The sequence below is a fragment of the Myotis myotis genome, unplaced genomic scaffold (genome assembly GCF_014108235.1).
Source record: "Myotis myotis isolate mMyoMyo1 unplaced genomic scaffold, mMyoMyo1.p scaffold_m19_p_17, whole genome shotgun sequence".
NCBI lineage: Eukaryota > Metazoa > Chordata > Mammalia > Chiroptera > Vespertilionidae > Myotis > Myotis myotis.
The window spans coordinates 12076726-12219172 of record NW_023416321.1 but is presented as its reverse complement, the minus strand read 5'-3'; the positions used below and the strand labels follow the sequence as shown (position 1 = coordinate 12219172).

Genomic DNA, 142447 nt, shown 5'->3' with positions numbered 1-142447 from the left:
ATCTGCCACACTTGATTGTAGTGTGTGTGTGTGTGTGTGTGTGTGTGTGTGTGCGCGCGCGCGCGTGCGTGAGTGGCTCTGTCTGCCTGTCTTCTCTTCTGACCCTAGGCCAGGGGTTGGCAAACTTTTTGACTCGAGGGCCACAATGGGTTCTTAAACTGGACCGGAGGGCCGGAACAAAAGCATGGATGGAGTGTTTGTGTGAACTAATATAAATTCAAAGTAAACATCATTACATAAAAGGGTACGGTCTTTTTTTTCAATAGTTTTATTCATTTCAAACGGGCCGGATCCGGCCCGCGGGCCGTAGTTTGCCCACGGCTGCGGGCCTAGGCTCTTGGGGCTCAGAAGCACTTCTTCCTCATTTTCATATCCTCAGGTCCTGACATGTGGTCAATACTCAATAAATGTTGAATGAATGACTAAAATTAGCATCCAACGCACCATAAAACCTTAATGAACCTTAAACTCGAAATGAATCCCATCCCACGCAGAGCCTCGTCCTTGTTATATGCAGGAGACATTGATATGCACGCTAATGACGACCATGCGTATTTCATGGGAACGTTTCCAGAAGCTACGGCCCCGTGCCGTCGTTTGCGATGGCATTGCGCTGTTCTACTGTGTTAACACGCTTCACTTTGCTGGGTCAGCCCCGCTTCTTCGGCCTTTGGGTCGTTGACAGTTTTTAGTTATTATGGGTAAGGCCGCGATAAACATGTTTTTCTTTCTTTGGGGCTAATGCCACGGGGTTTGTTATGGACGAGGAAATTACTGGGTCAGAGAGTTGAAACATCGGCGCCTCTCTCAATCATGATGCTGATTGCTTATGCAAATTGGTCCAGTCTCTCCAGAAAGGGATGCTGAAGGGCACGCATGCACTGGCTGCCAATCTTGGGTTGTATCATATTTATTGTGGCTTTAATGGGCATGTAATGGGACCTGAAAGTTGCTTGCATTTAAATTTGATGTTATAGCTGGCAAGATGGCACAGGTGTCCACGCTGTGACTTACCATCTCCATTGCTTCTGTTTAATCTCCTTAGGCCACTTATCAGGGGACTCACACCGCAGTCCATCCATTATCTATCTGGGGCAGAAATCAGGCCTGGGGAGGAGCATGTGACCGATGTAATAAATGCCTCCGCCTTCCTTTTGATGTTTATTTATATTACATTGTGGTGCAAAAATCTTCAGTCTTATACAGCTGAACCCATACATCAGAGCTCCGATGGCATCTGTTTCTTCAACAGCAGGGAGTTTATCTTATCGGCAGGGTGGCGATGCGGGTCTCTTGTCTCCCTCCCTGTCTGTCACAGATGAACCGGCCGATAGGGCTGAACTTGCCCGGCATGCGTTGTGAATTTAAATGAACTCTCCCCTGGCCCATTAGCCAATGGTCCTGGCGATGTTTATTAAATAACAATCTCTTTGCCCAATCTGCCCCTGGGCTGGCCCACCGTGAGTTTTATCGGAGTTCAAATTCGTCTCGGGAATCTCTCTTCTAGTGACCTTTGCTGCTTGTAATTCAACAAAGGGTAATCTCAGCGACCGACACTTCACGTCTTAATCGCTCAGGAGGGATGGGCTCTCGGTGCCATTAAAAGACAAATCCTGGGACGCTCTTCACCTGGAAGGGTAAGCGTCCTGCGCCCCGAGCCGTCAGATTCTATTAGGGGACTTAGGGGATTCACACCGGCATCGCATTAACTCCATCTATTGACTTTGGGATGTAGAACATGTACTTAGGGATTACAATTAGACCAGAGCCGGAAAGCTTCCCAAAGACCTCAGAGCTTTCGACAAAGGGGAGGCTTATGTTTCCTTCACATGGGCCTGGCCTGGGGAGTGTCCCACAGGGTCTGGCCGTCCTGAGGCTAATTGTTTCGAGTAATGTGATGTGTCTGTGGCCTCCCCTTGCCCCGCCCCAGGAGAGTGATCCGGAATCCCGGTGAGAAGGCGGAGAGAGAATCGTGACTATAATACCCCGTGAATCCTGCAGCAAAGGCCCTGGTGGGTGGGCGGTGGTTTGGGGAGGGGATGGCAATAGAGGATTCACAGCCCCTCCAATCAGTCCAGAGTCCACAGAATATGACTCCCACCCCTTTGGTGCCAGTATTTCCAATCCCTCTGCTCCACTGCCTTCCAGTTGCACTCTCCAACTTAACTTCATTTAGCTGGACATCTTCTCCTCAGTCCGCCCTGGGCTGGTGAGAACTCCGGAAGCAAGACCACACCCCGTGCACCTCGGTGCTGGGAAAGTTCACGTCTCCGAGCTCACCAATGCTCGCGGTCCTCCTCTGCTTCCGTGGTCTGTATCCCCTCCAGCCTGCCTTTCCCTCCTGCATCCTGCTTCCCTGGGAGCAGTGTCCTTGTCATGCAGGGACCTACTCCTCCAGACCCCACCCGTCTGCCTTATCCTGGGCCTCCTTGTCACACCCTCTGCACCCTCAAACTCGCCTTCTCCACTGGCTGCTTCCCTTCCACACCGACAGATTCCCTACTGTCTTCATTGTTGAAAATCTCATCTTCAAATGTTTCAGGACTTGCATGTTCTTCACATACTGAACACAAAACCGTGACAATAGATAAGCCGTCGGGGAGGGTGCTCCTCAGCAAAGCCCTGCATTCCCTCCGGCCGTGGCCCGCCTGCATCCTCTATCCCCCCTGCATCCCCCCTGCATCTCCCTGCATCCTCCCTGCACCACCCCCTTGCATCCCGCCTGCATCCCTCCTGCATCCCTCCTGCATCCCCCCTGCAATAACACACTGTCACATCCCTTCCATTGCAGCTAACCTCTCAACTCACTATCCTAAGAACTTTGGCCTACCCCTCCACAGAAGCTGCTTTTACCAATGTCACGTATGGTTTCCTCATGTCTAAGCCCCACAGGCACTTCTGAGTTCTCATCTTCTTGACTTCCCAGCAGCGTGTGACAATGCTATTCCCTCCTAGTCTCTCCTTGAAACACTTTTTTCTCTGACTTGGGGATGGCCTCCCCTCTTGCCTCCCTCCCACCTCCCTCCCTCCTTTCTCAAACTCATTTTATTTTTGGCTTCCCTTCCTCTGCCCAGTCCCCCATGGTGGTGTTCCTCCGGGTGCTGTTGGTGGTCCCTGGGTCTCCCCACTGGACGCTCTGTTCCTGGGCAGTTACTTCCATTCTCGTGGCTTCAATGTCTCTCTATGTGTGCATGACTTTCCAGTTACATCTCCAGGCCGAGGGTGTCTCTCTCTTGAGTTTTAGAGCCTTGCGATGATCTCTGGAACCCACTTTCTGCATATGAACTTGCCCCAGCCTCTGAGTAGCTATGTGACCTTGGGTAAGTTACTTGACATCTCTGTGCTTCAATTTCCTTCCTCCAAAAGCTATACTGAGAGTTGAATTGGGTTATTGCCATCATTATTACGAGCAGCCAACTGCCTGTTGAACCTCTTCTCCTTCAGGTGACCCAACGACATATTGAATGTGACCTGCCCCAAAGTAACTCACTGTCTTCTCCATCTGTCCTCCAAAGCCTTCATCTCCCGTGTGTTCCTTTCCTTTTGGTGGGTGACACCACTGAAGTCCCCACACATCCTGGGCATGACCTTCCACCCTCACCCCTGTGGCCTATCAATCACCAAGTCCATGCATCTAGCTGCTAAACTTCTCCCTGCACCCCCTCTTCCCCGCCTCCCCTGTCCAAACCCTCACTCAGGTCACCATCACCTCTCCCTTAGGTTTGCTGCACGCGCTCTGCAGTGGGTCCCTCTTGCTTTAAAGTTCAAATCCCTTAGCAAGGTTCACAAGTCCCTGTCTGGTCTGGGGCTGCTCATTTCTCTCGTCACTCCTTCCCCACCCTCGGGCATCCAGCCGCTCTAAACAGGACTCCTTTTCTCACACTCACTGTGTCCTCCGGCATTGCCTCTGCTTCCCCTTTGCCTTGAGCAGTCTTTCCCCCGTTCCCTTTCTTGGCATCACTAACTCCTAATCTTTGGACCCTCGTGATGAAAGCCATATCCAGGCAGCTTCTCTGACCTCTTATTGCACTCTCTCATAGCACCATACGCTTCACCCATGCTTGGACCCCCTGCACATCAGCCTGTTTGGAAGTCCATATCCCCCGCAGGGAGAGGAGTCATGACACTCCTGTTCACTGCAGTTTGTCTGGTGCTTGGCACATAGTAAGTGCTCCATAAATATCTGCTGAATGAGTATTCCATTCCACAGCCTTGGGACAATATGCATGCTCTTCAATACATGATTCTACTCAGCACCTACTGCTGGCTATCAGCTATCCTTCCCCCACTTGTCACTCTCCTCTAAGTAATTCCCAGGCCTTGCCATTGAGAAGCTCAGAGTGTAGGGGTAGAGAGGCACAAGCAACAGGCAATGACAGTGGGATAACACAGGGTGATCGGTGTGTACCAGAGTCAATGGTGTGAGGATGGGGGCAGAGGGTGGATGGGCAAGACTGCCTGGAGGAATGAACTCTGAACCAAGTTTTAAAAAATAAGGAAGAGTTGGATAGGGGACACAGGAGAGGAAAAAGCTCATGTATTTGCCCTAACCGGTTTGGCACAGTGGATAGAGCACTGGCCTGCAGACTGAAGGGTCCCGGGTTCGATTCCGGTCAAGGGCATGTACCTTGGCTGTGGGCATATCACCAGTGGGGGGTGTGCAGGAGGCAGCTGATTGCTGTTTCTCTCTCATCAATGTTTCTAACTCTCTATCCCTCTCCCTTCCTCTCTGTAAAAAATCAATAAAATATATTTTTAAAAATGCTCATGTATTAATAATGCTCCTATTCTTCTATGTGCCAAATAGCAGCCATGTAGCGACAACCCTGTGTCTACTTCCACCTCCCATCAGCTCCATTTCATTAAAAGACTGTGCTGCACACTTGGGGTGCTAAGCGCTCCATCCCCTTCTCAAAACCCCTCCCACGTTTTTGCTCATCTAAATAAGCCCGGCTGGTCCTGCATGGCAAACCCTGAGTAACTGATGCTGCTAGTGTTCAGTGCGCACCTGTCTTCATTCATTATTTCTCCAGCCAAGGGCATTGACTCAGAGGAGGCGAGTCATTTGCCCAGCGTTGCACAAGGATAATTGGAAGCTCAGCGAGGAGGCAGCTCCAAGGACCTGCTCTTTTCCCCACAACCTGGTGCCGGCTGCATACTTCACCTGCCTGTGCTGAAGGGTGACGTGAAGGCTGGCTGTTTGGTGGGGATGAGGTATGGTGTAACAACCCCCAAATTTTGAACTTGAACATGAAGAATCTTGGGGAGACTCTCCATGGAATGTATCATTTACCAGGAGACAAAGACACTTACTCAATAGGAACAAACAGAAACAGTTTCCATACCCTAAGGCTGTGGTTCAATGAAATGAGAAATAAATCGCACAAACAAGGAGTTACCCAGTCGCAGAGTTAGCATTCCTGAATGAAGCCCCGAGAGGGAAGCGGTTCAGAGCACAGTACTCAAAGAACAGAGATATAAGCACAGCATATCAAGTGGCTGTAGGAGATGCTGCCATGCTGGTACTGAAAGGGGAAGATATGGCTCTTTCTGCGAGACAGCAAGAGTGACAGACCAGACTTGCACTTCCAGTGAGGTCCCTGCCGCTCTGCGAGGAAGGGGTCAGGACGTGAAGCAGGAAGCCTAAGCAAGAGGATCTTGTGTGAAGTCGGGTGGGAGGTGGCCTGCTTGCCCACTTCACTCTCCTAGTGATCCTCCTAGGGGGGTACTATGATTCCCTCCATTTTACAGGTGAGAAAACTGAGGGTTCCAGAGGCTGAGGTTGCCCAAAGGGCACCAAGCTGGCATGTGGTGGCGGCCCAGCCTATGATCTCCGTCGCCATGCTGCCTCCTAACCAAGATGGTGGCCTCCAGTAGCAGGAAGAGACAGAGGGGTTTCATGGTACTTGAGAGAGAGAATTGCCAGGATTTGGTGACTGGTGACAGCTAGGTTCTGGGTGGGTAACCAGTGGACCAAGCCTCCTTCGCCTATGAGACGGAATATAGTCAGGACGGGGAGATGGTTTGAGGAGAAAGGGGAGGTGATGAATTTGGTTTAGACCAGTGGTCCGCAAACTGCGGCTCACGAGCCATATGTGGCTCTTTGTCCCCTTGAGTGTGGCTCTTCCACAAAATACCGATTTCTGCGCATGAGCCACGAAGTTTCAATCGCACTGTACGTGCGCGCCCGCACGTGGTATTTTGTGGAAGAGCCACACTCAAGGGACCAAAGAGCCACATGTGGCTCGCGAGCCGCAGTTTGCCAACCACTGGTTAGGCCATATTCATTCTGATATGCTGGTAGGATTACAAAGCCACATTTGTGTGGATTCAGGAAATAACCATAATTCATCCATCCCCTTCACAAATATTTATTCATTGCTTAATTTGACAATGTTGTGTGCCCAGCACAATTTCCAGGCTAAAGCCCACTCCCGAGGAAGGGACCCTATTTTGCCATGTTTACTTTCGATATCTTCTCTGGTATGACCTCATTCCTCCCTTCAACATGTTCGCTCACATCGATCATCAGTTCTCAATCACAAATGACAGAGTCTGTGGCTAAAATGGCATTTCCACCACCCAAAGCCACAGATGTGGCAGGGCCCCTGCGTGCTAACTCAGATTCTCCACGTCACGGGAGAGCGGTCAAGAACGATGTGGAAATTCTTGTCTTTTTGCTCATCTCTTCCTAAGTGCCTCCTCCCCGACAGAAAAGCTCCAGGCAGGGAAAGTCAGGGGGCCACACCTTTCACACGGGAGGAGCTGTGGCTGACTGAGAAACCTGCAAACCCACTCACCTGGTTTCCACTTGTGCCAGCCGCTCAGGGCTCACTTTGTGGTGAACCGCAGGTCAGCAAGCTGTGCATCTCACTCTGCCTCTCTGAGCCTCGTTCTCCGATCTGGGAATGGGACTATGATACCTGCTTTGCCGGCATAGTGTGGGAATTCCATAGGAAACTGTTGCAAAGTACTCGGCACATAGCTGGTCCTTCTGTCAATCACGTAGGGGTCTTGATTAGCAACCGCTTCCCGTTTCAGAGATGCTTAGAAATCCACTTGACCGTCTGTAAGTTCCTCTGGGTGTGCCCATAAGTGGCTTTTTGTATTTTACATAGGTATGATAAATCTCTATGACTACGTGTCAGGTTAATTTTCTGCAAAAGAGAGATGAATTAGATTCACATCGGTGTGATTTTTTAATATAAACGTACAACATGGCTTGATTTCTCGATATTTTACATTCGATTGAAAGGACTATAAACTTCAATGAAAGTTTCCAAATATTACCCATATTCGCTAGACATGAACACACCTCATTGTATCTTCCTGTCATTGTCTGCCCACCGTTTTGCTGTGTGCTTTTTGCACTGAATAATTTCACAGATGCCTGTGTGTGTGTGTGTGTGTGTGTGTGTGTGTGTGTGTGTCTTTTAATGTCTTTGTATCAGGAAGTTCTGAGGGTTTCGTAATATTCCATTGCATTGATATTCATTTGTTAAAAAAAGAACTCTTCAATGCTTAATATGTCAGTCTTTGCCTGTGATCTTTTCGGGATAAAGTAAGACCCTTTCTGTGATCATGTCTGTGTCCTGGACACTGGGTGGATCTCTTTTCCTAAGTGAGGGCTACGCTCTCATTTACATTCTCCTGCTAAAGAATTAGAGTCTGGTTTTAGAACTCAGTCTGTTTTATCCCTTCTAGACCGTGTGGGTAACCTTGTCCCATATAAGAGGCAAAGGTAGGTCTTCGTTGTGTTCGGTCTTTCCTTTCTCATTCCTTCTGGTTCCTTCGGAGACAGTCTTGGGGTAGAATTAGCAGCCGTGCTTGTTCTGAATCTTGATTGGAACCGAGACCTGAAAAGAAACCTCTATTTCCCATCCCGTTTTGCTTTGATATCTCATATAACCAGTGCACCCGGGACACCCCTCCGGCATTGTCGGGGTGTGGGAGAGGGATGGCTGGAGGCACTGCACACCCAGGCTTTGCCATTACTCTGCCATGATTCCTGATTTTCCGAGGCTCTGATGTCCAGGTTTATCTCTGATGCTATGAGATGCCCCAGTGTCCTTCTGATACACTTTCTACTTTCTTATGACACTGATTCCTTCATTTAACACATCTGTATGGAGCACCAACTATTTGCCAAGCACTGTGCTAAGTGAAAAATTGAATTGACTTCTCTTTCTGTCACAACCAAAATGTCTTAACTAAGACACCCAGGTATTACTATGCTTATCTTACAGGTATGAGTGAGGGGGACAAGGGGGCACAGGTGAGCCTAAACTGAGGGCCAGTATCTTCGCCAGTAAGGGAAGAGCTAGGAAATATACCCTTGTCTGAGCTCTTCCCACTGCAAATCATTGCATCTCTGTGAATGGTCAGCAAGTTAGAACTCTCTGGTCTAGGTGTCCTCAGGAGTGAAATCAGGCCACCTCAGGAGTCCTGCACTTAGCGGAGGTGAAAGCAGACTGAGTCCCCTTTGTCTCCTGCTCTGTCTGAACCTCCAGGGCTGGGAAGTTACAATGGGAGGAGCAGTCCCTCTGCCTGAACCCCAAAGCAGCAACAACTCCATCCAGGGGAACTACAAAGGGAATTTTCAAAATCTCATGTTTCCTGTATAACTTAACAATTTAATACCTGGTACAATAAACATAATTATATATTACTTAGTACTCTCTCTTCCAGTATCTGGGGGAGATAGAAAGAGAGACAGCAGCAAACACAGAGACAGAAGCAGAGAGAGCAAACTTTCAAATATCATTTGATGCCTAAATGTCACAGGCTTAAAAAATTCATCAGAATTCTCATGCATTCTTTCCCATAAGGGACTACCCTTTAAACAATGACCTTTAAAAAAAAAAAAAAAAAACCAAGCAAACAAACAGCCCTGATACTGAGACATGTTTATTTTTTTTTATTATTTCTTTCTAATTCTTCTTTTTAAAAAAAAAAAAAATCAGCCTGCACATCCTACTACTGACAGGATAGATTTTGACAGCCTAAAGTGTAACTATTTGGGGCAGTCTATCTTGGAATCTAACATATTCTTTTGGACCACATCTATCTGGTGTGATTCAGTCCCTGGCTTTTCCAAGAGGAGATGGTTTAAGTAATGATGATTTCCTGTGGTTGTAAAAATTCCATTTCACCTGCTAGCTGCCATGATTTATCTGAAGACTCAGGGCGGGAAGGTGGGAGCACAGAGTAATCTGTAGGAAAGCATATCAATTACACGGCAGGTGCTACTTCCCCTAAGATCTCAAAGAATGGTTCAAAGCCAGTGCTTCATAGTGGAAAGGGCATGGGTACTTGAAGTCGGTAGGAGTTCATGTCTTGGTGTTTTTACAAGCTCCCAGTGGGAGCTATAGGGCCAGACACAGCAGTCTTTCCAGATAACAGCAGGTGTTTTTGCAAGTCTTGATAAATACAAGACTTGGTAGTGTTGAACTACCAAGACTGCCAAGTCTTGAACAGCCTAGATCTTACTAGGTGGTAAGAACTCTGCTTAAAATTGGAACTTTGCACAGATGATCTGCTAGATTATCTCTCTGCGTATCTGTCATACACCATCTTTGTAATTAATATGAAACATGTTGATACATGGAAGTGACCTTCCCAGCTCAGACTGGCATGTAATCAGACCAACCTGGGCCTAGTGTCAGCAGATCTGGGTGACAGAAGAAGGATCCAGGTGAGCTTTACACATAGACATGATTGTCTTAGTAAGGGATTCACTAATTGCCGGTGAGAAGGAATTAGAAGTTTATCAGGATTTTGCTCTGTGTAGTTTTATTACAAATATTCTATTCTCAGCTTTTTGCCTCTCGTCAAAAACTCAAATATAGCAGCCCTTTCTGGTATTAAGGAAAAAGTAAACTCTGTAAGTAGTTGTCCATACTTGCTGTCTCCAATTCCTTCCTTCCATTCTCTCTGGAATCCATTCTCTCTGGAATCCATTCTCTCTGGAATCCATTCTAATAACTCTTGTCAGGGTCCCCAGTGGTAAAGCCAAAGGTTGAGCCTCCATTCTCATTCACCTTGAACTCTCAAAAGCATTTGGCTTAGTTACTCCTTCCTTCCTGGAGCACGTTGTCTCCTTGGCTTCCGGGACACTATATTCTCCTGGTCTCTCATGGACCTGCTCCCACCCACCATTTCTGCTTGGTGTTCTTTCTTGGTGTCTCCTCACCTTCTTGGTACTTAAACAGTGGAGGATGCCAGGGCTGTCAAAGGACCTTGTTTCTTCTAGGCCTACATCCAGTGTTTGGTGATCTGATCCAATGCTGTGGCTTTAACAATCATCTCTAGGCTACACCATAAAAAAAATCACCATTTTATAGATCAAAATAGTTGAATATTGGCATTTTCACATTGCTTGGGCATAATGAGTGCTCAGTAAGTATTTGTCGAATAGATGACCTGTGGGTATAGACATGACTCAAGACAGAATGGAATCTGAGGCCTAGAGAAAGGTCTGTGTGGAGTTCTGCTTGTCTGACTGGTCTGATATTACTGGCCTGATATGCTGTTGGGTGCAGCACCTTCAACTCTATCCTCTTTGAGTTCATTCCTTTACTATAATCTTGCACTTCAGACAACAGCAAACTGAAGAAGCAGTGTTTAAGGCAACTTGGGTTCAAGATCATAGACATGAATGAAGTGCATTCTGGGTCATCTACTTCCTCCTGCTAGATTATCACTCTGGGTATCTGTCACTGGTGTGGGAGAGTAGGGCCAGATTGTGGCACCACTAGCCAGCAGCAAGTGTGGTCAAGAGTAAATATATCACAGTCCTAGACTTCTTCATTGGCCACCTCTGGGGCAGGGGTCAGCACCAGGAATCCTGGGTCCCAGGCCAAGGCCAAGGAGTAAACCCAGCAGTGGCAGTGGAGTAGCCGCTGGGGATGAAGTAGGAACCAAGGGAGGGATTTTGGAGGGGAGAATGAACCACTATGTCTCAGGCTCTAAAGCATGAATAGAGCCCCATAGATCAGGGGTCTCACACCCACCTTGCTATTTACCAGCTGTGTGACTTGGGCAAGTCCCTTAACCTCTCTAAGCTGTTTCCTTCTCTGTAAATGGAGCTGGAAGCATGACAGGACTGTGGTGAAGATTAATGAGACAGCATACACTTTGATATATACCCGTAGATATTAATCTTATAGTTGTATTTTCTCCTCCCAACTACTCAGTGACGTAGGTATCATCACCCCATTTCAGAGACAAGAAAATAGAGACTCAGGAAGGTTAAGTCTTGCCTACAGCCACACAGCTGGAAAGATACACCGTGGGAATATTATCCCAGATCTTTCATCCCCTACCACCCCCAGCTCATGCTGGTTCCACTGGGACCTGGTGGGAGCTGGGAGAGAGAAGGGGGCCGAGGAGCAGCCATCCACACCCACCTTTTTCTGCAGCAGCTCAGCTCCCTCTGAGCTGTTAGGTGGAAAGGCAGAGCAGTGCCCACAAAGGGTTTCCCTGCCTGACCTTGTTGCTAATTTTGGTTTCTGTGGCTTGGTCCTCCTTCTCAGTCACACCTACCTTGGGAAGTCCTCCTACCCCAACCACAAGCCAGGGAGACACCATTGAATGCCCCACTGGGCAGTTCTTTGCTGAGGTTTTCTATCTCTTTCCTTTCCAGTAGTTAATATCTCCTTTTCATCCCTCCCACCAAGAGGGCTTGGTGAACTTCGCTTTCTCTTAGTGTGAACACCAGAAAGAGAAGAAACAGCGTGGGTGAGTGACTTCCACCGGGGTTACACAGCAAAAAGTTCTCTGTGGGCAGTCAACTCCTTGGTGGCCACCTGGAGCAAAAGATGACAGAAAGACCTGGTAAAGGTCTGATAAAGACCCCAACCCCATAATGTTCCATTCATCTTTGCTCCATGCATGTCAGAATCTCTCTCAGTGGCTGGGGAAAGGCCCACATTTGGTTTCACAATAGAAGTTTGGATCTTTCTGGGTATCAGAACTGTCCTCCACATCCCTTCTCCTCTCCCTCACACTGCCCACAGCTGATCAGAACCCTCCACCACAGGGAAATTCCAGTCCCTGCCTCCTCTGTTCTGCTCACTCTGAACCATGGTGGGTGCTGTCATAAACTGATGTCCCACCTGCACCCTTGCAGTCAGTATTATTCTCATTCTAGAGTTGAAAACACTAAACCTTCAGAGAGGTCTAGTGAGTTGTCTAAGGTCACAGCCCTGGTAACTCTAAAGGCCCCAAGCCCTTCTCTCTGGAATCCATTCTAATAACTCATGTCAAGATCCCCAGTGATAAAACCAACTGCATCAGGGTGGGGCATCCATGCTTTCTCCCACTCTACAGAGGAGTGGCTCTACAGCTGACATAAATCAAGTGCCGACACTGGGTCAGGTCATGGAAGTATGAACTTGAGCCTGGTCCTGACAGCCCCAGTGCCTATGGACGGTGCTATCTGCCTAGAAGGAAAGCATGGGTACGAGAGTGCAGAAGGTCTGGGTTTGAATCCCTGCTCTGCCACTGTCTAGCCGGTGAGGTCTCTCTCTCCACGGGGTCCTCAGCCATGCAATGCGGGGGTTACCTTCTTCATGGTTGGGTTGTGTTGAGACCCGAGAGGCATCCAGAGATAAAGCTTAATATAGTCTGGCCCTGGGCACGGAGTAGGGGCTCAATCGACGGGAGTTCCTTTCTTTTCTAGGCTCAGCAAAGTCTTGTTTTCCTGGCTATAAAGCAAGAGAGTAGCAGAACCTATTGCATCTCGTGTCGTGAGGATTGAAGGAGCTCGTGCCAAGCCTGCCACAGGGTCTAAACCCTTGATTTAGGTCAGCTGCGAAGCCACTTTCTTGGGAGAGTGGAAGAAGAGATGGCTGTCCCCACTCATGCAGACCATGGAAGGCCCTGGGGTTAGAGCTCAGGAGACATTCTGCTGGAGTTGAGCCAGGTCCTTTCTGGGTCGTAGACAGCTTGCTCTTTCCAGCCTTCTTGTTTTTTCACCTTTAAAAGTGTGTAAGTTACAGCTGACATACAATAGTATATTAGTTTCAGGTGTACAACCCCATGATCAGACATTTATGTAGCTTATGAAGTGATCACCCCGATAAATCTAGTACCCCTCTGACATCTTACACAGTTACTACAATATTATTGACTGTATTCCCTAAGCTGTACTTTACAGCCCCATGGTTATCCTGTAACTACCAATTTGTACTTCTCAATCCCTTCACCTTTTCACCCATCCCCCCAACCCCTCTCCTATCCAGCAACCCTGTGAAAATGTTCTCTGCAGCTATGAGTCTGTTTCTGTTCTGCTTGTTTGTTTTTGTTTTTTAGATTTCACATGTAAGTGAAATCAACGGACATTTGTCTTTGTCCGTCCGACTTATTTCACTTAGCCACAATACTCTCTAGGTCCATCCATGTTGTTGCAGATGGCAAGATTTTATTCTTTTCCTGTGGCTCAGTCACAATCCATTATCTATATGCACCACTTCTTTATCCATTTATCTATTGATGGACACTTAGGCTGCTTCCATAAGTAATGGCTACTTTAAGTAATGCTGCAATGAACATATGGATGCATGTGTCTTTTTTATTTAGTATTTTGGGTTTCTTTGGATAAATAACTAGAAGTGGAATTGAATTTCTGGATCCTTCTTTATCTTTTGTCATAGCCTTTGTATTAAAGTCTATTTTGTCTGGTATAAGTATTGCGCTTTTTTTAAAAAAAAAAAAATCTTGTTCTCTGGGGCTTTGGGAGATACTGGGTCCTATGGTTCCATTTCTGTTCCAGCCTTAATTTTTTAAAAAAATATATTTATTTATTTCAGAGAGGAAGGGGGAAGGAGAGAGAGATAGAAACATGAGTGATAAGAGAATCATTGATAGGCTGCCTCCTGCACTTCCCCTACTGGGGACTGAGCCCGCAACCCAGGCATGTGCCCTTGGCTGGAATCGAACCCGGGACCCTTCAGTACAGAGACCAACGCTCTATCCACTGAGCCAAGCCGGCCAGGGCCAGCCTTAATTTTAATCTTCTTCTTCCCTACCTGCCCTGGCTTCCCCCACCCCACCCACCCTCTCCCTAGCACACTGCCCATGGGTTTCCACTATGGGAAGGTCCTTCTGCCTAACCTCCTATCTGCTTCCTGTGGTTAATATTTGGCAGATCTTTTGAGTGGGCTCATCTGTCTGAGTCACTGTCCCCTCCCCAGCTTCCACTGACACAGCAGTGGGCTTCTCTTGGTCTCCTTTCTGCCCCCCTCCCCCACCAAGGTGATCTGATTCTTGCTCCATTCTAATCGCCTGACAACACCCCACCACCACCACCACCTTTCAGAGCCTGAGAGAGAGAGCAGGGTTCCATTTCAAGCCCCCACTTTCTCTTTCTCTGAGCACCTACACTGAGCCAAGACCCTGCCCTAAGCACTTTCCATGCATTATCTTACTGGGCTCTCACAAGATCACTGTGTGGTCATGATTAGTTAGCAACTGTTTCCTTTTAGAGGCTCAGGGAGGTTAAGAAATTTGCTCCCAGTCAGATAACCTATGTCTGACTGACTCCAGTTCCCAGGCTTTTAAACACAGTCTCCCGTGTGTTATTTGGTCGGGAAGCAGAGGGAAGGACAGACAAGAGTCCTTACAGCTGTGAGAATTTGAATGCTGCCTCACTCATTCAACTTTTGGGGGAACATTTGGTTTGTGAGCACCCACTTTGAGCACAAAAGGTGCCCTGGGATTTCCCAGAGACCAAGAGGGCCACTGCATGTGGGAGGGAGGAAGTGTGACTCTGCAGGGCCTAAGGGCTTCTCAGAACCCAGGGCTCAGTGCCTGGAGCCGGGTGGCTTGGGGAGGGCTTCCCAGTGTTAGGGGGAAAAATAGAATAATGGGAACTGGCTATGGTTATGGGAAATATTAATCATGCTGTTAACCATGATTGCCTTGTGTTGTTAAAGAAAGGACCTTCTAACCTGGCCAGGGTTTGTACGTCCCCGGGACCTGGGAGTCTACGTTGGATCTGAGAGTCCACTTGGAGTGTGGTCCAGTCTTATTCAAGAATTGTCTAATATCATGGGGAGATTAACAACCTCATCGCCCAAACAACGGAGTCCCACCCCAGCCTGCATTGCCTCCTTCCCCATGCCTATAAATCCCTACTTCCCCTTGAAATCTTTGTCCTAGCAGCTGGCTTATGGGGGTCTACACAGCAGATGTATTGTGGGTGACCTGCTGCTCTCCCATACTGCCGGCGTTATTGGAATAAACGCTCATATGTGATTCAACCCTGTCCCTGCTTAATTGGCTCAAGTAGTGACAGGCAACCCGGGCCCATTGGTTGTCCGGTTTCCAGCTCCCCCCGAGGTCTGGGCTGGACCCTTTGACGACAGCACATGGGTTCAGAGAGGGCCCCCGGAAAGGGGAGGAGGAGCCCGTCAAGGGTGAGGAGCACAAGAATCACCCAGGTAAAGGGTTAAGGGGCCATAATCATCTGGGTATGGGTTGGGTTGTTAATGAATGCAGAGATTACTAAAACTCAGTTGGTCAGGGTGGGGCCCAAGTTCCCAGGTATGTGCTAGCCTAATAACCAGGATTGGGACATTGAAGTGTTTAATGTGTCAGTGAAGTACTTTTCTTACTCCCACTGTCTAAGGGATGGAGAACTTGAGTGACTTGGCAACTCATTTAACCCTTTGCTTCGCTGGCTCTAAGAGAGAGTAGTCAGATTGCCTCCTCTTTCAAGGACTAAGAATAGAATGGGTAAAAAGTGTCAATCCGCATACTAGTCAAGTTTGCTCGGATGTGGTTAGCAGCACACACACATTTCTCTATGGTGGAGACCAACTGCCTGAATTCTCTAAATATGAGCCATCTCCAGGGGTCGGGCTCGCTTATTTTTGTTTTTTGGGGTTGTTGTGTTTTGGGGTTTGTTTTCAGTGAGAATGAGCTGGCTCAGATATAGCCTGCCTGCATGGTTTTTGCTGTCACCAGGAATCCTCAGCAAAGTGACAGCATGCACTTGCTGGTGACTCTGCAAAAGAGCCAGGCTGAGTGGCCTCAGGCTTGTCATCCATGCCCTGCCCGGCCTGGGTGAGCTGGGTGCTGAGAGCTCGCAGGAGAATGAGAGGAAACGCCAGGTGTTTGATGAGGCCTTTGCAACACTTATGGTTAAAAAACAAGCAATAAACAACAAGCAAAAAACCAGAGAGGGGGACTTACTTGACCAGATACCCTGACTTGTTCTGAGTTCTGCGTCAACGAGACAACAGAAAAGGTGACCAATGGAATGAAACAAGAAAGCCCAGAAACAGAACCACATATGGATGAAGCCGGGGTTGTAATTATCTGCCATGTCAATGGGGAGAGATGAGACTTCAGAAATTAGGCCTGTGAAAATGGCAATCCATAGGGCAGAAAAGATTTCATTGGATCCTTACATTACACCATATACAAAAATAACTCCAGATGGTGGTAAAAGGTTAAAAATAAGTTTTAAAAAATTTAATAGAGAATCTTAATAGAAATATTTAATAAGACACAAAAACATTGCCTATAAAAGACTGATAAAAAAATTTTCTATATTAAATTTATGAGTTTGCTTTCTAAAAAAAAACTTGAAAATAAGCTATGAATTGGAGAATATATTACATACACATACTAACAAAGGATTAGTATAAGAATCTATCAAGAGCTTCTTCTGTGGGAGACTATAGTCTTTTTCTTAAAATATTTTTATATTGATTTCAGAGAAGAAGAGAGAAGAGAGTGATAGAAACATCAATGATGAGAGAGAATCATCGATCGGCTGCCTCCTGCACACCCCCTACTGGGGATCGAGCCTGCAACCCCCAGGCATATGCCCTGACTGGGAATTGAACTGGTGACCTCTTGGTTCCTGGGTCGATGCTCAACCACTGAGCCACACCGGCCAGGCCTATAGTCTTATTTAAAATGATTCAGAATATATTTCTCTACACCATTGGCTTTGGGCATGGCCATGTAACTGTCTTGAGCCAATAGAATGTGAGCAGATGTGACATGTGCCCGGTAGAGGTTTTAAAAGCACTGCCGATCCTCTTACTCCTGGACTCTCGGCCTGAAGAATGACATGTCTCCTAAGTGAGAGCCATTCTGTTAGTCTGGGCCCGGGAGCGGGAAGACATGGAGCCAGGACTTGACCCACAGCTTGAGCCAGAAATGCAGTTGACCTGCAGACTTGAGAGCAAAAAAGAAATGTTTCTTTCATGCGCCAGTGATATTTTGGGTTTGCTTGTTATTGCAGCAAGAGCTGACCAATATGGAAACTAGTACCTTGAAGTGGGGTGCTGTGCTAACCAACGAATAAAATGTGTGGTTTTGGCTTTGGGGCTAAGTGGCAGACAGCAAGGAAGTTATCACAGGGGCTGGAAAGAAATGGCAGCCTGTGCTACACAGTCGTGAAGCGATTGGTAAAACAGGCAAAATTCAGTATACCTACTGAATTTATGGCTTTGGGAGAAGTAGTTTTGAAACAGAATATTGTTAGTGTGAGCTAGTTGTTACTATTTCATAAGAGACAAAAAAAAGTGATGACAGGTAAAAACCAGTTCCTTTGCAAGCATAGAAACTGGAAGGGAACATAGAAAGTCTAGAAATCCTGGCGTTTACTGTGTTGAAAGGAACAATCATCTCTCATTTCAACCTCTAAAAAGTAAAATAGTCTCAAAATAGGGCATAGCTTTAGGGGCAAAGCTCAAAACAAGGCATGGCTATGAACACTCAGCCTTAAGGTCAAGACCAAATCAAGGGCATGGCCATTACTCCCTTCGTTAAGATCTCCAAGGAGATTAAGACAGTTCCAGGGAATCCTGTTTGTTGGACGAAACGACTCATGGAAAGGAAACTGGATGTCATAAAGCCTAGCAGTGCCCAAGAACTTGAAATTATGTGGAGAGAGAGAGAGGGCAGGGGCCATGTCTCAAAGCGAACTGTGAGTTTAGCTACTGACACTTCAAGAAAGTTTTTGAGAGAGTGTATTGCCCAAAGTGTTCCAGTCTAGATTAAATAAGGCTGACTTTTCAGAACATAAAATGATCTTGAGCCTCAACAGCTACAGGCAGGAAGCAGGCTGATGATGTCGATAAAAAAAACAAAAATACACAGAAGAAAAATGGCAAAAAACAGGAACAGATATTTCAGAGAAGAGGAGGCCCTTGTGGCTGGTAGACCAGTGAAGAAAATACTTCGCCCCATTACTGGTCAGGGAAACCCAAATCCAGATGAGAAAGATATCAAAATGATTTGGTTAGAGAAAAAAAAAGGAAACTCGGACAATACCAAGTGTTGGAGGGACTGTGGTCGACGGGTCTTGTAGGCATTGCTGGTATTTTTATGTAGCTACTTTGGAAAATAAATGGAACTATCTCGTAACAGGGAATTTCTTAAGCCAGCAATTTCACAGGCTTCTATATGCCTAATAGAAGTCTTGCTTATACAAAAATGGTCATAGCTGCACTGTTTATGATGACAGGAATCTAGAGAAAAACTCAAATGCCACCAAGAGGGAACGGATGAATAAACTAGTAGTATACTAACCCGATGGAATATCACACAGCAGTTAAAACAATGAATCGCAGGGACACTCAGTCATATGGATGTTCGTTAACAAAATACTATTGGGTAAAACAACAAGTCACTACAGTTACAAACAGCATGATCTCCTTTTAATAAAGTAAAAATATATACATTTTAGGAATACATGAATTCAGGGTGTTGGTTACGTTGGGCTGGAGGAGTCAGGGAGAATGGTGTGGAGGGAAACTACATTAGAAGTAGTTATTGTCCAGGCGCTAGCTTTTGCTTTGAGTGATTGGTTCACATGCGTTTATGGCATTATTAAAAAGAACGGGAACTTTTACAAACAGATTGTTTTGATTGCTTTTTAAAAATATTTTTTATTTTGTTTTATTGCTTAAAATATTACAAAGAGTATTACATATGTCTTTTTTAATATTTTTTTAATTTTGTGATTGCTTTTTTTTTTTAAAGTCATAGACTATGAGAGCTATGGATTCTCAGAAGTTGGTTAGTTCTATTCCCTTTTTCCCCAAACAGAGAAAACTGAGGCCCAGATCAGACCCAAGTTGTACAGTTCTTGAGTGGCTCAATCCAGCTGCTCTTGTCTCAGTGCAACATAGGCCAACCACGGCGTCACACTTCCTCTTCTCTCCCCCACACCTAACCCATGTCCGTCCTGTGGCAACACACCAGTGTCTGTCCCTTTTGCACACCCCGTGCCAGAGGAAACCACCCTCTTTCCCGCCTGCCCTTCTGCTATGGACGCCTCCATTCTCTGTTGCTCTGTTTCTCAGCTGTCTTCCCAATGCCCTTAGATTACAATGTAAGCTCATCATGGCCTGCCAGGCTTCACGTGAGCTGGTCCCTGCCTTCCTCACAGGCGTCATGTCCCACACGCATGCCCCACAGGCTTTGTATGCCGTTCTCACTGACTCCTTCTGGAATGTAGCAGATGCGGCCAGTGCCCAGCTCACGTCCCTCAGCCAGGCCTTCCACCAACTGGCTTCAGCCATGGCAGACGCCCTGCCCATGAGCAGTGGGCAGAGGTGCCAGGGAGAGCCCTCACCAAGGACTGACGGGCCTTGGAGTATAAATACCCCCGTTCCTGCGCTTCTCAGTGGGATGACTCAGGGGTGGGCTCTGCACTGTTTCCCAGTGTCACTGGGAGATGCCATTTCAGTCACCTACAATGGAGCTGACTCGATTATTTTTTATTGGCAAATCCTTTCTTAAGTCCTTCCCCATCTTGCTTTTGCTCCCCCACTGCTCCTTTCCTGCACCTCCCAAGTAAACCATTTTCACTGAAATCTTGGCCTTGCGTCTTATTCAGGGGGCGGTGTAAACTGAGTTAGCTTTTGCACTCACCACTCTCTCTGCCGGGCGTATTCCATCCTGTCATTCAGGTCTCAGCTCAGGTGCCATCTCTTGAATCCCACCCCCGCCCCAACTAATCAGACCCTTTGTTATATCTCTTCATTGACTTACCCTATTTGAAATGATATTGTTTATACAATTAGCTTGAAAATCGTGTCTCTCCCCGAGGGTGTTAGCGCTACAGGGTAAGTGCCTTGTGTATTGTGGCTCCCAACACACTGGAGAGTGCCTGGCCCATAGGAGGCATCCTTTAAACATCTATTTACTTAGTGAATGAGTGGTTTTTTGCTGGGAGGGATGTCTGATACTGCATCAGGACTAAGATTTACAGCAGCTGTTTGAGTCCACACGTTTGTAATTGACACAGCAATTGCTGGCGTGTGCATGGAGACTGCTATTGTGTTTTGGAGCAGTTGATTCTCTTCCATGGGTTTAATATGCTTCAAATGACTTTGAAATGATCACAATTGCTCTGCTAATTACAATCCCGATAAACTCCATGAAAGCCTATCTTGGAAGTACTTCCAGCCCAATAACACTGTTAGAAAGAATTACCTACAGTTGAAAGTAAGAAAACCACGTTTATTTCATAATAGTCTTCAATTCAACTTGCCCTTCCATGGATGTACCTGAATTAGTAAAGCCAGGCTGCATTTAGCTGTGTACTTACTGTACTTACAGGGGTGAGACGTTGACAAGGCTTGCCCCCGGACATGCAGAAGTGAAGGCCAGAAAGAAAGGCTCCATGTGCAGTCCTTTGGCAAAAGCTCATTTCTTAGGTGGCCTGGTCCATCCCCTGTTCACCTGGCATGGACCACCTTCAGCAAGGGACTACTGGTCTTTTAGACTCAGGGTCCTGCAGACCAGAAAGAATGGCCCCAGGGGCTGAGACTGCCTAGGGCAGTGATCGGCAGACTCACTAGTCAACAGAGCCAAATATCAACAGTACAATTATTGAAATTTCTTTTGAGAGCCAAATTTTTTAAACTTAAACTATATAGGTAGGTACATTGTTATTAACTTAATTAGGGTACTCCTAAGGCTTAGGAAGAGCCACACTCAAGGGGCCAAAGAGTCAGCTAATCTGAGTTCTTAGACAAATCCTCTGCGCTTCAGTTTCCTCATTTATAAAGTGGGACTGTACGAGATCAGACAGGCTAGCACATGTGAAGGGCTGTGAGCCATGCCCAGCGCACAGGAATGTCAGCTATTAGCTACTGTTATTCCACAGAGGCTGGAACAGCAGGATTAAGGGACGGGTGGAGGACAAGGAGCCTCTAACCGAATCTCAGAAGTAGCAGACATACAGGTTGAAAGCGAACCAGGAGGGGCACCCGTCATAGAAGTCACAGCAAGAGGATGTTTCCAGGGGGGTCAACAGGGTCAGTGGCGCTGAGTGGTCAGGCAAGACCGTAGCCAGAGTACCTTGGATTTAGGCACAAGTTGGTCACCGGGACTGTAGCCACTGCCATTTTGGTGATGTGATAGAGAGGCCAGTTTTCAGTACATTGAAAATGTGGGCCGGGAGGAAAGGAAGAGAATGGCGTGAAATATTTCAGTTTGGCTGGGAAGGGAGACAAGCGAGAGGAGGCGGTGGTACAGCCATGGTCAGGTTAGTAGCCATCTTCTTTGCAGGATACACATTCCATCCGGCTGTGCTATCTCCTGTGAGGCTCATCAGGGGGACAGGTGAGGGCCCATAACTTACAGATGAGGCCACTTACGTAGACAGAGTTGGGACCAAAGCATTTCTTCTCCCTCCACCCCACGCTGGTGTGATGATGTGCAAGAGGGAAGGAGGGAAGGGTGTGATTAGTGCATTTGGCTGCTTTATCACACCTGCACATCAAAGGACACATCCGGTGAAGAGGAATTGAGTCGTTGGCAGAGGAGGGTGGTGATTGATTCCTTTAATTCCTTTAACCCATCCTAGTATCCCCCTAGTATCTCCCATCTTGCTGCATGACACCCTATCAGTGTGGGAAGAGAAATCTTTGGCTGCAGAAAGTTCCAGCTACAAACAGTGGGGCAGGCTAGACTCCAGGCCCACAGAAAGGACACTGTCTCTTTTTCCTATTTTCCCTTCTCCACAATCCCTTCTCTGCCACCTGAGATGTGTCTGGCTGGCAGGTGCCCTGGCCTTTGACCCTGCTGTGGCGGAGTTGGGTGGGGGGTGACTTGAAGGTCGATGTGTCACTTGGAGCAATGCTGGTGAGGAGTGAAATACATTTGGGGAGTAAGTTTATGTCAAGGACTTTGGAATGATAAAACCGTAGTGGCAGGACTTTGGAAAGTCACCTTCCAAACCAGGGCTGGGAGACCCAGAGTGGGCAGAGGGCGATTCCAGGGAGTAAACTGATGGGTGGCCATCTAACACAGTGGTTCTCAACCTTCCTAATGCTGCGACCCTTTAATACAGTTCCTCATGTTGTGGTGACCCCCAACCATAAAGTTATTTTTGTTGCAACTTCATAACTGTAATTTTGCTGCTGTGATGAATCGTCATGTAAATATCTGATATGCAAGGATGTATTTTCATTGTTACAAATTGAACGTAATTAAAGCATAGTGATTAATCACAAAAACAATATGTAATTATATATGTGTTTTTCGATGGTCTTAGGTGACCCCTGTGAAAGGGTCGTTCGACCCCCAAAGGGGTGGCGACCCACAGGTTGAGAACCGCTGATCTAACATGAAGCAGACATTTCCCACCCCTGCACCAGAGGACAGAGGTGATGGCCAGGATACCTGAATGTCAGTGTATCCAAGGACTGGCCCCAATTCTGAGGGGTGAGCCCAGCTCCAGTTCTGAGGGGTGAGCTGTGTAAGCTCAGTGCACTCTCTGTGGTCTGATCAGCTCACTCCGCAGCCCAGGACACATATGGTGATGGTGGCATCTCTCGGTGTAGGCCAACTCTGAGCTGAGCCTGGGAACAGGGCTGTGGGTACAGGGTGTACTGGGAAATGGGTTGTGGTGGGCCCCAGGCTGTCCATCTGCCTCCCCAGAGAGAGAAGGGCTCCTTGGGGACTTTCCCAACAGGCTGTGGGCGTGACTGAATCATGGTGGCCTCGTTGGGTTTGGTGGGCATATTTTGGAGTCAGATTGCTGCCACTTCCTGCCGCTGCTCTGTAAGGTGGAAAGGCTGGGGTGCTTTTCCCACCATTTCATGCAAAGTTGGCACCGTGCCCTGACCTCCAGATGGGCTGTCGGAATCCTCCAGGGCTTCCCGGCACCCTCGGGGTCCCGTCATGCCCACCTTCTCCTTCTGGCTTCAGCCCAGCTCTCCGGACCTGAGCACAAAGCCAGGAAATCACAGAGGCAGAGCCCAGTGATTTATCTTCAGGGTGCCATCACTGGGGCCCCATGTGGCAACTCACTTTTCCTTTCTGGGCCTCCTGCTCCTCATCTCTCAAGTGAGATGACCCACCCCAATTCTTCCTAGGGGCTCTTCCTGCTCCGTGGGGAATGGGGCCCAGCTGGTGTGGCTCAGAGGTTGAGTATCAACCTATGAACCAGGAGGTCATGATTTGATTCCTGGTCAGGGCGCATGCCTGGGTTGCAGGCTCGATCCCAAGTAGGGGGTGTATAGGAAGCAACTGATCAAATATTCTCTTTCATCACTGATGTTTCTCTCTTTCCTTCTCTCTCTCTCTCTCTCTCTCTCTCTCTCTCTCTCTCTCTATATATATATATATATATATATATATATATATATATATATATATATGAAAATGGGGCCTCTGGGCCCTGCTGCTCACTTTCTTTGGGACCTCTGGCAGGTAACTTTCTGTCTCTGTGCCTCAGTTTCTTCACCTGAAATGTAGGAGGGTTGGCCTAACTCAGTGACTCTTTTCCCTGGAAATGGGATGCATGTTAGGATTATTCGGGAACCTTTTATCAAAAGACATGTGCTTGAGCCCCACTCTGGAACTTCATATGCTGAGTCTAGGGCAGTGATGGCGAACCTATGACACGCATGTCAGAGGTGACACGCGAACTCATTTTTTTGGTTGATTTTTCTTTGTTAAATGGCATTTAAACATATAAAATAAATATCAAAAATATAAGTCTTTGTTTTACTATGGTTGCAAATATCAAAAAATGTCTATATGTGACAGGGCACCAGAGTTAAGGTAGGGTTTTTCAAAAGGCGGACACGCCGCGCTCAGAAGGTTCGCCATCGCTGCTCTAGGGCAATAGGAGTGCATTGAAAAGCCTCCCCAGGTAGTCCCATCCCACCACTTCACTCCATCCGAAGTCCCCAGCCGGGGTGCCCTGGGACCCTCCGCAGTTTGGCACAGTGACTCTGGGTCTCCAAGTGTGGGCAGACCCCTGCCCAGCCACCCCTGGTGGAACTGGCCTTCGGGTCAGGTCTGGGATGCGGAGGGAGCCTTCCGGGAGTCACCTTCCCTTCCTGGTGAGGGTCCAGGCAATAGAGCCTAACGGGCTGATCCCAGCCCCTGGGGCGTTTAGGGCCCAGCAAAATGCTTCCAGCTGAAACTTAGAAAGCACCAGGAAGTCGGGAGCTCAGAGAAGCCCGGTAAGGCGGGACAGGGGTTTGGATTCAGAAAGCTTTGTGATCCTGAGCTGTCTGACGCTGAATCAAAACTATGCATCTTGCGAAGGCAGGGGAGGGTGGGTGGGAAGCATGTTTTTATGCTCCTTCACTGAAGAACCTCACCTGCCACCTCTCCTGGACTCTTTCACATCTAAAGGTGACTTCATTCCTTGTCTTGCACAAGCCTTCAGTCCAAATCACAAATCTGGCCACACCCCTATTCTCAATAAAAAAATGTTCATGGCCTTCCGCTGCCAAGAGAGGGCAAAAGGCCTGCGCTTGGTGATCAGGATCTTGTGAAGCCGGGCCCACAGCCGCGTCCCTGGGCTCCCTGTTGAGCCACTCCGTACAGGCCTACAGGCGAGTGAGGGATGTGGCCCATCAGGCAATACAACGGCTAAAGGAGCAAGTCCCATTCACGGGGGGCTGGGGCGGGGGCGGGGGGAGAGCGGGGAGCCCAGGTGGGCTGGCCTGCAGCTAGTCAGCCCGATGAGGCTGGAAGGACATCACAGGCAGAAGGGAGAGTGACGTCCCATGTGTGGCCGCATGGTGTAGGGCTGTGTAAGCGGGGCATTTGTCCTTCCTCTCGGGCACAGGGGCTGAGTGTTGTCGGCTCAGTAGCTCAGAGGCTGTGTCCACACACTGGAGAGCTGATCACTTTCTCTGGGCACCTGAAGGTTTGCTGTTGCTACAAAAGATGCTTAAAGCCCCCTTCACGGTGTCGCTGGGAGCCAGACAAGAGAGGCCTCCTCCAAAAACAAAAGTGCTGACTGTGAGAGAGAAAATAGGGGGCAAAGGAACCCCAGCGGAGTGTAAGAGGCCCTGGAAAATGCGAGAGAGGGTTTTGAATCCCAAGGCGTTTGCACACTGGGGGGCCTGACTGGGAGCTGGGCTTGTGTTTACAGGAGGCAGCTGGGGCCTGGTCCAGAGGTGGGAACCTATTTCATAAAAGATGACTGAGAAAACCTTTCTACGGGCACTTCCTGGTTCTCAAACATCTAAGAAAAGCATTGTTCGTAGAAACAACTGGCTCAGGGTTGCCTCTCGATCCATCCTAGGCCATTGTGACCCACCTCATTCAAGTCCACGCATTTTATTGATGTACTGACTATTTGGCCCTCACCTTTCTGCCAGGGGCTAGAGAGGAAGAGGCCAGGCTGGGCTTGGGCAGACCGGTGTGTGGAGCACTAGGTCCTGCCTAAGAGGGTCTCAGCCAGTTCTCCTGGGGCCGGTGCCGAGGAGTCCGAGGGGGGAAGCATGATTAAGCTCTCTGTTCTCTCCTTGCCAGTCCTGGCTCCCAGTGACGGGGGAGGAGAAGTGAGTTTCTGGAGGGGCAGCCCCGTCTCCTTCCCGAGTGGGTCAGCTGTGTCCCCAAGAGAAGGAAAGAATTTCCTGGGTGACCACATCTGTCCTCTCCATGTCCCAAGTGAGTCTAAAGGACCTATGGTTACAACAGTCAGCAGATTGGTCACATACCTTTGTCTCTTTTCTCTCCCAAACCCCACCCCCCCTAAATTGACAGTAAAGAAATTTTTAAAAGTACAATCTGCAAAGACAAAGAGATCAGGAGACTGACAACAGCTAGTCATGTCTACTACCTCAAGTACTTTGTGGGCGGCAGGCCGCAGCTGGCGGGAGCATGGGAACTGATGGAGGTGGAGGTCAGATGCCCAGGTGGCCTGAGTGCCCATAGTCCCATCTCTGCCATACTTTTCAGTGTGACCTTGGGAAGTCAGCTTCCTCTTTCTGAGATGCCTTTTTCCCATCTGTAATATGAAGAGAATGTGCTGGATACATGATTCTTATCTTCTGGGGCCTGAATTACAAGTATAGGTACATAAGTTGTTGTTTTTTTAGTTTGTTATTTTTAATGTATTTGTATTGATTTCAGAGAGTAAGAGAGAGATAGAAACATCAATGATGAGAGAGAATTATCGTTTGGCTGCCTCCTGCATGCCCCCCCCCCCCCCCCCGCCCCGGGGATCAAGCCCGCAGCCTGGGCATGTGCCCTGACCAGGAATCGAACTGTGACTTCCTATTTCATAGGATGACACTCAACCACTGAGCCACGCCGACCCAGGGTGGTACTTAGGTTTTTCTGTTTGTTTTTTGGTTTTTGTTAAAAATATATATTTTTATTGATTTCAGAGAGGAAGGAAGAGGGAGAGAGAGATAGAAACATCAATGATGAGAAAGAATCATTGATTGGATGCCTCCTGCACATCGGACCAAGCCCGCAACCCAGGCATGTGCCCTTGACTGGAATCAAACCCAGGACCCTTCAGTCTGCAGGCTGACGCTCTATCCACTGAGCCAAACCGGCCAGGGCGGTACTTAGGTTTTGATTCTGGTTCTGAAACGAGGCCAAGACATCTTTCCAAAGCTCACCCAGGACACTTTCAGAGCCACTGTTGGCATATGGTCTTCCAGGCCCGTTCAACTCTGACACGCCAGGACGCCCACCCAGGTGTTTCTCTGAAGAATGCACGGAGCAGAGGGGTGGCAGAGATCTGAGACCTTCATGGGGGAGATCCAGGCGTGGGGGTGGGGGCTCTTCAAAGGAGGCTGGATGGGAACAGCAGAAGGGTCTTCAAGGAGACAAAGGCATTGGAGATGGGCAGAAAGTTCACAGAGGGAGACAGCGAGGAGGGCCCTGAAGGTGGAGGTTACAGCAGAAGCGAAGTCCTGGACACAGAAAAGCATGTGGCAAGTTCGGGAATCGCAAACATTGAGACACGCAGGAACCCAAGGAGACATTCCAGGAGGAGCCACGAATGAGCAGCTTGAGCTTCGTGCACTTGACGATGGGAAGCCACTGCTGCTTTGTGAGCTAGAGAGTGCACGGCCGCGCAGATCAGCCCGGCCCACACTCGATGAGCATAGAGCGCGCGCTGGCCTCATGGTTTTAACCCTCAGATTCGGCCCAGCTCCTCTTTCTTGAGCATCTACTACGTGCTACTTATTGTAAGCACTGCGCACAGTGGCGTCATGACCTGGCCACTCCGTAGCTGTACCGTCGCATCTCTCCCAGCCGTTTCCTCACTCCTGTCACTCCCCTCACGCCCCACCCCTGCTCCAGCTCCACCTGGCATCTCTGAATGAACGTTCTCCATCTTGCCTCACAGCCCCTTCCTCTATTGGCATGCCCCTTCCCATTCAGCCCTCCGTGGGAGACTGCGTGGTGAACATTCCCTGGGAGGCCTCTCTGAGGCCTTCATCTCCCACTGTCCCGACACTGGGGGCCTTTTACTGTTTATCTGTGAGTCAAAGGGCAGCAGCTGGAGGTCAGGTGTGCATCTCAGTGGCTTTCCCGGTCTAACGTACGGACTGCTGGAACAGGGCAAGCTGTCAGGTGATGAGATCATTGAAATGGGAAATAGAGGGGCAGGGCTCAAACATTGAGTCATATGCACAACAATGAGTCATATGCAACCATTCGCACATAGCACTGGATAGGTGACTGGGGCGAGTTAATGCAACTGCTGATTGGCAGAACTGGGGACCAAATGCACATGTGTCTTAGTCCTGGCCCAGAGCCCTTTAGCTGGGGACAGCGGCTGCATCCCTGGATGAAAAGATGTGGGATCAGAGAAGCCACAAGCAGGCCACTTCCTCTCACTCACTCTTCTCAGCTTCTCAGGGGGCAGCTCCTACTCACTTCGTCAAGATCCCTATCTGCTCCTGCACGTGGGAAGTTTCCAGGTACTTGCGCATTGCGTCCCTCAGAGAGGTGGGGAGGGCGTGGTCAGCGCGGCCCTGGACCTGTGTACCCACCTCTTCTCCCCATGACTTCCCCACCTGGGAGCACCCATTTCGCTCTATAAAAACCCTGGCCACTGCGGGATGGGGTACGGAGAGCACTTGCTTCACCAGACTCGTGAGACCTCTCTAGAGAGACCCGACCAGCCCGCGATGAAGCTCACCACCACGGCCCTGGTGTGCCTGCTGCTGGTGGGGACGTGGCTGCAGGATGGGAACAGCTGGAGCCGTGAGTGGGGCTGGCGTCCCTTAGCTTCACCTTGGGGAGGGCAGCAATGTGGGCAGGCACCCTGGGGTTGCAGACAGAGCTCACACTACACTCCCTGCCTCCATCTCCCCTGCTCCGGGAAGAATTCTTCTGGAAGAGGGGGAATGGGTGGGGCACAGGGCCCGTAGGAGAACCAGGAGTTTGGGCAACCACAGACAGCTGAGCCATTCGCTCCTGCAAAAGGAGGCCCTGCCTCGTCCAGACCCTGCAGACAGATGAAGGGGGCTGTGAGGTTATTAGCTGGAGGCCTGAGTTCCAGAGGGGCCCTGGGTCTTGCCTCCACAAGGTAACAGATAAAGGGCAGAGGTCAGGACCCGGGGCTGTAAGAGTTGGCTAGCCTTCGGCAAGTCACTTTACTTCTCAAACTCTGGTTTCCCCATCATTAAAGTGGGACTGAGAATGTCTAACATCCAAGGCTGTTTAGAGAATGATAGATACACCAAAGAGGCTTTGTAAACAGTAAGACCAGGAGGAAGGAGCCAGGAGGGTGGGGTGTGGGCCGGGGTGTAGAAACAGACAGGGTCGGGTGTCAGGACAGAGCTGAGGACAGGGGGACAGGGCATTCTGAGAGCCAGTGGGGGAGCTGACTTCCCTTGTCACTCTCTCAGTTTGAGCTCCTTGAACAGTGTCTAATTCTGCCCCAAGACCATAGTTGTCCTGCATGGGCCAGACTCACCAGGCCCCCAGGGCATGAGATTCCTGAACCCCAATACTGGGGCAGAACCTCACACGAGTGGTGGGATGTCAGAGGTGGAAGAGCCTTTAGAAACCAATCTTGAGACTGGTTTATTTTACAGATGGGAGGTCTGGGGCCCAGGAGATCTTGCTCAAGGCCACCCACTGGTTTGTGGGGAGCTAAGACCTGAACCCCAGTGTCCTGACTCTGCCTAAACACAGAACTAGGTGGCTGGTGGGACAGTGCTGCCCCAGGGCCCTCCCAAAGCCTGAGCCTGTCCTGGAAGGGTTTATTGTTTGTTGTTTTGATTTTTTTTTTTTTGAGAGAGTGGAAGGGAGAGGGAAAGGCAGAGAGAAAAATCAATGTGAGAGAAACACATGGATTGGTTGCACCCTTGACAGGGATTGAACCAGGGACCCTTTGGTCTGCAGGCTGACGCCCTATCCACAGAGCTAAACCGGCCAGGGTGGTTTTTGTTGTTGAAAGAGAGAAAAGAAAGCCAGGTTGACGAACTGCTGAACCATTTTTGTGTCTCTCTTCTAGTGCACGTGCCGTCTTCCAATTGTTGCTTCACGTTTGTAAGGAAAGCGATTTCCCTGAAGAGCATCCAGTGTTACAGAAACTCCAGTTCCTCCTGCTCCCACCAGGATCGTCTAATGTGAGTGCCATTCCCTGCTCAATTCCTGACTTCCTCCTCCAGAGAACAGAAACCGCTACTGGAATTAGAAAAGCGGTCGCTAGATGGCGATGTCCCACCAGAGTAAGGTTTCTAAACCCCAGAGCAAGGCCTCTAAAACCTGGGTGCAGAGCTGAGTGTGGGCGCCAGGGGGTGCTCCGCGCGTCCTCGCCTGCGCCGGTGTGTCCTGCAGTGACTAGTTTCTCGGCGCTCCGAGGAGCCCAGTGTTCTATCCTAACACAGTATTAAAGGAGCTGCCTACATGCTCCCGCTATTACTGCACAGCCAGAGGAGTGAGGGCATCACGATTAGCGCCTGACTCCAGGTTTGCCAGCCTCTCGTCTTGGGTGGCCTTGGGCAGGGGACTCTCTGCCCTGCATTCTCCTGGTGCTCCTCTGCAGTCCTACCTGTGAGGTGGAGTCCACACCATAGCTGCATCCAGGTCGTTATCACCTTGTCGCTCCGTGTCTAGAAGGCACTTTTGTGTATATTGTCTTGGTTAATCATCTTGGGGTCACATATTTTCATTATCATGAAAACTGAGGTTCAGGGAGGTAGAGAGTTGTCTGAGATCACCCAGATAGCAAAGGGCAGAACTGGTCTACTTGGTCCATGGCCAAGCTTAGGAGCCAGGAGGGTGGGGTGTGGGAGGGGGCAGATCAGAAAAGAAACACACACACACACACACACACACACACACACACACACACACCCTTAGGATGACTGAGCGTCCCTAACGTACACAGACACGGGAAAAGATAGAGCAGGGAAGCCCTCCAAGGTTCTCAGGAGGGGAATTTTCCATGCCTGCTAATCCTCGGGATGTTGACAGCCTTCAGCTCCACTCGGACGCACCGGGGAAAATCTCAGGGAAAGAGGCGCAGGAAAGGCCGTTTAATAAGCTCCCCTGAAGCGTGGGTGCGCCCCCGGTAAGGCCGCCACGGGTCTGGCGCAGTGACTGCACCTGTTAGAGAGACAGCAGCGTAGGGGCACCCAGCAGTAAGGAAGGGCAAGGGGACTCCTGTACGGTGCCTGGCAGGTGACTCGGTGCCTTTTCGGTTCTCTGCCCACAGATTCAAATTGAAAGGAGGCAAGAAGAGCTGTGCCTTGAAGACAGACAAATGGGTTACCGCTATCTTACGGAAGATAAAACCCTGCTTGCCGACGGAAATGTGATCCGGTTCCTTTCTACCCTGGACTCTGGAGGCCTCCTGGTTTCACCTGCCCCCACCCCCACCCCTCCACTCTCCACCTGTTCTGCGCCAACATACTAGGCCACAGAGGGTCTGGTGGGTTGTCACACTTTACATATTTAAACTACAGAATCCTTGATTTCTGCCTCCCTGTGCCTCTCAGACCCCACAGGGATCTCAGGTTGCAAAGGTGATTGGCACTGAGGGTCTGGGGCCAGCGACTGGAGGGTGGGGGAGCAGGGGAGACATGTTGCACCTGGTGCCCAGGGAACTGACTTCTTGTCAATAAGAGTCAGTAAGTCAGAGGTGGGGAACATCCGGCCTGTAGGCCTTATAAGGCCCCTGAAATCATTGGGTCTGGCCCTGCCAAAGCATTAGGGGTGAGTTAATTAAATGTTTGACCAAATATAGCAGGCTAATTTGTTGATAATTTTGTGTGGCCGGAAAATGATGTTACAAATATACAAATGGCCCTTGGCAGAAAAAAAAAACCTCCCCTCCCATCCCCCCACCCCCCTTCCTGCAATAAATGATTGACTCCTCTCTGCTGACTGTCTTTGTCCTGGGGACTCAAGCTGTGATGTAGCTTCTCTCTTTCCAGGCTGATGGTGGGGGAAGGCACCATGCAGCAGCAAGTGGGGCCCAGGGCTGCGTTCACATTTGGGTGCAGGACATCCTTCCTCCCTGACCCCCTCCCCTCTGCCCTGGAGGGTTCAAGGGCTGATGCTATCCAGAAGGTACAGCTGCTCTAGCAGGAGGGGGTGTTATGAGGTCACTTCCCTGTAAGGTGTTGCCAGTCCCATTTTACAGATGAGGAGGCTGAGGGCTGGAGAGGGACATGGACAGGCCTGAGGATACATGGCAAGTCAGGGTTAGATCCGGACACGAAACTCTTTCCTGTCCCGAGATGTTGAGTGACTGCCTGACACAGCATGGCACAGGCACAGGAGCCCTCTCTCCCCAGACAGACCACCACGTGGGTTAGCAGGGCCTTCTCCCCTGGGAGGGCTCTGGTGAGTATCCAGCATGGGAGGGTCCAGGTCTGAGAGATGCCAACACAACTCACTTAGAGGAGGAGGCGGTGCTGGGAGAGCAGGAGGCCCCTTGGTGCACTGGAAGGAGGGCAAGCACAGCTCCACCTTGTGTAACATGGGACTCGGGAGAACAGCAAGGGAGGGAGCACAGTCCATGCTGGGTCTCGGGATTGGCACCCTTTAAAGACCAGCTCGGTGGCTGTAGGGGAGAAGGTCTCAGGTCCTGTGTCTCAGGGCTTCTCCCTCTTGCTCCAGCATTCAGCATGTCACACGGCCGGCCCACTCTTCTTAAATGGCCCCCTCCCCTCTGCCCCCATGACTGCCCTGCCTAGGCCATTCCCTCTCTCCTGGACCAGGCTGTTCTCCATTCTCCCTTGCCAGCTCCACCCTGCACCGGCCACAGGCTACTCTTCCTGACATCCCCCCGGCCTCCCATGGCTCCAAAGCCTTAGGCATCACCCGCCTGCCTTCAGATCTAACTCCAAACTCCCCGCCTTCACATTGTGACTCCTCTCTAACCACAGCACAACCTTCCCTTTGAAAATCTCCAATGTTTCCATCTGGAACCAAACTCTGATCTTACGGGGATAGTCCTTCCAGGCCCTCTCCCCTCTTTTCCGTCCTGCACCTTCTCTATAGGAATCTCGTGATGACTGTGCTACATCCTCCAAGGTTGAACTTGTCCCATCTTCTCGACAAGTTCAATGCTAACTAGGACTGGTCAGCTGGTTTTCCCCTGGGGGTGGGGGGGTCAGGTGCACACAATGTGTATGACTCCAGGATGGAGGACTGCTCCTAGCAGGAAGGCACGGGTTCAGGGAGACCAGTTAGAAGCTGATGCTGGGACTGGAGCCATTGTTCTAGACTAGTCTGGGCTGGTAAGCCAGGGCCCCCCTGACTTAGGCTAGCCATGGCCAGGGCCCACTACATTCACATTCCTCTAGTGCCCTCTGCCAACCTGCACTTCAGAGTGGCCCCTGCTGCTTGGAAGTTACCCTCAAAGAAAACACCACTGTTAGAGATTTTAAATAAAATGCATTTTCTGCAAAATATCAGCAGTCCCACGATTGCATTTTCTCCACAATAACATATTTAGTTAACAACACTGGCATTTACCAGGCACTTTCCTCCCTAGTTGCCCTGGCTCTTCACCCCCGTGGTTCTTACAGGCATGGCCACAAACCCTGGGGCATTAGGCAGGAGAGAGAGACTCTGCCTACAGCTGACAGCAGGAGGAATGGGGGCTCATGACAAGAACCAATGGGCTCAAAGCCTTCCTTTAAAAAAGACAGGTCAAGCAAAAACAAACAAAACTCATAGACCCAGACAACAGCATGTTGATTACAATGCAGGGAGGCAGAAGAGGGTAAAGGGGTTATAAATGAGATGGAAGGAGTCTTGACTTGGGGTGGAGAACACACAATACAATATGTAAATGATATATTATAGAACTGTACACCTGAAACCTATATAATTTTATTAACTATTGTCACCCCAATGAATCCAGTCCTATATAATAAAAGGCTAATATGCAAATCGACCAAACAGCAGAACGACCAGTCGCTATGATGCGCACTGACCACCAGGGGGCAGACGCTCAACACAGGAGCTGCTCCCTAGTGGTCAGTGCACTCCCACAGGGGGAGCGCCAGGCTCATGGCTGGTGAGCACAGTGGTGGTGGCAGGAGCCTCTCCCACCTTCGCGGAAGCACTAAGCCATCGGTAGGATATCCCCCGAGGGCTCCCAGACTGCAAGAGAGCATAGGCCGGGCTGAGGGACCCCCCTACCAAGTGCACAAATCTTGTGCACTGGACCTCTAGTCCTATATAATCCTATATAATAAAAGGGTAATATGCAAATTGACCCTAACAGCAGAACAACCAGAACTACCGCTTGACCAATCACTAGGAGGTGCACCAACCATCTCTCGGTCCCTTTCACTGGCCAGCATGTTCCCATCACCTGATGGCGAACAGAGAACTGGGGGTGGGTGGCAGGAGACACGGGTGGCGCCAGGCCAAGGCCCCCGCCCTGCCGGTCACCCCACACACAGAGGGTGACCTGCAGTGGGGGCAGGGCTGGCAAGCAGGCGAGAACGGCTGACTTCTCAGTCCCTCCCCCGGGCGTCAGGCTCTGATCGCCCAATGGTGAACGGGGAACCTGGGATGAGTGGCGGCGGGGGACGGGGCCAGCAAGCTGGCAGAATAGCCGAACTCTTGGTTTTTCCTCCCAGCCGGCAGGCTCCCATTGCCTGATGGTGAACAGGGTACCGGGAGTGGGTGGCGGGGGACACAGGCGGTGCCAGGCCAAGGCCCCTGCCCCACTGAAGGGAAAAGGATAGAGAGATAGAATCAAGATGAGAGAGAATCATTGACCAGCTCACTCCTGCACACCCAACTCTAGGTGATCGGACCCACAACTTGGGCATGTGCCCAGACCAGGAATCGAACCGTGACCTCCTGGCTCATAGGTCGACGCTCAACCACTGAGTCACATCAGATTTTTTTAAGCTCATAAAATTTTATATCTTGTATGTGGAGCAAGCATTAAACTAGATGCTGGAGATACAAAGATGAATAAAATAATAGCAAGAAAAGAAAATGTCAACAAATACTGTCATAATTGGGAGGTGGAGGGTGATGGGAGGCTGCTTTCCCAGGGGAACGAGTATTAACTTCTTTTATGGAATATGTGAATCATATAACTTTTGTTGTCCTTTTTTCAATGGAAGGAATAAAACTCAGAGTACAACCAACTAAAAAGTAATAGATATCATTTTTCATTCACCCTATATAATAAAAGGCTAATATGCAAATCAACTGAAGGGCAGAATGACCGGTCACTATGATGCGCACTGACTACCAGGGGGCAGACGCTCAATGCAGGAGCTGCCCTCTGGTGGTCAGTGTGCTACACGGGGAGCACTGCTCAGCCAGAAGCCGGGCTCACGGTTGGCTAGCACAGCAGCAGTGGCAGGAGCCTCTCCTGCCTCCGTGGCAGCACTAAGGATGTCCGACTGATGGGGAGCAGGCCTAAGCCATCAGTCGGACATCCCCCAAGGGCTCCTGAGAGGGTGCAGGACTGCGAGAGGGTGCAGGCTGGGCTGAGGGATCCCCACCCCCGCCCTGCTCCCAAGTGCATGAAGTTCATGTACCAGGCCTCTAGTTAGGTTATAAAAAGTGGTATCTAGCAGTGACATTTTATCACTGCTTAGCTGGCATGGCCTCTTTGGAGAAAAATTTTTATCAAGTATTTTAATCAAATTTTTCAATGTGTTTATCCAGCAATTCTACATCCAGATATCTCCCCTAGAGAATACACATGTGCACAAAGAGAGCTGTATAAGAAAATTAATGGCCACATCCTCTATAATAGTAAAAGACAGGAAACCACCACATACTATGCAATAGTAACAAAGAATGAGATAAATCTATATGTACTGCCCTATCTGCTGGATACGTGCAATTAAGTGAAAATACTGAGTTGAATAATAATATAATTCCAACCCATTACTGTTAAAAAATAAGACCAAGATAAATTTTTTTAATGCACTCATTACCTGTGGTAAGCACAGCTGGTTTTTCCCCATAGCCATCCCTCACTTCGCCCCCCCCTCGCCCCACGACCCGTTCCTCCTTGCAAACAGAATGCCCAGTTTTTTTCAAGCAACAGCCAGATAGCTATGGGCTCAGGGCAAGCAGGCCCCTGGGATGAAGAATAATTGGTTTTATGAAAAATTGGTTCTTTTTGCCAAAGAAACATGAGGGAAAGTTTGCAGGGTGACTTCTAGGACAGATTTTCTCCTTTGATCAAAAGGAAAAGCTTTGCTTGGCAGGTGTGGCTCAGTGGTTGAGCATCAACCCATGAACCAAGAGGTCACCGGTTCAATTCCCGGTCAGGGCACATTCCCTGGTTTGGGGCTTGATCCCCAGTAGGGGGTCGTGCAAGAGGCAGCCAACTCATGTCTCTCTCATGGATGTTTCTATCTCTCTTTCCCTCTCCCTTCCTCTCTTTGAAATCAATAAAAATATTTTAAAAAGAAAATTCAATATTTAAAAAAAAGAAAAAGGAAAAGCCTTGCCAGGAAAGAAGCTGCTTTTCCCCAGCTCCTTCCTTCCATGAGGAATGTCCCGTGATGTGTGAGAATGTGGGACTTGAGGTGCAGCAGCCGTCTGTAGCCATGAGGCACCGGCCAAGAGAACCGCAGACACACAGACCAGAGATGGTGCATTGTTGAGTCACAAATGGGTTCTGAAGCCAGTCAGCTACCTCTAGGCTTCTTAAGCAATAAATGTCCTTATGATTTAAGTCACTATTTTTCAGGTTCTGTTTCTTGCAACTGAACACAGACAACAATGGGAGAGAGAAAAACTACTAGCAAGATATGCATCAAACTGTTAACAGAGGTCCCATGGGGAAGGAGGGAAAAGAGGACTTTCACTTTCTAAAACATATATTTTCCCAAATGCTATATTTGAGTATTGCTAATGCCAAAAATGGGGGCGGGGGGGGAAGGAGGAATATACAGCTCAACTTTAGCAACCATGTATACGGCCTACGTATCTGGGTTCTAATTTCCCGTTTTCCCCAGGCCCTGGTTCACGTATATTTTCCCTTTTTACTGTGTTTTGGAAAGCCACTTCAAATCTTACATGGAAAGACGGTATAAGCAAATAATGCAACAAAGGGTATCAACCCTATCACAGAAGTCCATCTCGGGCTTGCTAGATGTGCAGAGTTTGAGAGGCACAAAAACCAAGGCAAGGAGGAAGCATCAGAAAAACAAAGGCGCAGGGGAGAAAAGCAGCCGGCTTCTCGGGGAACGTTCACATAGCTCACTTTGTAAAGTATATGGTTACCTAACCACTATGCTGTACACCTAACACTAATACAAAATGACACTGAATGTAAGCTGCAATTAAAAATAAAGTTAAAAGAGTATACACACACTTCTTTGAGGACCACTCGTCTTCATAAGGACGTTAATGTTCTTTAACGTTAGGATGTTCCATCTCTCTGAAATTCAATTTACTTTTCTGTAAAAAGGGAAAAAGAACAGTGAGAATTTCCTGAAATATGTATACTGGTATCATGATATCAGCACAAGTACGGCACCAGGGGCTCAGAAATGCTGTCTCAACCCCAAATTCTCCCTCCTCTCCACACCTCCGACCCCAGCCCCCACTTCCTCCAGATAAAAACAGGACAACGCTTTTTGTTGTGTGGGACGAATTTGGAAATGAATTCGAGTGACATCCCCAGGAGCTTAAGGGCTGACGGCAGGTGTAGGGAAGCACATCATTTTCACAGGCATTTGCCTGCCTCCACCCCATTCCCAAGCTCAAGTGTAAAAATGCTGGTCACAAACCCTACAGCAGGTCACCTCACCCTGTGCAGGCTTAGAAAGGCTAATGTATCCTCACCAGAAACACACACGCAGGAAGGCAAGAGCCGTCTCATCTGTAATTTGTTCAAAGAAAGTCCATAGACTAATAATCCTTTAGTTTCATATTTATGGGAATGGGAGGAGATAGCAGTGGGATACGCCAGACTTCAACTTGCCAATTCACCACTCCAAATAAACCCAAGTATAGCCTGTGTGGCTCTGCGTGGCAAAATATCACCTCACAGCTCAAGGCAGTCATTCTTTCCTCCCACCCCCCCACCCCCCCAAAGATATGAGCTACATTCATGTTAACTTAGCAACTGCCAACAGAGAATTGTGTAAAGGAGTTCATGATTGCGGCTCTCACCTCTTTGAAGTTAACTAAACACTGGCTACCAAGAGAAGTATTAAGAACCTGACTCAAATCTCCAACTTCCCGAGAGAGTGAAAAATACACTAAAAGGCAAGACATGGGATTGGTGGCATGTCTGTAGAACAAACAATACATTTATCATCCATCCAGATTAGAACTGGGGATTCTTGGCTCTGCCCCTAGTATAAAAATGACCCAGAGATGTTAGAGTTAAAACTTAAATTCTGCTTCCATCGTTCTCTCTAGAATAACTTCTTATAAATCTTTCAGTCTGAAAACCATATGCAGAATAAGCACATACAAGGTTTGGTATCCGTTTCTGAAACAATGGTTTGGCAGAAGCTAAAAACAAGGTGGTAAAAATCTACAAAAAGCCTTCCTTCAATTACTTCATAATCCAATGCTGCCCTCTAGCAACTCGAGAGAGGAATAACACTAACAAGCCAAGGGGTCAGGAATCTGAAATGTTCAGGATTAACTTTTTAAAATGTTGCTACAAGAGAAAGGGTCTCCACAATTGTCCAAGAGCCCATCTTAACACGAAATTTCCTTTTGGAAAGATGCTGGGATATGTTAACACAATCCGCACCTACTGGGCTACTCTACAGACTGAAAAGGCCTGAAGACACCCGCCACTGAGCCGTCTGTGTGAACAGTTACGTGGGATTTACTACTTCCCCAGGCAGTCATTTTATGTCCCTGGAAAAACTTCCTCTCCCCTGATTCTTCCATGTTTTAGAAAGGAGGTGGACTGAAAGCTCTTAGACCTACTTGATACTTCTCACAACCAGTACTTCATAAATACATGGTTATCGTGTAAGTTTTTCCTAAGAAATGTAGGGACTAGTCTAAAGCAAAGTTATATTACAATTATGGAATCAATTGCCAACCTTGGAACTCAAAGGAAACATTTATGTCTTGGTAAGGAGTATTTCCAGGAAGGGGAGTGGCTAATAATTAGGACAAGAGGAACAGGTTTAATCACAACCACTTGAAGTACTACGTCCAGAAAAGGCCTTTCATTTCCACAATCACTTTGCAAGGACGACTTGCAAGTTCGAAATTCATTCTATGAGATGTCATTGCTCTCATGTCAAGCCGATCAGAGCCTGTTAGTTGTTACCCTGAAACATGGAGAGACCTACGCTGGGAAAGGAGGGCCTACTAATCAGGGCTAAGTGTGAAACAGGAGAACATCCGCCTATGTGACTTCTGGCTGCAGACAGGTGTTTCCAATTTCTCAGGTTTCGTCTTAAAAGAAATGCATCCATGTTAGTGCGTCTGTGTGCAGGTGGGGAGGGAAGAACCACATACATTTGTTTTTCATCTTTATTGTTAAAAGTATTACATATGTCCACTTTTTTCCCCCTCATTGGCCCCTTCTATCCCACCCCTGTTCTCCCACATACATTTATTTTCAAACAAAAGTTGCCACGTATTTATTATACATTTCTATTAACTTAAATATGTACAGTTGGCTCAAAAAATCATGATCCGTACATTAGCACACATTCTGGAAAGCTTCTCAGACCCATCAGGATGGGCTTCTCTTGTGACTCAACTGAATCTGAGGAAAGAATAGAAGAAATCACACACCTGATTTACAACTGCTGGTCATCAACAAACATGTAAAAAACAAACAAACAAACATAATGTACTGACAATGTAATTTTCAGTGGCAAAATAGCTGGAGTGTTTTCCCCCGCAGCTAATGTTTTGCTCAATATTATTCTACTTTCAAAAATTCTTTCCTCTATTTAAATCTATATGCACTCCCAGTCTCTCCTCAACATGTATGAATCCCAAAGATCAAATCAGTCAATTGTAATGAATATGCCCACTGCAAAGCTCAGCCTCATGTCTACCACGTCTCATTTCAAAGGTCAAACCCTGGGAGAAGCAGCATGCCCTACTGTTTTAGATTTTGGGCAGCAAAACTAATGACCAGACATTAACCAGGTCTATGACAATCTACTATTAACTAGCTACAGGGCAAGCACTTATAATCTCTCAAGAAACATATAGTATAAAGTAAGAGGATTTGAAGCTCCGGGAAGCTTTAATTCTATCTGAAGATACTTCTCTCTCACTGTTCAGTCTCCTTTGTGGATTAGATGTTTAGTAATTACATTAGAGAGCTGACCTCAGAAGAAAAGAGCCAGATTACTGATGAAATTCCCAAGGAAGCTCTGCCTGTGTGGCTCAGTGGTTGAGCATCAGCCTATGAACTGAGATCATGGTTCGATTCCCAGTCAAGGCACATACCTGGGTTTTGGGCTCAATCCCCAGTGTGGGGCATGCAGAAGGCAGCTGATCAATGATTCTCATCATGTATGAGAATCTCCCTCTCCCTCCCTTTCTGAAATTTATTGATTTAAAGAAAAGAAAAAGAAATTCCCAAGGAAGATTCACGTCCAACCAGGCTCTTCCTGATCTACCTTCCGTCCCACTCCCCTAAAGGAATACATAGCAACACAGGGGCAAAGAAACAAAGATCAGCTAATGTGGTCCTTTTGCCACTGACAGCAATGGGCGTAACCTTAAAACCTAAAGAAGCAATTTAAAGGATTTTCTTACTTCAAATGATCTCTTTAGAAGTCTGAGTAATGGTGCAACCTGCAAAAGTAAAAGACAAATCATCTAAACAACTTTGTGATAACCCAGAGTACTGTCAATCAGATCACAGAAGGGCACTTAGGGATATTTTAAGGGGGTAGGAGGGTGGAGTCATTCTCACCAGGCAGCAAGGTTGACTTCTCAATCGGACATTCTGAAGGAGTCTAATGCTAATACCTCAGATTTTAGATGAAAGTCTTAAGCTTGTCCCAAAGCATCAAATTGGGGTCTAAGAAATACCTGACCAGCCATACCCCACAGAAATGTTGTCAGTCCAACCTACTTGTTAGAAACTCTCACTGGAGAGCAACGCTCTGGTGAAAATGCTAATGGCCTGTGGGGCTTACTTAAACAAAAGAAAATTTCAGTTATAATAAACCAAAGGAAGAGAATTTCTAAGTGCAACAAGACTCTATATTCTTTTATATAATCCAAACTGAATCACCAAACATGATCTGAAATGAGGATGGAAAATATCAATTTTCCAGGTATAACCCATTTTCCTTTCAAAGTAAGTTGAACTTGAAACCATATTATTGTTTGCTATATTCTTTTCACAGCTATATCCTCAAAGTCAATTTACATGCCTCCTTTTCTTCACTCCAGATTTCATTTTATTTCGAAAACAGACCTTCCCCAAAGCATATAAACATAAACACAGGCTTCTATGCAGCACCCACTACCAACACAAGGGAGCAAGGCGGCGGGCTGTGATAGAAGTCACAGGTTTCCAGCTCTTCGGTTCTCCCTGAAGAGCCACCTGTCACAGAAATCTCCTGGCAACAATGCTGCTACATTTCACTTGTTCCTGCTCTATAGCCAAGTATACTGAGTGCAGAAAAGACCCTGGACAGAGCATAACTTTTGGATATCTTTGTGGTTAACGTCCTTATTTATAGCTTACCGCTGCAGGAAAAGAATTTTCTTTTTAAAATGTAAATCTAATGAGTAAATGGCAAATTGCCAAATCAACATAAGGCACAAGAAAATGGCAATGTTATTAAAGTGGCTACTTTTCCTCAATTTGACATTCTCAAAATACAGCTTACTCAACAAATAAAAAATAAAATTAAAACATCCCCAGGTGAACCTTTCTGCTAGTGCCATTTTATGGTTTTATGGTAGAAAAATGCACATTTTGTTAGATAATAGAGATGAGATGTCAAACTCTACACTCTACAATTAATAACTTATTGTCATTGATTACAGAATTAACAAATTATATATAATTTGTTAACAATAGCATCTCTGCACACTTTCAAAGGGAGATTATAGATATTTCTGACTTTTACACATAAATAACACCTACCTATACAGTAGGGCCCTGCCCTTTTCATTCCCCAAAGCAAAATATCCACTTCTTGGAGAAAAATCCATGGTATGCACAAGAGAAAGATTCTTCTGCTTAAAGACTGGGAAGTTTGAAAATACTGTACAGGAAGGAAGGTGAACCTGCAGGAAATAATGAAAAGCTTTACATTTCAACAACTGGGAACTCAACTTTCTTAAATTTTCATCTTCACTCTATCTTTTAGCTGGAACAAAAAGCTCATTTTGACTGTAGTACACATTAATGTAGCAAAATATTCCAAAATTAAAATTTGATTTTCAAATTTGAAGGGGAAGGGAAGGAAGAGAAAAAAGCATTTTCTTGATGTTTTTAAAACTGCATCTAGCATGGCGCCTGGGAGATTCAAATGCTTGCCAAATAAATGAATAAACTAAGTCAATAGAAATACCCGTTAATGCTCTCACTTAATGACCACAGTAAAGAATACTAAAATCTGTCACAGGGAATGGATACTTAAACATTACAAAGAGTCTGATTTTACATGACTGAAGCCTCGGCAAAGTCATGCCACGTATTCCAATAGCATGTAACTTATTTTCTCGCTTTTACTTCTCAACTATGCAACACATCCTTTGCCTTTGGCAATCTCTCCTCAGGGAGGACTGGATCATGAAAACCTGGTTTCTCAAGTGAAACTGTGTTCTGATTCAGAGCTGAAAGCTCCCCTCAAGGCCAGGCCTAAGCACATAGGCACACAGCCTCTTTCTCCACGAGTCTCAGGGGAAAAATGAGCCAAAGTCCAGGATAGGCGAGACAAGCCCTCACCCAGTTTGCAGATAAGTAAAACTCAAGCATGGAATCAGTTACCTTAAGCAGAATAGGACTTTAACAGCCCTCACTTTTCAAATGTTCTATAGCTCTTCCAAGAAATACAGCACCCCCCCATTCATACACATAGTTATCATTCAGCTGGTTATCTTGGTAGTCTGCCATCCTCCACATTTCTAGATGAGACTTTAAACCATCCAATCAAGGTGGTTTTCATAGACAAGTACCATTAATATATGCATTTGTCTATTAAACAGGTTTTAGTCAGTCACTTACCAGTATTAGATCCTACTCCCTGATATATACCTATGGACCATTATATGTCAAGAAAGTACGTAGTGAATCCCCAAGTCATTTTCAATTATTCTCAACTTCTGCAGAAGACAGGTCTCACTGCATAGCATGGCATCAATGCAAAGGCATTAGTGCCAATGAGAAGTGGTCTTGACCCATTAAGCTAAGAAGTTGGCAGTACCCAATTTGATCTTAACCTTTAAACTTCTTAAATACCACTCTGTATAGGGTCTCTGAAAAATTTAAATATATATATTAAAGTACATAATAAAGCACGTTAGTATTTTAGGAGAGAAGCCACAGTATGGATATTGCAGAAGGTTTTACGCTTAGTTTGGGAATGCAGGAATTATGAGTTTTGGCAAGTGGCCTGGCTTCTTAATTATTTTGTTTAGTTAGTATAAGTTTGCATCCTCCAAGCATCTGAACAGGTGATCCAAGGCGTCAGGGGAGCAGACCATCAGGAAATAACCACTTGCCGCAAGGGCCAAGGACAGAATTGCCCCAAGCCTTACTTTTACTTCCATCCTCTATGTAACCTGCTCTTCAAACTATGCCCATATATTTGCTCATTAACTCTTCTGTCATGACTTGGAAGTTTGGGGACTGCTTTTCTGACTCTTCCAAAACAAAATATACCGGAACCAACCTATCTACTTGAATGACTTCTTAAAGAGAAGTGTATTAAACTACCTTTTTATTTTCTAACTGAAATTGGAAAAAACAGCCTTCTAATTTGGATTCATGTTACTTTATACTTAAGTCAATTGCTTATTACAAATAGGAACTCCCTACAGGGCAAAAGTTGGGGTACATCTTGTATAGTAATATTTTTAAAGCTAATTTTTAACAGAAGGTAGCTGTGTATTTTAGTTGCTAAATCAACAGAACAGAGTACCAAAACACTGTGGTAAATACACACACTTACAACCCCCCTTAGATGCGGTGCCTTCGTGCAACAAATAACCTATACACCCATACAGAGTGGCCATGTGAGGTCTTTCTATTGGAGAATGAACATCAACTTATCAACAACTCATTTTCTTATTTTATCTCCTCTATTGACTTGGCTATTGGGGGCAAGAACAAACAAACAAACTAACTAACTGTTTACAATGTCCTCCCAAGAGACTCAACTCTATCTATGTGCAAAGTCCCCACTGTAATCTCTCACTGCATTTGCACATCTTTCCTCAGACCTATGACCCACCTGATTAGAAGGTGGCAGTGCTCTGACCGCTATGGTTATCGTCATTATAAGATATAATTGAACAATTTATTAAAACCAAACTTTTTTACTTTAGAAAGTTCCCTTTATCTCCAAACACACATCTGTCATTACATTTAAGGGCCCAGATATAAAAATTCAACAAGTAAAGCTCGCTCATCCTTAATTTAATAGATAAGAAGTTCTCCAACTTTCTACTACATCCAAGACTACAGATGTAATAACAACTTAACTTCCCGGGTCTCTTAATGGCACAATGCTTTAGATTTATATTCACTGTGCTGTGCTGAGATAACAGAGCTGTTTGGATCATTATGAGAATGCATTTAATGATGCTAACATTGTTTCACTGAGCTATTCTGAAGTTGCTAGGCCCAGCTTCTTTCCATTAGATATTATGGTTGACTAACATTTAAAAAATGGGATTTGGCTGTTACTAATGAATTCCTTGTGTGATTTTACCACAATAAAACACCATAAATGCTGTCCTAATCACTGAAGCAAACTAGGCAGAATTTACTAGGCATCTTGCAGAATATATTATGTCTGCATGAGATAGATCCCATGGTTTTATAAAACAATTTACTACCACTGAAATGATCAATGATTAATATGTCCTAGTCCACCACTCCTATTAAAGGAATGGAGATTTTAAAGCTGACTTGAATTAGAACCTTCTCGTTTGCCAAATGACTCATTCAACAGAGGCAATAAAACAACGCTATATTTTTCAAAACACTTTATTCTAGTAGAATCCTTTCCTCCTCAAAGAAAGCGTTACGCAGAATGCTATATGTACCAGGTAACAGGGAAGCTGCTCTATGTGATACAGGTGGGAGCTGGGCATCCACCTTGACCTACCTGCCATCTGAAGTCCTGTACACATTCTAGGGCTCCGAGGAATTCAGTCAAAAAACAACTAAAGTGCTAGGAAAAATATGGAATCTAGAGGTACAGTTCTGCCCTTCACCAGCTGTGACTTTGAGTAAGTTAATCCTGCGAATTGTTATTTGACTCAAGTTTTTTTTGTAGAATTCTCTGTAAATCTTTGTAAACTATACACTATTATACAAAGCTGATGAAGCATGCCAGACTCTTTGCTGAATGAAAGATAAAAATAACAGTCTGTGAAGTGCTTTCCACCTGGAAGTATACACGTAACAACAGCACAATGCAATACTGCCATTCAAAGTTCAATGCCATCTGTATACCTAGTGCCTAGAGCAAATAACCATTAAATGAGTGAAGAAACTGATTCTGCTTAAGGGGAAAGAAACTTCAGAGATGCAGTGACATGTAAGCTGAGCTCTGAGACTGGGGAGGAAAGAGTTAACAGAGGCCTGAGGCTGCTCTCCTTAGAAAGGCCCACTGCTGGCAAGGGGGGTCCTGAGATGGTGTCTGGGAACTTGACTGGTACACAGTCCCCTACACTGATCTGAAACTTCCTCCAAGTGACCAGGGTGGCGCACTGTGCCTAAACCACGGACACAATGTGGTCTACGCTGAGCACCTGCCTGTACTCCTGGGAGCCTAGAATTTCGGTGCATGCTGGGCAGAGGGTCCCTACATATGATCAACCCCAATAAAAACGTTGGCACTGAGTCTCTAATGAGCTTCACTAGAAAACACTTAACATATGCTGCCACATCTCACTGGAGGAGTTACACGTGTCCGGTGATTCCACTGGGAGAGGACTGTTGAAGCCTGCGCCTGGTTTCCTCCGGACTTTGCCCCAGGCCGATTTTGCTCTGTATCCTTTCCCTGTTAACAACTCTTAGCCATAAGTGTGACTATATACTGGGTCCTGTGGTTCCTCCTACAAAATCACCAAATCTGGGAGGGGTCCTGGGGACTCCTAGTACAAAGGTATATTCACAAGCACTACCTAGCTATTTAAACTGCAATCTTTTTCAAAAAATGTATTTCTAAATAAATAAATAAATAAATAAATTATATCTATATATATATATGTATATATATATATATTTCTCTTGACTTCAGAGAGAGAGGGAGAGGGGGAGAGAGGAAGAGGGGGAAAGAGGGAGGAAAAGAGAGAAACATCAATGATGAAAGAGAATCATTTTTTAAAAATATTTCTATTGATTTCAGAGAGGAAGGGAGAGGGAGAGAGAGAAACATCAATGATGAGAGAGAATCATTGATCGGCCACCTCCTGCACACCCCACACTGGGATTGAGCCCTTAACCCTGGCGTGTCCCCTGACTGGGAATTGAACCTCATGGTTCCTAGATCAGAGCTCAACCACTGAGCCACAACGGCCGGGCTAAACTGCAATCTTTTTACACAATTTATTTTCAAATCTAAAACTTGCCTCCACTCCACAAAGACAACATACCTCAGAAGGTAGATGAGGAAAGAAAACTGAAGAGTAAAGAAGTGTTTGCCTTAAACATACTCCTTAATAATATGCTGAAAGAAAGAAACCTGTGAAAATGAATAGCCACTTATGAAATTTAATAAAACAGCACAGCTTTCCCAAAACAACTGACATAATACAAATGTGGTGCTACTGTGCATCTTTCCTACAACCACACCCAAAAGCGACAATATCAGTAATTTCTACATCAAAAGAAGCTACTCTTTAAAATAATCCACACTCTCCTTTCCTGTTATTTTTCCATGTCTTCAACTTAAATTTTAAAATTATCAATGATAAAAGGAAAAGGCAAAGAAATATTACCATTATAAAAACAATCCCGTTTACCATCGCACCAAAAAAATTAAGCTACCTAGGAATAAACTTAACTAAAGAGGTAAAAGACCTCTACTCAGAAAACTACAGGACGTTGAAAAAAGATATAGAGGAAGACATAAACAGATGGAAGAACATACCGTGTTCATGGATTGGTAGAATCAACATCATTAAAATGTCCATACTACCCAAAGCAATCTATAAATTCAACGCACTTCCCATTAAAATACCAACGGCATACTTCAGAGATCTAGAACGAACTCTCCAAAAATTCATCTGGAATAAAAAAAGACCCCGAATAGCTGCAGCAATCCTGAAAAAGACCAAAGTAGGTGGGATCTCAATACCGGATATCAAGTTGTATTACAAAGCCACTGTTCTCAAAACTGCCTGGTACTGGCACAAGAATAGGCATATAGATCAATGGAATAGAATAGAGAGCCCAGAAATCGGCCCGAACCAATATGCTCAATTAATATTTGACAAAGGAGGCAAGAACATACAATGGAGCCAAGATAGTCTCTTCAATAAATGGTGTTGGGAAAATTGGACAGATATATGCAATAAAATGAAACTAGACCACCAACTTACACCATACACAAAAATAAACTCAAAATGGATAAAGGACTTAAATGTACGACAGGAAACCATAAAAATTTTAGAAGAATCCAAAGGCAACAAAATCTCAGACATATGCCGAAGCAATTTCTTCACTGATACAGCTCCTAGGGCACTTGAAACTAAAGAGAAAATGAACAAATGGGACTACATCAAAATAAAAAGCTTCTGCACAGCAAAAGAAACCATCAACAAAACAACGAGAAAACCCACTGTGTGGGAAAACATATTTGCCAATGTCATATCCGATAAGGGCCTAATCTCCAAAATTTATAGGGAACTCATACAACTTAACAAAAGGAAGATAAACAATCCAATCAAAAAATGGGCAAAGGACCTAAATAGACACCTTTCAAAAGAGGACATTCAGAAAGCCAAGAGACATATGAAAACATGCTCAAAGTCACTAATCATCCGAGAGATGCAAATCAAAACAACAATGAGGTACCATCTCACACCTGTCAGACTGGCTATCATCAACAAATCAACAAACGACAAGTGCTGGAGAGGATGTGGAGAAAAAGGAACACTTGTGCACAGCTGGTGGGAATGCAGACTGGTGCAGCCACTATGGAAGACAGTATGGAGTTTCCTTAAAAAACTGAAAATGGAACTCCCATTTGACCCTGTGATCCCACTTCTAGGAATATATCCCAAGAAACCAGAAACACCAATCAGAAAGGATATATGCACCCCTATGTTCATAGCAGCACAATTCACCATAGCTAAGATCTGGAAACAGCCTAAGTGCCCATCAGTAGATGAATGGATTAGAAAACTGTGGTACATCTACACGATGGAATACTATGCTGCTCTAAAAAGGAAGGAACTCTTGCCATTTGCAACGTCATGGATGGAACTGGAGAGCATTATGCTAAGTGAAATAAGCCAGTCAATGAAGGAAAAATACCACATGATCTCACTCATTCATGGATAATAGAGACCATTATAAACTTTTGAACAATAATAGATACAGAGGCAGAGCTGCCTCAAACAGATTGTCAAACTGCAGCAGGAAGGCCGGGGAGGGTTGGGGGGCAGGAGGTAGGGGGGTAAGAGATCAACTAAAGGACTTGTATGCATGCATATAAGCATAACCAGTGGACATAAGACATTGGGGGATAGGGGAGGCTAGGGGACTGTCTAGGGCGGGGGGATAAAATGGACACATATGTAATACCCTTTGTAATACTTTAAGCAATAAAAAAAAAAAAAAACTGTTTTAAAATATAAAAAAAAAAAAAAAAAAAAAAAGAAATATTACCAATCTGACTGCTTCTTTCATTTTTTCTGAAGCAATTGCCAATATTTCTGTAGTAGGATTGAAGGTCAAAGAAGAAACACCGGTAACCAAGTTCATTATAGCCTTTATCGGCTTTGGGTTTGTTTCTTGGAGACAAGAATCTTGACTATATATGTTTACCACTCCACAGTTAGAACTGCAAAGAAAAAAGGGAATATGACAGGTTAAAACAAGCAAAGGGAAAAGCAAAGCCAAAGGGGCCAAGACGGTCCCGGGCCTATCTGAACATCTAGCCCCACCAGCTTATGCTTCTGGACAGCAAGACCCACTGGACCTCCCACCCAGGGAGGATTTGACCAAAATCTCTTTAGGGATCAACTGTGTTTAGGCTAAGAAAGTCATAAAAATCCACTTCTCCAAGTTCTAAAACTACAGGTGCTGGTTGGTGGTTTGGTGGGTACGAATTACAGGTAAGTATTTAATGCCTCCTCCTCCCACCCTGTATCCTTAGAATCAAGCAGGGGAATGAAGCCATTGTTTTCCAGTGATCACATACGAACGTCCTAGATCAGTGGTCGGCAAACTGCAGCTCTGCAAACTGCAGTTCGTGAGCCACATGTGGCTCGCGAGCCACGGTTTGCCGACAACGGTCTTAGATAATACTTTCAAAATTTCTACAGTACTAACAAACAATATTTCCAAAGAACGTATGTTTTTGGTTTATACCACCTAGCCAGATGAAGGCAAAAATGCTTTAAATGCCTTTAAGGCTAAAACAAGTAACTAAAATAGTAATAGGAAAATTTGATGTGATCAAATAGATATTTCAAATATAAGAAAAATACAATGAAACAAGGCAGTCCAGTGTTTTCTTTGCTAAAGAACAGATAAACCACCAATAATATTATAAGTCACTGCATTAAGACAACAAAATGTAAACAACCTGGGTTTACTGATTTCCTATTACTCAATAGTTTATAAACAGTACTTAAGCACCATTTAGAATATCCAATTCTTTAATATTTTCTCATTACCACAATGTGATTCTCTGTACTCACCCACAAGCCACATACTGTCCATTCCTAGATGCTGCAATGCTCAATCCATATAAACTGCCTTCATCAACAAACCTGTTCAGGCACTTCCTAGAGTTCACATCCCAAACGTAAACTTCCCCATCCGCTGAATGAAAGAGCCAAAGGTTTGGTTAATTTTGTTTTAAACTTGAAAGGCAAGTGAACTGACTGATCTTAGTTCCTCTTGAACAGTACAAGGGACTACAAATAAATACCTACTACAAATAACCTAGATCTACAAAACTGGCTTAAAAATATTTCTTGCATACGTTCCCATGTATAGAAAACTGCATTCTCAATTAGTCATTAATAGTATCTTTAGATTTAGAGTGAACATCACAAACTCTTATCTTGTGTTGAGCTTTTAGAAAAAGCTTCTACATTTCACAGATTACTGGAGCAAATTTGAAAAAAAGAATAAAACACCCACCAGCCCTGGTTCTCTAACATCTATCAACAAGTATTAGAGCACCTAATATGTGAGGCTAGGTGATTTAGATGTCAGATTGATGATAATGTTGATGGTGAAACAAAGGAAGTGAACTTATCCAGACCACAAGGAATTTGTAATTTAATTAAGAAAGTACACAATTTATCTATTACCAAATAATTTAAATAACAAGGAATGCTAAATATAAACAACCATAAATAGTTTTGAGAAGGGAGAATTTGTACAAGGAAGAATATTAAATCTGAAGAGAACACAAATATTTTCATAACAGAAATGGCCATCAATTGCCAAAACCAGTCCTTAATTTTTTCTCTCACACCTACAGCCATCAGTATTGATGATCACCCTCTTCTCCACACCCAGTATCAATTTATTTCTATAATAACCCTACAAGTATCTCAAACATGGCTCTTCGCTCACCTATTTCAGCTCTTCCTTTTTTGTGTATATTGCTCTCAAGTTCACTGTTCTATATACTTTTATCCTCCCCGTGGAATTGAATAAATCTCACTGTTTCTACTCTTTCCTTAACAAATAAAATCTCCCAGGCTGGCATACAGATTTAGGGTAGGTAGCAGGGAAATATAATTGGAAAATTTTCATAGGATCATATTTCAAAACTTTGTTTTTCTGCAGGGTAATGGTACAATAAAGAAAGGTGTTTAAAGATTAGCTAGCAATCGACTAAAATGGAACAGAAGGGATCAAGGGCAGAAAGATCACCCAGAGACCAAGTCTATTTAAATGATCACAAGTTGATGAAGACTTAAAGCAAAAGAGGCAACAATGAATCCATGAGGAAAAAGAAAAAAACTGATAAAGTGGAAAAGAGAAAAGGTAAATTATTTTTTCAATTATCCTTCTATCTCAAAACATTCTTTATAGGTAACAATATGAACAATATGATGTCAATCACATAAACTACTTCTTTCAGAAGAGAAAAGGAAGAGGAAAGAGAACAGAGGGGAATAACAAGTAAAATATAGGCAACCCCCCATTACCAAGACTCAACTTGTGATTACACCTTCCCTCCTTTTAGGGCCTCTCTTACACTAAATTTGACCTCCTCCATGGTGACCAAATTTGTAAATATTTTACATCCACATCCAATTCATATACCAAATTTCAGTACTCCTGCTGACTCTCCACCTCTTCTCCCCAACTCTGACTCTCCCAGGGCCCAAGAGCCATTTCACTAGGATTATTACTCTGAGCCAATATTTGTCCCATACCTCTCAGGAAACCTAGAATAGGGACTATAGATACTGCTGACCTCCTTATATTAATTGGTAAAAAAAAAAAAAAAATCTAACTCAGTTTTGTGAAAGTTTGATTCTAGGCCAAAACAAAACTTAAATAAAAGTTAATGCTTAAGTTAATCTTCTTTTAAAACTTTAAAAAATGTGATAGTATCAAATGCTCCTTGCTGAGGTAAAATAAAAATTATGCTAAAAAGCCCTGCAGAGATTACGAGATGCCACTCCTGGGCAGAACCACTCAAATGCCCCCACTACCAAACAGCATGGACTACACTGAGATTGGGATGACCCTCAAAATCCTTCAGGAAAGGGAGCAAGACGCAAAGATGACACTGGCCAGAAAGGCAGAAGAGCAGGAAAGCACAAGATAAAAGAACATCATGGATGATAAAGAGCTGGTCAATAGTGCTGCAGAAATATCAGGGAAGAGGAGGTCTGAATTGCTTTCAGTCAACAATAAAGAAAATACCAAACATCCAAGTCACCAGGAGCTAAAAGAAAAGGGGTAATGATTCTACGTAACTTTCAAAAAGAAAGTCTTATTTAGAATGACTCATCTTTTAAATAAGCATTTACTTTCCCTCTTTTCCTCAAACATGTTAGTGGTGTATGTTAAATGGTTAGCTCTTCACTACTATTAGCTAGTAAATGAGAAGGCCAATGGCAACAAAAAAATGCATGCTAAAAACAAAACTGATTTGCTTACTAAAACAAGAAAGTCTAAAATCAAACACAATTTTTGATTAAACTTGAAATGTAAACACCTTCAAAGCTTCAAAGAAGCTTCTGATCATGTCATTAACTTACCCGAAGAGGCGTACACTTTCTTACTGTCTGAAGAGAATGTGGATGCTGCAATCCTTCCATTTACTTTCATGCTACTAATCAATTCTTTAGTCTAAAAAAAAAAGTAATAAATAGTGCTTATCAAATCGTCGTAGGAGGTGCACCGAAGAATCACACTGTGTAGCACAGGAACATGGGGCTCTCCATTTTGTAGCACCTACTCGGCGTTTCTCCCTGTTCTCCAAAGTTCTCCCCCAACTGCCCGCAGCTTCTCCCCAAGCGCCACTCTGCCCCTCTACTTGGGATGCAGACTTACGGGCACCATGAGTTACGGTTCAAGACCATCCCTGCACTAATTAATGTCTTATCCTAGAAGCAACGACTAATAATGCTTCACCTTCATTGACAGCAAATGAAAATATCCAGCAACGCCATTTATGAGCAAGAAGGACCCATCTGAGGAGACTTCGAAGCTCCTTACTATCTTCTCTTTCAAACCTAGGAAGAAAGGGGAATCAATTAAATAAGGATTAATATGGCTTTCCATAAAGCTATCTTTCACTGACAATTGAGAGTTTCTGATCTTTGAAAATATCTAAGCACCTCAAATTAAACAAAACCTAGCCTCAGCCACTGAATAAGTCTGACCCTCCTTCCACTCTCTCTGAAAAGCAATGGAAAAAAATACCTTCAGGTGAGGATTAAACAAAAAAAAATTTTTTAAAAAAAGGATAACTGTATTTTCATCCAAAGCTTACAGTATATTATACTAGTTATATGTACATATATAGCGTTTTGCGTTTAACCTCACAAGAAATAGTGATAATTGCTAGTATCGGTATTATAATTGCTCTTTACAAATGCTGGACCTTTCAAAATATAAGTCAGATAAAATTTACAATGTGGCCTAAGGAAAGAGGATACAATGCTTTAAAGATGTCAAATACAAACCTTTTTAGAGATTTGTGAAGATTTTTAGGTCAACTGCTGACAATTGATAAGAAAAGGGACGGCCAATTTCCATAGTATAGTAAGTGGGTTTGTGATAGGCAGTTAGATGGACATTTGGCCAGGTACAGAAGGTCACTAGGGCGGAAAGCCTCGGGTGCCCAGCAACAGGCAAAACTGGAAAAACAAGGACCTCGTCCCAGAATAACCTTTCCTCCGTTAGCATATAGCTGATAATGCAGTTTAGACCCCTTGACCTTTCTTATCACTGATCATGTGGCTCCGACTCTCTCCTGGCATGTCACTAGTCATGCATAGACACAGACCCCCTTGGAGAAGGAACAAGGGGGTGAAGAAGACTCCCAGGCAGACCCTTGCATGACCACTCCCTTAAGCATTAACCCCTAGGGATAACATCGAAGCCTCAGTTTTGTTTCAGCTCCAGGACCAGAAAAGCAGCAAAGCCAGACAAAGAGATACCACGGCTGACATTAGGACCAGATAAACTGACGAATGACCCTCTGCCCTGGCACCAACCAATCACTGGAGACCACAACCCTGATAGAAAGAACACACCTGGAAAGCTGATGTATATTCTATTGAGACGCTCCCGAGATTTCCCAATAAATACCCTCGAGACAAGGATCTAGTGCATGCCTTAAAATACATTCCAACCTCTAAAAGCAGTACTTTATTTCCTTTAAATGTAAACCAAAATTCTATTATAACAAACACTAGAACTAGAGGTTACCAAAATTTCCTGAAGAGCACAGAGGTGAAATAATTTGTCGAACAAAGTGAAACACACATCTTCCACCTCCCAGGCTCATGCTCTTCCTCTGCATTAATTGCTAATTTTACAGACAAGTATCTGCAACTGCTTTTCTGGTCTAGGGGGATATATATTTCCAAATTATGATTTTCCCATAATAAGTGTTCAATGCAAAGCCAGTTCACTGTTTTCATTCAAACATTATTTCAACAATGCAATGACATTTTCTAAACAATACTATAGCTAAAGAAACTTATTTTTAAGAATCCTATAGGGAGCATTTGATCTTGCTCCCCAGCATAAGTCATCATTTTGGCTCAAATAAATCCTTATAAAAATTCTCTTACAATTATGAGGAGGAAACTAAGTGGCTGTAAATACTGTTAGATGAACTCAGCTATGGGCTGGGGAGTTGGGGGATGACCAGCTATGTGTTCAACAGAAAGCTTACCTCTCACTTGATGTACTGGAATTAACTTTCCAGCCAGCATATCATAGACATAAAGCACCTTGCTGTGGGTACTTGTGGCTAAAACCTCTTCTCCATTAGCACTAAAATGAGCCTTAAAGATTGGAAACTTTTCCAAATAGATGCTCTGAATTTTAGGATTTGTTTTCCCATCAACCTATAAGGAAATACAAAATATTCCTTTTGGTTATTTACATAGACTCTATATCCTGGTAGCAAACTTTTCACTCCAAGTCGTCATTTAAAAATGCAATGACATACCTGAAACAGTGATACAGAGTTATCTAGTGCAGCAACCATCACCACCTGAGCACAAGGATGGAACTGCACAGACGAGATCCGAGCAGTCGTAGGACGTTCAGCATTGGCATGTACGCAGTTCTTCATCTATGGAAAAATAAAGCTGGAATTTTATCAATTCGAATGGGTTAACATTATCTTCTTTAGAGCATGAAGGAAAGACATTATAAAACAGTTTATTTGCAGAACAAAGCCCACTGGAATGGTACCGAAAGACCACAGCTCTGCTACCAACTAGCAGGTCATTTCACCATATAATAATCCATTTTTACTATCTATCAAATAAGGATTAGATTAAGCTCGTGGAGCACCAGGATACAGTCACTTCTCCAAGATGCACCCTATTGGTTTGGTTTATATTTTTAATCTTCATCTGAAAACGTTTTTATTGATTTTTGAAAGAGGAAGGGGGAGAAACATCAATGTGAGAAACATTGTTTGGCTGCCTCCCACGTGCACCCCAATGGGGCATTGAACCTGCAACCTAGGGATGTGTCCTGACCAGTAATCGAACCCACAACCTTTTGGGATACACTCTATTTGGCTTAAAAGACTGAATTCCAGGGAAATTTTACCTAAAACTATGCAGCATCTTTGCATTCATGGCACAAAATAAGAGGTTCTATGATTAGCATGACGTACTAATGTTCTGCAGGGTGTATGGTTGTTAGTTTAAAGCAGGGGTCCTCAAACTACGGCCCGCGGGCCACATGCAAATACAAATATTGTATTTGTTCCCATTTTGTTCTTTTACTTCAAAATAAGATATGTGCAGTGCGCATAGGAATTTGTTCATAGTTTTTTTTTAAACGATAGTCCGGCCCTCCAACGGTCTGAGGGACAGTGAACTGGCCCCCTGTTTAAAAAGTTTGAGGACCCCTGGTTTAAAGTAATGACGATCTCATGCATCATTCGAACTATTTTCAGTTATTTCTTTGTTTTTATAGGGTTTTCCTTCTGTATTAAAATTTGAATTACATAAAAAGACAAAATATTATGTGTATGCTTTATAACCACTGAAGTTAAATTTCTATGGTGACTCCATTTTCAATGGAGGTGAATTCACCCTACGAGCTCAATGAATGTCTTCAGGTGGGGGGAGACAGAATCCCTTTTACCTAATAATTTATCACAATAGGGTCCCCTTCCCCATCCAAATATACATGCCACGGCTTTACAGTGGGGAAAAATATCCACGCCAAAGAGAGATCTGTCCATGTGACAGATGTTTAACTGAAGCACGGTGCTGGGTAGGCACTCGGTTACTGCAATGAACAAGCTAACCACAGTGACGAGTTAGAAAGTAATGAGTGTAGGCCACTTTAGATACAGTGGCCGGGAGAGACCTTTCTAAAGTGTCATTTGAGCAGAAAGGGAATAATGAGCTGGCTATTAGCAGTGCCTGAAGAACAGACAGACAGAAAGAAGAGCAAGAGCACAAGTTCTGAGGCAAGAAAGGACTCAGCTCATTCAAGAAACAGACAGAAGGCCTGCATGGCTTGACTAGGAAATACGGAGAAAGGTCTGAGATGAAGTTTTGGATGCAGGCAGAAGCCAGACCATGAAGGGCAGCATAGACCATGAAAAGGAATATAGAAGTTTTCAAAACACAATGAAAAGTGACATAATGCTTTATTTTAAAAATATCTATATGAAGAGTAGTTCAGGAGGAAGTACAGTGGACGAGGGAAACGAGTTACAAAGCTACTGCAGTAACCGGGGTGACAGAGGACAGCAGAATGAACTAGGCTGGTGCCAAGAGAAATAAAGAGAAATGCAAAAGGAGAAATCAAATAGGATTCCTAAAAGATTCCTAGGGACATCATTTAACTTTCTTGATCATTTTTGTAACAGATGAAAAACTAGCATAAGTATTTACCCAGGCAAAATGACAGCAAACACATTTAGTCCCACAGATAAAAGGAATCCATACAGTTGTAACTGGGAAGCATACTGAATTTCAGAGGTAATTAGCTGGGGAGGCCCAACTTCACTGACTCTCACCTTTAAGATTCCTTTAGGAAGAGAAGTCGATGTGGATATGAAATTCCCAGTCCTTTGCAATAAATCATCTTCATCCTCTTCACTTTCATCTAAGTCAAACAAACCCACAAGGCTGATCTTTAGAGTAATTGAGATGAGCATTACCTACCCCAGATGTCTATAGTTGAAACCTCAACTCCCTTACCAGCCTCCCAACCTTAACTACTTTATTTAAGCTGCAATTGGTAAAAGTAAAACAGCAAAATAAACTTGAAACAGCGGAAAAGGATGACAGAGCTCAATACATATGATCAAAATCAAGCCTGACTCTAGAATGAAAGATACACATTCACAGACAGTGACTAGAACAAGATGAAATGAAGTTGAAATAAACTCAGTATTTAATTTGAAAAGAATTCATATTGAGTTCTTTAGCAATAGGGTGGACAGCAGAGCTAGCTTAACAACTCTCGTGAAAAAGAACTAGAACTGAAAGACCAATGTCAGCAAACTGTGTATTAGAACTTCAAAGAGAGCTAAGAGCGCCCTGCTGTGGCTCAGTGGTTGAGCATTGACCCCTGAACCAGGAGGTCACGGTTCAATTCCCAGCCAGGGCACATGCTCAGGTTGCAGGCTGTCCCCAGTAGGGGGGTGGGGGGAGGTCCTGATGGATGATCCTCTCGCATTATAAATGTTTCTATTTCTCCCTCTCCCTTCCTCTCTGAAATCAATAAAAATATGCATAAAAAAAGAGGGAGAAGAAAGAGTACATTATGTGATATATTTAAGCGGAGGCTAAAGTATCCTCTAACAGATGTTGTAGAAAAGGTTCTTGCAGTGAATAAAGCAAGCTACAACACTAAGATTCCCTCAACCTCTACAAGTATCTGGCTGGAAACCAGAAGATACACTTCTATTTGATAACAGGGTGAGTTTTCCACAGCATTATATAAAACAAGTAGCTTCAGTACTATGAGGACTGATGGGTGTGGTGAAGGTGTACTTTACTACCATGAGGACTGACAGGTGGAGGAAGGGAGGAGAGGTGGTGGTGGTAATCAAACAGAAACTCATCCGATATCAAGGATGCTAAGGAAGGACTCCTGAATTATGTGGGAGGACTTATCTGGGACTCCCTAAGGGATTTCAAAGGTCAATTCCAAGTATAAAATTTATAACTCCAAGCACATAAATCAGATCTTGGCTTAGCCATTCATAGTTACATCTAAACTCAAGAATCTAAAAGCAGGAAACAGTTATGGTACAAACCAAACTTCAAACGTGAAACTGAAAAATAAGTTTTTATAAAGTGACTAATCAATCATCTGGGCTTGACCTGACATGTGCTCCTTAGGCAGACATCCCATTTCCTACTGGTCAGCTAAGTTAGTTGCCAATGTCTTCAGAAGGGACTATGAATCAAGAAGTAACAGTACTACTCATTTTTCCTTAACCCTATGCCATAAGGCAACACAGTTCTGTTGAGGAAAAAAACCATAAAATCCATCCATTATGTCTTTACAGTGGAGAATATGCTGTTAAGCAAGCCTTACATTATTGCAAAAGGGCTTCCCTCAGAGAAATGGTGGACTTCAAAACCAGATTTTTTTTTTTAAAAAAAGACATATTTGAAACACCAGGTTTTATTGTTTGTTTGTTTTTTTAAATATGGAACGCTTCAGGAATTTGTGTGTCATCCTTGCACAGGGGCCATGCTAATCTTCTCTGTATCGCTCCAATTTTAGTATATGTGCTGCCGAAGTGAGCACGAAACACCAGGTTTTAATGAGCCTCATGAGAAAGCTCAAATAATAACAGAACAAGAATAGAACTTCTTTACTAATAAACAAAGGAATCAACACTTACCATCTGAAGATATTTTCCGCTTATTAGTCTCTACCCAGGCAGGTACTCCCCCCATGGCATGCTGAAATCTAAGCAAAAAACATGAAAAATGTGTATGGTAACCACTGTATGTTCATAGAGCATGATACATTTAAAGAATATAGGTAAGACCATCCTTGAGAACATGTTTATATTCTCTTCCAAAGAAGAGAACAAAAAGAACAAAATAGTCCCAAGGAACTTATTTGGAAACTTTCATGAATCTCTATCTAAACTGGTCCTGGATACAGGACACCTGGATACATATTTGTTGTTAATTATTTACATCTAGTTATATGGTTGTCTTATTTGCTCATTTCAACACATCCGAGATCTTGGGACTCATCCCAGATGGTGAGCCCTACCATCACCAGGATTTTCCCATGAAGGAATTTTTTAAAAACCCTGGCACAGGGAAAAAGATCAGACCTGAAAGAGGCTGAAACAACTAGACTTGGAGGGGCAGTAGACTGTAGATGAGAAAGAGTTCCAGAAACCTGCACAGTAGTTGGCAGACACTTTTGCTGAATACTAAGCTGCACACTCATAGGATGAAAACTCCACAAGGTGAGGCCAACAACTACTAAGGAGCTGTAAGTTGCACAATACCAAAGCTCAGTCACTGGAGTTCCAACCAATTAGAGAAGGTCCTTACTGAACACTGGGCATTCAGTAAGAGATGCCAGGAAGGGCATACGTTAGTAATGGAGCTAAACCAGACTGGAGGATAATATACTACTCTAGAACAAAGCTAAAAAGAAACCTTTTAAAGGATCAAACAGCCCACCAACACAAAGTTTAATAGTCATTAAAAGCAAAAAAACATGCCGAAACCGGTTTGGCTCAGTGGATAGAGCGTCGGCCTGCGGACTGAAGGGTCCCAGGTTCGATTCCGGTCAAGGGCATGTACCTGGGTTGCGGGCATATCCCCAGTAGGAGATGTGCGGGAGGCAGCTGATCGATGATTCTCTCTCATCGATGTTTCTAACTCTCTATCTCTCTCCCTTCCTCTCTGTAAAAAATCAATAAAATATATTTAAAAAAAAAAAAAAAAGCAAAAAACAAAACAAAAAACAGCCTGGCAGGTGTGGCTCACTGGTTGAGTGTCGACCCATGCACCAAGAGATCACCGGATCCATTCCTGGTCAGAGCTCCAGGCTTGAACCCCAGCAGGGGGTGTGCAAGAGGCTGCCAATAGATGTTGATGTTTCTCTCTCACTGATGTTTCTATATCTCTCCCTCTGCCTTTCCCTCTCTCTAAAATCAATACAATTTTTTTTAAAAAGCAAATTCTAGACACTGAAGTTAATACACACTTCTCAGAATCCAAAATTACTAAACATGCATAGAAGCAGAAAAATGTGACCCATAACCAGAAAAGTCAGTCAACAGAAACAGACACAAGAACGACAGACGTAAGAGGATTAGCACACCAGGACTTTAAAATAGCTAATACAAAAATATTCACGTATTTAAAGGAAGTTTAACATAACAAGAGGGAAATAGAAACCAAACAAAATACAACAGAGTCTCAAGCTGAAAAGATCTTCTAAAGCTGAAATAAATATAAAAATACAAAAATAAATAATAATAAAGCTGAAAAACTGTAACACCTGAAATACTGTAATAGAGTCACTAAACGGGCTTAACAGATTCAAAAGAGTACATGCTGTATATGTCATTGATGACATTCTGGAAAAACACAAATCTGTAAGGACAGAAAATATCAGTGGTTGTCGGGACAAGAGGGGTTAGAAGTTGAGGCAAGAGGGTAGGCTACCAAGGGAACTTTTGGGGGTGATGGCAATGGCCTATATTTTGATTCCTTATCTTAATTATTGTGGTGCTTACATGACTATGTGTTTAACAAAATTCATAAAGGTACTTTGAAAGAGTGAATTTTACTGTAAATTATACTTCAATAAACCTACTTTTTAAAAAAGTAATAATGCAATAAACCTCTAGAAATGCTTTTAAATGTCGGTACAAACAAAAATAAAATATTTTCTTTCAACAACAAAGATAATACTAAATAAAATAAAAAACAAAAATATTTTTAATATTTTTCAATGTTTTGCCCTGGCCACACGGTGTGGTTCAGTTGGTTGGACTGTTGGTCCATACACCCAAAAAAACAAAAAGATCTGTAAGTTTGAACTGGAAGAATCAATATGAAATAATTATGTTAAAATATACACAAATTTCTGCCCTGGCCGGTTTGGCTCAGTGGATAGAGTGTCGGCCTGCGGACTCAGGGGTCCCGGGTTTGATTCCAGTCAAGGGCATGTGCCTTGGTTGCGGGCGCATACCCAGTGGGGGGCGTGCAGGAGGCAGCTGAATTGATGTTTCTCTCTCGATGTTTCTAGCTCTCCATCCCTCTCCCCTCCTCTCTATAAAAAAATCAATAAAATATATTAAAAAAATATATATACACGAATTTCCTAGCTCTGTCCAACTAAAAGAGCTTGGAAAGTGTGAAAAAGAGATGGCTTACCATATACAAAGGAACAAGCAAGTAAGCAACATTATCATTGACTATGATATCTGTGTGATAAGATTACAAGTTTTTTCTAAAATTTTTTTGTGCTTGTATTTCATCTTTCCCCAAAATACTGAAATTTAATCATGTCTTCCAATAGCAATGCTCGTACTATTTCAAAATGGAAATCATATTACCCAAGAAGCTATTACAACCAAAGACTGAGCGAATCAAAATAAACTACTGGTTATAAAGACCTTCTCATTAAGTCATATGAAAAAGGATACTTACTCTTCCTTAAGTCTCTTTTGAAGCTCATTTTTTGAAAGTTTATTTTCACTGGCATTTTTCATCATATCTTTCCGAAAACGATTGTTCCTCATGTCAACCCTATAAAAAACAGAACAGCATGGTTTAACTGACTTTTAAAGAACTACTATAAAAAACAACTGTTGTCTTCAGTAGTTTGAGAAAACTAATTTAATTGAACAATATGTCAAAACTTGTAAGATATGGAACATCTGAGATGCACATCCTCTATTTTCCCCAAAACAAACAAAAAGAAGTCTCCAACATTTTACACTATACAATTTACCATTTGAAGCGCTAATATTTCAAATACATAATGACTTTAGACACAGCTTATGCCATTCACCTAAATAAAACCCAGGTAAAATAAAAAATTAAATTATTTTTTTTAAAAAACTTAAAATCCTATGAAGGAAAAATATAGGCACCCATTTATCTCTGATGGACTTTTTACTTTTTAACAACAACAAAAAAAAGGGAAAAGATTCCTAGACTTGACCATATAAAAACTTAAATATCCTATCAGATATTTTAAAAAGCATTAAAAGGCAAACAGAAAGCTCAAAGAAAAACCTACAATAAATTTGACATATAAAAGTTGGAAATTCTCAACGTGTAAGGAGCTGATATATCAAGATCATTAAGAAACAGTCTCATCTGCCATTTGTGACGTGAATGAACCTGGAGACATTATGCGAAGTCAGGGGTCCTCAAACTTTTTAAACAGGGGGCCAGTTCACTGTCCCTCAGACCGTTGGAGGGCCGGACTATAGTTTAAAAAAAAACTATGAACAAATTCCTATGCACACAGCGGCGGCAAAAACACCCGGCGGGCGGGACGGATAAATGTTTTCAGCGGGCCGCAGTATGAGGACCCCTGTGCTAAGTGAAATAAGACAGACAGAGCCTGGCGGTGTTGCTCAGTGGTTGAGTGTCGACCTATGAACCAGAACATCACATCTGGAGTCCCAGACAGGGCAAATGCCTGGGCCGGGGGCTCAATTCCCAGTGTGAGGCATGCAGGAGGCAGCAGATCAATAATTCTCTCTTGACGTTTCTCTCTCTCTCCCCCTCTCCCTTCCTCTCTGAAAGCAATAAAAATATATTTAGAGGGGAAAAACAGACCAAAAAAAAAAATACTGCATGATCTCTTTGTATGTGGAATCTAAAAGGCAGACCACATAGAAGCAGAAAGTGAATGGTAGTTACCAGGGATGGGGAGGTGAGGAAAATGGGAGAGATGTTGGTCAAAACTGCAATTATATAGAATGAATAAGTCTAGAGAGCAAATGTACAGCATAATGACTACACTTAATATTACTGTGTTGTATAGTGGAAATTTACTAAGAGAGTAGACTTCAGGGACTCTCACCACACACACAAAAAATGGAAACTATATGAGAAGGATATGTTACTTAGCTTGACTAGTAATCATTTTACTACAAAATATCATGCTGTACCCTTAAATACATATAATTTCTACTAAATAAAGTCTCTACAGTAAACAAATAAAGACATAATAGAGGACATTTTAAGAAACACCAATGAAAAATGTTTTCTCAGCACTAAGTATATATTTTCCACCCATTAAACCCCCAAAGTCTGAAAAAAGGATTGCTTGTAAGAATGAAATGCAATGGGCACCTTTTAATGAGATGATAAATTGGTAGGACCTCATGCTCAGTCTAACAGTGTTCATTCATCAAGAGCCTTAAAAAATGCCTGTGCTCGTTAAGTAATTCTATCATAATCTTTCTTAAATAATTAGAAAAGTGAGTCAATGTTTATGCTCAAATGTGTATCTCAACTTAATTTTTTTAAAGGGGGAAAAAAAACTATCCATCCATTAACAGCTATGGAAATTACGGTAAATTCATACAATGGACTATAATACAACCCTTTTTAAATGTTTACGAAGGTATTTCTTTTTCACGTGGGGAAAAATACTTGTGTCATTTCATCTACTAAAGTACATATTGTGCATACAGATATTTTAGTCTTTTCTCAGTTTTAGGCATTGTGCTAAGAGCTCTACATATTCTACTTCATTAAACCTCAAGAGCCTTTTGATATAGTTACTATCATTATCTCCTTTTTACAAAGGAGAAAAGGTAGTTCCAAACTTGCCCAATGATCAGTTAGGAACTGGCCAAATTAGGAGGCAAAATCAGGTCTAGACAACACAGAAGAGAAGAGAAAGGGAGGGTAGTACACCAACACGTTAACCTCGGTGGCAAGATTATGAATGACCTTTTCTCTCCTATACTTTCCAATATTTTTCAAATCTTCACATAATCACATATTCGTAAAAAGAACTTTTTTCAAACCTGCGATATAACTTTTAAAGTATTCAGAGAGATTCCGGAAGAAAACATTTGGCAACTTACATTTCCTCATCTTCATCTTCTTCATCCACCCAAACTGGCTTCTTCTGAGGTGGAAAATTATCTTTTGCTTCATTCTCCACTTCTGAGTCACCTGAGTCTTCCTGTACTTGAGCCTAGAGAAGAAAAAACGCCCTCAAGCGCTAAGTTTTTCATGTCCCACGGTCACAGACACGTAAACCGTGGAAGTTAGATGGTTTGTAGAATGTTCTTTTACAGCCCTCTGATAAAATAGTAAGACAGAATGCTATCACAGCAAAGGCTGGAGGGAAAAATAGAAAATGAGGAAATTAGAGAATGGACACTGGACAGGCGGGGTGAGATGGAACAGTCAAGGAGAGAACATCAACATGCTCGAAGGAAAAGACCAAGCAAGACAAGAACAACAAAAAAGGTAAATTGACAGATGAAGAAAGGAGCAGGAAAAACCCCAGAACGACAGAAATTACGGGACCAGAGGCGGGCTAACATCAAAGATAAAATCACATGACAGAATGTCATAGTTCGCCTTTCATATCCTTAGACATGCCTCTTCTCCACTTCTCCTGTCATTCCTGACCCCATCCCCTTTTCAGAAATGCTATACTGCACTATCAAGTCTAAATCTAGACCACACACTATCTGAAGTGAGCTTGAGCTTTCCCCAAACCACAGGGTAGAAATAAACAAATCATTCCTACTGGCTGCTACCCACCTAGGACCCTTCAAAGCCCAATAAATCCCACCTCACATGGGCAGTTTCTTTTCCTGACTAGGTAAGAGTCACACGGTTCAGCATTTTTCCAATAGTAGTTCCGTATCTCCCTACTAGATGAGGCACCCAAAGGGGTTCCTGGCCATCAGCTGTTACTTGCTGGGTCCACGCTCATTTAGCAAACCGCCATCATCAGTGAGGTCCTGCGTGGCCACCCTTCTCTCCGCACACTTATCTCCCTTTTCCCGAACGATTTTTTTTATCTCTCTTCAGCACTTGTCATTGAGAATTTTACAGTACTTCTCTCCTTTATCTTATGCCTCTGCCACAATACATAAGCTCCAGGAGGGCAGCCAATGAAAACTGATATTTTTCCCCATTGTTGTTTCTGCTCCGGTGCCCAGAACAATGCCTGGGGCTCCTTATCTTCGAATAAAAAGCCAAATATATAATAAAAGATGATTTGTGTGTGTGCAAAAACAGGATTTTCATTGCTAGGAAAAAATACCTGGCACCTAACAGGCTCCCAAATATTTGCTGAACAGACGAATACGTGATCATTCTCAACGTTGGAGAGAAAATCATTTGGAGAAATGTTAACACGCACATTCCCAGGCCCGTGCCCACGAATTCTAATTCCACAAACCAAGTGGAACTCCTGAATCACCGCCAGGTACGGGGGCAGGCGATCGGACGACCCCGAGGGAGGAGCACAGAGTAGGAGGACGCGCGGGGCTGAACCACGAAAGATGCTCCCGACTACAGTCCGCCAAACACATAGGTGTTGCGCGCCTGCTGGGTACCAGGCGCAGCAGCTCCCACGCCGGCGGGGAAGGCGCGGTCTCCACCCTCCCGAGACCTTCCGCCAGGCCCCCCTCGGCGCCCGCGTTCTCCCGCTCCCTCCCACCTGGGTCTCCCCGGCGCCGCAGGTCGCCCAGGCTCCGCCTCCGGAGGTTCGCCGCCCACCGCGCGCCCCGCCCGAGCGCGCCCAGCCCGCCGCGCGCCGCGGCCTCTCTCACCCGCGGGCCTCGCAAACGCCGCAGCAGCGCGTCCTCGTTGTCCGCGGCGTCGCCGAAAACCAGCTCCTCCAGGCACCGCTCCACGGCCGGCTTGTCCTCCTCCAGCGTCAGGCGGTGCAGCTCCCGGAGCCGGCTCTCCTCCGCCGCCGCGATCGTGATCGCAGCGGCCGCTGCTGTCGGCCCGGCCGGCGGTTTCCGCTGGGATGAATAGGCAGCCTTTCGGGGCGGCCCGCCCGGCCCCGCTCCGGCTTTCCTGTCCGGCTTCATTCGGATCTTCCGGTTCGGCCTCGACCCGGTTCTCCGCTCCGGTTTCGTTCGGCTCCTCCGTTCGGGTGGCATCGTTGGCTTGGAGAAGAAACGCAGGCGCTCACGTGGAGCCTCAGTGCGCGTGCGCCGAGGCGCGGAGCGGTCCGCGGCGGCCGAGGCCCCCGGGGGCCGGAAGGAGCATGCGCAGCCGGCTAGCACGTGACCACCACTCTCGCCCGACGTAACGCCCACTCCCCGCACGAGCCCCTCCCGTGTGGGAGTTCCTCGGGGAGGAACAATCTTCCGGGTGGAGGGGGAGGCGGCGTGACTGGAGTGGAAAATTTTTTTCCGACACAACTTAGCAGCGGCCACTGATTGAAAGGAGCACGAGGAAGCCAGAGTGTGAACTCAGATGACGGCATGAAACGTTTCCTCTTCCTCCTGACTTTTTAGCCGCGCCACTTAACGTCAGCCCCTACTGTATTTTCCACCCCTCCGTCTTGGTACGGCCCTTGGAGTACGGAGCCTGCCGAGGGTCCCACGCTGGACGCGAGCGAGGAGGGTATGTAGGGAAGTGGGCCAATCGGGGCGCGGGTCACGGCGCAGGCGCGCTGGGGAGGGAGGGCTATGCTAATGTTGTTGATATCCTGGGGCCACCCTAGTTAAAGGGGGGAAATCCGGGGGCTGCCGCAGCCGCCGCGGGTCTGGGCCCAGCCGGGGCACCCCTGGAGTCACCGTTGCCCCGGGGAGAGGTGCCTGCCCCCCAGCTCGGGGAGGGGGCGCCGCGGGCCTGGGGAACACGGACCACCCCGACCCATGAGGCCCTGATGGAAAACACAAAGGATCTGGTGAGAGCCGAGCGCGGCAGCCGCTTTGTGTGCCAGGCGAGGGGGGGACGCCTGCAGCTCCCCGACCCCAGGAGCCCCCGCAGCTGTTTGACCCCGCTCCCAGGCCTGCTCCTCCATCCCACGCCCCCGGAGCTCCCCTCCCCCTCCCGGCCGTTAAACGATTCGGGGGGGTTCCCCTCCCCCCACCTCCCCAGCCCCGGATCCGTTGGGGTTCTCTCTCTCTGCGCTCTCTCTGCACTCTCTGGAAGAAAACATTGAGGAGAAAGTTTTCTCTGCGTCCCGTCCCCTCCCCCTTCGGCTCCGGCTGGTGGAGGGGGGAGGCGAGATACGTGACTTCCACTTTGTTGAGCCGCCCCGGGTGGGCGAGAGGCGTCCTCGCTTCCCCGAGGGGGGCCGTGGCGGCGGGGCTGCGCCCGGGACGGAGCCTCCCGCCGCCTCGGGGCCGGTGCCGCGAGGCGTTTTGCACGTGGAGGTGGATGTTGAAAGGGGGCGGGGTGGGCACGTGTGGGAGGGCGAGGTGGGAGTGGTGTCGGGGAAGCAGCCGCCCCGGCTGCGTTCGTTTAAAATAAAAAGGGTTCTGGGTGGTGGGCTGGCCTCTAGGACCCTTGCGTTCTCTTTTGTGAAATGAAAATCCTCACGTTTCAGAGTCGGGAGGGACGTTAGAGGTCACCCCAAGCCGCCGCCCCCTCTGCAGCCTCTGACAAGTGGTAGGTAGTCCGCCCTCGGCTTCAGCCCCTGCACACACGGTCCCTGCTGCCCAGGAAAGCCCGCTCCGGGTTTGTGTGTGTGTTTTTTCAGTAGCTCTACTTATTTTCCTGCCCTTAACAGACCCTAGAGCCTCATGCATGTCCTTGTTAGGTTGCTCCCTTTTTTTACTTCTCAAATTTCCTCTCACATCCTCCTCACCCACCGCTCCCTGGCCTGTGTTTGTGCTCCAGGAAGCAGCGGCAGGGAGGTGGAGAGAGGAGGGTGGGGGCATGGGGAGGGCCCGCTGAAGAGTTTTGCTGGGTCGGTTTCAAAGGTGCTGGTCTGTCTGTCCGAGAATCATGGGTGCTTTTCTATGGGAAGCTTGGGGATTGCGGCCTGGGCGGTTCGGGCTGTTGTCCCTCAATAGCGCATCCTTTTGAAGTTAGAAAGTTCAGCATCATCTGCATGAGCACCTTGGCTTTGTTACCTAAACCGCTTCCCTTAAGGATGCCTGAAATTGCCTCCTGGGGGCAGGAGGGGAGCTGTCAAGCTCCTCCTGGCGGAGGGATGATCGGAAGACCCGCATCCCTCGCCCTTGTTGGCCTGTGTGTTCCTTTCCAGCTGGCCTTGCTTCTCAGGGCCCCTCCTACACAACGCTTTCATGGCCCTCTCTGTTTCCCCCCCAACTCTTTGATGAGATTTGAGACTTTGGCAACACTCTGATATTTGCTTCGAGTTTGCCGTGTGCTTCATGCTCCTTGCAGTGTCAGGAGCCAGCATTGAGCACTTGCCAGTAGAGAGTTCAGTTCCTACTATGGCCTGTCCCTGGGCCTTTTTCTAATGTTCGCCTGCACTTGGTGAGCTATATGCTGCCACCAAAAGTAGTTTTGTTGGCTTCAGAATCTTCCTAATATGGTGAAGTGGGAGTTAAGACATAACAGATAAACTGTAGAAGTCATGAATCTGGTCTAAAAGCCATCTTAAACTCCCAGGCCCGTTTAAAATGTTAGAACACCGTGTTTTCTCTCCCCTTTTTAAAATGACTTCGAGACTGTTGCTCTGCTCTCGTGTGCTTAGACTGTGTGGTGTTTTTTTCATGTGTTTACCTCAACACCAAAGAGTGTTTAGAAAGAAAATAGCTGTCTTTTTCACCACCCCCTCGGAATAACAAATTGCTTCTATTTATATAGAACCCCAACCCAGGCTTCTGGATGCCTTGTAAATTATGGCAAAAACGGTCTTAAATAAGTATGGGTTCATAAGTATCTTATTTGGGTCATGTTTTTTAACCATTTAATTTTTAATTTTCTACAAACTTTCACATACAGTATTTCTAAATTTAGTCACTGGAATTTAACATGGCAATAAATACTGGATACGAAAAAAAATTAATAGAGTTGTATAATTCTGTCTTTAAAGTTTCAGACACAGTAATATGGAGCTCCAAGTTATTTCCTGCTTGCTTTAAACATGAACTGTCATGACTTAAGTTGACTAACTTTGGAGACATTTGCATTCTAACCATACTAGACAGGAACAACTGGTTTTATTTTAAAGGAGACATTGCTGTATTTTATGGCTGGTTATATGTTCACTTAATTAGTGCCCAAACCTTCCTGGATGTTCAGGTGCTTCTAGTTCCTCAGTTACTTTGGAAGCTAAAACAATTAAACTTGTTAAAACATGACCTAGTAGTCAAAAGGTAAAATTATGCTTAGAAGTGAAAACAATGTTTTAAGGCATAAATACTAAACCACTGAATTACTATAAGCCACAAGAGTCAGTGGTTTGAGTGGCCACATTCTAAAATTAGACAAGTTTTTTGGTTGCCACTTGTTTCTCTTTCATCTTTAAACTGTTTGCTAAATAAGATTTAACCATTTCACATTTATAATTTAAAGGTAAGTCGTGAAATGTATCATTAGTTAAAGATAAAAGCATTATGACACTAGCAGAGGAAAGACTTAAAATAGTTCAAACAAGCTAGGATATGCCTCCTAACACTAGGATATTCTTAACTAAGATTACTTTTAATTTAATACAGTAATTGCAGCTGGTTTAGATTTAATTTTGTGATTTTTTTTTTTTAAAAAAAATGAACCTTTTATTTAGAACTTTTCCCCCACAAATTTAGAGTTTTCTTGCTTTGCTGGATCCACAAGAGTGGAAAGAAAATAATTATATTTGAATAAATCCTGAATTTGAGGTGAGAAGAAATTATATAATAAGAGGGGAATTGGCAGAGTAGGTTAAAATTTCATTTCTGCCACTAACTAGCTTCATGTGCCTGTTTTCTTATCCTCACAGTTAAAGGGTTGGTGTAGAACCCCCATCATCCCATAGAACTTTCTGCAGTAATGGAAATGCCCTATATCGGTGCTGTCCAGTGTAGTAGTCACTAGCCACATGTGGCTATTGAGCACTTAGGGTAGGTAATGCAACTGAGGAACCCGATTGTTTTTTTCCCAGCTTCATTGATGTGATCCGTGTACATTTAAATAGCTGCATCTATGCCATATTGGACATATAGATATGCAACAGTATTTCCCAAGCTCAGCTAATCACTAGAATCATCTCTTACTGTAGATTTCTTGTAAAAAACAAAACCTCTCTCCTGGACGTTATCATTCAGTAGGCTTGTAGTGGGGTTATTGATAACTTAGCATAGTAGAAATGAGCTCTGGGCAGAGTTGGCAAACTGGCCTGGTTTTAGCTCTGCCACCTCCTGCCCTGTGATCTTAGGCCAGTTCCCTAATCTCTTGAGCTTCATTTTTCTCATCTAAAATATGGGCTGAAATCTGCCTCCCTCCCTCCTAAGGTTTCTGTAAATTTCTAATCAGATGTGACCATTGTATAAGAAAATGTAAGCTGCTATAAATGATAATTTAAGTGTTATCTTTCCAGGATTCCTTTTTCTTTGTCCCTTTTCACTGTGTTACCCAATTCCTACTTCATTCTTAAAGAACCGGTTGTATACAGTATTTCTTAATTAATACAGTAATTTCTTGTCTTCCCCACTATTTGGCCATAGTTTTGCCGTCTAGTCCTAGGACATACTAAACCTAACACTTTTTTGTATTTCTGGTGCTTAGCATAATGATTTGTATCTATTGCTCAATAAGTATTGGTTAATACCACCTACTACTTTAATTTTAGGTTTCAAAACTTTAGTTAGTTTCAGATTATTTTATACACCAGAAAAATAACCTCCTGTGTCCCCATAGGTGTTTAACCTTTCTTTTTATCTTCCTTTTTTATTTTTTTTAGAGAGAGAGAGGAAAAGGGAGGGAGGGAGGGAAACAAACATCGATGTGAAAACAAGAAACATCGATCTGTTGCCTCCTGTATTCGCCCCGATCCAGGATTGAACCCGCCAACCTGGTTATGTGCCCTGACCGGGAATCAAACAGGTGACCCTTTGGTGCACAGGACAATGCTCAACCAACTGAGCCAGGGTGATTGTTTCATTACTAATTACCCATAGTTATTGCTGCTTAGTGATTATATGTCTTTTGAGCAACTAGCTCCAAATATGTTTTTAAAAGATAAGCACTAAGAGAATACCATTAGTTTACATTAGTATTTTTAGGTTGTATCTAGCCAGCATGATGCTGAATAACCTGTTTAACTTGTTTTCGCTATATTAACATACTAATAAATGATATCGTTCGATCACTCAGACTGCATTTGCACTACAGCTTTAGTATGAATTCTGTCTTTTGGGTAAATTGATAGCTAATAATGATCTTAAAGACCCTCTAGGCTACTATGTTTCAGACTTAATTTTGACATGGTTGTCTTATTTTTAATAGCTTTTCAGGTTCATACTTAAGGATTCATAGCTTTCTTCTGAAGAACTGAAAGTCCATTCATGTGAATTATTTATTTTATCATACATCCTTTCTGTGTGGTAAGTGGTATTTTCCTTATTTTGAAGAGACGGAAACTGAGACCCAAGTTATTGTTAATATCCAAAGTCATAAGTGATAGAACCGGAAACCAAAGAAGTAGAACTTTGTATTTCTTATAGATCAAGGAGTAGCTTCCTTTTGCTCACTGTTACTTTAAATCTTAGAGTATAGTTATGTAATATATTGACCTCTCCTGTCATTCCCTGGGCACTTTTCACTTTCTCTAGGTAGGTTATTCAGGATATTAATTTCCATTTCCTCCTGATTATATCATTAACCTGAGTTTATTTCACATTGAACTTGTGGGAAACAAAAACTCAATAATCCCAAACCCTTACCATTTATTTTCCTACTAATAGTAAGCTCAGAAAGAATGAAGACAGATCTGCTTAGGCTGGTGAATTGTATCACTATGCTGGACTGTGCTTTTCATCTTATGGTGGAATGGGGAAGAGACCATAAGAGCTAAATAGCTCTTTAACCTTCTACTGAGTCCAGTCATTATAGCATATCTAGTAATTTTTATTTTGAATTTTGTAAGTTCCCCCATAAAATTTTCAAATTTAACAACTTAGGACAAAATATAAAACTTTGAAAATTATGTGGGCCACGCTACTAGTTTGGGTAATAGATGTTAACTGTTAATGAGTTTATTCATATCGAAATTATACTATTATTGTTTGCATATTTATACATTTAGAATCTCAAATCTTTTCTGTAAAATTTCTCCTAGAAACCTTTAGACTTTCATTGGAACTTTTGTTTGATTATCCAACGAGTTAGCGGCTATATCTTTTAATTACTTTGTAGATTTTATAGGGAGGAAGGTTCATCAGGGTGACAGTTATAGTAGGAAAATGAAATTCAACTGATTTGTGACTCCTCACATTTTGCCACTATAAAAGCTTGTGTTTACTTTTTTCTGTTTAAGAAAAGAAAATGAAAAATATAAAAATGTTTAAATCATTCTCCCATCCCATTCTCACCCTGGTAAGAGTTTAGCTTTTCCTTCTAGTGTCTTTCTAAAATCCACATATAAACAAGCAATCTCTGCATACACCAGCATATGTAAAGTGAGTTGTGCTATTCATCACTTACAGTTTATGTTTTTCACTTTTACCTATTGCTAATCGTTCTCCTAATGATGGTGAGTTTTTTAATTATTACATTATTGCTGCAAGAAACCTTTCCACATAGATTTTTGTGTCCTGGAGGCAGATTTGTAAAAGTGGAATTACATGGTCAAAAGGTTTTCATAAATAATGTCAAGTTGCGTTCCAAAAAGATGGCATAAATTTGCCTTTCTACATAAATTTGCCAATGCTAGATGTCTCTCAAATTTTATTAGTTTCATGAATTTTCAAAATGTAGTTTATACTTTATAAAGATTAACATTTATTTTTGTAAAAGACATGCATTTGATAGTACAATATTAAACAGTGATAAAAGTACTGCCAAAAAAATATCAATTGCAGCAATCCTTTTCCCAATTCAGCTCTCTTGAGACCAACTACTTTTAATTTAGCTTTTTTATTTAGTATTTACCTCCATTATTCTAAATATTAGGTTTATATTACTCAGTTCATGAATTTTAGATATTCTCTTTTTACTGCCACTGCGTTGGGTGAAGAGTTACCATATATGCTCAAAAGTAGGTGAGGTTTCCCCACCTGCAGTCATCCCATCACCTTATATTCAAGGACTTAGTCACTTAACACAAGTTTTCGGTTTTATTTGATCCTTGTTTTCTAAACATGCAGATGTTAAATAACAGAACCATAATTAAGAAAAAAGAGAAGAGCAGTTAAAATTTAACCCAGATTTAAGATCAGTCCTCTGACTCATATTATTAGTGTTCATTTTAGCTGTATGGCCTTGGCCAAATTGCTTGGTCTGTTTGAGCCTCTACTCCCTCATCTATAAAATGGGAGTAATAGTACTTATAAAGGTTAAATATATCACTACACATTAAGTGCTTAGACTGTGCCTAACACCAAGTATCGTATAAATGTTAACTGTATTAATAATTATGAGACCTTTGCAAATCACCATAAAAAGTAATCCTGTAAGATGTTATTATGAAATTTACAAATAAACCCCTATAGGGCAAACTATGTTTCTGAACCAAATGAGATAAAAATGAAGACTTACTCTGGAAAACTGTTAGATGATACAAAAAGTGAATCTAATGACAGGTGAAGTATTTCAGAAAGTGACAAAAGCAGTATTTCTAAAATAATATATTCTAATATACTACTCAAATATGCATGTGTAGACTTCTAGGTCTAGCCTGATCCAATTTTCCCACCCACTTTTCTACAAACCTATAAAACCAACAAGGAGCACATATAAATCAAACACTACCTGTGCCTTCAGTATTATTAAGAAACAGTTTAACACAACCTTCAGATTACCTATAAGTAGAGAAATAAATCAGATTCTAAGAGCTCCTTCTGCTCTTTACTGTGGATTTAAAGAGTGGGTGAGGGAAAGCTTAACAGGTTCACTGAAAAAGTTTACGGGCATAGAAGATTTAGATGAAGCACAAAATATCACTTCCAAGAGAAAAATTCCAACACTAAGTTCCAAAATACTGAATACAGGTTTGAAATTTGATAGTTTTTAGCTCTAACCACAGAGAAGAACTTGAAAATAATCTGCCGAAATGGATAGCCTTAAATTATAAGCATTGCTTCATAGGGAAGGGGTGAAGATACGGAGACTTGGAGAAATGGTAGTGAAGAGAAAGAAAAGAGGAAAAAAATTAATGATGCTTCAGGAAAAGAAAGAGAAAGTAAACTTAAGATGTATTCATGGACTAGGAACTCTGACTATGAAATGAATCGAAAGAGAAAAGAGTGGACCATCTCCATACAGAACTGCTCTAAGAAAGAAACAGTGTGAATCAAAGCATTTCAATTGATGGGGGAGGTGGGAAAGAGGAGCAACACCTTGAATCAGAAATATAAAAGTATAAAGAAAGGAACGAACAATAGGAAGAAATCAAGTTAGAGTAGATCAAACTCAGAAAAGTGAAGGAAAAAAGATGAAAAAAGTCAGAAATGAAGACTTCAGCTATAATAAAGTTCCCACTGAACAATAGATTCCAATGTGAATATATAAAACACATTGAAGAAAAGCAGGAAAACAATCCAGAAAATGAGATTCATTTTTTTTTGTTATTTGACAGTTAAATGGAAGATGGGTCTAAAAAAGCCTACTGTGGCCTGGCCAGTGTGATTTGGTAGTTGGGCGTCAACTTATAAATCAGGAGGTCACAGTTCGATTCCCAGTCAGGGCGCATGCCTGGGTTGTGGGCTTGATCCCCAGTTGCAGGAGGCAACCGATCAATGATTCACCCTCATCATTGATGTTTCTATCTCTCCCTCTCCCTTCCTCTCTGAAATCAATAAAAATATTTTAAATCTAATGTGTGTAATTATTGTCCCTAATAAGGAAAAAAAGTGTAATATTTAAAACTATCATTGAAGAAAACTCTGGAAATAAAAGATCTGAGTCTGAACATCAAAAGTTCATATCAGAAGATAAACTCAACAGTAGAGCAACATGAGGAAAGCAAATGCTAACCAATGATTTTATAGTCAGTCAACTGTCCTTCAAATGTCAAGACTGTAGAAAAACAATTTTGACTATGCCAAGAACTCGGGGAATACTGTACTCACTAGCCTTTCCTGAAGAAATTTAAGGGCTCAATTTCATTAGGAAGAGGTGTTTGGGAAATTTTCTGCAAAAAGATTGACAGTGAATACTTCATGTATTTTGTTTTGTTTTTTAGCCCAAGGAATTTTGGGTTTCAACAAAGAACCATTTGCCTGAATATTTACATTGATGGGGAAGTGAGCGTACACAGACCTCATCTTGTAACACCAATGTAACGTCCTTGATCATCACATTCTGTACATGACTGCAGATAGTGTGAACAGGAGCCAGTTCATTTCTAGTTCCTCACTACTGGTCAACCCTCTTTTTTCTTCCAAGGAGACCGAGTTCTACATTGACCTTCACAATAACTGCATCCCTGAATTCAGAGTGAGATCAACATTTTCTGGAATGTTGACAGTCTGATTGCTGAGAATGGTCTTATCCTCACCATAGATGCAGCAAAAAAGGAGTTTTGTTTATCTTTTTGAACTAAGATTAAAATCAAGAGTAGGGACATAACTAGAATAGTACCTAAATGTTACCTGTTCTGACAAAAGAATGCAATCAATAAATTACCTGAGAGAAAGGGAACAGACCAGGGGGAAACTAGAATGAGGTTAATGCATATAGCTTATTAGGAGTGATTCAGAGGGTTTCATCTGAAACAAAGACAGAAAAGGTTAGGTAACAAAAAGATACCCAGTGTACTGCAAAAGATACAGGTGTACCTTGTTATTGCACTCTGCTCTATTGTGCTTCATAGATAACTGCATTTTGAGTGTTTGTGGCAACCCTATACTGAGCAAGCTTATTAGAACCATTTTTCCAATAGAACTTGCTCATTTTGTGTCTCTGTGTCACATTTTGGTAATTCTTGTAACATTTCAAACTTTTTCATTATTTTTTAAATACATATTTTTATTGAATTCAGAGAGGAAGAGAGAGAATCACTGATTGGCTGCCGCCTGCACTCCCCCTACTGGGGATCGAGCCCACAACCCGGGCATGTGCCTCAACTGAAATAGAACCTGGGACCCTTCAGTCTGCAGGCTGATGCTCTATCCACTAAGCCAAACTAGCTAGGGCAAACTTTTTTACTATTTATTGTCATCTGTGATCAGTGATCTTTGACATTACTATTGTAATTGCTTTAGGGAGCCAGCAACCACACCTATGCCAGACAGCAAACTTAATTGATAAATATTGTGTGGGTTCTGATGGGTCATTCCCCATCTTCCCGTCCTGGGCCTCCTTAGTCTGAGACAACAATATTGAAATTAGGCCAATCAATAACCCTATAATGGCCTCTAAGTATTCAAGTGAAAGGAAGAGTTGCATACCTCTCACTCAAAATCTAGAAATGATTAAGCTTACTGAGAAGGGCATGTCAAAAGCTAGGCCTCTTGCCCAGCTGGCATGGCTCAGTGGCTGAACATCGACCTATGAACCAGGAGGTTAAGGTTTGATTCACCATCAGGGCACATGCCTGAGTTGTGTGATCGGTCCCCAGTGTGGAGCATGCTGGAGCCAGCTGACCAGTGATTCTCATCATTGATGTTTCTATCTCTCTATCCCTCTCGCTTCCTCTCTGAAATCAATAAAAAATATATTTTTGTAAAAAGCTAGGCCTCTTGCGGACTCAAGGTTCGATCGGACCCAGGTCCGATTCCGGTCAAGGGCATGTACATTGGTTGCAGGCACATACCCAGTAGGGAGTGTGCAGGAGGCAGCTAATCGATGTTTCTCTCTCATCGATGTTTCTAACTCTCTATCCCTCTCCCTTCCTCTCTGTAAAAAAATCAATAAAATATATTTAAAAAAAAAAAAATGCTAGGCCTCTTGTGCCATAGAGCCAAGTTGTGAATGCAAAGGAAAAAGTCTTGAAATTTAAAAGTGCTATTCCAGTGAACATACAAATGTTACGAAAGTGAAACAGCCTTGTTATGGAGCAAATTTTAGTGGTCTGGATAGAAGATCAAACCAAGTACAACCTTCCTTTAAGCCAAAACCTAATCTAAAGCAAGGCCCTGACTCTCTCGCAGTGTAGGAAGGCTGAGAGTGATGGGGACACTGCAGAAGTTAGAAGCTAGCAAATGTTGGTTCATAAGGTTTAAGGAAAGAAGCCATCTCCATAACAAGTGCAGGATGAAACAGCAAAGTGCTGATGTAAAAGCTGCAACAAGCTGTGCAGAAGACCTAGCTACGACAATGAAGATGGCTACACTAAACAACAGATTTTCAGTGGAAACAGCCTTATATTGGAAGGAGATGCCATTTAGGACTTCCATAGCTAGAGAAGAGAAGTCACTGCCTCACTTCAAAAGCAGGCTGACTCTCTGGTAGGGTCGAATTCATATGGTGAAAATTGAAGCCAGTGCTCATTTACCATTCTGAAAACCCTAGGGCCCTTAAGAATTATGTGAAACCTATTCTGACTATAAGTGGAACAACAAAGCCTGGATGGCTGCACATCTATTTACAACATGGTTTACTGAGTATTTTAAACCTGTTGAGACCTGCTCAGGAAAAAAATAGTAATCACCTACCCTTTTTGCTCCATAGTGACATTTTATGTATTAATTTGAGAGAGAGAAATATCAATTTCTTACTTATGCATTCATTGGTTGATTCTTGTATGTTCCCTGACTGGGGATTGAACCCACAACCTTGGCGTACTGAGCTGACCCTCTAACCAAGTCTGCTACCCAGGCAGGGCTCCAAAGTGGCTTTTAAAAGAATCAGGTGCCTATACTTCTATATAAGAATTTCTGGTGCCAAGAATTAACCAATCAGATGCAACCTTATTATGTAATGTTACCAATAAGATGCTACTCTATTATATCACATATATACTTATGGTTCAAGACACACTGGGCAATTATTGTTGTGTTGGCTGTTGTCATTTTTTAATTTGACAGTCTAAGGAAAAAGGTCAATGACTAAATAGTTAGATATTGCATGTTTTAAAAATTCTTGCAGCACACTGGTTGAAATTGCTTGTCTAGACCAGTGGTCGGCAAACTGCGGCTTGCGAGCCACATGCGGCTCTTTGGCCCCTTGAGTGTGGCTCTTCCTAAGCCTTAGGAAATTAAGTTAATAACAATGTACCTACCTATATAGTTTAAGTTTAAAAAATTTGGCTCTCAAAAGAAATTACAATCGTCGTACTGTTGATATTTGGCTCTGTTGACTAATGAGTTTGCCGACCGCTGGTCTAGACGTTGGCAGTTTTAGAGATGAAACGCAAATTAAGAAATCATCTGTTGTGTGTATTTTAGCACAAATTTTTTTAAATCAACTGATATAATCTCTTTTATAGAGAAGTGACACACCTAGTTTATGGCAAAACTTGAATTACAGGATGAGCTTCTGATTCAGTCAGTGTTCTTACCATCATTATTGTTATTCTTGTTAGCTAACATTGTAGCTAATAAATTTGTGTCTCAGATACGTGGAGTTCTCCATTTTGACACAAACGTTTAGCTTTTCATTATAAAATAAAATTACCATTCCTCAGGGCTAGGTTTTCATTTTTCAAATTCCATTTGCCAAATTTTGAACTAAGGTCTTTTAGGGATGTATATAAGTGCTGTGTCATGTATTACTAATTTGTACTTTTAAGATTGAACATTTTCATGATCCCAAAGGAAAAGAAGAGACTCATTCGGGATGTTTGACGGTTATGATAGCTGCAGTGAGGACACAAGCAGCAGCTCCAGCTCCGAGGAGAGTGAAGAGGAAGTTGCTCCTTTACCTTCTAATCTCCCCATTATCAAAAACAATGGACAAGTCTACACGTACCCAGATGGCAAATCTGGCATGGGTGAGTATGAGTGCCTCAGCCTTCGCCTGCTGTACAGCTTTGTTTTAAGGTTATGTTTGATTCCATATCTTCTGTCATTTCCCTCCCTTAGAATTTTTAAAGGGCAGCTTGAAGAAACTTACAGTTCTAGAGTAGATCATTGGGTTTGTGCTTGATCTCTTTATTTTGTCTGCCAACCACCTTCCAGGGGAAAGCAAGTAAAACAAAATGAAAAGAGAAGGCTGTTGAGAAATTTAATGTGGACTTAAATTTTAAGATTAGATAATGAAATCTTACGTGATTGAAAGTGTGTAAGATAATACTTACAGATTTGAAAGAGACTTTTCCTCTATGACAATTTCTTGTAAGTTTTCTGTTTTAATACTTCCAGTGATTGGGTATCTAGTGAATATTCTTTATATTAAACCAAAAGTATCTATGCTCTAACTTCTATCTTTTGGTCTTAATGTTGCTTTTTATTTTTTTTATATTTTTCGTATTGATTTCAGAGAGATTTTAAAGGTTTGTAAATAAGGAGAGAGAGAGAGAATCATTGATCGGCTGCCTCCTGCACACCCCCTACTGGGGATCAAACCCAGAACCCAGGCATATGCCCTGATAAGAATCGATCTATGACCTCCTAGTTTATGAATCGACACTAAACCACTGAGCAACACCAGCCAGGCTTAATGTTGCTTTTTATTTTTTATTTTTATTTATTTTTATTTTTTTTTAAATATATATTTTATTGATTTTTTTTACAGAGAGGAAGGGAGAGGGATAGAGAGTTAGAAACATCAATGAGGGAGAAACATCGATCAGCTGCCTCCTGCACACTCCCCACTGGGGATGTGCCCGCAACCAAGGCACATGCCCTTGACCGGACTCGAACCCGGGACCCTTGAGTCCGCAGGCTGACGCTCTATTCACTGAGCCAAACCGGTTAGGGCTTAATGTTGCTTTTTAAAGGTACACAGATAATTCTAATTTTTGTACGGTGACATAGTTCTAGCATGTCTCTGGCACACTAAGTAACCTTAGTTGCCCTAGCCATTTCTCATAGTAGCACAGGGATTTAATTCTTCAGTATCCTGCTTACTTGTTTCTGGGGATACTTTAGATTATACAGTAATAGGGTAACAATTTGTCCAAGACTGTCCTGGATTTAGGATTGAAAGATCCACATCCTGGAAATACCTCAGGCAAACGGTTGGTCACGTGGTGTGATTAGGGCAGAAGGGGGTTCAGTCTTTTCTCTCCCTTCTTTTCAGGACAGTATGTTTCCATTCATGCCAACAAAATTGCTTTAACATTTTTTTAAACTAATACTGAATTTACAAATAACTAAAACCCTTTGATCTGTACCACATGAAATAAACCAATTAAACCAGTCATGTGCTTTTGTGGTTGATCTTTTTTTTAAACCAAGGTATAAGACTTTGAAGCTCTTCAGTAACCTTTTACTTACTAAATTCAGCCATCTTGTGCCCTGGCCTAAAGGCTCAGTTGATTGGAGTGTCGTCCATTACATCTAAAAGGTTATGGGTTCGATTCTAGGTCAGGCACATGCCTAGGTTGTGGGTTCAATCCCCAGTCAGGGTGCTTACAGTAAGCAACTGATCAATGTTTCTCTCTCACCCTCTCCCTCTTCTTTTCTCTCCTCGTCCATCCCTCCTTGTCTTCCCTCTCCCTTTGACTCCCTCTCCTTCTTTCTCTAAAATCAATTAAAAATAAACTTTAAAAAGGAAAAAAAGAAACACAGTATGACAAATTCTCAAAAAAAAAAAAATTGAAAAGTACAACCGTATAACTAAGCAGTTCCACTCCTGGGTATATTCCTGTTTATCTTTTTTGAACTTCAGTTCTTGTGACCCTTCTTCTTTCTGTTCTGCCCTTCACGTTATTGTCCATTAAGCTAATGATGCACAATAATAGAATTTTGTTGCCCTTTTTAGTTAATAATAGAGCATATACCTCAAGCTCAGGCCCTATCCCTTTGTCTTGTCCCTGAACATATCTGGAGAGATTAGTTCTTTTGCCCTTTGCGTTTTTCCAAGAATTGGTTTTTTAGGTATCAATCTCTGCAATATTTTAAAGGCTTACACGATACTTTGTATTATTCCTCAGTTGTGTTACACCTTTCATCTTTGTTTATAACCCTTTCAAACCCTGCAGCTCATACTGTAGATGAGAATGCCTGGCACCTGGTGAGCACTAAGGAAATGTTAGTTGAATCTGACTTGTATTTGTTTGTGTCTTTTGACCCTTTTTAGAGCCTGTCAGACCTTCAGTACTCCTAGCGATGGCATCATACCAATCTTTTCTCTTAACTTTTGTCTAGGCTTTTCTACCTTTTCTACCATTTGTATAGCAACAGATAGAAGAAATTTTCTTTCCTTGAGAAGGAAACTTTTTAAATTAAAACTTTTAGGTAATTGGAGAAATTATTAAACTGTTAGATTAAAATTGATTTTATTATATGATCATGACACCAGTCTTTTTTATTTTGTCTATTAGCTACCTGTGAAATGTGTGGGATGGTTGGTGTGCGAGATGCTTTTTACTCCAAAACAAAGCGTTTCTGCAGTGTTTCATGTTCAAGAAGTTATTCGTCTAATTCCAAGAAGGCAAGCATTTTGGCCAGACTTCAGGTAACGGTACAGAAACCTTCTTATTCTTTATATCTGTTATTTCTATGGCTTTCACTGTTTATCTTTCATTTGATGTGATTCACCGCACTCCACTCTGCCCCATTGGTCAGTTATCATTTTACACCCCACATTTTTAGGAAGTAGCTCCCATGTTTGTTCCATATGTAGAATTGACAACTATTATAAATAGACAAGGCATATTATCCAGAATAAACTGAATTTTATAAGTGGGTTAAAAAACCCTTTTTCTAAATAATTACAAATATAATAAATACCTTTCTATATGCAGAAATCGAAGCCATTTTCCCTCTTGTTTTCTTTTGAGTTAACATTAAGGTAGAATCTTTCAGCATTTGAGGGGATATGATTTCCCTTTGGTTTTCTTTTCCCATCATTTTTGCTTTGTACTTTTGATAACCCATTTGATACCTTGCCCAAATGTATTTGGTTAATCCAACTAACCTTTTTGAAAACATTCATGATATAGAAGGAAAATCATATTTCTCTGTATATCAATACCTACCGAATAACTGGAAAGTTGACCATTTGTCTAAGATTTACTACTGTAGCATATAAACAATGTTTTAAAGGCATTGCATATCTGAGTTTTGTAATACATTTTATTTTTGTGATCACATTTTTCTTATTCTCCTTTAATTTATTACTGTGATCATTACATAGCACTGAAAGGATTATTTAAGTCCCCCAAATTAAGGAAATACATCACTTAGATGTATTTCTATATTTCAGAAAGACAGTGCCTAAAGATCCTGAGCATTGGTCTGTACCCAAATGGATGGCAGTTTGTCACACTGTGAATTTGGCCCATGATCATTTTGTCATTGATCTTTTGCGTTAGCGCTAAAGGTATAAACCTCAGTCACTTACTCTTTAAACGTTAAATTATCTTTTCTTACCATATAAATAGCAATGCTTGGCAACCTGCATGAGTGAATAACCACTGGTTTTATCTAGTAAAAGAAAGAATCAAGTACCCACCACAGCCTATATTTTAACATCTTATGGGATGTAATTTTTTATTAACATATTAATTTGCATATTGCTATTTTTGTCTATGCCAGCTCTGCTACCCATATTAGATATCTACATTGTGCCAGAACTCAAGAATACATTTCTCATGTTAAAATTCCTTGTATGTTCCCTCTGCTTTAATAATTTTCTAAACCCTCAATGTTTACTTAAGCAGAATGAGTAGTATGCAATCAAATTAGTTTTTGATGGGGGGGAGGTGAAAAGAATCCTATTTACTTAACTCTTCTTGTTTTAGGGTAAGCCTCCAACAAAGAAAGCAAAAGTTCTTCAGAAACAACCTTTAGTTGCTAAACTAGCCGCATATGCTCAGTATCAAGCTACCTTGCAAAATCAAGCAAAGACTAAAGCAGGTAATGTGAGTGAATGTAATAGAGGTGAAATAATTTGATAGATTCATCTAGTTTTAATTAGTGACATTCTAATTTGGTTTCTAGTAAACTAAGCTATTTCTATGCCCTATTAGCACATGACACTAGGCTTCCTGATACTTGTGACAGCGTCCTTTATATTAATGGTTTTTATCTGGTTTGGTATTTTTTATGTACTGTTTGTCAGTGCTTTGGGTGGTAGGGAGCGTTGTGAAGGTAATTGGCAAAGAAATAGGACATTTAGCAGGCTTCAGGGGGGTTGGGTAGAAGCGAGTCAAAAGAGAAAAGGACCATTCTAATAGGATATTCTCTGGCCGGGAGGTAAATAAGGAGTACAGTAATGAAAGCCCTACTATTAGGTGGTAGATACTGGATAGACTTAGCCCTGGGCTCACGTAAGAACTGTGTGGGAATAAAAACAAGTAGCCATAGCCATGTTAGTTATGAGCACCTGCTCAGCTGTTCGTGGCTTCTCATAACTGGAGAGCTCTTACTTCACTTCTGAGGAATATATGTTGTATGTAAAAGAGTTTAACTGCTATTTGTTTGCAAATGTGACTGATGCCAAAATTCATGTTCATCTAGAGAAGTTCTTTAATCTTTACATAAAAACACAACTTGAAAGGTGCTAAATTAATTTTATATCAATTCACATTTTAAAATAATAGCCTTTTTAACACATTGTATGTGGGAAACGTATTTATACGTTTTACGTTGACTGATAGTAGAGCGCGGGACACGTTATGTTATAGACGCGGGATACGTTTTTTATAGACTAGCGGTAGAATGTGGGTAACGTATAAATACGTAAACCAAAGTTATCGTAATTTTACTGAACGTTGCCATTTGCGCAAAAAATTAGCAAAAATGGCCCGCGCCACCTGTTAGCGCGCAATAAAAACTACCCACAAACAGTGTGTTAAAGATAAAAGATTTGAGAATTGTAATATATCTAAATTTCTTTTTTTTTCAACAGTAGTCTCCATGGAAGGTTTCAGCTGGGGTAACTACATCAATAGCAATAGCTTTATAGCAGCTCCAGTTACCTGCTTTAAACATGTGAGTATGGAATTTCTCACCTCAAATTGAAACGCTTATTTATTGCTAAATCTAGAGGTACAATAACACCTAAGCATCTTATCCTTAGATCTTTATTTTATACCTTGTAATGGAAATGTTTTTTATTTTACCTATCAATAGCTAAAAAATAACTTCTATAAGTTTTATAAGTAAAAGCTTTTTATAAAGAAATTGCAATCTGAAATTATTTTAAACAAGGAAAAATACTAATCTCATCCAATTTTTATATTAAGTTGCTGGTTTTGTATAAAAAATAGTTATACAGTGGCAATGTCATGTCATTCAACAATAGAAATCGTCTATTATGTATGTTACCTAAATCTTTGTGATTTGGCCTGATAATTCAGAAAAGAAAGGGTCTGTCTTCCAGTTTTATTTTTGTCTCCAAATGTAAAAGCACCAAAGCACAGAAGGAACTATTAGTAATACAGTATTGTGGGCTGAAATATGTGGTATATATATCGTGCATAACCCATTCCTAGATTTTTTTTAAGCAATTAGATTGTTACAAAGCATCAGAAATTATTCAGTTATGTTTAATATGTATCTGATGAGAAGTTCTTTCCTTTTGATTCTATTTCTTTTTGATTCAAGAGCCTGTGATAAACTATCTGCAATTTTTTTTTTCTACGATGCTTTTGTAACCTGACTACAAGTTCAATTTATATATAAAGGTTCTATCTGCTACTGACCATGTATAAAAAAGAGAATTTAGAAAAATAATGAATGAAATTTTGTTTACACTTAACATTTTATTAAGTTAGGGCTATACTTTTAAATAATAGCATGTAAACAAAACTGAGTTTGAGTTCTTGCTGTGGAAATCCAAATGAATTTTCATTCATTCATGGCTAATACAAGATCTTGATCAAGGCCAAGCATATTAATTTAGTGGTAGAAATATAAATTAAAGCAAGTTCATTCATTTGCTGGTTTTCTTTCTTAAAAGTACAAGTGTTAAGCCCTTAGTCCTGGTGGCACGGTAACTATCTGAACCAACTTACGTGGAATCTTAGATACTTATCACAGTGTAACTTGGGTGATTTATTTTGCTGTAATGTTGATAGTGGTGTCACGTTTGTGAGAGCTATTAAATACATGGCAACAGCAGCTTTAAAGAGAATTACTAAACAAATCTTTAACTGTCTCTTGGGATAGTTCCTTCTGGTACTAAAAAGCTCAGAATTAGTTTGCTTTCAGTTGCAATAAGTCTTTCATCCCAGATTCCTGGAACACTTGTCTGTTGTCTCCTGAATAGCCTTTATTCTTTACTATCTTTATTTTAATATTGGTTTTTATGTTTCAGTATCATAAGCCATGTCTAGTTATTTTATGTAAGTAGTCAAGAATATTTTTTAAATAGCATATCAAAGTCTCAATTTCATGTTTTATTTCACATCCATATCTTTGAATAATAAAACTATATTAAAATTCTTTGCAAGAAAATCTCAATTATAATAATGAAATTGATTTTCTTTTCAACTTTGCTTTATTAAGATTAAAGTATTATCCTATATATTAAAAGGGTAATATGCAAATTGTCCATTCGACCAGAGTTCAACCAGGGGCGGGGCCGGTCCACCAACCTCCTGTGTCGTCGTCCCCCACCCCCACCCCCACCCCCTACCCCCACTGGTCCAGGGCGGGCCAGCCAGACCCCGCCATGCACCGGGCCTCTACTTTTATAAATAGAGCATCTAGCTTTAATCGTGTTATCAATAATGAATGCTGTGGCCCTGGCAGGTGTGGCTCAGTTGGTTGGAGCATACACCAGAATGTGGTGGGTTTGATTCCTGGTCAGGGCACATATCCAGGTTGCAGGTTCAGTCCCCAGTTGGGGCACTTAGGTAGGCAACCGTTCAATGTTTCTCTCTTATCTGTCTATCTGTATCTCAGTTTCCCCCCTTACCCTCCCTCTCTCTAAAATCATTTTTTTCCTTTTTTCTAAAATCAGCTTTAAAATAATAATAATACAGTGGAGACTCCTCATTTGCACGCAGAGGCGAGGCATCTGTTACCGAGTGCCTTTCTGCTCCACTCATCTTTCTTTACTGCCTTCTCCTTATCAAATAGGAAAAAACTTACATTGGTAATTTCTAAGTATATATTAGTACTAATGACTTTGCTCTGTGGCTTAACCAGCATCTTCATCTGAAACCATTTGGTTTAGGAGATCACACCTCATGCTACACTTGATTTTGTTGTTTAGAGTTGACTCTTCATGGTTCTCCCCCTGAGATACGCTTTTAGGTCTCCAGGGAGGGTTACTATTACTAGCTTTGGCTTTAGAAAACCTACTGTCGGCATCAGCTGGAAACATGAGATCTGCCTAACACTGGTTCATCAGTAGGGCCTGCTTCCTCCAAACTCTATATACGCCTTGTCTTCAACATGAGCACAGGTTGGGAGCCTTTCCCTGCTAGGGGATTCTTTATTCAAACATAATTTTTTAAAAATCCAATGTGGCCCTAGCTGGTTTGGCTCAGTGGATAGAACGTCAGCCTATGGGCTGAAGGGTCCCGGGTTCACTTCCAGTCAAGGGCACATGCCCGGGTTGCAGGCTTGATCCCCACTAGGGAGTGTGCAGGAGGCAGCCGATCAATGATTCTCTCTCCTCATTGATGTTTCTATCTCTCTCTCCCTCTCTAAAAAGAAATCAATAAAAACATACTTAAAAAATAACAACATCCAGTGTGTAACATAGAAGCAGAGTTGTTCTGATTGAACCAGGAATTTGGGGGGAGGCTGGTGTGATAACTGCACTATTTATGCATAGTGGTTTATACTCAACTAGAGGCCCGGTGCACAAAAATTTGTGCACTCGGGGGGAAGGGGGGTCCATCAGCCCTGCCTGTGCCCTCTCGCGGTCTGGGACCCCTCGGGAGATAACGACCTGCTGGCTTAGGCCTGCTCCCGGGTGGCAGAGGGCAGGCCCAATCCCTAGGTGCAACCCCTGGTCGGGCTCAGAGAAGGGCCGATTGGCTAGTTGGGGCGCTGCCCCTGTCATGCACAGAGCAGGGCGGATCGGGAGGTTGCAATGCCACCCTCAGTCACGCTCAGGGTAGGGCCAATTGGGGGCTTGGGGCACCTCCCCCTGTCACACTCAAGGCAGGGTAGATGGGGAGGTTGCGGCGCCACCCCCTGTCATGCACAGAGCAGGGCGGATCGGGAGGTTGCAATGCCACCCTCAGTCACGCTCAGGGTAGGGCCAATTGGGGGCTTGGGGCACCTCCCCCTGTCACACTCAAGGCAGGGTAGATGGGGAGGTTGCGGCGCCACCCCCTGTCATGTACAGAGCAGGGCCAATCGGGGTTGGGGCGCTGCCCCCTGTCACTCACAGAGCAGGGCCCATCAGGGGGGTTGGGGCTCCGTACCCTGTCACACACAGAGCAGGGTCGATCATGGGGTTGGGGAGCTGCCCCCTGTCACACACAGAGCAGGGCCAATCAGGGTGATGGGGAGCTCCCCCCTGTCACTCACAGAGTAGGGCCGATAGGGGAGTTGGGGCACCGCCCCTGTCACACACAGAGCAGGGCGGATCAGGGGTTTGGGGCGCCGCACCCTGTCACACTCAGGGCAGGGCCCGTGGCGGGGAGGGGGGGTGGGGGGGGGTTGGGGCGCCGCACCCTGTCACACACAGAGCCGCAGGGCAATCAGGGGGTTGGGGAGCTCCCCCCTATCAGGCACAGAGCAGGGCTGATCAGGGTGTTTGGGCGCTGCCCCCGTCACGCTGATCCCGGTGCCGGGAGGCCTCGCGACTCCGCTGATCCCGGTGCTGGGAGGCATATTACCCTTTTACTATATAGGTTAGAGGCCTGGTGCACGTGTGGGAGGTGGCTGGTTTGCCCTGAAGGGTGTCCTGGATCATGGTAGGGGTCCCCACTGGGTTGCCTGGCCAGCCTGGGTGAGGGGATGATGGCTGTTTGCAGCTGGTCACACACCCTTCAGGGTGGGGGTCCCCACTGGGGTGCCTGGCCACTCTTTGTGAGGGGCTGAGGGCTGTTTTCAGGCTGGGACTGAAGCTCCCAACTGCTCCTTTTTTTCTTTTTCTTTTTTTATTCTGGGCCACCTTTAGCTCTGAGGCTCCAGCTCTTAGGCCTCTGCTCCTGAAAGCAGGTATCTGGTTTGTTTTGGTTCTATAATCGAAACTCTGTATCAACTCCAGCTCTGAGATCCCAGCCTGCTGAAAGCTGGTTTCTGGGGTTTTGTTTAGCTTCTATATTTGTTACAATGTTTCTTAAACTGCAGGCTCAGAGGCCAGCAAGGCAGGCGGGGAACGTTGGAGTCCTCTGTCACTGAAGCAAGCAAGCCTCATGTTAGTTTCAAGCTGCCTGGCTGCCGGCCACCATCTTGGCTGGCAGTTAATTTGCATATCTCGCTGATTAGCCAATGGGAAGGGTAGCGGTCGTACACCAATTACCATGTTTCTCTTTTATTAGATAGGATTACAACAGCATTTGATGTTTTTTATAATTTAGCAATGGAAATGAAGCTCAATTGTCATTAAATGTATCTACTTAGAAATCTGTATATTATGGTTGCCACATTTCTGATGTATCTTTTATCTAGGTGGTAGTTTTCAGACTTTTTTTTTTTTTAAGCATCAGCATTCCCCTTTTCCCTAATAAACATAGCTAGGATAAGAGGAAGCTGTTCTGATTGTCTGAAAGAGGTGTGTGGGGGGTGGGGAGGGGGGGTGTCAATTGGGGAAAAAGGAGACATATGTAAAACTTTAGACAATAAAAAAAAGGAATAAAGACATATGTAATACATATGTAATAAAGTTTCATCTTTTTCTACTTGATGCACTTTAGTAATCATATGCCTATTAGTCTTAAAATAGTCTAATGATGGCTTTTTCTCCATTTGCCATATCATCATTGGGGTTGATTTTTTTTTATTACCTATATGCAATTTCAAGTCTAACCTCTGCCCACTTAAATTCTATTAATATTGAAAATTGTGTGTGATTAGCAAAAGTTACAAGTTGGCCCTGGCCAGTGTTGCTCAGTGGTTGGAGCGTCTGTCCCCCCCCCCCCCCCCCCCCCAGACCAAATGGTTGCAGGTTCGATACCTAGTCCAGGACAGGAACCTCGATCGCAGGTTCCCCAGCCCTGGTAGAAGCAAGTGCAGGGGCGAGTGTAGGAGGCAACCAATTGATGTGTCTCTTCACGTCGATGTTTCTCCCTCTCTCTCTTTCTCTCTGTCTCTCTCTTTCTCTCCCCTTCTCTTTCCCACTCTCTCTAGAGATCAATGGAAAAGACATCCTCAGGTGAGGATTAAATAAGAAAATTATAGGTTGGCAGCTCTATGGAAGGAAATCTGTATTTCTGCCGTGAATCAGCCCTCTGAGAGTCTAAATGCCAGCCACCCAGGCTGCTGGACTGTCTGGGAACATTCTTGAAGTGCAGAAAATAAGGCTTCCCATCGAATTACTTCCTTGCAGACAGTCAGGTGGAGGTTATACATTTGTGCTGGGGAGCCCTCAGCATTTGGACGTGGCCGTGTCGGCAGGACCTGATGATAGCTTACCTTGCAGGGAAGGAGAGTCGCTCCCAGATAGCCTCACGAGCGGCCTGGAGCAGGAAGTGGTGAAGCAGATCTTCCTGGTTTGGGAGGAGCCTGAGGTGGACCTCTCGCCCTGAGTCTGGAAGGTAAATTTGTTGTTACCTGTAACTTATGGTTCTGCTAGTTCATGCTATGCCAATCCAGACTTTCAGAGGTATCCCTCCTGCCAGCAAGAGAAGACAGATGACTTGGATGAAGATGGCTGTCAAGCCCTGGGTCATTTAGTCTTCCACACTTAAGAATATTCATTTTAAACAAAAGGGCATTATCTATAAAATTACCTTATTTCAACACATCGAGCACATACTATTCAGTGACTATTGTGCTCTTTTTTGTTGTTTTTTCTACTTTTTTTTTCTTAGAGTAAACCATATGGATTGGTTTAAGAGGGCCTAGCAGAACCACAAACTTACAGGCAAGAACAAATGTCACTTTCTGCTACTTTCTCCTATACCAATCCAGACTGTAGGGACCAGAACATAGTATCCCCGCTAAAGTCAACATGCACTTTATTTTTTAAGTGAGCATATTGATACTTTGTTTTCTTTAATGTGACTAAAAGTTATTTTCTCCAAACAATTGTTAAGGCTTTTTAAAAAAAATCAGTATGACATTGTCATATCTAGTTCAAAAAGGAGTCCTGTCTGCCAAATGTACTTAGCAATGTGCCAACATAAACCCCAGCTACTCAGCAATACCATGCCTCTTTCTTCTCAATGAAAAATAAACCCATTCCATAAGATTTGGCAGCCAAACACAGAGGGATGGATGAATACCCTACCTTAATTCAATACATTTAACTACATCTGTCGACTCTAATTGGTCCATCCTCACAGAATTGAATACATGGTCTTTGTGTTAATTTATCTTAGCTTAATCTGTGTTACTATCTTCCTCCCAGCCTCTCCTTTTCTGGTCATATCTGCTGGCAATAGGGATGGCCCTACAGTCTAGAGTGATACAGGGGGAGATAGCAGAACCCGAAGAGTCCAGTATTTCCGTTTTTTTAAAAAGCAGGAAGAGGTCATCATGACGGAGGTATTATTTTTTTTGCACAGCTCAGGGAGGTAGTTACATGCACCCTTCCAGAATCACACATAGTTGAGATAGGTCATTGTCTTCAAGTTTATTTGCTCCTTCAAGCAATAGCCATAAATTGATTCTGTGTTTGGTGCCAGACTTATCCTAGCTCAGTATCATTTGACATTTTCTTCCTCTCCTTCAGAAGTTCCATGTAAAGTATTGAGAGGATAGGGTTCGTGTACTGTTCTAGGCTAATCCTCCTGTTGGGTTAGCATCTGCCAATGTATGGGAGGCTTTGCATGGAAAGCATTGCCCCGTGTTCAGATTGGCTAGATCCTGTGACTCCTGGATGGCTTTGTGTTTACTCATCTTTGAGCCTTGAAGCTATTTTGTCTTTTCCTGATTTGCTCGTATTATCAGGTCTTTTATAATCTCACCTAATCATGATCAAGGTTCTGAATTATATTTCCTGGAGCTGATATCAAAGGCCATAGAGACTGTTTAGTATTATTAGCATTTATATTCCTGAATTCACTCATTTGATTTAATTTACCATTGCATACGCTCCAGATAATTGTAAATGGCCTCAAGTTATAAGGATTAAAATGTAGTGGAAATTGTAATTTAGGAACATATGTGAATTTTGGAAAATCCCTTCATGATAGTCGTTTAGTTGGTTTTCTGAATCCTCATTTTAACCTTTTGTTAAAGGTTAAAATAACCTTTTGTTAAAGGTTAAAATAACCTTTTGTTAAAGTAGTCTGGAGGCTACTGATTACGGGTTCTAACATTGAAAGTTTTCTTTTTGTTTACAGTAACTCCTGTATGAGAAATTTAGAAATAACAAATTATTTAACAAGTTACTATGATGGTATGCATCTTCAAAAACTCTTCAACTCCCACTTTTAAATAACTTTACCCAGTGCTTTTGCCACATGTCTGTTTATCAGGCTATATTTCTGTTCTATGAATTTAACTAAGTTGAAAATACAGATATTTAAGTTTTGTTTCTCCTTTGTTATTGGAAACCACATTGTTGATGGGAATTTTTTTCTTTCTGCTCTTTGGTGAGATCTTTTAAAATTAGAGATTAAACTAAAGTATATTTATTCAGTGCATATTAAAAATAATGAGTTTCTTAAGTCAACTTTATCCTGTGAAGTCCCTCAAGTTGTGATTCAGTTTTTAAAAAATTGCTGCTCAAGTCTTGTATTAAGACAGTATTGAATTTTGGTCGACATGGATCTATTCTAATACATGTGAATCCTCTTCATCTTGAGCTTGACCTTGTCACTGGATTTTTACAAGTAGAATTCTGTGAAAAGGGGAATAACAATTATATTTTTAAAGAAAAGTGAATGAATTAAATGGAATTTTTAGTTTAATATTTTTATTATTGATAGTAATGCTTAATTTTGAATGGTATGTTTTAGGTTTTATGTTAATAAGATGATAATTTAGTAATTTTTATATGACAGGCACCTATGGGGACCTGCTGGGGTGACATCTCAGAAAATGTGAGAGTAGAAGTTCCCAATACAGACTGCAGCCTGCCTACCAAAGTCTTCTGGATTGCTGGGATTGTAAAATTAGCAGGTGAAAAGCATGCATCTTGTTCTAGAAAATGCCGATTATGTGTGTAACTTTTAAGGAAACGTATTTGTAAATTTTGCAAATGTTGCCAAATAAATAAATATGGTATTAGGGCAGGGATTGGCAAACTTTTTCTGTTAAAAGCCAGACATAAGTATTTTCAGCTTCTTGGGCAAAACAATCTGTCACAACTATTCAACTCGACCATTGTAGCATGAAAACAGCTATAGCAATACACAAATGAATAGGCATGGCTGTGTTTCAGTAAAACTTTATAGCCACTGAATTTGGGTTTTATATGTCACCTATTATGAAATACTATTCTTTGTTGTTTTTTCAATCATTGAAAATGTAAAAACCATTCTTAGATGGCGAACTATAAAACATCAGGCCAGTGTGGCTCAGTTAGTTGAGCATCATCCCGTGCACCAAAAGGTTGTAGGTTTGACTCCAGGTCAGGGCACATGCCCAGGTTGTAGACTCGATCCCCTGGTGGGGGGTGTGCAGGAGGCAGCCAATTGATGTTCTCCTTTCACCTTGATGTTTATCTCTGACCCTCTCCCTTCCTCTTTCTCTCAAAATCATTAAAAATATATTTAAAAACAACAACAAATCAGACCAGATCTGTGAGCCATAATAGAATTTGCCAACCCCTGGAATAGGAAAATACTTTGAAAAGTAACACACAGCCGAAACCGGTTTGGCTCAGTGGATAGAGCCTCGGCCTGCTGACTGAAAGGTCCCAGGTTCGATTCCGGTCAGGGGCATGTGCCTGGGTTGCGGGCACATCCCCGGTGGGAGATGTGCAGGAGGTGGCTGGTCGATGTTTCTCTCTCTCATCGATATTTCTGACTCTCTATCTCTCTCCCTTCCTCTCTGTAAAAAATCAATAAAATATATTTTTTTTTTAAAAAAAAAAAAAAAAAGAAAAGAAAAGTAACACACAGTAGAGGTATTAAAAAAAAAAAAAAGTGATAAGAGTCACAATAGCAAAAGTAAACTAGTATTGATAATTTCATGTATCTTGAGTTCTTCCTTTTTCTTCATGTCCACTACTTTTGTGTACCCTGATCCTTTATTACCTTATTGCTCATGAAGTAAATGTATTAGGCATTTACTCTGTTAGACACTGTAGGCAGGTGATGTGCAAAAGTGTAAGACTTGGTTTTTTTCTGTGAGCTTACATCTGCCAAACGTTGGAAAAGTTTATGACAAGGTGCTCAGTGAGTGGTGGTGTCACAGGGCACTGTAGGGGAGGGATAGCCACTCAAATAAGAAACGTTACCCTTAGATTCCTGGAAGAGGTGTCTTATCCTGCTCTTTCTAGTCCTACCCAGAAATTCTCCCCCAGTCATCGATAGACCTAACTTACCTAAAAATGATCTTAATTCCATTTTTCCAAATTAAATGTCTTTAATGCACAAATGAATAGGCATTTCCCTATTTTTGTTGCTCTTCTTCAAGACCTTTCTGGCTTCTTTGTCCTTAAAGGGTGAAGATGGCCAGCATTTACAGCCATTTGAGTTGCACTGTACACCAATGACCAAATCTTTTGTTGCTCCCCAATATAAGTCATCTGTTCTAAAGAGATTAATCTTCCTCCGCCCTCATACAGTGTGCTCTCTGTCATCTCCGTGCCTTTGCTTACTCTCACAAGAATGTCCCATGTTTTGTACTTGGCGTATAACCCAATTCATTTCCTATCTTTTCCTTGAAATGCTTCCCCTGCTATGTAAGCATTCTCTAAATGCTACTCTTATCCTCTACACCATAATTTAAAGCAGCAATATATTGTTTCTGTCCTAGGTGTTTAAATCCGTTGCATTTAATATCCGAGAATTATTTCTACCTTCCGTCTCTGATTTTACATTTCTGTTTTATCGAATTGCCTCATAGATCTTATTCTAAGCCACTTTAGTGATGTTTTAGAAGTGAGCCTGGTGTTAATCATGAACTAGAGCTCAGCAACAGTTAGCAAACTTATGAATTATTCTGTGACTTACTGCATTTTAAAACTAAAGGTGTAATGCTATAAATTTTTATCATAGATATTAACATATAAAGGCTGACTAAATGTAGCTCCCGGCCTAAAATACAAGTTTATTTGGCCTCTTTTATTCTACTAAACACCTTAAATTAAACATTAATCTATTTCAACATAAGATTTTATTAAATCACAAATAGGTTATATCTTATACTTTCTGTTATTTCTATAAAATACATCTTCCTATTTGTTTAGTACATATAGTTTTTTGAGTGATTTCACAGACTTTCATCTGTGTTTATTGAATTTCTTTACTTAGCATTTTCAAGTCTTATTTCCAAATAAACAGGACAGAAAAATTTAGACTCTTGAAGTAGCTAAATCCAAATTATCCAAGAATAATTGGTCGCCTGTTGAGCTGAGTAAAATAATTTCTTTGAAATGTATTTTAACTGTGTTTCTCTGACTTGAAAAGATTTTATTAACTAACCATACACAGTCTTCTTTCTTTTATTTTCAAAACTACACAGCCTAATAGAACTTTCCCAACTCTGTTTTCACTGTGAATTTCTGTTTTAAAATGTAAGAAACCATGGGTAAAATTAAAATATATTCTAAGGAGGAAGCCAGGCTTTGAAAACAGTAAAACTAATTGTACTGTACAAATGGTTCTCAAAGTCTGATCCATACACCAGGGGCAGCAGCATCACTGGGGACTTGTTAGAAATGCACATTTTGAGACCGCCTGGGAATACCGGGTGCTGTAGGCTTGTCTACGGCCATACCACCCTGAACGCGCCCGATCTCGTCTGATCTCGGAAGCTAAGCAGGGTCGGGCCTGGTTAGTACTTGGATGGGAGAAATGCACATTCTCAGACTGACCCAAGATCTGCTAAATCAAAATCTCAGGGCTGGGGCCTAGCCATCTGTTCTCAACCCTGCAAGTGTTTCTGTGGCAGATACACACTAACGTTTTACAGCCATCACCAGCAGCTAGGTCCTATTTTATTTCATTGATTTTCTCCTTATGTGGTGATTAATTTGTTGGTTTCAGGTTACAATGCCCTTTTGAGATATGAAGGATTTGAAAACGACTCTGCTCTGGACTTCTGGTGCAATATCTGTAGCTCTGATATCCGTCCAGTTGGCTGGTGTGCAGCCAGTGGGAAGCCTCTTGTCCCTCCTAGAAGTAAGCAGTTTATTACCCTTACTGTGATATAAATGCACAGACTTAAATGCAGTTTCACTCATAGTAACATTAAGGTGATACAGAAATTAAGAATATATTTTTTGGTTTCAATTAACTTAATTGCTGGCAAGACATATTTGTTTTCTCTATTTTTGTTGCTCTTCAGGACCTTAATATTCTAAATTGCAAGGAAATTTGTTACTTTTTTTTTTAACAAATACTTTATGTAGCAATTCACTCTTCACTAAGGTGTAACTGGTTATTTCTTTTGTTTTAGCTATTCATCATAAGTATACGAACTGGAAAGCTTTTCTAGTGAAACGACTTACTGGTGCCAAAACACTTCCTCCCGACTTCTCACAAAAGGTAAAGATGGAATCTTAGAAAAGGACTGAAGTGTCAAATGAGAGCTCTGTAAAAAGGAGTAACTTTCAAGTTTTTAAGGAATTGTTTTAATTTAGTGAGCCAGAGCTGTAGTAAATATCATTATTTTTAATAGTGCAATAGTAAAATAATTTGTAGACTTCTGTCATGAATCCCAAAGAGTTTTTGTCTGCTTTTATTTCAAGGTTTCAGAAAGTATGCAGTATCCTTTCAAACCTTGCATGAGAGTAGAAGTGGTTGACAAGAGACATTTGTGTCGAACACGAGTAGCAGTGGTGGAAAGTGTAATTGGAGGACGATTAAGACTAGTGTATGAAGACAGTGAAGATAAAACAGATGACTTCTGGTGCCATATGCACAGCCCACTAATCCATCATATTGGCTGGTCTCGAAGCATAGGCCATCGATTCAAAAGATCTGGTAAGCACCTGTCATGAGAACTATTGACAGTGTCATTGAAGCTGAAGTCTGCTACCTGGTTATTTTTCTCTACAGAATAGTATAGGTCAAAGATAGCATTCTAGTTGTCTGGGCAGCTTATTCTACCGTAATCGAGAAGCTTCACACAGAATATTTGTGTCCTAATTCCTTCTTCCACTCATCTTCAATTAAAAAATAATGCACTTCTGGTCACAACTACATTTGTTTTCTTACATTTTTCTTATCCACCCCATTTGAAAGATCTAAACCTTTATCCTTTCTCTTTCCATTCAATTTTAATCAAAATAGCAGAATTACATGTGGTTAAACTTAATACTGAACACATTAAAACACACTTAACGTTATAATGCCCTCATTAGGGAATTATCAGCATTCTAATTGGCTGAGTGTACTTAATGGCACATGTACTCTGAAGAGAGAAAGACTATTAAAGGTTATTAATCATAAATGTAGAAGGCATATATTTTTGCCATGTTTTAGAGTATACATACCTTGTGAGTTTGAAACCTTCAAAGAAACGTGGTTTTTGGTCTTCTCACAAATGCTGACAGATTAGTATGTAACTTTTCCTTGTAGATATTACAAAGAAACAGGATGGACATTTTGATACACCACCACATTTATTTGCTAAGGTAAGAAGTTTTTATAAGAACCCTCATTTGTAAATTATGTTTAAAAGAGGGTTGTGGGGTTTTTTTCCTAAAATTATAGAAATCACAATTACATATGTTCGCTTAAAAGGATTAAGACCTTGTAATTCATAGGTGTCACAACTATTGATTATAATTATTTTTAAATTCTGTCTGTTTGCCTGAATTCTCTCTGTTCCCTAATGAAAGTCTGCATTAAAATATTAGGTAGGTAGGAGAAGGCATTTGGTATTTCCATCTGGTAAACCTTTTCAAATTGGTAACACTTTCATTATTAAAATGATAATATTTGTAACAGTGATGTGCTTTCCTGTAATTCTTTAGGTAAAAGAAGTGGACCAGAGTGGGGAATGGTTCAAGGAAGGAATGAAATTGGAAGCTATAGACCCATTAAATCTTTCCACAATATGTGTGGCAACCATTAGAAAGGTACAAGAATGGGTTTTAAAATACAGGAATGCAGTTATAAGAACTGTTTTGGGGTTTTTTTTGGTTTTTTTTAAATATATTTTTATTGATTTTTTACAGAGAGGAAGGGAGAGAGATAGAGAGTTAGAAACATCGATGAGAGAGAAACATCGATCAGCTGCCTCCTGCACATCCCCCATCGGGGATATGCCCGCAACCCAGGTACATGCCCCCGACCGGAATCGAACCCGGGACCCTTCAGTCCGCAGGCCGACGCTCTATCCACTGAGCCAAACCGGTTTCGGCAAGAACTGTTTTTAAAGTTACAGGAGAAGGAGGCCCCTAATAGAATTCTTTTTGACATAAAATGTGTGTGTGTGTGTCTTCACTGGGGAGACGAGACAGTTACGAGTATTTTAAAGTGACTTTGAATTCTCTTATCAGAGGTTCTCCTCTTGTCTAGCTTGTTAAGATTGTCCTCTTGAGTCGCTGCCTTTATTTGTTGAAGTATATCCTAAATTAGAGGAAAAATATTTAAGTTACTTCCTGGTCCAAACTAGTCCAACACAGAATTGTAACAAGGCCAAGTTTATCTTCAGTTTCCTGTGTTAACTTTTTGTGCCTTTTCCTTCCTTTTGGTAGGTAGTACTTTCTTTTTTTATTTTTTTTATTTTTTATTTTTCTTTTTTTCTGAAACTGCTTATAAGAAAAGATTTAAAAGAGTGGTTCTCAGTTCTCAGGCCTAAGAATCCCCTGGCAAGCATTTTTCACTTTTAAGAAATCTTTTATGTCATAGATTTTCCTTTCCTTTAGTATGTTACTTAAACTTAAAGGGTCATTTTTGTAATAGTGGTGTCTAGCCCTAACTGGTCTGGCTCAGTGGATAGAGCCTCGGCCCGCAGACTGAAGGGTTCTGGGTTCGATTTCGGTCAAGGGCATGTGCCTTGGTTGTGGGCTGGATCCCCAGTAGGGGGCGTGCAGGGGGCAGCTGATTGATGTTTCTAACTCTCTATCCCTCTGTAAAAATCAATGTTTTTTAAAAAATAATGGTGTCTAATTTCAAATACTTGGAATTCTTTTCATTTAAAAGGTGCTGGCTGACGGATTCCTAATGATTGGGATCGATGGCTCAGAAGCAGCAGATGGATCTGACTGGTTCTGTTATCATGCAACCTCCCCTTCTATTTTCCCTGTTGGTTTCTGTGAAATTAACATGATTGAACTTACTCCACCTAGAGGTACTTCATCCTAATACACATACTGGGTTTTCATTCTTGCTTTCCTTTTATGTGATATCTGTTTACAACATTTAACACAGCCCTAGGCTTCTTGCTGTGTGAATATCTATGTATATATTGCATATATGAATATATGCACACACCGTAAGAGCTGTGAGATGGTCTAAAATCAAAGCACTATATTCCAGGTAGCTTTAATAAATTGTTAGTATAGAATTTTTTCTGAGAATCCATATACTTTATAATATGAATTTGTATTCTCAAGCACTGTTGAAATGGTGATTAAGCTCAATAGGCTATTGCATACATTTAACTGGTTTTTTTAATAGATACTTTAGTGTTGAGGGGGCAAGTTTCCATTTTTAGAGTCATGTGGCTTTTTAAAAGAAGGTAGAACCTTAAATAGCTCTTGTGGCTTAACTAACAACTTCTCTGATTTTAACACCTGAGCCTATGGTTTTTCTTTTAAGAAAAGAAGGGGCGGGGTGGGGGGGAGACAAACCCAGATGAATAGCATTTGTTCAGTGAGTTTTCTTTCTTGTAAAGAAAAGAATGTCGCTGGAAGGTGTTAGATTCTGGACTCTTCTAAGCCTAGGGTTGAGAAAGCAGAAGTCTGTAGTTCCTGTGGTGTCAGAGGAAGGGAGAGTCGCGTTTGCGTTAGGATAAGTGGGTATACCAGGGTCTGTCTAGAAAAGAAGGAAAACCTTTATAACATGGAGGAGCTGTGAGACTCAGCAGTATCAGAGCGAGAATTATAACCTCAAACCTGAGCCTGTGCTGAATTGCTTGTTACCTGCTTTTAGTATTATGCTAATTTTAAATGAACTGCTACTTAAACCAATTGTGTCCCACAGGTTACACTAAACTTCCTTTTAAATGGTTTGACTACCTCAGGGAAACTGGCTCCATTGCAGCACCAGTAAAACTATTTAATAAGGTAAATTTCACTGATGGCATGATTATGTGGAATTGTACACAAAAATGTACATCATTATTGAGGAACTATCTTTGCTTTTATTAGAATTTCTTAGTGGACATTTATATATATATTTTTTTATTTTTGTTATTTTTTTCTTTCCTTTTTTTTTTGAGATTTATATTTTAAAAAATAGAGAGTAATAAAACAATATAAATACTTCCTTTACCTAGGAAGTGAAGCTTGTTTCCAAACAGGGTTTCATTTTTTAATCTGAGTAACATAAAAATGAATACGTGGCCTATCTAGTTCTTAAATGCTTCACCTTCACACGTTTCAATGACTAAAGAATTATTGGGGAATTTTTGGTTTAAATTACATTATGTGGTTATGTTGCTTTCTTTCTTTCCCTGTCATAGTGATACTGGAGTTATGCATTCGTCTTCTCACCAGTATTAATGTTTTGCTTCTCCATGTCAGGATGTTCCAAATCACGGATTTCGTGTCGGAATGAAGTTAGAAGCAGTAGATCTCATGGAGCCACGTTTAATATGTGTAGCCACAGTCACTCGAATCATTCATCGCCTCTTGAGGATACACTTTGATGGATGGGAAGAAGAATATGACCAGTGGGTAGACTGTGAGTCTCCTGACCTCTATCCTGTAGGGTGGTGTCAATTAACTGGATATCAACTACAGCCTCCCGCATCACAGTGTAAGTTGGTATACAGAAAGGTGTCCTTTTGTAAGTCAGCAGTTCTTCTGTGGACTGTCTCACAATGCTCATCTTGTGAGCTCACAGGACAAGAATATACCTATGTCTGATTGGTTGCCAGGTAAGATCTTAGGACTCAAAAACAGTATCACAGAATTAGAGCATGTGTACCATGGCCGTGCAAACCTCAATAGTGAGTTTCCTAATGACTATAGAAACACAATAGTAAGAGCACTTACCACATTAAAGTAGGCCTATTTTAATGAGTTTAAAATGATAGGCCAATAATTTACTGGAATATGGTAAGTGCTTATTGAACAGATAGTGGAATCTGTCTGGTATTGAGGTTTATGGTTTTATCAGAACAAGCACTCTTATTTTCAAAGCATCATGTAATTTTACAAGTATAACAGTTCTTGGTAAAGATAGTTCATTTAAGTTGTACCTATGGTTAGTGGTAAGCAATTATCTTGTACCAATTTTCCCTTTTATCTTTCAGCGACAAGAGAAAGCCAATCAGGTTCATCAAAACAGAAGAAAAAGGCTAAGTCCCAGCAGTACAAAGGACATAAGAAAAGTGGGTCGCCACATGGTGTTTATATACATTTCCTAAATTGTTAGCCAACTGGGGTCACGGTGTTTTTGCACAAAAAGTGATACCCCTTGTGAGAGCTGGTGACTGTGCGTTGTGTATTACACTTAAAGGTGCAGTATGCCATAAAAGGCAAACATTTGCAATAATGAGAACCACATATTTTAATTGACAGGAAAAATGATTATAACATATATGGTAAAGAATAGAATCTACAAATGATTCTTGAAATAATATGTTAACCTACTGGAAATTAATTTTAAAAAAACATTTTTATTTAAAAATTTTAATAGCAGATGCTTGATGCTTATAAATAGACTTGGAGCCTAATAAACCCAAAACTCTTATAAAACTAAACTCTAGAACAGTACTTATAAGAAATTCAAGTGGATGGCTAGCAAAGTCAAACTTAAGAAAATTTTTTTAAATCTGCTTTTTCTATTTTACCTTACAATGAATGGTTACTGGGGTTAATAGCCAAATATATTGATAGCTCTGATTCTTTTTCTTTTTTTTTTTTTTACTGATTTTATTACAGAGAGGAAGGGAGAGGGATAAAGAGTTAGAAACATCGATGAGAGAGAAACATCGATCAGCTGCCTCCTGCACACCCCTTACTGGGGTTTTGCCTGCAACCAAGGTACATGCCCTTGACCGGAATCGAACCTAGGACCCTTCACTCCACAGACCGATGCTTTATCAGCCGGTCAGGGCTAGCGCTGATGCTTTTAAAATCTTTTTTCTCCACCATAGAGAGCCACAGATTCTCTTCCTGAAGTTGGTCATGGAATATTTCATTCTAAGATACAATTTTTTTTATGGAAAGATATTTTTAAAAGTAAAAAGTACATTTGAAGGTTAAGACTAAGTCAGTTTTTTCCCAACTGACTTGCCGTAACTTCAAATAAGTGCTAATCTGTCTCAGCAACCAGGAGACTGAAGAAGCATTAAAAAAATAAATAAATATGTCCTAACCTTCCCGGTCATAGTTGTTGGTTTATAATTCTTCCTGTGGGAACTTGAAAACTTCTACCAACCACTGCACTGGTGCTTTGGTTTCCTTCCAGCACAGAACCCAGACCCGCCTCACAGGAGTGAGAACTTCTAGGCCTGTCTCTTACCCTCTCTTCTGTATTGGAGGCATGGGTTTCCCAGCGGCCCCGAGTTATTTTGCCCACTAGCTGCTTGCCGTTTGATACTCAGACTGCGAGAGCGTTGCCAGACCAGGCCGGCCAAAGTGATTTCCCATTTATCTGGAAATGACGAGGGAGAATTCACCGGGAACTTGGGCAGTGGACCAGCCGTGGTGGATGTGAGCACTAAGCTTTCTGTACGGTTGACGAGCGTGGGCTGCTTGAGCTGTCTTTTCTCTTTCTATTGGACAAGACTTTGAGATTCCAGAAATTTCTTTCCAAGATGTTGAATGTCAGAATGTTTTTTATCACTCAGTGGTTATGAGACGATATTTTTCACTACTAGTTTCTGACTATTGTATACGCAATTCACACGCCTCTCTAGTGTGGCACTTGGAGGGTTTGTTTCTGGCTTATGGAGCCTAATGTGGTAGGAACATAGGAAGAAATATGAAGTGATAATATCAGTACCCCAGTTTTTAGTGACATTTAACATTATCAGATTGCTGGATTAGCTGGGAAAAAAGAATTGAGCTATAAATGTATGTGTTCTTTAACCTTTTAATTGCTCATGTTATGGCATGATCTCTGATGTCTTTTTTTTCCTATCTAATGTCTTTAAATTGTCCTTTGGACGTAGAAGGGAAGAACTATGGTCTCAGATTCTCTTATTAGTAAACCCGTGGGGCCAGATGTGTTTTGGAATTCAGAATTCTTTGGATTTTAGAAAAGTATAGTGTGCGTAGTATACACTAATGTAGCACCCATTGCAGACTCTGGAGCATTTTATGAAGCAGAATATATATAAATATTTACATTAAATGGGCCAAATAAAGATTATAAAGAGGATCACCACATGAGGTCTGATTTTGTTTCCAAAGTTTTATAGAAACTTGGAATTTTGGAATTGAGGATAAGGAATTGTGCCACATGAATGAAGAAGAAGCAGTCTTCATTATAAGGGAACTATTTGCTCCTTTTGTTTTTTTATATTAGTCAGCAAAGTATTTGTTAGAAATTTTCCCCATAAAACTTTACTTACCAAATAAGAAAGAATTTGGGGTCCAGGAACCTAAGTCACCCATTGCATTCAGATTTATATCAATAGCAGATAGGCCACAAAACCTTTCATTTGTTGGAACTTTGCCCACAGATTATTATGTTCTGGCTCTGTTGTTTTCTTACAACTATTTGGTCTTTGTGTATCCAGAATCATCCATCAGTGTATTGGTTGGTAGTGCTTATGTCTTACAGAAATAGACAGTTGCTTGGCTTCGTTATTCTAGCTTGTTTTGTAATGAGCTGTGTTCATGCTATAAAAGGATAACTGGTAACCAGTGCTTTGGAAAATAAGTCATACTCTGCCAAGAGAGTCCTGTAGACTGTTGTGTGCATGTGCTCCGTTCAGTCTGAAAAGCCTTTTTTCCCTCAAGGTTTAGTCATTTAAGAGCCAGAAAACCAGCACTGTTTCTATGTCATCTTCAGGGGCTAGTAGTAGTAGTAGAGTTGGAGATTGTCCTGGCATTTTCACCTCTAGGTGTGTAGTGTATTAGGAAAAGTCTAAATGATGGCTGTACATGAGTTCAGTTTGGCAATTGAGGTGAATGTGTGCTCACTAATAGCTTAGTCTCCAGATCATTTTACATAGGAATACAGTCTGACTTAGATTTATCTTTTAGTCTTGATTTTGTGAAGCATAATTTCTGATTGCCCTCGCCTGGGTCATTTGTATACTCTGAAGAAAACAAATACAATTTATATTCACAGGTATATGTAAGTATTCTTCAGCTTTCATCCTGACTAATGAAGTATGCTTGGTTCAGTATTTGCAAAGTTTACAATATCTTCTTTTTTATTAATTAAAACATTGTATAAATTTTTGAAGGCTTATGTTTCCTTATGAAACTATAACCAAAGGATATTTCAAAAAAAAATTAGATTGCTTAAGAACTTGCAGGTAACATGCTTTAAATTTTAGAACTGCTCTTCAGAATAAGAAATACAAGTGTTTTCCACACTTGTATTGTACACAAACAATAGCGTGGTGAAGGCCTGGGTCTGGGGTCAGGGCGGGCTAGAAGGGGTGAATGGGGGTAGAAGGGAGAGAATGTGTAATACTTTCAACAATAAAGATGTTAAAAATAATTTTAAAAGGGCGCTATTGCAAGTAATCCCTTACTGGGGTGCTGTTCTCAGATTGCCCACAAGAGGGCACTATTTCAACTAATCCCTAACTATGGTGTTGTTCTCAAAATGTCCACAAGAGGGCGACAAGAAATAATCGTGTTTTCTAAAATTGCGTATTATAAACCAAAAGTTAGGGGAGCACATATCATATCAGTAAAACCCTGCCATCCAGATAATATATTAAACTGTTTCTCTCCGAAGGTCGGTGTTTGGGCATATATAGGCAGTGAAATGCTACCCCATGAAAACAATTGAAAACTTAATAAGTTTTTATTGATTTTATTTTTTAATATATTTTTATTTCAGAGAGGAAGGGCGAGGGAGGGAGAGAGAGAGATAGAAACATCTATGATGAGAGAGAATCATTGATCAGCTGCCTCCTGCACGCCCTCTACTGGGGTTGGAGCCCACAACCTAGGCATGTGCCCTTGACTGGAACTGAACCCAGGACCCTTCAGTCCACAGGCCAACACTCTATCCACTGAGCCAAACCAGCTAGAGCAATTTTTATTGATTTTAGAAAGAGGGAGGGAGAGATAGAAACATTGATGAGAGAGAAACGTCAACATCAGTCAGCTGCCTTTTGTGCACCCCTGGCTGGGGATCCAGCCCACACCCTGGCATGTTCCCTGACCAGGAATCCAACCTGTGACCTCCTGTGCATGGGTCAACACACTCAGCCACTGAGCCATGCTAGTCGGGCTTATAAAACTTTGTTTATTGATTTTTAGAGAGGAAAGGAGAAAGAGAAACAAACATCAATTTCTTGTTCCACTTATTTATGCATTCATTGGTTGATTCCTGTATGTGCCCTGACCGGGGATCAAACCCACAAACTTGGTATATCGGAACTACAACACTAACCAACTGAGCTACTCAGCCAGGCTAAACCCTCTCTCTCTTGCATAGAATTTTCAACTCCTCTCAAGCTAACAGTTTTGTGAAGGAAATTAGCCAGCCATTTTCCATACTAGTAATGCTCTCTCTAGTTCATTTTGCTTTCTTTTGTTTTAAATTTATTTGAGAGTCAGGAACCAGGATCACCAGACTCTCAAAGTCTAGATATACCCTCTCCCATTATCTACCCCCAACACACACACACTCCTTGTTTTTAGAAATAAAAATCTTGCATAGTTCTCTTTTCAGAGTATCTTATGCAGCAAGACTTTTCCTAGTTATATAATGCACTTTTCTTGCCCGGCGTGTAAGTAAAAGCTTACTTTAGTTTGACTTGATATTTAGAGAGGAAGATGCCAATTGGGAAGAAGCCTGTCAGTTTGTCGAGCCTGCCCATGACAGGTGGGGTGCGGAGGAGCTTCTCTGGTGACGAAGAGTTGACTCCTCCTCCATATCGAACCCTGCCAGCACAGACAGCCCTGGAGGCCTTCCCACCTCCCAGCACTAGCCAAGAGTTCAGTCCCAGCCTCAAAACAGGTAACTAGTGGCCTCACACCTCAGGTACTGCAGAGGGCCAGGTCTGGGCAGGGTGGTGGGAGACGAGGTCTGGCATGCCAGGTGCGGACTCATTAAGTTTTTCATTTCTTTCCACTGAAAACTTCATTTTCACTAGTCCTCCTCGATAGTCACTTCACTCCTAGTGAAAGATGAGTCATCAGGGAAAGAAGGTTTTTTATCTTGTTATAAACCATTTCTGAGCTTTAAATTAGGGTAAAGTTATACTTTCAGTTTATGGAATTGTTAGCCAACTTGGATTAGTTCATGGTTTCATTGAAATAGTTGAACATTTGCCTTACAGAGTTCCATTTGACTTGACGGGGGCTGGGGGGAGAAATGTGCCATTAGGGATCTATCTGATTAATCAAATCCAAAGGTGAGGCTTTGATCATAGCATTCCATAGCATCTCATTCATTAGAAAGGATGTATTTTGTGTTTCAGTATAATCTTGGTTCTGGTGATAACATTTACCACAATCTTTAGTTGAAGTAACATGGACTTGGAAATACAGAACCCGGCTAATTTTGGTGTTGAATTTTAGTGAAATTTGTTTCCATAATTTCATGTTTACTTACGTATAATGATTGAGTTGTATTTCATTTGAGTTTAATTGGTTAGGCCGAGTTGGTATGTTGTTAGGAAGACTACAGAAGGTTTTGCACTCCGACAGACTGCATTTGCATGGGATGAACTATAGTGGATGTGAGCACAGGTCAGATGGCTGAGAACCACAGCTGTGTCCGCCTTGGCATACATATCTTCTGCCACATCCTAACTGTTGCTTTAAACCAGGTGGTTTTACCTGACCCGCATTGTTTAAAACGCCTTTTGTACATTGAAAACTAAGGTGGGACTGATACCTGCTTTCTTCTCATTCCTCTGTTTGCTAATTTATTTATTTGATTGGTTGGTTGGTAATATTTTTGCACCTCAAGTTATCAGCCTTTTTTTTTTTTTTTTTTTTTTTTGCCATTTTAATAAAGATGTGTTCTTTAGTTTTTGCCTAACGGTGTTATTAGGTCATCTTGATCCTTCCCAGTCTGTTTTCTCTGAAGTCCTTATAGCGAGAGGAAATTACACACACATATGTGTACATATGTAATAGATTAGGACTGCAAACCCAAGTTTATCTGCTCTTTAACGGAAGAAACTTCAAAGTCTATCTAAAGAACATTACCGTTTTCTTTCTTGTTTGTCTCTTTAATTGTATCTTTTTGTACTTGTTACATATGAAATCGTCTTCTTCAACGTATGTAATTAACTATAGATATTGTGAGCTCTGGATGTATTTGAATTTTTATTGGACTTTAATTGTATTGTCTTTAGGAATTAGACTGATTTTGAAAATGGGCGTCACGTTTTGTGAGCGGTGACTGGTTCGTGTAAAATGAAACGACTTCTGGGATTGGCAAAACCCAGGAACTAGCTAGATGCCTGTGGTGGGAACTCAGGCCTCAGTGGTTTCCTTCTCCCACCAGTGTCTGCAGTGTCCTCTGAGCAGGGGCACGTCTGTGGGACCCACGTGGTCTTACTCTGGCGAAACAGGACTACGATGTCTGAACTGTGTCAGAGCTGCGGTTGATTAGCTGTTGAGTTTATTATATTTACGGGCTTCTTGCTAGGAAAATGTGATTCCCATTAGTGTGTCTCCTGAAATGTTAATGACTAGAGTCAGCAAAGTGACTCCTTTTAAAAATAGAGCTAAGGAAAAGTGCATTTGTGTAGAAAGTGAAATGTAGCCACAGGATCTATTTTATTTCATCCATCCTTCATTGAGAATAAGACCTGGAAAGGAGAAATTATTAGTGTGAAGATACCAGGCAGGCTTTATTTTAGGTTCCATTAAAACAAAACCTGCATTAGAACATTCCACATCTGAGTGAATGTTTCACCTTTATCTTGAGTTAACTTTTTTTTAAGCATATTGTTTCCATATTTTAACATGAGTAGAAGCATAATCCAGAAATTTGGTGTTAATAATAAATGCACATAGTTTCAGGATGTGCTTTAGAATCTCAATTTACCTTTCTTGCATTTAAAAAATCAACATCGGTTTGAATGGAACATGTTTGGTCTTGAAGCACGTTAATTCTTTTTCATTCATTTAGCCATCTGATCATCATATAACAAGATACTGTTTTAATCAACCTTTTATTGTGGGTACTGCACCTTTAATGAAACTTGGGTTTTTTGGTTTTTTTTTTTTCTTTTTGTGTGTTTATTTTCATGGTATTGTTCAGATGTCCTTAACAATTAATGCATGTTGGTTAGATTTAAAGGATATATACTTGCTGTTCTTCATAAAAGCATTTTTATTAAGTACTTTTTTAAAGAAAGGAAAACTGCATAGTCTTGTTTGCTTTACCTTTCAACAGTCTGATTGGTATTTGTTTTGCTATTATTAGGGTATAGTATATTCACTTTTCTGTCTTTGGGCTATTGAGTTTTTTTAACATCATTACCAAAACAAGTAACAAAGTAAAATAAGATGAATTGGCATCTCTGTAACAATTATTCTTTTAATTATTAAATAAGATATCAAAGACCATTATTTTTGAAACTAATCTTTTGTAACTAAAATCAAGACATGGTATTTTTCTATGCATACACTATTTACTCCTCTGTGAAAACTTAGTTGGCTTACTACTCATCTAAATAGAGCCCTCATTCTCCTCATAAATCAACTGTTTTTTCTGTGTAAGCAGTTCCCACTTGACATTCTATATATACACATCCCCTCCAATTGTGATGAAAAGATCCATAATGGAGGATACAGAGCACTTTTTTCCTTTTCTGTGAGCCTGTGCCTGCAGAAAGCAAGCAGGTTTCCTCCGTGAGCCAGACATGGTGACACGGGTGTGGGAGCCCTGTGCTGCCAGTGCTGCCAAGATAGCAGCAGCCAGCCGCCCCCACTGCACAGAGCCCTCCCCAGTGCTGGTCTCATGTTGCCAGAGTTTTGTGTGAAATCTCTTGGTTTCAAAATAATCAAATTTAAAATGAACCAAGGGACACAGGTAAGATGGGGAAAGCACAGTTTGTTGCCTCTGATTTAGCAGATCTGGGCGAAGAAACTTAGCATTGCTCACCATGGATTAGGTTCCAGTGAGTATGCTATACAAGATCACCTGTTCTTGAAATTCTATGAAACTTGACCAACTCAATTTTGGTTCAACAATAACTTTTTAAGAAACCTGAACACAACTCTTGAAGGTTGGCTGTTATTAAGACTTATTTTTAACACCTAGCTGAGATCTTTTTTTCTTTTTAGAGAGAGGAAGGGAAAGAGAGAGACATCATCTGGCCTGCCTCCCATACGAACCCTAACTGGGAATCGAATCCCCAACCTGGGTGTGTGCCCTGACCAGGAACTGAACCTTCACCTTTTGACGTGTGGGACGATGCTTCAGCCAGCTGAGCCACCTGGCCAGGACTTGGGGTCATTTTTATTTAAAAAGTGGGAAAGTGATTTTTGGAAGGAATGAGTTCTGTAGGAAGTAGGGGTAGCTCTCAGGGAAAGGAATTAGAACAGTCGGAAGTTACTGAGTAATTATGCCAAGGGACAGCCATTTAACTTGAGGGGCTTATAAAAAGAGTTAGCAAAATCCCATAATTAAACAGCTAATTTTTGCTTAAGACCAGTGCTGGGCCCTGACTGGTGTGGCTCAGTTGGATGGCATCGGCACGTGTACCAAAAGCTTGCTGGTTCATTCCCAGTCTGGGCACATAAAAAATATTTTAATGACCCAGGACTGGGTCCGTAAAAAATGTTTTTATTTAAAAAAAAGACCATGCCCTAACCGGTTTGGCTCAGTGGATAGAGCATTGGCCTGCGGACTCAAGGGCCCCAGGTTTGATTCCGGTCAAGGGCATGTACCTTGGTTGCCGGAACATCCCCAGTGGAGGGGGTGCAGGAGGCAGCTGATCGATGTTTCTCTCTCATCAATGTTTCTAACTCTCTATCCCTCTCCCTTCCTCTCTGTAAAAAAAAGACCAGTGCTGGACCCAGCAAGGAAAATTTTTTTTGTCTTCATCCTTGCCCATGTAATAGAGCCTTTCTGTCACTAGAATTTCTGACTAGCATGATTTGAGTGGCTATCCAGAAATCTAAACTCCACTGAAAATATTGGAAACTGAAAAATAATTCTCCATAAAAATAAAGACCAATTAGAACGTGACCTATTTGTAAATTGAGGACTGCCTATACAGTTGGTTATTTTGTTTTTGGTTTGTTTTTCATTAAAAAGCAAATCATCAGATGAGAACTCAGGCAGTACTGCCATTAAGTGAGCCCATTGGTAATGTTAGCCATTTTGCACCAATTATTTTCAAATTGCCGATGTCAATAAATTTTTTATTTTACCTAACAATCAGTTTATTTTATTAGTATGTTATTTATATACTTTATATTCTATTTATATTATAGGTAATACTTTGTATTTGTATATCAGATTTATATCTCTTTTCCACCGGGAGTCTTTTTAATAAAGGTACTCCTTGGAGTTAATAAGATTATATTAAAGTCATATTTATTGTGGTGTTAGTTTTTAAAGATAGCTCAGGACCATGCAAGATAATAGAGCATTGTTTGTATAGACATTGACATAAAAGTGAATACTTAACCATAAGAAAAATTTTAATTATTCTAGTCAAATTAGGGATCTCTCTTATCTTGACTATTTTGTTGAAGATATCTATTGTTGCGGTGTCCACTATGCAGTATTCTATTTTGGAACTTTCCTTAACTGCTAATATATTTTGAAAATTAAAATGTTTGTACTTCACCGTAAAGCTGGTGGAACCTGAAGATTAAAAGCAGTCTGAATATTCCAGAAAGGCTTAGTGACATCCCGTACCTTGGTCTCTCTCACGCAGTGACTACATTGCAGCTGAAGGAGGAGTTGATAGATGGAGAGGACTACAGTTTCCTGCAAGGAGCATCTGACCCGGAAAGCAATGGCTCTGCCAACTTCTACATCAAGCAAGAGCCCTGAGGGGGCTCAGGAACGGAGGGTGGGAGGGAAGTTTCCACGGGACTGATTTGTAGTCCACCCAGCTATACGCGGGGCTGTTCTACTGGGACATTTTGCTAAACAGAAAATTTCAGTTCCGGATTTTTCAGGTGGGTGGGGAAACTATTTTAGTCGTGGGGGGAAATTTTTCAATTTATAAAGATGAACAATTTTTGTGTTGTATTTGAAGATTTTGAAAGAATTTTGTAATATTTTACACGTTTGGATTTATGTGCATTGTTAACAAGAACTGAAATTCTAACTTTTTTGGTAAGATAAAAGTTTAGGTAGCAGGACTGAAAGAAATGATTTAAGAAGGATATAGTTGTAAATGCAAGTGAACTGTCAATACAAATGAACCTTTTTGGTACCTGTTGGGAGATTTGGGGATTTTAGAAGTTCGGCCAGTCACATCTCCAGCTTCCTTTGCTGCAGAAATATGCAACTGAACCCCTCCTGGAGGGGTTGTCACCAAATGGATCATGGAAGGGTGATTAATTCTGCTTGACTGCATTTTTATTGCAGGCCATTTTAAATGTTTGTACAGAAATGTTTTTCATTCTGTGAACATTTATTTGGAGTTCTATATGAAACTGGAAGAACTCTGGATACTTTTCTATGTTCTCCTTTAATTAAAAAATGATAAAAATGATCCTAACACTAAAGTGTTAAACTGGAATGGTTGACCAGATATACAGGATGTCATTCTACAAGTTGAGGGGTAGGGAAAAAAGCAATATTGTTCTAAGTTTATTTTATTTTCCTTACTAAAAACTACCCCACAAAAGGGATTTTGATTAGTTCTCTGCCACTTCCCTCCATCTGTGAGATAATACTTGGTATAACCACACCCCAAAACAGATGTTCTGTATTACCAGGAGAATCAAATTCAAAGTTGTTTAAAGCCAAAATAAGTTTGGATTTCAAAATCATTCCAGCTCTGCTTTTAACTATCCTGGATTTGTTAGAAAACTAATTTGAAAGAGAATTTAATTTTCTTAAAATTCCATATATATCTATATAGTATGAGCTGTCTTTACTTGTGTTCAGAATTAGTTTTAACAATAATAACTGATTTGGACCATTTTGAACATTCCCTATTTTAAAATTCGTATGGCTTCCTTTCAAAAAAGGATCTAAGGGTAAATTGGTGAAAGGTTTGCTCTCTGCATTTTCTAATGTTGAGTTGTGACTGAATGAGAGAGCTCTAGCGTTTACCAGTGAGGTTCATAAACTAAACTCTCAGGAATTATTGCATCTGTTCTAGAAGTGCTTCTGGGTCTTAGCCTGGCCTCTTCAGAGTGGTGATAATGACCATCTCCTCTGGAATATAGGTAGGGCTAATTAGAAATTAATCAAAATGATTAAACTCTACAGTCCTTCAACCTATGGAATGCTTTAAAAAATGTTAATGGAAAGCCCCAGGAGACATTTAGGTAAGATTTTTGTTTGAATTTTAAAATGCATAGAACATTAAAAACCAGCAATTTATTTTCTAAAATAATGCTCTACTTTTGGGAATAATAGCATTGGTAATACGCACAGGTTTACCTCATTCTATGCAAGAGGGGTTTAACATAAGGTTTTGTAGTTGCTACTGGAAGTAAAATTTGTTGCTTTATTAATGTAAGAATGTATGGAATCGCATGTCAACATTTCTTAATACTGACTCTTTAGGGGCGTAAATGCAGATCATGTCAACGCCAAGTTGATCCTCATGTGTCAAATATATGTGAAATTCCGCTGTTAGATTACTGGATGTTTATCTTAAACAACATTACTGAGAGGGACCTACTGTAAATGTGACATCCTCACACTTCCCAAATCTTTAACTTTTGAGGATCTTCCCGTAAACTTAACGCCTAGAAGACTTCCAAAGCAGGAGTTACAACCATCTTCATCCTCAGACTCAGTGAATTAAACCCAGGACTCTGATTTCATGAGATGGGCACGAGAAGCCTGTTGGATGGCTTGCTCTTCCAGTACCTTGGGCTCAGAGGCTCAGTAGGGAACTGAGTTAGTCAGGAGGGATTTGATTTGGAGCCTGGTAATTAGTTCTGTGAAATGCTCGTTTGTTTATAAGCTTCCGGTTCTAGAGCAAAGCCAGGCTCCGAGCGCTTTTTAATTTCCCGCCTGTTCGTGAAGGTGGTTCTTGTCTTGATCCCATGGCCACAGTTAAAGGTTGGTAGGACTTCCTACGTCTCAATACAGTCTGAAGCCCTCTTTGTTGTTGAGACTCTTTAACTCCTGCTGCCAGTGAGCAGAAAGTAAGTTCATGCAGAGGAGATTTCTGTATCAGCCATAACTCCAGTTGTACAACTCGGCCCCATTATCTTTTACGGTTCAAAATGTACTGCTGACCTTGGGTTTGTTTTTGTTTTTTTCCCTGTTAGGATTATTTGGGGCTTTTGGTAGTTTAAATTCTTTAACCTTTTCTTTGCTGTGTATGAAGAAAGCTAAAGCTGTTATCAACTTCTTTTTCTACGGATACTAACACGGGTTTTCAGTGTTTGTTTGTTGTTATTATTAATTTTGCGTGATGTGAATACCCTCTCCCATCAATATTTGTATTATGGTGCTATATATTTGGTAATGATCCTTTACTATTGGGAAGGGATTTTAAAAATACTGTGATTAAACTGGGTTTCTTCCTTTGATTTTCATATTTTAAATAAAGCCACAGTCATTTATACAAAAGAAAAGCGTCTGTCCCTGGGCAAGTCTTTGGAGGACAGAGGTCAAAGTAAACTGCATAAGGTTTTTACATCATTTCTGTATGTATTTGATATATAGACCAATATCTGTACAGATTTAATCTTTTATTTTCTTGGTAACTTGTGATCATTGAGAAAGTATTTGAAACTTTCTCAGGAAGTGTATATAATGGCGTGAAAAATTCTTCGGAGAAATTTATGTTCCTTTCATTTTTACCAAATTGCAAATTTCCAGCATGAATGTGAAAGCATTAAAATTATAACTTTGTGTACAAGATGAAAATAATTCACTAAATTTGCCCTTTTTTACACAAAATAAACAATGTTAAACTTAAGTTGTATTTGAGCAATTCTTTAATACTCTTTGGTCTTTGAGAGTTTTTTTTCTTTATTAAAAATATTGAGTGCCTTCTGTAAGCAATCAGAGGCCCCTGTGAAAGTCAGACCAGCTTCTTCCTCACGGCCCCGGCAGTTGAGTGAGGTGAAGGAAGTCCATGAGTGAGAGAGAATGTACTCCTGGCCGACAATGAAGGAAGAACACGGGTGGATATATGGACAAGGATGCATCCGACCACAGCGGAAGCAGAGGTGAGTGTGGACCACTTAGGGATTTACTGTATTCATTTGTGTGTGTTTTTTTTTTTGTTTTTAATGTTTAACATCTTAATACAGATCAGGGAGTCTGGTTCATTTCAGCTCCTTCACTGCCAAACCTGGGGGCAGGGACTACTTCAGTTTCTTGCCTTCTCTTTGTGATGACCAAGGTTATAAAAGTATCTGCAGCTTCAGACTTTAAATTTCACATTATCTTTCTTTTTCTTGATCTTGACATATTCGGCATCCTTTCACCTGGCTGTGAGCAGGAAGTTCCTGATTGCCTCGATTTTGCAATGCCTGTCTCCAAGGTGCGGAGAACGCAAGACAGGCACCTCAGATGACCCCCCTGCTCCCTGGGTACCATCCAAGAGGCCAGAGAGGAATTACATAACATTAGCTGGCACGTGGTGGTTCAGGGGTGACTTGCTTGCTAGGGGGCTTTTGTTTCAAGCTCTGTTAACCGCTTAAGCAAAGTTCATAGGATGTAAATAAATTGTCCCAGCCAGCTGGCGCTGTTTACATCGAGAGAGAATACAAGGACCTCTTCCTTACCAACGACTGACTCTTTGGAAAATTAATCAACTTCTGCAAAAGCAGTTTGTAGAGGATTTTCTGGATGTAAGATAGTAATGAGATGGCTTGGGTCTCTTTCAGAGTTTATTTAATCACACTTTAGAAAAATAGAAGGCATTCCAAGAAAACCGATGCGGAACCTAATTTCTGCCGTTTCCTACCTTAAATGGTTTGAACAGTTGCCCTAGAAAGTTGGAATTCCCAGATTGGGACACATTTACTATCCCACAAGCTTTGATATATATGTTCTTTCAGTTTTTATATGTATATATTCTTTAAACCATTATAGCCTCTTGGGGAACTATTTTCCTGATGTGCTTTATGCCCAGGATTGTGTTTTAAGAGCATCCAGTGCTTCCCCCTAACAAGTCAATGTTGAGCTTTGTGTTATTTATCCAGCCCCTGGGATTGGGAGAACAGTGACTCTATTTCCTCTCTATAGACTGTTACTGAGGCTGGAGTAACGCTTGTGGGCCTATTAAAAGTGTCTGGCCTCTCAAGCAGGCAAAAATAAGGATTGCCTACTGCCAACAAATACATGAGAGTGTAAAAAAAGTAATTATTTTAAATACAGGGGTGGGTGACAGGTTTACAGTTGTAAGTACATGAAACAGTTTATTATTCATTATTGTATTTTCCATCTGAAGAACTGTAAGCCTACTTTTGCCCACCCATAGTGCATTTACTGTATTCAAACGAAAGCTTTCTGGAAAACATGCATGAGTGGTCCACTTCACACACCAGCTGGTATATAGGATTATGTCCCAAACCCAACCTTCCTCCCAAAGCAGTACTTTTTTTAATTTTATTTTTCAGTTACAGTTTACATTCAATTTTTTTCATTGACTCTAGACAGGGAGAAAGAGAAACAGGATGTGAGAGAGACATCGATAGGCCACCTCCCCCGACACGCCCAGACCAGGATCGAACCTGCAACCCAGGTATGTGCCCTGACCAGGAATCAAACGCACAACCTTCCATTGCATGGGATGATGCTCCAACCAACCCAGCCACACAGGCCAGGACTACATTCAGTATTCTGTCTTGGTTTTTAGTGTACAGCTTAGTGGTTAGGCAGTAATGTACTTTACAGAGTGGTCTGCCCAGTGTTTCCAGCACACCCACCTGGCACCATACCTAGTTATTGTTGACTATATTCCCTCAGAGGCAGGACTTGCAATCTCGCCAGTCTACCCTTTCTTGCACTTCTACCAGAATGAAGGCCTAGCATCCACTCCTTTCTCAGCTCTCACCACTGCAAATTTGACTTCACTTAACCCTGCAAACTCGGGACTTGCTCATGTCACGTAAAGGCAGTAAAGCACAGTGGCCAAGAACATGGAATCGGAAGCCAGCTGCTCGGATTGGAGTCTGACACCTTCCCTTCTTAGTCGCGTAAGGTGTCTCAGTTGTAAAATGGGGACCTTAGTACCAACCTCCTGAGAGTTGTAAAGATTAAAATGAATTCATGCGTCAAGTTCTTAGAACAGCCCTGGCCCAGAGTAAGCTTGCACTTAATTACTGCTTTGGATCCAAGTACCTCCGCAGTGTGCGTGAGAATCACCGGGGAGCACACATAAAGTGCGGATCCCCAGCCCCCCCCCCCCCCGAATATGGAACCTTAACCATCAAACATCACCACTTAATGTGATGAAAGCATGTACCATATATGAACACGAGATTAAATTTTAAATGGAATAATTTAGAAAATGTTAAACTTCTGACATTTTTTTACACCAAGCTGTCAGTGTATTTGCCATTGTGTGTAGCAGTATGCAGTAAAAGTAACACTCAAGTCGAAAAACAAAAAGTAAAGAAAAACCAAATAAAGGGGGGCGGGGGGGGGGGGAGTGTAACACTGAGTCTTTCATAGGGAAGTGGCATTTAGCTTTCACCAGTTTCCTAACAGAACAGTTATTCATAGACCCATGTATTTCTATAATCTCCCATTTTTAAGCCCGACTCCGGGTGATCAGTGCCATTTGGCATCAGAGGATGAATTTTGTAACCACTCTGCTGTGATGCAGGAAACAGGCGTGGTAATTACTTTACCCCGGGGAGGAGAGAGAGCCATAGGGTTGCAGAATACGTGTACCAGCAGTGGGCCAGGCACTCAGTTAACTTCTTTATATTCCTGCCTAACTTAACCCTGCCTTGCAGTGATATCATTTTACAGATGCCTCAAGGCTCCCATTTCCTCATGTATAACTTGCCCAATTTGCAATCAATAAAATGTATGTCTGGATGATAGTACGTTTTACTCTATCAAGTTTCAACAAACTATACAGAAATACACATTTCTACATCAGCAAAAGAGGTTGGGACATTTATTATGCTATTTCCTTACTGGGTTTCTTAGATGCACTACTAGTGCCACATGTGGCCCCGTGTTAGCCTCACTACTTTCCCGCTAGTCTGGAGATGCACTGAGGTGCTGAGAAGGATTAATTAGTTCCGGATAATGCTAACCTAATGTGTTCTAGCCAGGAAACCAAGTCACTTCTTCCAGCTTAGGCCGAGGAAGCACACAGGCCACACCCGTTCCCAAAGGCTTTATTGGTGGTAAATATGCTTTAGAAAAGATGGATCCTTTTGCTTCCAGGTCAATGGAATGAAGAGCTGTGTCCCGGACACATCAAGTGGAGCCAAGGGGACTGACGCTTTGTCCACCTCTTACTCATAGATCCAGTCAAAAGCACAAGACTTGTAGTCGACCAGTTCTTCAGGCTTAAACCACAGGCTGATTTCTCTCTCAGCACTTTTTACTGAATCACTGCCATGAATGATGTTCCTAAGAAAGAACAAAGATTAGTTATAGTTACATTTCAAAGTGGCAAAGGGCTGTGTGATGGATACAGCACAGGACAACCACTGCGGACCTTTTCAGCCAAATTGCCACTTGAATCGGGAAACTCTTCCAAAGTATTTCCTCTTTAAAAGCAACTATAAAAGCACTTAACCCAGCCCTAGCTGGTTTGGCTTATAGCGGATAGAGCATCAGCCTATGGACTAAAGGGTCCCAGGTTCTATTCTAGCCAAGGGTACATGCCCTGGTTGTGGGCTCAATCCTCCAACCCCAGGAGGGGGCGTGCAGGAGGCAGCCAATCAATGATTCTCATCACTGATTTTTCTCTCCCTTCCTCTCTGAAATCAATAAAAATACATTTAAAAACACTTGCATCCAATGATAATTACCATCTAATTTAGAACCTCAAATTCTTCTAAAATTGGTCTATGCCAAATAATGACTTTTATAAGTGACCCTCAGGACTTACCTGCCAACTTGAATGCAAAAGTCTCCACGAATGGTGCCTGGCTTAGAATCTGCTGGATTGGTCTCCCCAAGCATCATTCTCCCTGTCTTCACCACATTCAGCCCCTCCCAGACCTTGACAGTAGGGGAAAAGGAACATCAGGTCTGCCATTCAGGACCATTAAGAACAAACACCCCTGCCTGCACACAGCCATCAGACCCATCAGTGAATGAGCATCAGCTAAACTTCAGTAGACAGTAGGGGGCCTGCCTAAAGCGTTCCATCCAGGATACAGAGAAAAGGTCTACGCAACTGGGCAACTTTCTAGCCTAGCTGAGGTAGAAACAATACTGAGGAATCCGTATGCAGCCACAAAGACGAAGAAGGTAACAGTGGGAAGAGCATCCAGAAAACTGTTAGAGCAACAGATGGCAAAGATTGGCACGAAAGGGGGCAGTGTATTCCCGGGAAGAACAAAGAACAAAAGGTCATCCTCACGGAACAGGAAGGAGATCTACTTTCTCAATCATTTCAGTGGCTCCTATTGTACCCTCTACTTCCACTGCCAACTGGACGTTAATGCCACAGGAAGGCCTAGCCTGCTTTCTTTCTAGCTGGGAGTACACAGAACGCTCCCTGCGCTGATTCCCCTCCTTTTTCCTCCCAAGCTCCTCGCTGCTCCGTGAACTGACCTCCAGCAGCTCCAGCTGTAAAGCAAGGACACTGGAAGAGGTCTAGAAAAGCGACAGTCACTTACCATGGCCACCACGGGCCCCGAGTTCATGTACTTCACCAGCCCCGGGTAGAAGGGGCGGTCTTTCAGGTCAATGTAGTGCTGCTTCAGGAGGTCCTCCGAGGCCTGCCACCCGAGAGAGGTACCAGTTAGTGACTACACTGGGGAGGCTCGAATATGGCTCCATCCCCGTCTCAGGACCTAGTAACATGGTAGCCAATTTAGTATTTCAGCCCACATTCATAAGGTGTGTATATTTTAAAAAAAAACAAAAGCCATCCAAGCCATGAAACCATTTTACCAAAAGACTGTTCTGCTTATGACGACACCCTCATAACGTCAACGGCGTATGGATGGTATAATCTTCAAAGTAGATGGTCTGAGGGCCAAGGTGTCGGGGGAGAGCGGACGCAACCGAAATATGCGGACTGGTGGCCCTTCACAGAGCCCGTCTGAACATTTCAGATGTGAACGGGGGACAAGCTCCTGTTCCCTGAGGAGCTCGGTGAACATCTCAGGACTCAGACACTTATCCCTTAGGGTCCCGATCTGCGAGCCCCAAACTTAACGTGGGAAACCATGACTGCCCTCCGCCAAGGGAGCCTGGGCAAAGGGCAGAGGAAGGAACACCCGCCGGAAACCTCTCTCCGCTCAGGTGCAGGCTAAACACAAAAGGACGCCACGCCTCCTCCTGGGCACAGGCAGGGCCACGTGGGCAGGGGCAGGGGCGCCGGCGGCTTCGCTCTCTGCTGCCCCCCAGCGACGACGGCCACGCAGCGGCGGGTGGGAAGCCGGTTCCGGGCCGGAGTCACGTTACCTCCCGTAACCTTCCCAAGGGCGTCCGTGCCCCGGCCTCGGGAAAGGCTCGGGGGCCGGGGGTTCCCGCGGGGCGGAGGCAGCAGAGGGGCCTCCGGGCGGGAGAGCCGCGGAGCCGGGGCGCACAACCCCCGGCGCCGAGCTCCGGAGCGCGAGGGGGGGGGGGGGGTGCGTACCCGCAGGAACTTCATGGCCACGAGGCGGAACCCCTTCTGCTCGAAGCGCTTGACGATGTCGCCCACCAGGCCGCGCTGCACGCCATCGGGCTTGATGGCGATGAAGGTGCGCTCCGTGTTGGCCATGGTCCTGCGGCGAGCGGTCGGTCAGGGTGCGGGGGCCACGCCGACACGGACCGCGCCCCGGGCCCGGGAGCCCACGTGGGCGCCACCGCCCGGAAGCCCCGCCTGCCCCCCCCCCCCCCCCGCGGCGCACCAGCCCCGCCGCCGCCGCTGCGCCACGTGGCTGCCCGCACGCCCCGCCGGTCCGGCCGCTGCCCCTCCGGTCCCCGCGGAGGGCGCGCCGGGCTCCCGGGGGCGCAGGGCCTGGAGGGCCGGCTCGGACCCACGCCCCGGGATCGCGCTCCGCGGCGCAGCGGGGGGAACCCGGGGGGGGGAGGAAAAGCGCCCTCGTCGCCTTACCGAGAAGCGGGCGGGCGGGCGGGCGGCGGTGCGCAGCGGGCCGGAGCGGGGACGAGTGGAGACCACGGAGCCGGAGCCGCCCGCGGAGGCGGGGCCCGCGGCGGCCACACCCCGGAGGGCCCGCCACCCAACCCGCGGGCCGGACGCAGCCCAGGCCTCTGTCCACGCCCCTGGTTTGCCCGTGAAGCTCGGGGGCTGGAAGCGGTCGCTCACGCTGGCACGTCCAAGTCCAGCTCTCTCTCTCTCTCTCTCCCTCTCTCCCTCTCTCTCTCTCTCTCCCTCCCTCCCTCCCCCTCTTTCTCCCTCCCTCGCATGCGCCCACCAGTCCGCTCCTTCCTACCCGTGAAACCCCGTTCTCCCCTCCCCTCTCCTCCGCTGGAGCCCTGGCTCGAGCCCCGCGCCTTGCTCATTCCCAGCGACTGCCTCCACCCGGCCATCCCCGCACGAGCCTCCCTCCCCAGCGCCCGTCCGAGCCCGGCCCGCTTGGAGGATGGGTGCCAACCGCTGAGCAGCCAGACAGCCCATGCTCCCCACAGTGTGCCCGGCCCCTCTGCCTGTCGCCCCCACCCACCCACCTTCCCAGCCCCGGCAGCTGCCCTGTTCCCCCCGGAGATGAAGATGTGCCCCTGCCTCCGTGAGCGTGCGGTCAGCTGCCCACTTCAGCCCGGACACGCCCTCGGCAGGACTCCAGACTCCTGGGAATCAGGCCTGTCCTCCATCTGCACACAGTCCGCTCCTCCTCTCCGCGCCCTTTGGGGTGTGTGTGTGTGTGTGTACACCCCCCTGACCAGTTCCTGACACCCGCCCAGCAGTGACCACACCTGAAATGGTCAGAGCCGTGTCCTTCTGTCCGCAGGCCGGTGAGTGACGCTGACCAGGGAATGGCGTTATCACCCGTGGCCTGGGCGCTGTTCTGTTAGGTGAGCTGTTTGCCCTGGTCCAGGCACTAACACCTCCTTTGGGACAGTAACAACCTCTTCCCACCACTGCTTTCCTTCCTGGAACCGAGGCCCTGGACAACCCCAGGGCCATAGCCTTAGCACCATCACCGGCCCCACTCACCCACTTGAACTTTTTTTCAGCTTTATTGAGGCATATTTGATAAGTAAAAATTGTATATTTAAGACATACAATTAGATGTTCTGATATACACACAGGGGTGGGAAAATGTAGGTTTACAGTTGTTCATATGGAAAAAGACATGCAGGTTATAATCATTCCAATAATTATTACAAAAAGTAACTTTTGTGTACTCACAACTGCAAACCTGCTTTTGCCCATCCCTGTGTATCTTGTGAAATGATCACCACCAACATAACCATCATTTCAGTTACCATTTTTTTTTCTTTTTTTTGGTGTGTAGTGAGAACATGTAAGATCTACTCTCTTAGCAAATTACAGCATACAGTATTAGTAACTACTAGAGGCCTGGTGCATGAATTCGAGCAAGGGGTGGGGTCCTCCCACCAGCCCCCATGGGGCTGATCTGGGGAGGGGCTGTTTGGGGGAGGGGCCGTGAGCCGTTGGCCGGCCAGCCCCGCCCCCTGGCCAAACTCCCTGTGGAGGGGCCAATTTCCATAGTAGCCTTTTATTATATAGGATAATCACAGCACTGTACATGAGATCTCCAGCGTGGACTTTTATTTTTTTTATTTGTTTTTATATTTTGATTTTTTACAGAGAGGAGGGGAGAGGGATAGTTAGAAACATCGATGAGAGAGAAACATAGATCAGCTGCCTCCTGCACGCCCCCTACTGGGGATGAGCCTGCAAGCAAGGTACATGCCCTTGACCGGAATCGAACCTGGGACCCTTCAGTCCACAGGCCAAAGTACTATCCACTGAGCCAAACCACTTAGGGCAAGCGTGGACTTTTAAATAAAAGATAAGTAAGTTTCCATCTTGTCTCTGTTAAAGAGTCAAATCTGTGTCTTAACAAATCAAAGCTATTTACCAGACTTCTGCTTCTTTTGAGGCCATCCCAGGGACCCAGGCCCACCATCTGCCTAGCTTTTCTGTTTTGGTGTAGTTTCAACTTCTGCCACTCCCCATCCACTCAATCTCTGAGCCTCTCAAAGGCAGAAAGGATGCCTTTTATTTCCAATGAGTCCGCTGCCCCCAGGAGAGTCTTGGCAACTGTGGGGTTCAAAATGAGTTACCCCAGGATGTGCCTCTGAGGCACGTGGATAGTTTTGAGCCAAAGGCAACTTTACCTGCGGGCTCCAGAGAAACTTCTGCCTCTCCCTTAACTGCCTAGCACTAAGTTAAAGGCCTTGTTCATAAGACAACAGCGATAACATCATTGGACCTACCTGTTCGGCAGGACAAACTACTGATTCCAGAACATGTTCTCCCTGCAGTAACCTGAAGCCCCAAGGTACTTACCTTAGCCCTAGCTCAGAATGTGATATATTCCTATTTTCCCTCCTGTCTTTGAACCTCATACATGTGGGCTCTCTGACTCTGTCATACGGATGTAATTACATTTGGTTATTTCCTCTTCTTAAACTGTCTCATGTCTATTTGATTAGAGCAGCCAAAAGAGCCTTGAGGGTAGAGGAAAGTGCCTTCCTCCCCCACACAACCTAGCAGATTCACCGCACCTGCCCGGGGACTGGCTCAGTGACAAGAGTGGATGGGATGCAGGGGGAAAGGGACAGGCAAAGATCATGTGTGTGCATGTGTGACCTCTCAGGCCAATATAAATAATTAGTATTTATACTCTATTAGCTCAGGTTAGCCAGAGGATGTGAAAAGAAAAAAAAAGATTACAAAGCAATACAGCAGCACAAAGTAACCAACGCGATGAATCCTAGTTGGGGTGAGACATTTTAATCTGACGGTAGCATGTAACACTGTACAGGGAACACTCGCAGCTCCAAGGGTGTCCCTCCAGATTAGAAGGAGGTTCTCAGAGGTAAGTAGATCAGCTACAGTCTGGTCCCCTGCCGCGGGAGGGAGAGGAAACGGAGTGGGGAAAGCACTGTCGGCGGCTCTCCCGTCACTCGTAGATCCAGTTCTGAGCACAGCTCTTGTAATCTACCAGTTCCTCGGGCCGAAACCACAAGCCAATCTCCTTCTCCGCACTCTCCACGGAGTCACTGCCATGGATAATGTTCCTGAAGGGGGAGAGATGGCCACATGGCCAAGACCACAAGGTTAAGCTGCCCAGAAGCCCCTCACTCCCAGTGCCAGAAAGCCCACCGCAGCAGAAAAAGCCAACGCTCATGTCACTAGTTCACGTTAAAAGAAAAAACCCATGACTACCATTAATGTAGGATGAAGAATGCCCCCCTAGCAACATGGATGCTAGCAGCGAGAGCCTTCGGAAGGACTTTAGCCAGCAAAGTGTTGTACCAGGTTTTACCCTCCCATCAGAGGCACAACCACTGTGATGTTGACATACAGAGAGCGAGCCTGTAAAGCCAAACACCACCTTAAGAGAGAGAAACACTGAATGATTTCAAATGTTCTGCACGGGGCATCATGTACATCGCTAGCTACAAGAACCCAAATTATATGGCAACTCAGATTTTGGAAAAGGGTAAAAAGCACCAACTCCCACCTGCCAACTTGGATACAAAAGTCCCCTCGGATGGTCCCAGGTTTGGAGTCTGCTGGGTTGGTCTCCCCAAGCATCACTCGGCCCGTCTTCACAACATTCAGCCCCTCCCAGACCTTCAAAGACAAAAGAAGATATGATCAAGGAAGAAAACCCATCTCAGCAGGAAATCAGCAAACTGTTACTTCAAAAGAAAGGTAAAAAGCCCCTGTGATCTGACATTTATTCATTGAGCAAATTATATATATGGGGGGGGGGGGGGGGAGACAGAGAGAGAGAGAGGTTTCTTCATTACCTGCCCATCCCCTTTCAAGTTGTGTAGGCAAGGAAAGCTATGAAAACACTCCTGCTTTGTCTCATTCATGACTGCATCCCCAGTGTCTGGGAAAGAGCCTGGCAGAATGATGACTACCAATACATATTTGGAGAATTTCTGTGTTAAGTCCTGCCCTCCAGAAGCCTATAACCAGGCAGTCCCTCTCAATCTCTCCCACAGTGAGTCTTCAGTTCAGCAAGCAAATGTATCTTGTCTTTAGTGGATCAGAGAGCTGACGCATATCTTAACTGTCAGTCCTCCCAACCCCAGTTTCCTCTGCATCAATGAGGACGTGGCATCAGAAGCAAGAATCACCGCACTCACTCTTCACTCTCAACTGAGTCATTCATATCTACACCCCACACATGCACACTCACCATGGCAACCACTGGCCCTGAGTGCATGTATTTCACCAGGCCCGTAAAGAATGGGCGGTCCTTCAGGTCGATGTAGTGTTCCTTGAGAAGGTCTTCCGAAGCCTATTCCACAAGACAGAGAATGAGAATTGGCCCCAAAACTACGAACCAGTGGCTACTTCCCACTACCCATCCTGCAGTTTAAAACATGAGCTCTCAGCTCATTAATTCTGTTATAACCCAATTCATTCTCAACAGTACCAGAGGGGAGCAGTGACCAGGACTAAAAGTGCTTCAGCGTTGTTCAATTCTCCCCCTACTGTCCTTGTCAGATTAGAATAAAACTACAGCCCTAACCTGTTTGGCTCAGTGGATAGAGCGTCAGCCTGTGGACTGAAGGGTCCCAGGTTCGATTCTGGTCAAGGGCATGTACCTTGGTTGCGGGCATATCCCCAGTGGGGGATTCTTGGAGGCAGCTGATCGATGTTTCTCTCTCATCGATGTTTCTAACTGTCTTTCCCTCTCCCTTCCTCTCTGTAAAAATATCAATAAAATATATTTAAAAAAAACAAACTACAGAATATTAGATTCATATCCAGCCATCTCATTTTAGACAAAATCTAACAATGCAAATTTTCCCTCACCTCCCTTCTCCACATCAGATTCAGATAACCCAGTAGACTCATGGCAGCTACGCCTCCTCCTACTCTTCACCAAGCCCATACCCTTATTAGGAAGCTGGACAGGAGAAAATATATGCATTTAGGAGTCAGAGAAGCCCGAGTTAAATTCCAGCTGCATCACTGACTGTGCTTTCAGCCGCATGACTTAACCTTCAAGTCTCAGGTTCCTCGTCACTAACAACCACAGGAATAAGAGTAAGTACCTCTCAGGGTTGTCATGAGGGCTGGGTGAGAAAACCCATGTGCCCAGCACATGGTAAATGTCCGATCAACAATACTTTGATTTCACTTGACCTTCAAACCTAACATAATATGCAAACTCTCTGGAAAGCATTGCTTGTCCAGTGCTTGGCTCTCATCATTGTATCTTGCTCTCCCCTCAGCATTAACATCAGTCTATTCCCTCTAATATTAAAGCAGTTTCTCTAAACATCACATAGGAACTAAATTGCAAATCAAACTAAAATTGAGATGCACTACAGAGTCCAAAGTGGACTCTTTAATAGAAAAAAAGATTGTCCCCTAACACTTTTTTTGAGAGTGTGAAGTCTCCTTTCCCAGGTTTGTTTGAGGAAGGGTTCTTGGCCAATCAATCTTGTGCATTTTTTGAAATATTGCTTTGCAGGTGTTTTAAAATATTGCCGTTTCAGGTGGGATCCCCAATGGCAAAACCTACTCCCGCCCCCCGCAACATGTCCCAATGGTGGATGATGCCTAATATTTGGGAGACGCTAAGTGTGTGGTAAATGATGGAAAGATTTCCTTGGTGAAAACTACCTCCATCAAAAGAGAGAAAAAAAAATCTCTAAACTTATCTGCTCAGGAAACTCAAGAGCAGAGCTCAAACATGCCCAGAGCTTTGAGCCAGAAATCACAGTCCTGCAGTAAAGATGGAACTCTGCATCGCTAAGCAAAGGGGGGGCTATTCTCTAAAGTCCCAAATAACTCGGTTTGTTTCAAGACCCAAGGTGCTAGGTCACCGAAGAGTTCCCAGGTTCCAGAACATTTGTGTTGACCTTACATGGAGGAGCCTACGAAGAGGGGGAGGGGAGAAAGAGAGACTAACCCACCACGCTCCCCTCTCCCACAAAAGCACAGAAATGCGAAGAAGGAAGTCCACTCACCTGCATGAATTTCATAGCAACAAGGCGGAATCCCTTCTGCTCAAAACGCTTGATGATCTCTCCCACAAGCTGGCGCTGGACGCCATCAGGCTTGATGGCAATGAAGGTGCGCTCGCTGTTGGCCATGGTCCTGGGGACAGACAAGTGGAACAGCGCTGGACAGGGAAACAGCAGTGGCCATCCTGCCTACAGCGTTCTCCTTCTCAAGCAGATCACCCCATAAATCTGGCTTACATCTGGCATGACTCCAAGGCTCTCTAGTAAAAACCCAGTTCCTCCTCGGTCCTCTCATGTATGAGCTAATATTCCAGAGTGCAAAAGCAGGAGCTATCATTGTTACCCCATTTTATTTAATACACTTACATTAAGCGTCTACCGTGCCCCATACTGTGGCAGAACTAAGGTAGGAGATGTAAAAAAAAAAAAAAAAAAAAGACACTATCTTTCTCAGTTATCCCGATGAGGCAAAATGACACTGATCGTGTGAAAGTGACCTCTGGTACAGGGCATATGAAATACGGTTTGACCTACTTAACACATCATGGCATTAGAACTGGAAGGAGTTTTAAAGATTATTTTCATCTCAATCCCCTTCACTGTACAGACGAGGGAACAGATCTAGAGCACCAGAACGAGGGCTAAATCCAGATTTTCCCATCCCTATGCAATTTATGCTACATCATAAGATGTGATGAATGCTCTGACTAACCAACAAACTGGATTGTGGGAGAACCTGAACCATTCGTAATACTATCTGATATGGGGCATCTGCTGGAAGGAAGCCTAGAAAGCACCTATTCCAGATCTTTCCTTTTACAGAGAAGATTCGAGACCGACTCTGCCTCCGCAAGATGAGGAAAGAGGCCCCTCACCTTGGCTGACAATCCCTAATGCGGATAACAGCCACCTCCTGGCTCTATCTTCCTGCACCTGAGTTAACCTCCTAATACAGCACCTTAACAATACACTTGAATCTTATGTTTGTGTGTCTGTCTTCCCCGGTGGTCTGTGGTCTGTTCCTGGCACCTAGCCAGGGCCTAGCACTAAATAAATGAAAAAAAAAAAAAAAAAGTCTTAAATGATAATCACCGTGCCCCTCCAAGAAAAAGAGACAAAGTGCAATGACTGGAGAAAGCTCGAGACAAGCATGGATTCACCGGGAGAAAATGTGGCTGAAGAGGCAGAAATAGTCCCTATAGAAGTCCCTCCACGCCCACCCGGACACACCCCTGCCATTCATTCTGCAATCGCGTACTAGAGCGCCAGTTCCGAGACCAGGGACAAGGCACAGCTCCTGTAGTCGCGGCCTGATGGGAAAGGCAGCCACGAGCCACCGACAAAGGCGAGTCCACGTGGCGTGGGCCGTGCGCTGACAGGTTTGCACCTGCCCACCGGCGCTGCCCCACCCTTCTTCCCAGTCCGATCCCCTGGCCACCTCTCAGATCTCATAGGACCCCTGCACCTCCCCGCTCCCCCGCCCCATTGCTCTCCCTTCCTCTCATGACCCTGAACCCTTCTCACCCTTCCAGCTGTTGGAGCTCCTACTCCGCCGCGGGTCCTCCGCACCGGAAACGCGCCCCGGCCCCACGTGGTTGCCGGCACGCGCACGCGCGGAACCCTTCTGCTCAAATCTGCTACCGGGGAGCCCATTTTACGGAACACCACTTGCCCACGGCTCTTCCGGTGAGTCGGTTGTCATTCTAGGGAGAACTTTCCGATCTTTAACTTCCGGCACTGCTTTTTCATGCTCTTCCTGCAGACCGCCGCCATCTTTTTTTTCTTTCTTTCTTTTTTTTTTTTTAAGATTCTGTGACTCGCTTCCTGCTTTCTGGAGCGAATTGGCTTCCCGCGAGGTGGCGCTCATACATTGCGTGAAGTCGACGCGCGCCTGACTCGGAGGTAGACACGCTTTCTTGCTTTAGGTTACTCAACTTTTCCGGTCTGTCAAACAAGAACTTCTTTATTGAGCACCTACTGTGTGCCTGGCACTGTTCTAGAGCCTGCGGGGGATAGCAGTAACTCTCCTGGTACTGCTGGTGGCGTTGGGAATGGAGGCAAACAATAAAGAAATGGATATGGCATTATGTACATTCTATTTAAAAAAACGAACAACGGAGCGGACGGTGGGCGGCTGAAGGATTTAACTGCATATTTTAAAAGGTTGGTTGAGGAAATCTCTCTCTGAGGAGAAGAGATGTGCGTAGATGAGGGGGCAGGTTGGGTGGTCATCTGAGAGATGCGTTTTGTTTGTTTTGAATGCATTTTAGGGAGGGAGGCAGAAACATTAACGATGCGAGTGAATCGCTGACCGGCTGCCGCCTGCACGCCCCGCACTGGGGACCGAGCCCGCAACCCGGGATCGAACCCGGGACCCTTTGGGCCACAGGCCGAGGCTCTATCCACTGAGCCAGACCGGCTAAGGCAGTTTGCTGCTTTCAGTACTGCTGGTTGATAGACTACAAGACCGGGTCCTAGAGCCAGGTTCTTTTTTTTCCTTTTTTTAGGACTAGTTTATTGATTTTTAGAGAGAGAAGTTAGCGTGGATCCCGGGATGGAGCCAGAAGCCTTTTGGAACACAGGCCGCGCCCAACCCCCTGGGCCTCGCCCACCTGCGGAGCCAGGTTCTTTTTATTTTTTATTTTTTTTATATTGTTCCAGGTTCTTTTAAATGCTGATCCGGGTGAGGGAGGGCTTGCCCAGGCAGGTGCAGGAGAAGGAGGATGAGCTGTAGATACGGGAAGGTCTCCTCTCTTCCTGGAAGCCCTCCTAATTAGACGACTCCACCCTAACCTTCCTTTCCCGGCCAGGCTGCCCCTGGTAAACGTTTCTGCAAACTAAATCAGACAACATTAAGAATTTAGAGCTAAAAGTCATCTTCTTAAACACTTTTTATTTATTGATTTGAGAGAGAGAGGAAGGGAGAGAGGGAGAGAGAGAGAGGGGAGGAGAGAGAGAGAAACATCAATTTGTTGTTCCTCTTATTTAGGTATTCATTGGTTGACCCCTGTTTGCGGCCTGACCTGGGATCGAATCCACAACCCCGGCTTCTAGGAAGGACACTCTAACCAACTGAACTGCTCAGCCCGGGCTACAGCTAAAAGTAATCGCAATGGGCATATGGACCAGTCCCTCTCCAGAAATCCTAGGAAGGGGTTTCTACCTCTGCTTGGAAGCTCCTCAAACATCAGATCACTGGCCTTCCACCCATCCTTTGCTAAAAAACAATTAAGCAAACTGCTAGTCAAATGTATTCATCTTCAAAAATAATAATGAGTACTGGCCCTAACCGGTTTGGTTCAGTGGATAGAGTGTCGGCCTGAGGACTGAGGGTCCCGGGTTCGATTCCGGTCAAGGGCATGTAACTTGGTTGCAGGCACATCCCCAGTAGGGGGTGTGCAGGAGGCAGCTGATCGATATTTCTTTTCTTTTTTTTTTAAATATGTTTTATTGATTTTTACAGAGAAGAAGGGAGAGGGATAGAGAGCTAGAAACACCGATGAGAGAGAAACATCGATCAGCTGCCTCCTGCACACTCCCCACCAGGAATGTGCCCGCAACCAAGGCACATGCCCTGGACCGGATTCGAACCTGGGACACTTGAGTCCGCAGGCCGACGCTCTGTCCGCTGAGCCAAACCGGCCAGGGCTGATGGACGTTTCTAACTCTCTATCCCTCTCCCTTCCTCTCTGTAAAAAATCAATAAAATATATTTAAAGTAATAATAATGAGTACTGTTTAAATTCTTTTTTTTCTTTTTTTTTTTTTTTTTTGAGAGAGAGAGAGAGAGAGGAAGGGAAAGAGAAAGGAACGTGGATTTGTTGTTCCGCTTACTTATGCATTCATTGGTTGCTTCTTGTATGTGCCCGCTGGGGATCGAACTTCCAAGCTTGGTGTATTGGGACGATGCTGTAACCGAGCTACCCAGCCAAGGCCAATAATGAGAAATGTTTAGGGAACTGCTCTAAGATATCAACTATTTAAAGAGAGGAAGAGTGGTCACTGGGCTGTGTGGATAGAGTATGAAGAAGATTTTACTTAGTATAGAGGAGTAGGATTTCGACATACAAAAATAAGATGGTAAATAGGTAAGTCCGTAGGTATCACGAGACCAGAAAAATAGCCAAGAGCAAAAAATGGAAAGTAAGCAGGGAAAGTTGGGAATGTCTGAGAAACTGATTAGACGCTCCTACAAGAGTACTGCTAACCCGTGAGGGATGAACCACCAGATTAGTGACAAACTTCAAATGCTAGTCGAAAAAGTTGAGACCCTGGGCTGTAGTTAATGGCAAGTCACTGGAGTTTGGGGGATAGGACAGTGACATGAGAAACATCTTAAAGTTCTAGAACTCAAAAAAACTGTTGAAACTATTTACCGACTGCTTCCTCGCTGGGCGCTGGCGCTGTCTACTCAGGGTCTAGGGCAGCGGTTCTCAACCTGTGGGTCGCGACCCCTTTGGGGGTCGAACAACCCTTTCACAGGGGTTGCCTAAGACCATCGGAAAACACATATATAATTACATATTGGTTTTGTGGTTAATCACTATGCTTTAATTATGTTCAATTTGTAACAATGAAATTGGGGGTCACCACAACATGAAGAACTGTATTAAAGGGTCACGGCATTAGGAAGGTTGAGAACCACTGCTCTAGGACCTTTCTGTATGAGGTGACCACCAGGTCCTTGACTCACCCAGGAAAGATTTAAGGAAGAATTGGAGTAAGAATAAAGCAGGTTTTATTCAGGTAGAGAAAAACAAAGAGGGCAGGGCTCAGCGCGGGCGCCTCTGTGAAAGAAGCTGAAAGTACAAAAGTATGCGTCCCCGTGAACTAGGGCCAATGCCAGGGAAAGTTGTGGGCGTGGTCAGTTAGTCCTTGGGATTTTATGCATTTCCAAGGGTAAGGGGGGCTGTCTCCTCGCTTTGTGGCACCAAATTCTGACCCGCCTTCTGATTGGGAGGGGGCCTGGTTGTGACTTTCCTTCTATTAACTGTTTTATCTTTGATTCTGCTGGGAGGTGGGGGCTCTGGTGGCAGGCTGTGAGCTCCTACTTCCTTATTCCCCTTGTCGGGATTTTCCCCTAACTTCTTTCTCTCCTGCCTCAAAGCCATTTAATTCCCTCACTTTACAGAGATACAAACAGACCAAAAGATATGACCCAGTTTATTCAAGGTAATACTGGTATGGAGAGCTTTGTTTTAGACAGTAGAAAATCAAGTTATATTCCAGAGGGCAGATAGATTGCACAAGGAGAGGCTGGAAGCAGACACCCATTAGGAGGATGTTGACATCATCAATAATCAAGGTATGAAGATAACAGCTCTTCTGGATTAAAATGGTCAAAGGAGTGTTTATAATAGAACTAGAGGCCCAGTGCATGCATTTCTGCAGGGAGAGGGGACCCTCAGCCTGGCCTGCGCCCTCTCGCAATCCGGGACCCCTCGGAGGATGTAGCAGTGTGCGAAGTGGCAGGTGGCCAGGGAGGAGCCTGAGCCAGGTTGGACACCACCCAGCTCAGCTCTCAGGGGCTCTCGCCGCTCTCCCCTGTCTTGCAGTGCTCTCACTGCTCTCTCACCCCTCTCGCTGCTCCTTAGCGTTGCCGGGGAGGCAGAGAGGTTCCTGCCACCACTCCTGTGCTCTCCAGCCGTGAGCCCAGCTTCTGGCTGAGCAGTGCTCCCGCTGTGAGAGTGCAGTGACCACCAGGGGGCAGCTCCTGCGTTGAGCATCTGTCCCCTGGTGGTCAGTGCATGTCATAGCGCCCGGTCATTCCAGTTGTTCGTAATGGTCGCTTAGGCTTTTATATGCATAGTTTACTAGGATGAATGACAAGATTTGGGAGTTGATTAGATATAATGAACAAGGGATAGAGAGGACCTATATCATAGCAATAGTTAGAGTATGGCTCTGTTTTCAAAGGATGGGGGTTGATTCTGGGCTCAGTTACTTATTAATTGAACAAGTTACTCAGCCATCACTAAGCCTGAGTTTCTATATTTGCTAAATGGGAGTAATAGTGTCACCATGATTGTTGTGGATTGGCCAGCTGGCTCAGTGGTTAAGCGTTGACCTATGAACGAGGAGGTCATGGTTCTATTCCCAGTCAGGGCAACATGCCCGGGTTTTGGGCTCAATCCCCAGCACGGCACATGCGGGAGGCAGCCAATCAATGATTATCATCATTTGCTGGGGTGTTATCCTGCATCTACTAGGGTTCAGGAATCTGGAGAAGGGGCTGCAAGTAAATCAAATAAACTAGACATGAAATTTGGAAGGCATTAGTTGGGGGGAGCCAGATGGAGCTCAGTTTTAGTAACTAAGTTCCCCGAATCTCTGGACCCCTAGCTTTTTAGTAACACATTTTGCCCTAGAGCAAGGCAGATATACATATCAAAGGTAAGGTTTGGTCAGGTTTGGGGAACTGCCTTCAGCTGTTCCAGCAGCAAGTAATAACATGCAGATTTTCAGCCCTGCAGAAGCCTCAAGGTTCATCAACCTTTTGATGAACTTATTCCATAATTGTGACATGCTGGAATTCGCCTCCAGTTATCATTGATGTTTCTATATCTCTCTTCCCCTCTAAAATTAATAAAAAAAATTTTTAAAAAATTATTGTGGAGATTATATAAAGTAATCCAATAAAAATTGTTTTAATTTTTTTTAAATATGTTTTTATTGATTTCAGAAAGGAAGGGAGAGGGAGAGAAATAGAAACATCAATGATGAGAGAGAATCACTGATCGGCTGCCTATGCACTCCCCCTACTGGAGATCGAGCCCACAACCAGGGCATGTACCCTTAACTGGAATTGAACCCAGGGCCCTTCAGTCCGCAGGCCGATGCTCTATTCACTGAGCAAAACCAGCTAGGGCTGTTTTAATTTCTTACTTATTGATTTGAAAGAGAGAGAGAGGAAGGATAAGAGAAACATCAATTGTTGTTCCACTTATGTATGCATTCTTTGGTTGCTTCTTGTATGTGCCCTGACTAAGGATCCAACCACAATCTGGGCATGTCAGGATGATGCTCTAACCAACTGAGCTACCAAGCCAGGGAATCCAATAAAAATTTAACAGTGTCGCCGAAACCGGTTTGGCTCAGTGGATAGAGCGTCGGCCTGCGGACTGAAGGGTCCCGGATTCGATTCCGGTCAAGGGCATGTACCTGGGTTGCGGGCACATCCCCAGTGTGGGATGTGCAGGAGGCAGCTGATCGATGTTTCTAACTCTCTATCTCTCTCCTTTCCTCTCTGTAAAAAAATCAATAAAATATTAAAAAACAAAATTTAACAGTGTCTGGCACACAGTAAACAATAAGTGTCAGTTCTTTGGGTGTTTTTTTTTTAGATTTTGGTAACAAAATTTTATACCTAATAAACTGTAACAATAACGATATTAACAGAAATAAGGAGACCAGAGGGTGCCAGCCAGAAGGAGATGAATTTGGTGTCATGTTGACTCTGATGGTGGGTGATACAAGAGAGAAAATGTATAGTAATCAATTGAAGGTACTTATTTTGGAGTCAGATGATACGCTAGGCCTATGTACAGAGAAGTGGGAATTATCTGCATAAAGGTGATCTCTAGGTCATCTAAACAGTATTTTAAAAGGAGCAATAATTACCATTCATTTGTTACACATAAATTAATAATAATAGTTAAAGTTTATTGCAAGATTGGTTTGTGCCAGGCAAAAAGTACTTTACTTATCCCTGGCCGGGAAGCTCAGTTGGTTAGAGCGTCATCCAATATACCAAGGTTGCGGGTTCGATCTCTGGTCAGGATACATACAAGACGCCACCAATGAATGCATAACTAAGTAGAACAATAGATCAATTTTTCTCCCTTTCTCCCTTACTTTCTCTAAAATCAATTTTTTAAAATGTAAGTCCTTTACCTGTAATAACTTACTTAATCTGCACAACTACTTAATGAGGTAAACCCCACTATAATCCACATTTTTAGTTGGGGAAACTGAGATTCACGCAGAGTGAGTGACTTGCCAAGGTTCAGACACCTGGAAGAGGTAGAAAGCCAATCCCTGCAATGCCAGAGCCTGAGCTCTAAACCCCGTGTGCTGCTTGACTGTGTGAGTGCTTTATTCTTAGGGCTCACTTCTGTGAGGGAATCACCGTGAGTGCAAGCAAATTATAATGAGAGACCAGCAAGACAGCTAGCTCGAATACCCTGCAAAGAATAGAATTGATTCAGGTCATGACTGTCCTGTTATTAATTATTTAAGGAATCAGAGCAACTAATGCAATATGCCCACATGTGAGAAACAGAAAGGCACCTTGGGATGCAGGGCAAAGAGAGAACATTCATAATAGTAATTGGGAATGAGCCCCCAGGGAATCGTCATGGCCCATAATCAAGAATAAAGTATGAACCCTCCCACCTTTGGCTCCAGAGTCAAACAACAAATCAAACGGCAGGATCTTTTGGTGAAGGAATTGCCTCTGTTTCACAAAAACTACACACAGCTCATCAGTCTGCTTCTGTTCTAGACTATGCCCATGGAGACTGCCTCTTCAGTCATCCCTGAGGAGGGAAGGAAGGGAGAGTGTTTTTGGAAACCTGCATTATTTGCTAATTGGGGAAGGAAGCCCTGAGACACTCACATAGTCTGGTGCAACAGCCATATCACCTGGGCACTATCCTAATTCCTACTTTATAGGTGGGAAAACCGAGACGCAGAAAGATTAAGCAATTTAGCCAAGGCCATAAAACTAGTAAGTGGCAGAGCCTGACTGTGAATCCATCGGGTTTGTGCTTAGAGGTTACATGCTTAACTACCATATTATGCACCATAGACTATGATGTCCCCAGAAATCATAGATTTCCTTGGCCCAGTGAGACCTTAAGGGTCACAATCCAACCCAGATCATATCACTCATCTTTTTTCTTCCTTTTCAACTATGTTGCCTTCCTTTGACTCCCCTGCATTTTCTGGCCGAAGAACAATGACACTAATACCACTTACCTTTTCTCCTTAAACTCCTCGGTCCCATTTATTTTTACATTCTCTTACAAGCCTCCTCTTGTTTCCACTTTCTAAGCTTAAATATAATAAAGCCTTTAGCAAAAACATGGGCTCTTTGCCTGTAACCGAATCTCCGCTTGCCTTGACCCTGGTCTAGTCTTTCAGACTAAAACTCTCGCGGGGAAGGATTATGTGACTGAAGAGGCACAGAGCAGTGATTTAGCATTAATCTCCCTCTTGCTTTCATGTGGTCTGACTCTCCAGACCCAGGACCGCTACTGGGTCTTTGACATGGGCCTGGTATCTTTTGTCTTTACTGATGATGATTATGATACTAGACTGGTTCGGCAAGTTTCTCCTTCCTCCTTTCAGCCTCTCCAAATTGGGGCTGAGTGTGCCCTGACTGGGAATCGAGACCTCCTAGTGCACGGGAGGAGGCTCACCCAACTGAGTCACACTGGCCTGGGCAAATCCCCCTCCCCCCTTTTTTAATCCTCACCCTAGAATATGTTTAGGGAAATGAAGGGGGAGAGAAGGAAGAGAGAGGGATGGCTGGAGGGAAGGAGAGAGAGAGAGAAAGAGAGAAACAAGGATCGGTTGCCTCCAGTACCTGTGTCCACCAGGGATCAAACCTGCAACTTCGGGGCACCGGAACTGAACCGCCACCTTTTGGTGTATGACACGCAAACCAACTGGGCCACCCTGCCAGGGCTAGAACCCCTTTTTTGTCTACATAAACAACAGACATTGATTTCTCACAGTCTGGAAAAGTCCAAGGTCATGGTGATGACAGCTTTGGTGTCTGCTGAGAATCTCCTTCCTCATTCATATAGTCTTCTCATTGGAATTTCCCAGGTCTTTTTTTTTTTTTTTTTTTTTTTTAGCAGCACACTAATCCCATTCATGAGAGCTCCTCTCTAGTGACCTAGTCATCTCCCCACAGCCCTGCTTCCTAATACCATCACCTGGGGAGTTAGGGTTTCTTTCTCTTCTTTTTTTCTTCATTTAAAAATTTATTTTTTAATTTAATTTTATTTTATTCCATCACCATTTATCCTCCCTATACCCTCTACCATCTCCACCCACCTCCCTTCCCTCCACCCCGGGGAGATAAGATTTCAACATATGAGCCCTGGCCAGTGTGGCTCAGTGGGTTGAAACTTTGTCCCTATCCCAAAGGTTTTGGGTTTCATCCCTGGTCGGGTTATGTAGAAGAGGCAACCAATTGATCGATGTTTCTCTCTCTCTCTCTCTCTCTCTCTCTCTCCCTCCTTCCCCTCTCTAAAATCAATAAGCATATCCTTGAGTATTTTAAAAAATATTTCAACATATGAATGGGGCGGGTGGTAGCCAATCCATTGCACTGAATAAAAGCACACTTACCCCAAATCTGCTAAAGGGTCAGCACCTGCGGTTGGTTCCCCCTGCCCTGATTCTGGGAGCCCCATTCCTCCCAATGTATGGCTCTGGCATCTCGGCCTAAAGCCTGTGTGTGCCACCACAGGGCAGAGGGCTGGAGGGCCACAGAGCTCTGAAATGGTTGGTTTGACCTGTGGATGACACCTGTCTGTGCTCCCTCCAGCCCATTGACCAGAGCTATTCAAATGGCTTGTCCCTCTAAGGGACCTAGGGAGTGTGGAGGACCAGGTGGCGTTTTGTGAGCAGGAGTTTCTTTGCCTTCTTCTCATGAGTGTATTCTACCCTGTACTCTTTCTTCCTTTCCCAGTCTAGTCCCAGCTCATCCACTTTTATCTTGGACTTTAACCTTCTACCTCTAATCCACAAATTATAGTTTAATCTGATTCGTGTTTGGAATGTTTAATCTCCTGCCAGATGACCCTGCCTCTGCCCTTTCATGGGCATGCCTCTCGGTGGAAGGGTGGAATGTTTTCTTCCTCAGCCCCATGCTTCGTTTTGCATCTAGTCGTTTTCCAAGAGCTGCCCAGCTGAGAGTGGTCTGGAAAGACCCCCTAAAACTGGAGTTATTAAGAGCAAGAAACAGTCTTTCACAGGAGATGAAAAAAGGGGAAATACTGAAGGAAGCAGGTGGAACTCATCCTCTGGAAGCCAGGTCCGGGGCCACTGCTGGTCCGCTCTCTCCCCAGGACAGTTTCATGTAGGTCAGATGAGAAGACTCTCAGAAAGGGCCCAAGCCCTCTGGTAGAAGTGGGTCTTCCTCTGCCACGGTTCACTCTTGTTCTGGTCAGAATGAATGTTAGTGCCATGGTTTTGTTTTTATTAAACACACGACAAGAGCAGTATTTGAGGAAACTTAAAAGTGAGAAAAATGAATACTATCAACCTAAAAATTACTGTTGTTTGAATATTTCTTTCCAGTTGTAGAAAAAAATATTTTCCCATCTACCCGTCTTCGGTTCTGTAGCTGGGACCCTATAAATTAGACTAGCCAATAATAGATTCACAAAAGAAAAACAAATGGAAGTTTATTACATGCATGGCACATATACACATGGAAGCACCAGTGATGAGCCACCCAAAGGAGTGGCGTCAGAATTTGGGCTAAAACAAGGAAAAGGGGTTTGAGGTTTCTGGGCAGGAGAAGCAAGTTATAGGAATGTGACTAGGAAAAATACGGTTAACATGTGTTATTTAGTAAGTTGTGTTATGCAAATATGAATGGTGCCCCCTCCATTCATAAGAGTTCTCAGGAATCCTCCTCTTCCTGGTTAGGGGAAAGGGAGACACCTTTAACAAATGGAAATTTCCTTTACAAAAAGAAAACTTGCGCCATTTTTTAATTTATTGATTGATTTTATATTTCTTTTATTTTTAAAAAATATATTTTATTGATTTTTTACAGAGAGGAAGGGAGAGGGATAGAGAGTTAGAAACATCCATGAGAGAGAAACATCCATCAGCTGCCTCCTGCACACCCCCTACTGGGGATGTGCCTGCAACCAAGGCACATACCCTTGACCGGAATCGAACCTGGGACTCTTCAGTCTACAGGCCGATGCTCTAGCCACCAAGCCAAACTGGTCAGGGCATATTTATTTTTATTTTATTTTATTATTTTAAATCTTCTCCTGAGGATATGTTTTTATTGATATTTAGAAAGAGAGAAAGGGGGAGCAAGAGAAATATTGATCAGTTGCCTCCTGTATGCACCCCGACTGGGGATCCAACCCACAACCAGGGCATGTGCCCTGACCAGGAATCAAACCAGCGACCCTTCAGTGCATGGACGACTCTCAACCAACTGAGCCACACTGGCCAGGACTAAAAAAATACTTCTTACATTGAGAAAAAATATACCTCTTCATACCTTTGGTTATAATCCTCCCTTTAGTCCTCCCCCAATATGACATGCTAATTTGAAGACAGTTAACTAATCTTTTTTTTTTTTTTTTTTTTTTCACTAATCTTCTCGAAGGCTGCTCTTCAATAGGGTAATCATGTCCAGTGACTTCAAGCGTTCTTCTCACGTCAGGGCTTCCAGTACCAACTGGGCCATTTCCCCCTGAACTTACTGGTACATAGACTCTGTAGTTTTCAAGGAGCAAAATCATCCCTGCATAAACCTTGAGAAGAAAATTCAGACTCCTTACGGACATGATGGATGTGATTTTGAAACTGACTTGTAGTAAGAAGAGATGCCCATAGGAAAGGAGTTGGGCGTGGCACCCCTTGCTAATAATTCTACAACAATTAATCATCTTCCCTTACATTTATTAAACATGTATGTGCCAGGCACTTCCTAAGTGCTTTATGTGTATTAATTCTCTGAACCTTCAGAACAATCCTATGAAATGTGAACTCTTATTCTCAACCTCATTTTACAGATGAGGACACTGGGGCATGGAGAGGAACTTGCTGGAGACATCACAGCAAGTAAGGGGCGGAAGCACAATTCAGGCCCCAGCAGCTAACTACAGACCCCTTGTACTTTCTCACTGTTATTTATTGCTTCCTGCTTGGCCAAGATTTTGAATTTTAACATTTTTACCAAGCAGTCAAGAATACTTCCCTTTGAATCCTGATTTCTGGTCATCTGATAATGGACAACAGAATGTTATTCCTCTGTATGCAACATTACATTACATTAGAATGGGACATCAGCCCAGGATATGTCTTCTTCTTCCAGACCGATGGCCTTATGTCAGATGTGTCATTTGGTTTCTGACTTAATAATTTGAAAAAAGGGAGGTCGAATGGGACACTGAGCTGAGAGTTCATAGCTCTAGATACTTGTTCCAACACAGGCATAACTTGACATGTGACTGTGGAGGATTCCTCAGTTAGAAAAGGTGGGAATTGGACTCGAGTCCACACTGAGTAAGGGGCCTCCTAATGCTGAAATCTCGTGGCCAGAGAAGAAACTCTCCTGCCAGGGATTTCTAGCGCTGTGGCAGAAGGAAAGAGCAAATATACATCTTGAAAGAGGCAGGCTCTCTGGTTCCCTTTAAGTCACACATATGAAATTGAAATGAACACACTAGTGTCTGTTCCTGCTTCTGATGTGTGAGGCTGTTGATTGGCAATGGTTACTATGCTTAAGTTTTCAACTGGCTCTATTGCCCCTTCTAAAAATAAGCCACTGGTGTTCTGGCTGAGTCATTTTCATGCATGAATATGTGGAGGAAAGAAGTGCAAAGGTCATAGAGGCTCTGTGGATTATTTACCTTCTGACCAGACACCACAACTTGCTCTCAACCAGCCCCTCTCTTTCTGTTTTATGTTACGTAAGCTGTATATCTTAAATAGAAAACAACTAAAAACAAAACAAAACATGTTCAACAGTATGTTATTATGTTTTAATTTGTTTATATCCTTTTCTCTGTGGGTGGATTGGCCTTGTCCTTAGAACTGGGTTTTGTATTTTTCTGAGGAATAGAAGTTGAAATGCGGTTTTTTTTGGTCTGTTTCTTTGTTTGTTGTTGTTTTGATAGATTCTGCCTCAGGTTTATTTATACAAATAGCATAGGAGGACACCAGCCCAGGGGTCACACCAGTCATCACATCAGCAGACAGAGCCTCTACCGTGAGCCTTTGTGGGGGCCTGGGCACCTTTGGGAGCCTGAGCCTGAGTCTGAGCCGCAGCCACAGCTACAGCCTGGGGCTTGGTTTGAGCCTTTGCCTTGAACTTTGGCTGGCAGAGCCCAAGATCCTTAGTGATGCGCACCAGCGTGTTTCCCAAGAGTGGGTGAGCTATGTAGGCAAGTTGACTGTTGCCCTTTGGGATCTTGGGCTTGACCTCCTTGGGTTTAACGAGGGCCTCGATAGCCATGTCACGTGTACTCATGGCCTTGGTGTTGTTGGCCTGCATCTTCTTGGTGTTGTTTAGCCTTCTTGTTGTGCTTCTTGGCAAAGCGCATGTTCCTCAGGAACTTGGGGTCTACCCCCTTAAGAGATTCATATCTTAGTAATCAGGATTTTTGTTTGTTTGTTAATCCTCACCAGAGGACATTCCCCCCCATTGATTATTTTTAGAGAGAATGGAAGAGAGGGAAGGAGTGAGGGAGAAAGAGAAAGAGAAGCATTGATGTGAGACACATCCATTGGTTGCCTCCCACATGCCCCAACTGGAGGTCGAACCTGCAACCCAGGTACATACATGCCCTTGACTAAGACTGGAACCCATGACCCTTTGGTGTGTAGGCTGATGCTCTATCCACTGAGACACACCCGCCAGTGCTGTAATTGGGGTTGCTTGAGGCCATTTCTGTGTCATTTTCAGGATAGGTTGTGCATGGTGTGGTTCTTGGACTTGACCATATCTGCACTGAAGCTCCCATCCTAGATAGAATTGTAAAGTGATTCTGCCCAGTTTTCAGATGGTTTTTCTATTTAGTTTTTGGAGATTCTTTCCCACCTTCTGGGATCTCCATTCCCCTCTCCCATCTGTGTGGTCAGTGCCCCATTCTGCTTTCTATTCAAAGCTTTTCAATCTTTTTTTTTTTTCCATACATAGGATTTTATTTTGCACTGCTGCAATAATTTCATTATAGATCAAGGGAGAAAATAAAATAAAAGGATAAAACCACCACAATGAGTAAATTACAAAAGCTTTTCTACTTTTTAACAGGATTTTCCATCTGGTAGATTTATTGTCATATTCCCTTCAAAATAGATAAAATGCTTACCATATTTTAAAGATTACAGGTTGCCAATGAAAGGAAAATTTTACACAGTCACTGTACATCAAGGTTGAAAAACTGTCCTGCATGAAAAATGTACTGAGAAATCTCGTGAATAAAAGGAAAAGAAAAAATTATTGTATGTAAAGAAAAGTTAGAGTCCTCATAATGTGCCAACTGAAAGTGGACATTCATTCTTCTTGGAGTTGCTTAGGTGGAGGAGTGCTTGCTTCTGCCCATTTCACTCATTATGCTGTGTTTTTACCCAACAGTATTCATTAAGGCAAACAAATCCTTTTCTGGAGAGTTCTTAAATAAATTGTGGGCGAATAGCAAAATTTTGGCATTAAAATAGGTTAACATGCTTGCTAACAACATCAAAAAATTTAAAACCCAGCATCAAAGCAATTCCTAACAATGCTTCAGGAGCTGTAAACTCCAAACAGGTTAGATTTTTTTTCTTAATATTTCACTGAAAACATTTTATTAGCCTTTTGGATAGAAACGGGAATTTATTTGCCGGGAAGGCTGATCCCATCACACTTATGCTGGAACCAGCACATGGCTTCCTCGTCGCTGATTCTGAGTTTGGCCCCTGTGCAGCCTGTCCTGCATTTCTTGTCTGTGAAGCTAAAACCTGGTCTACCCAGCACCACACAGAAGTCCGGGCCATAGATACCAATGCTTGGGGCATATCTGACGATCTCCAGATCAATGTATTCCTGGATCCCAAAACCAAAGTTTCCAGTATCTGAGAAGTTATTTTTTGGTAAATCGTACTGTCGCACCTTCAGAACTTGCGCCAAGATTTCTTGTGCCTCAACCCCATGGACAGTGCAGTTGACAGGAATCTTTTCATTTCTCCTAATGCCAAAGGATCTGACAGTGTATCTAGCTCTGGAGAACACAGGATTCTGTCCAGTGAGGTCTAGTCAGCATCCAGTAGCCTTAGAAACAGGGTCCTGGGTCTATTGACTATTGAAACAGAGTTTTTAATCAAACAAAACATAATATCTTGGCCTCAGTTGTGTTTTAGCTCCTGAGCCAGGAAAGTGGAATGATCCCACAGAGCAAATCCTTGCAAAATTGAACGATTCAACTCCATGGCTAACATCAAGACCAAATACTATGATCAATTACCACTACCCCTACCACCAATCAGTAGTGACCACAACTTTAACTCTATTAGTTACCATGATTAATGATTTTCCCCTCTATATAATCCATCCTCTGGAAGCTATTGGGAAGCCATCGGGGAGACAGGTCTTTGAGTGTGAGCTACCTATGACTCCAGGCATGGCACCATGTTCTTAATAAAGCCTTACTTTCTTGGCTGCAAACTCCTATTCATGTTTTATTGGGCTTTGATGCAGACCAATGGACCCCTTCAGTCAGGTGCACAAGCTTAGCTTGATAATTTATTTTTTAAATATATTTTTATTGATTTCAGAGAGGAAGGGAGAGGGAGAGAGATAGAAACATTATTGATGAAAAAAGAACTATTGATGGGCTGCCTCCTGCATGCCCCCTACTGGGGATCAAGCCCAAAACCCAGGCATGTGCCCTGGCCAGGAATCAAACTGTGACCTCCTGGTTCATAGGTCACCGTGGCTGGGCTAGCCTGAGAATTTAGAGTAGGGGTGTTGATAATGGAAAAAGGGCTCTTCCACAAAGTCATGAGAAAAGTATTTGAGTGACCCAGCATAGGAGGATGAGGTGTAGTGTAAGATTT

At 43.4% G+C, this 142447-nt stretch overlaps 5 protein-coding genes, 1 long non-coding RNA gene, 1 other non-coding gene and 2 pseudogenes across 20 annotated transcripts; 3 read left to right on the top strand and 6 right to left on the bottom strand.

The window, feature by feature from the left end:
- Positions 1-28244: 28244 nt before the first annotated feature.
- CCL1 (C-C motif chemokine ligand 1) lies at positions 28245-31585 on the top strand. The gene is made up of 3 exons (XM_036342105.1): positions 28245-28458; positions 29717-29831; positions 30923-31585. The coding sequence occupies exons 1-3, from the start codon at positions 28314-28316 to the stop codon at positions 31023-31025; spliced, it is 363 nt and encodes a 120-aa protein (XP_036197998.1). The 5' UTR covers positions 28245-28313; the 3' UTR covers positions 31026-31585.
- Positions 31586-39151: 7566 nt separating this feature from the next.
- Positions 39152-65851, bottom strand: UTP18 (UTP18 small subunit processome component). Of its 3 annotated transcripts, XM_036339384.1 has the most exons (14): positions 65481-65851; positions 63771-63883; positions 61366-61464; positions 58578-58645; positions 56733-56821; positions 54690-54815; positions 54411-54585; positions 52637-52737; positions 52261-52351; positions 49726-49849; positions 48689-48863; positions 41762-41904; positions 40414-40452; positions 39152-39403 (listed from the first exon to the last, which is right to left on the bottom strand). In XM_036339384.1, exons 1-13 carry the CDS (start codon positions 65817-65819, stop codon positions 40428-40430), a joined length of 1668 nt encoding a protein of 555 aa, XP_036195277.1. In that variant the 5' UTR covers positions 65820-65851; the 3' UTR covers positions 39152-39403; positions 40414-40427. The 3 variants fall into 3 exon arrangements, with proteins under 3 accessions (XP_036195277.1, XP_036195278.1, XP_036195279.1); XM_036339385.1 differs by lacking the exon at positions 41762-41904; XM_036339386.1 differs by lacking the exons at positions 52261-52351; positions 52637-52737.
- Positions 58374-58480, bottom strand: LOC118672613. The gene has a single exon (XR_004973155.1). It is a non-coding gene; the product is annotated as a U6 spliceosomal RNA (small nuclear RNA).
- Positions 65852-65995: 144 nt separating the features above from the next.
- Positions 65996-113324, top strand: MBTD1 (mbt domain containing 1). Of its 11 annotated transcripts, none has more exons than XM_036339373.1 (18): positions 65996-66288; positions 67220-67281; positions 71074-71171; positions 78483-78658; positions 81155-81294; positions 82577-82691; positions 83686-83768; positions 91859-91976; positions 95012-95146; positions 95424-95512; positions 95716-95950; positions 96548-96603; positions 96946-97050; positions 98120-98267; positions 99122-99204; positions 99664-99898; positions 100398-100475; positions 110139-113324. In XM_036339373.1, the coding sequence occupies exons 4-18, from the start codon at positions 78505-78507 to the stop codon at positions 110255-110257; spliced, it is 1893 nt and encodes a 630-aa protein (XP_036195266.1). In that variant the 5' UTR covers positions 65996-66288; positions 67220-67281; positions 71074-71171; positions 78483-78504; the 3' UTR covers positions 110258-113324. The 11 variants fall into 11 exon arrangements, with proteins under 11 accessions (XP_036195266.1, XP_036195267.1, XP_036195276.1 ...); XM_036339376.1 differs by lacking the exon at positions 65996-66288 and adding an exon at positions 66349-66574 and having other exon boundaries at positions 78458-78658; XM_036339380.1 differs by lacking the exon at positions 65996-66288 and adding an exon at positions 66350-66574 and having other exon boundaries at positions 110056-110162.
- Positions 113325-113461: 137 nt separating this feature from the next.
- Positions 113462-113963, bottom strand: LOC118671407 (annotated as a pseudogene).
- Positions 113964-116696: 2733 nt separating this feature from the next.
- On the bottom strand, positions 116697-119762 carry NME2 (NME/NM23 nucleoside diphosphate kinase 2). The gene is made up of 5 exons (XM_036339387.1): positions 119601-119762; positions 119139-119268; positions 118171-118272; positions 117435-117547; positions 116697-116950 (listed from the first exon to the last, which is right to left on the bottom strand). The coding sequence occupies exons 2-5, from the start codon at positions 119262-119264 to the stop codon at positions 116833-116835; spliced, it is 459 nt and encodes a 152-aa protein (XP_036195280.1). The 5' UTR covers positions 119265-119268; positions 119601-119762; the 3' UTR covers positions 116697-116832.
- A 2648-nt stretch (positions 119763-122410) lies between these two features.
- LOC118671318 (nucleoside diphosphate kinase A) lies at positions 122411-127299 on the bottom strand. Of its 2 annotated transcripts, none has more exons than XM_036339388.1 (5): positions 127163-127299; positions 125642-125771; positions 123856-123957; positions 123166-123278; positions 122411-122719 (listed from the first exon to the last, which is right to left on the bottom strand). In XM_036339388.1, the coding sequence occupies exons 2-5, from the start codon at positions 125765-125767 to the stop codon at positions 122602-122604; spliced, it is 459 nt and encodes a 152-aa protein (XP_036195281.1). In that variant the 5' UTR covers positions 125768-125771; positions 127163-127299; the 3' UTR covers positions 122411-122601. The 2 variants fall into 2 exon arrangements, with proteins under 2 accessions (XP_036195281.1, XP_036195282.1); XM_036339389.1 differs by lacking the exon at positions 127163-127299 and adding an exon at positions 126897-127026.
- On the top strand, positions 127194-128985 carry LOC118671320. Its single transcript, XR_004972739.1, has 3 exons — positions 127194-127324; positions 127446-127801; positions 128628-128985. It is a non-coding gene; the product is annotated as an uncharacterized LOC118671320 (long non-coding RNA).
- Positions 128986-139598: 10613 nt separating this feature from the next.
- Positions 139599-140353, bottom strand: LOC118671406 (annotated as a pseudogene).
- Positions 140354-142447: the final 2094 nt, after the last annotated feature.

Bases quoted from the DNA above. Each gene is read 5' to 3' on its own strand.
- UTP18 (XM_036339384.1), bottom strand. From the start codon at position 65,819: ATGCCACCCGAACGGAGGAGCCGAACGAAACCGGAGCGGAGAACCGGG. The intron at 54,586-54,689 runs GTATGTCATTGC...ATTTCCTTATAG, and splicing joins ACTCTGTATCACTGTTTCAG to GTTGATGGGAAAACAAATCC. The intron at 40,453-41,761 runs GTAGGTGTTATT...TTACTTTTGCAG, and splicing joins GGCAGGGCCCTACTGTATAG to GTTGCACCATTACTCAGACT.
- NME2 (XM_036339387.1), bottom strand. From the start codon at position 119,264: ATGGCCAACACGGAGCGCACCTTCATCGCCATCAAGCCCGATGGCGTG. The intron at 118,273-119,138 runs GTACGCACCCCC...CTCGGGTGGCAG, and splicing joins TGGCCATGAAGTTCCTGCGG to GCCTCGGAGGACCTCCTGAA. The intron at 117,548-118,170 runs GTAAGTGACTGT...CCTACTGTCAAG, and splicing joins CGGGGCCCGTGGTGGCCATG to GTCTGGGAGGGGCTGAATGT.
- CCL1 (XM_036342105.1), top strand. From the start codon at position 28,314: ATGGGGTACGGAGAGCACTTGCTTCACCAGACTCGTGAGACCTCTCTA. The intron at 28,459-29,716 runs GTGAGTGGGGCT...TCTCTCTTCTAG, and splicing joins GGATGGGAACAGCTGGAGCC to TGCACGTGCCGTCTTCCAAT. The intron at 29,832-30,922 runs GTGAGTGCCATT...CTCTGCCCACAG, and splicing joins TCCCACCAGGATCGTCTAAT to ATTCAAATTGAAAGGAGGCA.
- LOC118671318 (XM_036339388.1), bottom strand. From the start codon at position 125,767: ATGGCCAACAGCGAGCGCACCTTCATTGCCATCAAGCCTGATGGCGTC. The intron at 123,279-123,855 runs GTGAGTGTGCAT...TTGTCTTTGAAG, and splicing joins CAGGGCCAGTGGTTGCCATG to GTCTGGGAGGGGCTGAATGT. The intron at 122,720-123,165 runs GTGGGAGTTGGT...CTCCCCCTTCAG, and splicing joins TTTTGTATCCAAGTTGGCAG to GAACATTATCCATGGCAGTG.
- MBTD1 (XM_036339374.1), top strand. From the start codon at position 78,505: ATGTTTGACGGTTATGATAGCTGCAGTGAGGACACAAGCAGCAGCTCC. The intron at 95,147-95,423 runs GTAAGCAGTTTA...CTTTTGTTTTAG, and splicing joins GCCTCTTGTCCCTCCTAGAA to CTATTCATCATAAGTATACG. The intron at 99,205-99,663 runs GTAAATTTCACT...TCTCCATGTCAG, and splicing joins CAGTAAAACTATTTAATAAG to GATGTTCCAAATCACGGATT.